The following is a 120,795-nucleotide window of genomic DNA, read 5'->3' on the forward strand; positions in this document are numbered from 1 at the left end:
AATAATGCGGATTCAGGGAGGAGAAATATAATTGGAAGCTTCCGACAGTGCACAGTAATTGACAAGAAAATGTTACTTATCTCTCGCTCAGTGATTTAAAATGAATATTTAAATTGTGTCTTCATTTTTGATAAGAGAACGTGGTGGGAGGTGGCGGGGATGATGCCGAGTATAGATCCAAGTGTACAAAATAAATTATAACCGGAGAATGCAATATTTTTAATGGAGCATCACTATCCGCTATACACTCCATCATGTTTCGACATCGAAACTTCAAAGGCGCCATGTTGCTTCCAGCCGTCTTCTTTTTATAGGTTGTGGCTTTGTATCGGTTTGTACGTTTGTAAATTTGAGGGTCTGATCCCGTTTTGAGTCTTAAAAGCTTATCACCGAGTGCTTATACAAGAGGCATTGATCCTATGGATATTCAGAGGCTTTTTTCCCGGGGCTGAAATGGTTGCTACAACAGGACACTGGTTTAAGGTGCTGGGGAGTAGGTACAGAGGAGATGTCAGGGGTAAGTTTTTTACTCAGAGATTGGTGTGTGCGTGGAATGGGCTGCCGGCAACGCTGACAGAGGCGGATACGATGGGGTCTTTCAACAGACTTTTGGATGGGAACATGGAGCTTAGAAAAATAGAGGGCTATAGGAAAGCCTTGTAATTTCTAAGGTAGGAACATGCTCAGTACAACTTTGCGGGCCGAAGGGCCTGTATTGTGCTGTAGCTTTTCTATGCTTCCATGCTTTTAATAATTTACCTACTAGTGACGTCAGGCTCGCTGGCCTATTGTCTTATTGTGTTATTGTAGCAATTCATTAACAACGTTAGCTATCCTCCGATTCTGCCAGGGCCAGTACAATTTCAGCACTCGCCTCCCACCGGCTCCGATGGACACTTTGTTCAGTTCCATTTCCGGTTCAATATCCATTTAGAAATCGTCTGTCGGAGGGGAAGAAACCGTTCCCAACTCTCTGAATGTGTGCCTTCAGACTTCTGTACCTTCTTCCGGACGGTAATAACGTGAGGACGACATGCTCTGGGCTTTATGATGCACTGCTCCTACGGGGGGTGAGAAGACAAAATGGATCTGAGATCTGACTAACTTTACAATTATCTGTAGCTTCAATAATTCTGCTGCAACTTTTCGGAACGGTCTCGACGGTACATCTGTAGATGTTTTCAAGTGTTTTAGGTGAGAAGTCAAATGTTGTCGTACTCCTGATGAAATATAGCCACTGTCTTTCACTCTTAATTTTTCAATCGACTTGTTGGGATCTGTTTCGATCCTTAGAGATTTTGGCACCCAGCAACTTTAAGTTGCTCACTCTTTCCACTTCTGATCCCTCTATAGGGATTAATTGGTATTCGCTCCTCTTTGCCTTCCTGTAGTTCAAAATCAGCTCTTTCGTCTTACTGACACTGCGTCCAGGTTGTTGCTGTCACACTGCTCAACCAGCTGGTATATCTCGCTCCTGTGCGCCCTTTGCGATTGTACCAAACATGATTCCATAATCAGCGAATTTATAGATGGTATTTAAACCATACCTAGCACACAGTTCTGGGTACAGAGGGACCATAACAATGGGCTAATCACACAGCCTGAGGTGGGCTAGTGTTAATCATTAGCGAGGGGGAGTTATTATTTCGAATATGCACAGATTGTGGTCTTCCGATTAGTAAATCGAGGATCCAATTGCAGACGGTGGTACGGAGGCCCAGATTATATAACTTATCATTCAGGACTGTGGAGATGATAGGGCTAAACGCTGAGCTATAGTCAACGAACAGCATCTTGATATGGATGTTTCCCCCCCCCCCCCCCCCCCGCCAGGTGATGCAAGGCCGTGTGAGGAACTATTGAGATTGCATCTGCTGGAGAGCTATTGTGGCAGTAGAAATCTCATTTCCTGGATCGCACGAACGTTCGAAATCAGATCAGAAGCAACAAAATGAATTAGACCTTGAAATCCCTTCTACACATGATCGATTTGAAATTATACGCTTCTTCATCAGAAAAGATGGCAAAATTAATTCAAATAGTAGAACTATTTTCTGAAGATATAAACATGATCTTTGGATTAGATAAGTGCAGAATATTGAACATAGGAAAGTTATAATAAGACTAACTAAATGCAAAACAGATCATCAGGTTACAATACGACTGATAGAAGAATATGGAACATAAGTATTTAAGATCTCAACAAGCAAAAAAAAAGTAGATCATTGTCATTGCAGACCTGGAAATTCGAGCAACACACATAAAAGTTGCTGGTGAACGCAGCAGGCCAGGCAGCATCTCTAGTAAGAGGTACAGTCGACGTTTCAGACCGAGACCCTTCTTCAGGACTAACTGAAAGAACAGCTAGTAAGAGATTTGAAAGTGGGAGGAAGAGGGGGAGGGGGAGATCCGAAATGATAGGAGAAGACAGGAGGGGGAAGGATGGAGCCAAGAGCTGGACAGGTGATTCGCAAAAGGGATATGAGAGGATCATGGGACAGGAGGAGGCCTAGGGAGAAAGAAAAGTGGGAGGGGGGAAGCCCAGAGGATGGGCAACAGGTATAGTGAGAGGGACAGAGGGAGAAAAAGGAGAGAGAGATAAATAAAGTGTGCATATAAATAAATAAATAACGAATGGTGTACGAGGGGGAGGTGGGGCATTAGTGGAAGTTTGAGAAGTCAATGTTCATGCCATCAGGTTGGAGGCTACGCAGACGGAATATTAGGTGTTGTTCCTCCAACCTGAGTGTGACTTCATCTTTACCGTAGAGGAGGCCGTGGGTAGACATATCTGAATAGGAATGGGACGTGGAATTAAAATGTGTGGCCACTGGGCGATCCTACTTTCTCTGGCGGACAGAGCGCAGGTGTTCAGCGAAACGACCTCCCCGTCTGCGTCGGGTCTCACCAATATATAGAAGGCCACATCGGGAGCACCGGACGCAGTATATCACCCCAGCCGACTCACGGGTGAAGTGTCGCTTCTCCTCGAAGGACTGTCAAGAGCCCTGAATGGTGCTGAGGGAGAAAGTGTAAAGGCATGTGTAACAGTTGTTCCACTTACAAGGATAAGTGGCGGGAGGGAGATCGATGGGGAGGGATGGGGGGACGAATGGACAAGGGAGTCGCGTAGGGCGAGGTCCCTGCGTAAAGCAGAGAGAGGGGGTAGGGGAGGGAAAGATGTGCTTAGTGGTGGGATCACGTTGCCCGGTGGCAGAAGGTATGGAGAATTATATGTTCCGTCACCCCGTTAGGAATAGGGTTCTCCTTGTCCTCAACTTTCACCCCACTCCGGCCACCCCATTAGGAATAGGGTTCCCCTTGTCCTCACCCACCACCCCACCAGGCTCCGGGTCCAACATATAATTCTCCGTAACTTCCGCCACCTCCAGCGGGATCCCACCACTAAGCGCAACTTTCCCAGCCGCCCCCCTTCTGCTTTCCGCAGGGATCGCTCCCTACGCCACTCCTTTGCCGATTCGTCCCACCCCCATCCCTCCCCAGTGATCTCCCTCGCGGTACTTATCCTCGTTAGCGGAACAAGTGATACACATGCCCTTACACTTTCTCCCTCACTGCCGTTCAGGACCCCAGACATTCCTTCCAGGTGAGGCGACACTTCACCTGTGAGTCGGCTGGGGTTGATACACTGCATCTGGTGTTTCTGATGCGGCCTTCTATATATTGGCAAGACCCGACGCAGACGGTGAGAACATTTTGCTGAACACCTACACTCCGTCCGCCAGAGAAAGCAGGATCTCCAGTGGCCACACATTTTAATTCCACATCCCATTCCCATTCTGATATGTCTATCCACGGCCTCCTCTACTGTAAAGAGGAAGCCACACTCAGGTTGGAGGAACAACACCTTATATTCCGTCTGCGTAGCCTCCAACCTGATGGCATGAACATTGACATCTCAAACTTCCGCTAATGCCCGATCTCCCCCTCGTACCCCGTCCGTTATATATTTATGTATATACACAATTCCTTTTTCTCCCTCTGTCACTCTCACTATACCGCTTGCCCATTCTTTAGGCATCCCCCCTCCTCCTTGTCTTTCTCCCTAGGCCTCCCGTCCCATGATCCTCTCATATCCCCTTTGCCAATCAACTGTCCAGCTCTTGGCTCCATACCTCCTCCTCCGGTCTTCTCCTATCATTTCGGATCTGCCCCTCCCCCTCCCACTTTCAAATCTCTTACTAGTTTTTCTTTCAATTAGTCCTGACGAAGGGTCTCAGCCCGAAACGTCGACTGTACCTCTTCCTAGAGATGCCGCCTGGCCTGCTGCGTTCACCAGCAACTTTGATGTGTGTTGCTAGATGATTGTCATAACGGGGGCGTTGGGACCCAAAAGCAAGACACAGACACTGAAGTACTAGGAACAGGACAGGAATTAGAAACTAGAGTTAGGGCTGTGACTAGATGCAGTCTAGGAGCAGGGTCAAGAACGCAGACTTGGACTTGACAAGCGGGACCAGGACTAGAAACTGGGAACTAGGAGCCTGAGCTTGGACTCAGAGCGGGAGACTGGACAAGGACCCCGAACCTGGGTCTTCACTGGTGCTCGGACCCCGGAACTAGGCGAGGACATGACATGGCTACTAAACTGGACATGGCATGGGTTCTTTCTGTTAGGGTTCCTCGTGGCGAGGACATGACGAGGCTTGGATTTGTATCGGTTTGTACGTTTGTAAATTCAAGGGCCTGATCCCGTTTTGAGCCTTAGAAAGTTTATCACCGAGTGCTTATACAAGAGGCATTGATCCTATGGATGGTCAGAGGCTTTTTCCCGGGGCTGAAATTGTTGCCACAAGAGGACACAGGTTTAAGGTGCTGGGGAGTAAGTACAGCGGAGATGTCAGGAGTAAGCTTTTTACTCAGAGATTAATGTGTGCGTAGAATGGGCTGCCGGCAACGGTGGTGGAGGCGGATACAATAGGGTCTTTTAAGAGACTTTTGGTTAGGTCCATAGAGCCTAGAAAAACAGAGAGTTATGGGGAAGTCTAGTAATTTCTAAGGTAAGGGCATGTTCAGCACAACTTTGTGAGCCGAATGGCCTGTATTATGCTGTAGATTTTCTATGTTTGTGTGTTTCTAAGCCGACCACATATTGTGTCTGCCAAAAAAAAAAATCAAACAAACAACTATCTAATGCTCCATCCGCCTGGAGAAAATATTCGGCGTATCAGTCTCAGTGATAATTTTCTCTACCGATGCCAATGACATCTAGTTTTAAACCCCGCGCCTTACATACTGTTCCCTCCACTCTATCCCTGCTGCTTTATTTCACTGTCTCTGCAGGGGTTAACTGCACCTGCTCATGCATTGGATTAATTAAGTGAACATCCACGTGGTCTGATTGCGTCATCGGAGTGTGCTTCTTTAGTACAAATAGGGGTTTCCTACAATGATTGTCAGTACGAGCAACGTCTCCAGGAATGACATTGTTCAACAGACCTGCGAATCGGAGTTCCGACTCACCGATCCTGGAGAGTAGAGCGGGACAGTTCAAGAATGGGTCGGAATCTGGGATCAGCTCAGTGGAAAGTTACACCAATGGATCAGAAAGTTTCAATTTGGATGCTGACTTCAAAACTCATTTAAATGAACTAACATTATCACAGCGGATCCAAATTGCGCTCTTGGACTTTGCGCCGATTTACTATCCAATTCTTGCTGTTGTTGCCATCCCTGGTAAGTCAAAGTCTCATGTTGAAAATATTTCGAGCGGTAGCTGTACCATGGTCTTATTATCACACACAACACGTATGTCACATCCACTCCTCCCCATGTTCCCCACAAATACACACTGTCTTTGTTGTTTGCTTGATATATATTAGTAATTCCACGTGTATATTCGGTAAATGTTGAAAACGCCCGTGTCAGACTGACGACTTATTCTCTGTTCCGACAGTTAGGGATGCTGTCAAATCTTTACATTCAATTTCTGTTTCATCTGCTCAAGAGCGGTAAATTTCTCAAGCTGACCCGGCATTGTATTGTCCATCCGTACCTCTCTTAGAGAACGGGCGTGTCAGGTGTCTTGTGGAGCAACTGATGTACTTGAGGACTGGGTATCCCACATGGCTGTTGGGGAGACAGAACCAGGGTCCTGACTCAGAGACTGTAAGGGAATTGCAATATTCTTTTCCGCGTTAGAATGCCGTATTTTAGAGGGAAATGTCCAGGCAGCGGAATCCCCATGCTGTGCTGCTCCTGAACTTCTAGTTGGTCGCAGTCGTAGGTTAGGAAGTTGTCAACGAGCCTTGTTGAGTTGCTCCAGTGTATAGTGTAGACGGCACCAATTACCGCAGATTTTCAAAGATACGCGCCGTACTCTTTTCTTGTGTTGGTTTTTACTTATCGAGAATGTAATCTTACCCTGGCGCCGATTCCAAAATCTGTCCCTGCCCGCTGGGCTAACCTTCCATAAGTATCACAGGCAGATGTAATGGACGTCTTCATCCGCCTGTTTGTTTTCGACTCTGAACAGAGTGAAAGCCTCTGTCCTCTCCATTACTGAATATTTAAAGTAAACCCCATAGTTCAACTCCTCCTGTGGAGAATCGATGATTTCGATTCTCTCTGTCACCAGGCATGATGAACCCATAATTCCCTATTCAGTTCAATTCCTGGCTTCAGAGACAGACGTTTCACCTATTATCTGAGCTCTGACCAATTTTTGTGCAACACTCCAGACTCTGCTCCTCACGCACAATCGGAACATGTTTGAGCTTCTCGCTAAAGTCCGGTTTATTGTTCGGCACGCAATGCATTCAACGTGGACCAAATAGTGAATCATGAGGAGAAAAATAGTCCCTTCTGCCTTTCTATCGTTTGTTAGTCTAAAACACGGGTTCCAAACTCTGATGGGTTAAACCGACACACACAGTACATAGCATCTGCACCTTTGCCAGACAGGTGAACATTTTCTATCCGCAGGAAGAGTATCTGCGGAACAAATCAGTAAGATCAGTGTACAGTATATAGATTCATGACCATAGCGGAAGAAGTAAAATGGCGGAGAAATTACCGCTCTGTCAGTGCAGGGGGCGGTGGGGGGGGGGGGGCGGCAGTGGTCAGTGAGAGAGTTTGCGAGATTCCGGTCGGATCTGCAACAGAATACAAGACGACGATCGGTGAGATGGAAAATCAGTAGGCTTAGGTTTAGTGAAAACTTCAAGACCATCTATACAATGAGTGAAATTTCTACGTAATCTATATCCCATCTCATTAAAGTTAGTGCTTGTTGGTTCAGTAATGATGTCAATTCTGCTTTTTGCCTTGACCCGGTGGCTTTGAGGAAATTAAAATACACCACCCCAGCCATTGATAATGCTTTCAATGCACGTTGATTCTACCCGTACCTAACTTACTGTTTTTCACATTGCTTTACTGTCTCCACCGGACGCCCACCTGAATATTTTATTTTACACCTTGGATTGGCCTAAATATTCTTGCATTTGTTCATGCCGCCAGTTTCGATCTCCCGCAGCCTTCTCACACTCTCATTGTGTACCCGTGTGTTCATTGGGTATTAATGCTTTTTAGCAATCTCCATTACTTACAAATATACTCCACCTGTGGTCTAATAGTGACGCCAAGGCGTTGAATAACCGTCCGACAGTTTCAGCAGCAACTCTATCTGGGTGTTTGTCTGCATCACTCCCACCTGAAATGTCAGACTGCAGTACCTTCTGTTTTCAGCTTTTCTATGCATCCGAAACTTTCAAAGGGACCGAGGAGTCGGTCAATTATAACGGCTCATCATATCCGTGCCTTCTGGTGAAATGTTTGATTTGATAACGCAGGAGCAAAAACAGTGGAAGATATAAAGGTTGCGGCATTTCCCCGAAACGTGTCCAGCTGAAATGTTATGGATTTTATTGACCCCTGTTCCGTTTTGGATGCAGCCACAGTATTCGATCAACAAGGACGACCACTGTCTTATTGACTTTGGCCGTGTGTTACAGTGATGTACGGAGATCGATGACACTGCACTGAACCGGGGCGAATATCAACTCGATTTGTTCGACTGAAATGTGGCACAAGTTGAACACAATATTTGCTGCTTCCCTCAGATTGCGTATTTATGTGTGGAGAAAAATGATACAAACGCTATCTGCTGACTTTTGTCTTCACTCTGGTCGCGAAATCCAAGGGTTCTTCTGGCCAGTGGATGATGTCACTTCCAGTAATTAGCTCATTGAATATTAATCCCTGACTGACCAAAGAATTGTTGCCAATCACCCATAAATTATCCTACCTCTGAAGCGTACTATGATTTTGTTCTTAGTAAATTTTACAACGATGCTCTGAATTTGATGTATAATTTCTGTACTTCTGCTTTTCACAGTGAACGTGGTGACGATTGTCATACTGTCACGGGGAAAGTGCGGACTCTCTAAAACCGTCACCCGCTATCTGTTGGCCATGTCAGCGGCAGACCTGGCGGTGGTTTTCCTGGACGTTATAATGATGAAAATTCCGAAAGCTTTTCCGGATGAGTTTTCCTTCCTGTTTTACGTCCGCGTGTGTAGAACCCACGTCTTCTTACTGCAGGCCGCCACAGATTGCTCTGTTTGGTTCACCGTCGCCTTCACCTTTGATCGATTTGTGGCCATTTGCTTCCAGGATCTAAACACTACCTATTGCACTGGGAGAACGGCGGCTGTGGTTCTCAGCACACTGACTGTACTGAGTTCTTTAAAGAATGTTTTCTGGTTCTTCATGGTCCAAGATATATACACTTCCTCTAACATTTGGTGGCCTTGCATGCGGAAATGGGAATTACTGGGGTCACTATTCTGGACAGTAATCGATGTCGCTCGTTCTGTTTTTTCAACTGTGATTCCATTCCTCGTTGTTATCCTGCTCAATGTTTTCACCATCACAAACGTTTTACTGGCCAGTAAAGCCCGCGACAGACTCCGGGCTTCCAGTAATGGTCAGAGTTCCAGAGACCCGGAGATGCAGAGCCGCAGAAAGTCCCTCGTTTTACTGCTGGTCATCTCGGGAAATTTCATCCTGTTATGGGCCTTGTATGTGGTGACGGCTATCTGGAACAGAATGGCTCATGTCGTGGGCCCCCTGTACTGGTTGACGATGCCTTCATTTTTCATTGAACTGTGCTACATGCTGCAACTGCTGAGCTGCTGCACAAACACCGTTCTTTACGCTGTCAGCCAGACTAAGTTCAGGCAGCAGCTGAAGCAGGTGCTGAATTCTCCTCTCACTCTCATTTGGAAACGGATTCGAAACTGAGGGTTCATGTGACCAGCATCCGTCTCTTCTACTTTCAAGAAGAGAAGGAGGTCGGAATGTTGTCCATTGATGCTCCGTGTCGCTCCAGATTCTCCCTGGATGGACGGACACAACTCTCTGATTCAACACTCCCTGACACTGACGCTGCCCTGATACAGTCTCATCTGTTGTCATCTGCAACTCTGTTGATTTGTTTCAATACCTTAAGCAGCCCAATTGTTTCAAGCAGGTGCAGCCTTTCCTTTCCGTGTCACAACTCGGAGCCGTAAAACTGACCAATAAATTCAAAACTGTCTACCTGCAATGTAATATCAGACAAATGACCATCTCAAATCACATAGTGAGAACAATGACAACCTGGTGTTCATGAGAGTAACTAGTTCCAAATTGTTGTAGCTAGGAGAATGGAACATTCCTAGCCTCTCAAACACCTTATATGAGTGTAAATTTCCATAGTCATTACCGAACTGAACATTGTAGGGAACCAATTTTTAAAGCAAGTTCAACATTGAAATACAGCGAGGCATCACTGGCTGAAAGAGAACATTGCGATAACATATTTGAATTGGATGTTCCTGCACCATATCTCATTGCCAAATATTAAAAGCTGCGCACGCAAAATGCTGGAGGAACTCAGAAGGTTAGATAGCGTTCACGGAAGTGAAAAAGAAAATAACAGTTGGCGTTTCTGTCCAAGGTACTTGCTGAGAATTAGAAAGGAAGGGTGAAGACGGCAGAATAGAAAAGCTGGTAGAGGGGAAGGACAATAGCAAGAAGGTGATAGGTGAAGCCAGCCGGACCGGAAAGCTGAAGGGCTGGAGAGGATCGAATCGGATGGGAGAGGAGATGCACCATAGTGAAAAGGGAGGGAGGAGGGGACCACGAGGGGGTGATAGGCAAGTGAGAAGAGGCCAATGTGGAGAACAGAACAAGAGCGGAAAGAGAGCATTGTTGTCAGTAGGAGACTCGATATTCACGCCATTATGTTGGAGGCTTCCCAGACAGAATTTAAAAAACGTTGCGCCTGAACCGTACGGAAAGCGGAGAGTTGGGGTGGGCGAGAGGTAAACATAAGTTTCTTGGTAGGATGGTGGAAATTGCAGTGTAGGATATGTTGAATGCGGGGTGACATTGTGTGGTAGGTAAGGACAAGAGGAACACTGTCGCTGCTAAGGCGGCGGGAAGATTAGGTGAGCACGGATAAGCCGACCACATTTTTAAAGGGATACCTCAAAGAAAGATATTACTACCTCCCACCCCATCACTCCGCTTTCGGCAGGGATCCGTGATTCCCTTTGTCATCTGTCCTTCACGACTGATCTCCGTCACGGTACTTTGCCCTGCAAGCGGTCAGCCTGCTACACCTGCCATTTACTTCCTCCTTTAGCACTATTTAGATCCCCCGGACAATGGCTTGTTCTTCTGCCACAGTGAAGATACATTCAAGTCGTAGGAGCAACAACCTGATGTCTCAATGTCGGATTAAAAAATCCCTCCTCCTCCCCTCTACTTCTATTCACCGCTCTGGCCTCATGTTTATTCTCACCCGTCTATAACACATTTCACTTTTTCCCTCCCCACGCCATTTTATTCTGGCGTCTCCTCGCTTACTTGCCAGAGGTGAAGAAAGGTCTCTAGTATACAATTAACAAGGTTGATGATAAAGTAATGTAATCTGATTGATTGTATTCAACTGCTAATTATTTTAATGAGTCCAAAATTGCAAAAAAAAATCATTTTTTCCATCCATGCCTATTTTATTATGACAAGCAACCTTATTGTTTGAATTTCGGATCTAAAAGAGTGTATATAATATTCATTTCGTTAAAGTACTCCATTAGTATCCAGTAGAGTGAAATGTGTCATTTGAGTTAACAACCAATACAAGCTGGGGGCAGTCCATAAATATTGCTACCCATTCCAGCGCGCCCATAATGTTCCAGACAAACAGAACACTAATCACGTGCACACGCATACGTACGCGCGCGTACACACACACACACAGACACACACACACACACACACACACACACACACACACAATGACATACTCAGCAAAGAGGACATGAAAATCACACAGCAAAGCATTATTAGTGATCATCCCCTCATAAACCGTGACCCTGGTACCGTAATATACAGAATATACTTCAATCTGAGTTGAAGCCAAACAATATACGTGGGTATAGAGAGGGGAACGTCGACTCAGACCATGAGAGGCCCGCGTCGGGCATTTTCATGCCTTACAAGGCGCAGATTGGAAGTCTGTGTGGGGCGGCACTCCTCGCACAGACTGGATCAATGTGTGATTAAGTGCCTTGCTCAAGGGCACAAACACGCTGACACAGCTGAGGCTCGAACTAGGAACCTTGAGATAACTAGACGAACGCCTAAAACACTTGGTCACGTGTCCAACACAAGACTTACGAGACCTCAGAGGCTGAATATACGAAACTTATAATAAAACTCAAACATTCAATGTAAACATTCCAACACATCGGGCAGGCCATTCTCCAAATAAATACAATATCTCTGTGCCTTGCACAGTTGTACATGTAACACCGCACATAAAGCCGTATTAACATACTGGATGCAGAGTCTAGTTCAACAGTGTAATGACAGTCTTTATTTTCTCTGAATATACAATGTCCGATACAATCTTAAAACCAGCAAATATACTAAAAAAAACAAAAAGAAAATCGCCTCGCAAGAACAAACCATACAGGGGCATGCCTCAAATAAATAGCAGATCAGGTGTAATTTTAAACTCCTAAAAAGTGATGATTTTTTTCACAATGGTGACACGCTGCTGATAATATCGCAATGCTGAAACGCGATTCTTCTCAGCACGAGACGCAGCCCGGTAACTCATCAAACAGTAGAAAGTAATTTAAAGAAATATGCAAGCAAACTATCTGAAATTCAAAATCACAGCTTTATAAATCGGGATTATTGGAGGAAAGCTTAAGTGGCCAAACTATCGAAAATTAATTTAATATTGACACTCCTGTCTGAGAAAACACTCTGCAGTAACATAGTCATAGTCATAGTCATATTTATACTTTATTGATCCCGGGGGAAATTGGTTAACCAAATGTAACTTATTCCAGTGCTAAAAAAAAAAAACAAGTAAAACTCTCGCCACCAGCATGTTAGAGAAGGTGCAGTTTCAACTTGTCACGTGAGAAAAAAAAATACACCAAATAACGAAGTTAAAAAGTTTAAAAGTAAGAAACTACGGAGCGACTGTCACCGGCTGCGTGCACTGCCGCGCATGCGCACGAGGAACAACGTGTAGAATGCAGATAATCTATCTCTGAAATATATCCGAATGGTAGAGAATATAAAAACCATACAGTGCCAAAAACAGCTTCTATGTGGACAGTAATCACCCGATACGTCCAGGTCATTCAGCCTTCTGTCCCTAGACTAAGCCAGGAATAATACATCTCAAAATTTCCGGATGAGTTGAAATAGTGGATCTGCCTGACCTACACAAAACAATGAATGAGGGAAATCCTCCCAAAGTAGCAGAGCAGGACTGCCCCTTCGAATAGATGAGAATAACCAGAACCTGCCGATATTGCATCCAATATGTTGAAGCGTCCGCAATTACCTCAAGCCCTCGGACTGATAGAACTGCGTAAACATACCTACTGTTACGGGGAAGGAATTCCAACCAAGCGAAGCAAATAATTGTACAGAATAAATCCGGTCCATAACATAAATCTTCATAACGCTATCCCGGAATCAATTCCTTCCTGAAAAGTTAACATCCCACATGCATAACGTACGTGGAATCATACTCCGCGCTGAGGTCCTCAAGGGTAATATCTACTGAATATCTACTCCAAATGCAAATTTATTCCAAACCATTGTAAGATACTCCTAGATAGGTACATGGAGTTTAGAATAATAGAGAGCTATGGGTAACCCTGGATAATTTCACGGCGTTGTAGGCTGAAGGGTCTGTATTGTTCTGCAGGTTTCCTATGTTTCAGTGTTTCTATTTTCCACAGTCCTGCCCCATCAGGGGTATGGTGCCTCCCTGGTGCAAGGGTCAAGGATGTCTCTGAGCGGCTGCAGGACATTCTGGAGTGGGAGGATGAACAGCCAGAGGTCGTGGTACACATAGGTACCAACGACATAGGGAAGAAAAAGAGGATCTGCAAGGTGAATTTAGGGAGTTAGGAGATAAGCTAAAAATAAGGACCACAAAGGTAATAATCTCTGGACTACTGCCAGTGCCACGTACTAGTCAGAGTAGAAATAGGAGGATATTTCAGATGAATACGTGGCTTGAAAAATGGTGCAAGGGGGAGGGATTCAAATTTCTGGGGCATTGGACATAGTTCTGGAGGAGGTGGGTCGGGTACAAACAGGACGGTCTTCACCTGGGCTGGACTGGAACGAATGTCCTAGGGGGAGCGTTTGCTACTGCTGTTCAGGAGGATTTAAACTAATGTGGCAGGGGGATGGGAACAAGGGTAGAGAGACAGAGGGGTGTAAAATGACTGTGGAAGCAAAAAAGTAGTAAGGTGAAAAGTAAAAGTGGCAGGCCGGCAAACCCAGGACAAAAATCGAAAAGGGCCACTTTTCAACATAATTGTATAAGGGCTAAGAGTGCTGCAAAATCAAGCCTGAAGGCTTTGTGTGTCAATATAAGGAGCATTCGTAACAAGGTGGATGAATTGAAGTGCAAATAGTTATTAATGAATATGATATAGTTGGGATCACAGAGAAATGGCTCCAGGGTGACCAAGGATGGGTGGTCAACGTTCAGGGCTATTCAATATTCAGGAGGGATAGACATGAAAGAAAAGGAGGTAGGGTGGCATTGCTGGTTAGAGAGCAGACTAACGCAATAGAAAGGAAGGACATTAGCCGGGAGGATGTGGAATCGATATGGGTAGAGCTGCATAACACTAAGGGGCAGAAAGCGCTGGTGGGAGTTGTGTACAGGCCACCTAACAGTAGTAGTGAAGTTGGGGATGGCATTAAACAGGAAATTAGAAATGCGTGCAATAAAGAAACAGCAGCTATAATAGGTGACTTCAATCTACATATAGATTGGGTGAACCAAATCGGTAAGGGTGCTGAGGAAGAAGATTTCTTGGAATGTATGCGGGATAGTTTTCTGAACCAACATGTCGAGGAACCAACTGGACAGCAGGCCATTCTAGACTGGGTATTGAGCAATGAGGAAGGGTTGGTTAGCATCTTGTCGTGCGAGGCCCCTTGGGAAGAGTGACCATAATATGGTGGAATTCTTTATTAAGATGGAGAGTGATATACTTAATTCAGTAACAAAGTTTCTGAACTTAAAGAAGGGTAACTTTGGAGGTATGAGACGTGAATTAGCTAAGATAGACCGGCAAATAATACTTAAAGTGTTGACGGTCGATATGCAATGGCAAGCATTTAAAGGTTGCATGGATGAATTATAACAGTTGGTCATCCCAGTTTGGCAAAAGAATAAACCAGGGAAGGTAGTGCACCCGTGGCTGCCAAGGGAAATTGGGGATAGTTTCAATTCCAAAGAAGAAACATACAAATTAGCCAGAAAAAGAGGCACACCTGAGGACTGGGAGAAATTCAGAGTTCAGCAGAGGAGGACAAATGGCTTAATTATGAAAGGGAAAAAAGATTATGAGAAAAAGCTGGCCGGGGACATAAAAACTGACTGTAAAAGCTTTTATAGGTATGTGAAAAGAAAAAGACTGGTTAAGACAAATGTAGTTCCCTTTTAGTCAGAAACAGGTGAATTGATGATGGCGAACAAGGACATGGCAAAACAATTGACTAACTACTTTGGTTCTGTCTTCGCTAAGGAGGACTCAAATAATATTCTGGAAATAGTAGGGGACCGAGGGTCTAGTTAGATGGAGGATCTGAGGGAAATATATCATAGTATGGAAGTAGTGTTAGGTAAATTGAAGGGATTTAAGGCAGATAAATCCCTAGGGCCTGATGGTCTGCATCCCAGAGTGCTTAAGGAAGTAGCCCAAGAAATAGTGGATGCTTTAGTAATAATTTTTCAAAACACTTTAGATTCTGGATTAGCTCCTGAGAATTGGAGGGTGGCTAATGTAACCCCGCTTTTTTAATAAAGAGGGAGAGTGAAACCGGGGAATTTTAGACCTGTAAGCCTGTGTCATGGTCCGGATTGGGGTCCCTTTAAATTTACTTTGTTTATGTTACGTTCCGGACCGTTGATTCCCTGTTTATCCGTGTCCCTCGACTTTGGTGATTAGCGGCAATTAACGCTCGGCTGAACCGGTAGTTTACAGTCTCAGGCTTTCAGCCGTTCGGCGCGGGAGCGTCTGCAAAGTCACCAAGGCACAGTGTGCCAATGTCATCTGGCCGGAGCAAGCCTAGTCTCTGCCCGAAGCGAGTGCCCGTAATTCGCCTTTCCTGAACGGAGCAACCCTGTACAGTTATCTCGCCAAAGCGAGCCTGCTAAGATTCCTCACCGAGGTGGGTCCGTCAGTTAACCCGCCGGAGGGAATCAAGAACCGCTGTCTACTGTTCCCGGTCCAATTTGAGAGCTCGCCACTACCCGGAAGCTCCAAGTCAAGTCCTGTCCCTGGCGGCATTCTAGCCCCATGTCAAGTTCTGGCCCTGGGGGAAATCAAGCACCAAGTCAGGTCCTGGCCCTGAAAGCTTCCCAGTTCTGATTCAAGTCCTGGCCCTGGCGGTCTGTGTTTCCTGTCCTACCGCCTTGTCTGAATCCCTTCTCTGCCCCTCTCTCCTCTAGCCTTCGTCTGCAGCCCCCGCCTGCACTTCTGTCTAGTTCCATCACTGGAGCTAGATAGGTACTGTCTGGTGCTCATTCGTGTTGGTCTTGTCTTGTCTTGTCCTCGCCTCTGTGGGGTAAGTCAAGCCGTTTTGCCGTTACCACGCGGAGGGTCATGAGTCCCGGCCCTATGTCCTGTACCCAAGGAGGGGTGCCGGCTCTCTGTTCTGTGTGCGAGTCCCGACCCTATGTCCTGTACTCAGGAAGGGGTCCCGGCTCTCTGTTCTGTGTGTGAGTCCCGCCCTACGTCCTGTACCCAAGGAGGGGTCCCGACTCTGTGTTCTGTGTATGTGTCCATCGTTCCATGTATCTGCTTCCCGAGACTGAGGCTCTGTGTTCCCATGTTCCTCCTCTCCCTAGCCCATGTCATGTCCTTGCCTGGTTCTGGGGTCCGAGTCCGAGGGAAGTCCCAGGTACTGGGTCCTTGCCCAGTCTTTGGCTCGGAGTCCATATCCTAGCCTCTTCATGCCTCCTCTAGTTCTGGGAGCCGACTCCGATTCCAAGCCCAGACCCTTGGTCCCAACTTAGTCGAGGTCCTGAGTCCTTGTCCAGTTCGCTATTTCCTGCTCCTGCCTTGCTGTTCTGGTATCGAAAAATAAAGTAAATCTAAGTAACCTCACAAGATATGTCTTGCATTTGGGTCCACCCTTGCTCCCCATGGCCCGCCACTGTGACAGCCTGATATCGGTGGTGGGGCAAGTGCTAGAGTCAGTTATCAAAGATGTGATAGCAGCACATTTCGAAAGCGGTGAAATCATCGGACGAAGTCAGCATGGATTTGTAAAAGGAGAATCATGTCTGACGAATCTCATAGAATTTTTTGAGGATGATACTGGTAGAGTGGATAGGGGAGAGCCAGTGGATATGATATATTTGGATTATCAAAAGGCTTTTGACAAGGTCCATCACGGGAGATTAGTGTACAATCTCAAAGAACACGGTATTGGGGGTAAGGTATTGATGTGGATAGGGAATTGTTTGGCAGACAGGAAGCAAAGAATGGGAATAAACGGCACCTTTTCGGAATGGCAGGCAGCGACTAGTTGGGTACCGCAAGGCTCAGTGCTGGGACCCCAGTTGTTTACAATATATATTAATGACTTATACGAGGGAATTAAATGCAGCATTATCAAGTTTGCGGATAACACGAAGCTGGGAGGTAGTGTTAGCTGTGAGGAGGATGCTAAGAAGATGCAGGGTGACTTGGATAGGTTAGGTGAGTGGGCAAATTCATAGCAATGCAATTTACTGTGGGTAAATGTGAAGTTATCCGCTTTGGTGGCCAGAACAGGAAAACAGATTATTATCTGAATGGTGCGCGATTTGGAAAAGGGAAGGTGCAACGAGACCTGGGTGTCATTGTACACCAGTCATTGAAAGTGGGCATGCAGGTAGAGCAGGCGGTGAAAAAGGCGAATGGTATGATGGCATTCATAGCAAGAAAATTCGAGTACAGGAGCAGGGAGGTACTACTGCAGTTGTACAAGGCCCTGGTGAGACCACTCCTGGAGTATTGTGTGCAGTTTTGGTCCCCTAATCTGAGGAAAGACATTCTTGCCATCGAGGGAGTACAAAGAAGGTTCACCAGATTGATTCCTGGGATGGCAGGACTTTCATATGATGAAAGACTGGATCGACCAGTCTTATATTCGTTGGAATTTAGAATACGGAGGGGAGATCTTATTGAAACAAATAAAATCCTAAAGGGATTGGACAGGCTAGATGCAGGAAGATTGTCCCCGATGTTGGGGAAGTCCAGAAAGAGCGGTCGCAGTTTGAGGATAAAGGGGAAGCCTTTTACGACCGAGATGAGGAAAAACTTCTTCACACAGATAGTGGTGAATCTGTGGAATTCTCTGCCACAGGAAACAGTTCAGGTCAGTTCAATGGCTATATTTAAGAGGGAGTTAGATATGGCTCTTGTGGCTAAAGGGATCGGGGGTATGGAGAGATGGCAGGTACAGGGTTTTGAGTTGGATGATCAGCCATGATCATACTGAATGGCGGTGCAGGCTCGAAGGGCCGAATGACCTACTCCTGCACCTATTTTCTATGTTTCTATGTTTCTATCATACATATCCCCACTCTTCACAGCGAATTTGTTCCATATCCCGCTGCAGTTGCTTTCGTTAACACGGAAAGTAATCCCATCAGCATTTTAGAAATTCTCAGCGCAATCGTCCATGACCAGTCCGGCCACTTGAATGCTGCGGAAACGCTTATCCCGCACAACAACATCAGAATGACTGAGAGACTGATGGCAGCACTCCGGAAGAGGAATTCGGGAGAAAACAGCAACCCTCTCTGATGGCTCAGCTGTGGACACGGAGAGCAGAGTCAAAATCTCGGGCGATAATACCTCCGAGGATCCGGCATAGGGCCAGCACGGTAATGCAATCGCGATAGCATGACAGGGGCTCGACAGCATTAGTTGGTTGAGTAAATACAGTATATCACGGATGTCCAAAAACAGTGAAACTCCCTCTACACTGTCCCATCGCGCATTCTCCCAGGGTCAGACACAGAGTGTAGCTCCTTCCGCACCGTCCCATCACACTCCATGAAAAATATACAAGGCATATTACAGACCAGCCTGAAGCTGTCAGAAGAAAATCGAAATTAATATTATATTATTTATGAATGGGACATCGCTCGAATAAATTGATACTCTGGTGTACATATAGTGGAACGGATAACAGAGTAAGCAAACATAAGAGTGCAGAGATACACGGTGAAGGGAGCAATTTAGAATTGCTGAGAGAGAAATGTATTCATATAAACGCTGCTGGAACATAAACGCGCTGATACTGAGAGTTTTATTTCGAGTAAATTATGAATTTAAATACGCACTTACTTATTTAAATATTTAATTTATTTATTTTGTATATTTTTATTCAACATTTAAGAATTCGTGTTGCCAACCCATAGAATGTTACAGATGAGGCGCTGCTCAATTGGCTGTATGAGGTTGAGCAACGAATAGGGTGTGGAATGAAGTCATAGAACAGTCTGTTTGCCAGAATGTACTGCTCCGTAAAACGTCATCATTCATAATCATCCATCTCACAATTTTGAGATGTAGAAACCATAGACCTGTTAGCCTGACATCAGTGATTGGGAAGTTGTTGGAAACGATTGTTGAGGATGAGATTACGGAGTACCTGGAGCCACATGTCAAGAGAGGACAAAGGCAGCATGCTTTCCTGAAAGGAAATTCCTGCCTGCGAAACCTCATACAATTCTTTGAGGAAATTGCAAGCACGGTAGACAAAGAAGATGCAGTAGACGAGGAGTACTTGGATTTTCAGAAGGCCTTTGACAAGATGCCGCACATGAGGCTGCTTAGCAAGTTAAGAGCCCATTGAATTACAGGGAAAACTACTAGCGTGTGTGTAGCATTGGCTGGTCGGCAGAAAAGAGGGAGTGGTAATAAAATAATCTTATTCTGGCTGGCTGCCGGTTACCAGTGATGCTCCACAGGGGTTGGTGTTGGGACCACTGCTTTTTACGATGTATGTCAACACTTTGGAGAATGGCATTAATCGATTTGTGGCTAAATTTGCCGATAATGCAAAGATAGGTGGAGGAGCGGATAGTGTTGTGGAAACAGAGAGCCTTACAAGTGAAATACAATGTTGGAAACTGTATGGTGATGCACTTTAGTGGAGGAAGTAAACGGACAGATTATTATTTAGATGGGGAGGGAATTCAAAATGCAGAGATGCAAAGGGACTTGAGAGCCCTTGTGCAAGATATCCTAAACGTTAACCTCCAGGTTGAGTTGGTTGTGAAGAGGGCGAATGCAGTGCTGGCATTCATTTCTAGAGGGATAGAAGATCAGCGCAGGTGTGATGTTGAGATGAGATTTTGAGGCTCTATAAAGCACGGTTGAGACGACACTTGGAGTATTGTGTGCAGTATTGGGCTTGTTATTTTTGAAAGGATAAACTTACATTGGAGAAGGTTAACAGAAGATTCGCGACAATGAATCCAGGAATGAAAGATTTACCGTATGAGGAGCGTCTGTCAGCTCTTGGGCTGTATTCCTTGAAGTTCAGGAGAACGAGTGGGAGGCGGGGGTGGAATCTCATAGTAGCTTCCAGAATGTTAAAAGGCCTGAACAGATTGGAAACGGCGAAGTTATTCCCCATGGTAGGGGATTCTAGGACAAGAGGGCACGCCTTCAGGATTGAAGGACATCCTTTTAGAATAGACAATAGGCAATAGACAATTGGTGCAGGAGTAGGCCAGTCGGCCCTTCGAGCAAGCACCGCCATTTACTGTAATCATGGCCGATCATCCACAATCAATATCCAGTTCCTGACTTATCCCCACAATCTTTGATTCCGCTGCGTTTAAGAGCTCTATCCACCTCTTTCTTGAAAGCATAGAGACTTGGCGTCCACAGCCTTCTGGGGCAGAGCATTCCATATATCCACCACTGTCTCGGTGAGAACGTTTTTCCGTATCTCCGTTCTAAATGGCCTACCCCTTATTCTTAAACTGTGGCCTCTGGTTCTGGACTCACCCATCAGCGGGAACATGCTTCCTGCCTCCAACGTATTCAATCCCTTAATAATCTTATATGTTTCAACAAGATCCCCTCTAGGCCTTCTAAATTCCTGAGTATACAAGCCCTGTCGCTCCAATCTTTCAACATATGACCGTCTCGCCATCCCGGGAATAACCTCGTGAACCTGCGCTGCACTCCCTCAATAGCAAGAATATCCTTCCTCAAATTTGGAGACCAAATCTGCACACAGTACTCCAGGTGTGGTCTCACCAGGGCCCTGTGCAGCTGCAGAAGGACCTCTTTGCTCTTATACTCAATTCCCCTTGTTATGAAAGCCAGCATGTCTTTAACTTTCTTCACAGCCTGCTGTACTTACATACTTGCTTTCAGTGACTGATGTACAAGAACACCTAGATCTCGTTGTACTTCCCCTTTTCCTAACTTGACTCCATTTAGATAATAATCTGCCTTCCTATTCTTACCACCAAAGTGGATAAACTCACATTTATCCACATTAAACAGCATCTGCCATGCATCTGCCCACTCACCCAGCCTGTCCAAGTCACCCTGTATTCACATAACATCCTCCTCACATTTCACACTACCACCCAGCTTTGTGTGAACGGCAAATTTGCTAATGTTACTTTTAATCCCCTCATCTAAATCATTAATATATATTGTAAACAGCTGCGGTCCCAGCACTGAACCCTGCAGTACCCGACTGGTCACCGCCTGCCATTCCGAAAGGAACCCGTTAATTGCTACTCTTTGTTTTCTGGCAGCCAGCCAATTTTCAATCCCTGTCAGTACTCTGCCCTTAATACAATGTGCCCCAATTTTGCCTACTAATCTCCTATGTGGGACTTTATTAAAGGCTTTCTGAAAGTCCAGGTACACTACATCCACTGGCTCTCCCTTGTCCATTTTCATAGTTACCTCCTCTAAAAATTCCAGAAGATTAGTCAAGTACGATTTCCCCTTCGTAAATCCATGCTGACTCGGACCACTCCTGTTACTACTATCCAGATGTGTCGTAATTTCATCTTTTATAATTGACTCCAGCATCTTTCCCACCACCGACGTCAGGCTAACCGGTCTATAATTCCCTGTTTTCTCTCTTCCTCCCTTCTTGAAGAGTGGGACAACATTAACCACCCTCCAATCCACAGGAACTGATCCTGAATATATAGAACATTGGAAAATGATTGCCAATGCGTCCACGATTTCTAAAGCCACCTCCTTAAGTACCCTGGGATGCAGACCATTAGGTCCCGGGGACTTATCAGACTTCAGACCCAACAGTCTATCCAACATCATTTCCTGCCTAATATGTATTTCCTTCAGTTCATCCATTACCCTAGGTCCTTTGGCCACTATTATATTTGGGAGATTGTTTGTGTCTTCCCTAGTGAAGACAGATCCAAAGTACCTGTTCAACTCGTCTGCCATTTCCTTGTTCCCCATAATAAATTCACGCATTTCTGTCTTCAAGGGCCCAGTTTTGGTCTTAAGTTTTTTTTTTTTTCCTTTTCACATACCTAAAGAAGCTTTTATTATCCTCCTTTATATTCTTGGCTAGTTTACATTCGTACCTCAGTTTTTCTCCGCTTATTACCTTTTTAGTTCCCTTCTGTTGCTCTTTAAAAGTTTCCCAATCCTCCGGCTTCCCACTCGTCTTTGCTATGTTGTACTTCTTCTCTTTTATTTTTATACTGTCCATTTCTTCCTTTGTCAGCCACGGCCTCCCCTTCTCCCCTTAGGGTGTAAGAACTAGGATGCGGATAAACTACTTTAGTCAGAGGGTAGTAAATCTGTAGATTTGCTGTGGAGCCAAGTTATTGGGTGTATTTCCTGAGAGGATATTCCCTCGGACCTTAAGGGAAGTTACTGTGGAAATAGCAGGGACTCTGACAGAAATATTTCAAATGTCATTATAAACGGGGATGGTGTTGCAGGACTGGCGTGTTGCTTATGTTGTTCCATTGCTTAAAAAGGGTTCTAAGAGTAAACCTAGCAATTATCGGCCTGTGAGCTTGACGTCAGTGGTGTGTAAATTGATGGAAAGTATTCTTAGAAATGGTATATATAATTATCTGGATAGACAGGATCAGATTAGGAACAGTCAACAAGGATTTGTGCGTGGAAGTTCATGTTTGACAAATCTTATTTAATTTATTGAAGATGTTACTAAGAAAGTTGTCAAGGGTAAAGCAGAGGATGTTGTCTATACGGACTTCAGTAAGGCCTTTGACAATGTTCCACACAGAAGGTTAGTTAGGAAGGTTCAATTGTTAGGCATTTCTCACGGTCCGGTCCGTGAAGTCTGCATTCCGGTTCACGGTCCGGTTCTTGGATTCAGTACTCCGGGTCTTCCAGCTGTCCCTTGTTTTGGTTGAGTTAATCATAGGCACCTGATTCCCATCTTGTGGCTTGGAATATAAGTAGCCTTGTGGTTGTGTGTGGGTGGCTGGTTTGTCTTGTCAAGATTCCCTGGGATCAACCTACCGGTGGAAGGCCAGAGCGGCCACTTGCCATCTTTAGGATGCGTTAGAAAATCATCGCTTCATGGAGCCTTGCTGTCGGTAGTCGAAGCCGTCTTTGCCGTATCGATTCGGCTGTTTCCCGAGTCAGCTGAGTGGCCGTCAGCCACTCCGAACTAGGTAGGGATCTGGCTGTTTCCATAGCTAACCTAGGTTGCTGGCCGTAACTGCGACTCGGAACAACCTCGAAGCAGAGATGGATCTGTCTGTCGTTCGTTGGTGTTTGTCTCTTCTTGTCCTCGCCTCCGTGGGGTATGTCAGGCCGTTCTGTCGTTGTCCTGCGCGGGGGGATCGGTCTTGTCTTGCCTTCGCCTCGGTTGGGTAAGTCCGGTCGTTCTACCGATACCCGACCGAGGGACCTGTCCCACCTTGGTGTGGAAGTTAATTTGAGTCCCGGCTCTATGTTGACGTACAGTTCCCAGTCTGTGTCCGAGCTCCGGCTCCGAGTTATCAGCCTCTGCATTCCAAGACTCAAGACCCCAGCCTGCAGCCTCCAGCCTGAAGCCACAAAAGCCAAAACCCCAAGACCCCAGCCTGTCTCCAAGTTCAGGCCTCTAGACCCCAGCCACGTCCTGTACTGAAGTCATGACATGTCCTTGCCTAGTTCTGGTGCCGAGCCCGAGGCACGACCGGAGTTCTAGGTCCTTGTCCAGTCTCTGGCTCGGATTCCAAGCCTTGTCTCCTAGTCCATGGTTTCTAGTCCTGGTCCCGCTCTCCCTAGCCCAGGCTCCTACTTCTTAGTTCCTTGTCCGGGTTCCTTGTCTCGTCCATGTCCTAGCCCAAGTTTACGTTCTTGTCCCTGCTCCTTGTTTGTATCCTGTCACGTCCCTACTCTAGTCGAGTCCTCTTCCTTGTACTTCAGTGTCTGTGTCTCGCATTTGGGTCCGTTCCCAATGCCTCCCAGTGTGACAGTGTTAATATTAAATTAGTAAAATGGATTCAGCTGTGGTTGGATAGGAGACGCCAGAGTGTAGTGGTGGATAGCTGTTTGTCAGATTGGAGGCCGGTGACTAGTGGTGTGCCTCAGGGATCTGTACTGGGTCCAGTATTGTTTGTCATATATATTAATCATCTGCATGATGGGGTGGTAAATAGGATTAGTAAGTATGCAGGCGATAGTAAGATAGGTGGAGATATGGATAATGATGTATGTTTTCAAAGCTTGCAGAGAGATTTAGGCCAGTTCGAACAGCGGGCTGAAAGATCGCAGATGGAGTTTAACGCCGATAAATGTGAGGTGCTACATTTTGGTAGGACTAATCAAAATGGGATATACATGGTAAATGGTAGGGCATTGAAGAATGCAATAGAACAGAGGGATCTAGAAATAATGGTGCATAATTCCCTGAAAGTGGAATCTCACGTGGATAGGGTGGTGATGAAAGATTTTGGTATGCTGGCCATTATAACTCAGAGCATTGCGTATAGGATGTCGGATGTAATGTTGAAATTGTACAAGGCATTGGTAACGTCAAATTTGGAGTATTGTGTATTATGGGGTATTCTGGTCACTGAATTACAGGAAATATGTCAACAGAATTGAGAGAGTACTGAAAATATTTACCAGAGTGTTACCTGGGTTTCATCTCCTAAGTTACAGAGAAAATTGAACAAGATGGGTCTCTATACTTTGGAGCGTGGAAAGTTGAGGGGAGACTTGATAGAGGTATTTAAAATTATGCGGGGGATAGATAGAGTCGACGTGGATAGGCTTTTCCCATTGAGAGTGGGAAAGTTTCAATCAAGAGGACATGAGTTGAGAGTTAAATAGCAAATGTTTAAGGGAAACATGAGGGGGAACATCTGCACTCAGAGAGTGGTAGCTGTGTGGAACGAGCTTCCAGCAGAAGTAGTTGAGGCAAGTTCGATGTTGTCATTTAAAGTTAAATTAGATAGCTATATGGACAAAACATGAATGGACGGTTATGGGTTGAGTGCAGGTCGGTGGGATTGGGTGACAGTATGCGCTCGGCACGGACTAGGAAGGCCGAGATGGCCTGTATCCGTGCTGTAATTATTATATGGTCATATGGTTATTTTGACAGATGTAGATAGGTTTTTGATTAGCCACGGCAGCAGAGTGTATGAAGTGAAAGCATGGAAGTGGGGATGACTGGAAGAATTGGATCAGCCCATGATTGAATGGCAGAGCAGACTCGATGAGCTGAATGGTCTACGTCTGCTCTTATATTTTATGGTCTCATGGTCTTATAAACCCAGCGCAGAAGTCCCTTGTTCTAAAAATAGCTCAGATAATTCAGAATCTATTTTAAGAATATTTACTACATTTGAGGAACAGAGGTAAATAGAGATAAACATAGAAACATAGAAAATAGGTGCAGGAGTAGGCCATTCGGCCCCTCGAGCCTGCATCGCCATTTATTATGATCATGGCTGATCATCCAACTCAGAACCCCGCCCCAGCCTTCCCATCAATACCCCCTGACCCCCGTAGCCACAAGGGCCATATCTAACTCCCTCTTAAATATAGCCAATGAACTGGCCTCAACTGTTTCCTGTGGCAGAGAATTCCACAGATTCACCACTCTCTGTGTGAAGAAGTTTTTCCTAATCTCGCTCCTAAAAGGCTTCCCCTCTATCCTCAAACTGTGACCCCTCGTTCTGGACTTCCCCAACATCGGGAACAATCTTCCTGCATCTAGCCTGTCCAATCCCTTTAGGATCTTATACGTTTCAATCAGATCCCCCCTCAATCTTCTAAATTCCAACGAGTACAAGCCCAGTTCATCCAGTCTTTCTTCATATGAAAGTCCTGCCATCCCAGGAATCAATCTGGTGAACCTTCTTTGTACTCCCTCTATGGCAAGGAGGTCTTTCCTCAGATTAGGGGACCAAAACTGCACACAATACTCCAGGAGTGGTCTCACCAAGGCCTTGAACAACTGCAGTAGTACCTCCCTGCTCCTGTACTCGAATCCTCTTGCTATAAATGCCAGCATACCATTCGCCTTTTTCACCGCCTGCTGTACCTGCATGCCCACTTTCAATGACTGGTGTATAATGACACCCAGGTCTCGTTGCACCTCCCCTTTTCCTAATCGGCCACCATTCAGATAATAATCTGTTTTCCTATTTTTGCCACCAAAGTGGATAACTTCACATTTATCCACATTAAATTGCATCTGCCATGAATTTGCCCACTCACCCAACCTATCCAAGTCACCCTGCATCCTCTTAGCATCCTCCTCACAGCTAACACTGCCACCCAGCTTCGTGTCACCGCCTGCCACTCTCAAAAGGTCCCGTTTATTCGCACTCTTTGTTTCCTGTCTGCTAACCAATTCTCCACCCAGGCCAATACCTTACCCCCAATACCGTGTGCTTTAAGTTTGCACACTAATCTCCTGTGTGGGACCTTGTCAAGAGCCTTTTGAAAATCCAAATATACCACATCCACTGGTTCTCCCCTATCCACTATAAAGACACACCCGCTCAAACTGAATCAGAGGAACACAGCGACTGGACTGGTACGACTCACTTATCGCTCGAAGGAATCTGACAGATACAGCATGAAACCCACGCTCTCACACTGTAGCAGAGACTGACAGATACAGAATGAAACCCACGCTCTCACACTGTAACAGAGACTGACAGGTACAGAATGAAACCCACACTCTCACACTGTAACAGAGACTGACACATACAGAATGAAACCCACACTCTCACACTGTAACAGAGACTGACAGGTACAGAATGAAACCCACACTCTCACACTGTAACAGAGACTGACAGATCCAGAATGAAACCCGCACTCTCACACTGTGACAGAGACTGACAGGTACAGAATGAAACCCACACTCTCACACTGTAACAGAGACTGACACATACAGAATGAAACCCACACTCTCACACTGTAACAGAGACTGACAGGTACAGAATGAAACCCGCACACTGACACTATAGCCGAGACTGATAGATACAGAATGAAACCCACACTCTCACACTGTAACAAAGACGCACAGATACAGAATGAAACCCACACTCTCACACTGTAACAGAGACTGACAGATACAGAATTAATCCCACACTCTGACACTGTAACAGAGACTGACAGGTACAGAATGAAACCCACACTCTCACACTGTAACACAGACTGGCAGATGCAGAACGAAACCCAGACTTTCAGGCTGCTCCAGGGACTGATATTTACAGAAGGAACCCCACACTCTCACAGCCCACTGAGACCGTTGTTACAGAATGAACCAGCTCTCTGCACACTATACCCGCGACAAACAGGTACAGACTGAACTGCACACTCTCATATTATCCGACTGAATTTCTCCCGTTTGTAGATTGTCTCTGCACTGTTGTTGCTCTATCACTAATCCATAATTTACGTGAATTTCCTATCAACCTTCTCTTCAGTTTCGTCTTCAAACCTACTGCATCCTGAATCCGCAAACACGAGGAATTCTGCAGATGCTGGAAATTCAAGCAACACACTTCAAAGTTGCTGGTGAACGCAGCAGGCCAGGCAGCATCTCTAGGAAGAGATACAGTCGACGTTTCGGGCAGTTAGTTCTGACGAAGGGTCTCGGCCCGAAACGTCAACTGTTCCTCTTCCTAGAGATGCTGCCTGGTCTGCTGCGTTCACCGGCAACTTTGATGTCTTTTGCTTGCATTCTGAATCCTCTCCTTTCCAGTAGACTGAGCTATTACTCGATGCCTTTGGGAGAAATATAGAACATAGAACACAGAATAGTACAGCACATTATGAGAGAAATGAGAGAAAAGACTCCCAGTTTTTTGTTTCTGATTCCGCTCTTGTTTCTGCAACATGGTCTTGCGACTGTTTCAATGTCACTTCTGTTTTGTTTTGTTTTGTTTTGTTTTTTTTTCCTGTCAGTTAATCGATATGCAGACTACAACCTAAAATATTGTTTATTTCCTCAGTGACAGAAGGGAAAGGCATGAACAGGGACAATGGCGAGATATCGAGAGAGGTGGGGGGGGGAGAGAGAGAGAGACATGGGGGGGAGTGAGTGAGAGTGAGAGGAGCAGAGGGAGAGAGAGAGTGTGAGAGAGGGAGAAGGGGAGAAGGAGGGGAAGAGAGAGGGAGTGGAGGGAGACAGCGAATGATAGAGACAAATGGAAGAACTGCGTGCGTGTCAGAGATGGAGAAAGTGCTTGTGATTGTTCATGTGTGTTCGTGTGTGTGTGTGTGTGTGTGTGTGTGTGTGTGTGTGTGTGTGTGTGTGTATGTCTGTCTGTCTGTCTCTCTGTCTGTCTATCCGTCTGGGTGACAATGGATTCTAATTTGAGTTTATTGGATGTGTGACCTTATCTGGCGGTCTTGCATTTATTTCTACTAGGACACTGCGGAGGTAACCCCAAGTACAGAGGTATTTTATGTTAAGCAGGGGATGAAGACATCTGATTAAGGAGTTGAATCTATAAATGAAAGCAAATGTCATGACAATGTTTAAACCAGAGTGAAACGTGTTGATGGCAGTGCTCGTAACCCACAGGGCAGTGAAAGGCGGCCTTATCAGCCCATCGTATTCCTATAGACAATTGAACGCCACAGTGTTTCAGCATCTAACTGTTCCTCTGGTACATTCAACAAAGGCTTTGTCCGTCACTTTACCGTTTCAAATTCCACAGAACGAGTAGGAAATATCATGCAAATATATAACAGGATATGCAAGAGGTACTTCTACACACACAGTCATATATATAGACACATATACACACATAAAGACATGCACACACAAACACACACACACACACACACACACACACACACACACACACACATACATATACTGATACTACAGATGTGGAGAAGATAGATTAGGAGGGAATCGTCACAACTTGGACTTAAAAGTATCAAAAATCCCTGTGGACACTACTAGTCACTGGCAGCCAATCGGAAAGTTATAGCTTTGTTCCCCCACTTTTCCGATTATCAATCAGCCAATACTCTACCTATGCTAGGATCGTTCATGTAATACACTGGGAAAATTCATGTGCGGAATCTTGACCTGGCCTTCTGAAAATCGAAGTGCACAACATCCACTGATTCTTATTTGTCCACCCTGCTTGCTATTTCCTCAGATAATTCCAACGGGTTTGTCCGATTCCCCTAAGGAAACCATGCTGACTTTGGCCTACTTTGTCATGTGCCTTCGAGTATCCCGAAACCGCATCTTTAACAATGCACTCCAACATCTTCCCAAACACTGAAGGCAGAGTCACTGACCTATAATTTCCTCTCTGATGCTTCCCTCCCTTTCTAAAGTGTGAAGTGTCATTCGGTATTCTCAGTCGTCTGCAGCCATGCCAGAATATATTAAGGCTTGAAAGGTGATTACTATAGCACCCACAATGTCGTTAGCCGCCACTTTTAGAACTCTTCCCGTCATTTCAAGGTGGCCGATGGACCTTCAGACTGATTAGCTCCTCAAGCAGCTATTCCTTGGTCAAAGAAAATGCACTCACTTCTGCCCCCTGACACCCTCGGACTCTCAGCATACTGTTCGTGTTTTCCACAGTAAAGACTGCGGAAATACGGTTCAGTTCGTCCGCAATTTCCCTGAACTCCGTTACTGTGTCTTCAGGGTTATTTTCCAGCAATGCAATGTTTGCCCTCCCATGTCTTTTACTATTTATATATCTGCAAAAATGTATGATTGATGATGTTATTGGCATGATGCTCTTCATATTTAATCTCTCCATCTCTCTCCTCTTATGGCCATCTCCAACGGAATCCCACCGCCAAGCGTATCTTCGCTTTACTCCCCACCCCGCCACCTTCTGCTTTCCGCGGGGATCGCTCCCCACCCGATTCCTTGTCCATTCGACCCTCCCCCCCATTGATCGCCCTCCTGGCACGTACTCTCGCAAGCGGAGCAAGTGCTACACCTTCCCCTACACCTCCTCCCTCACTACCATTCAGGGCTCTAAACTGTCCTTCCAGGTGAGTTTGGATGTACAGAAACGTCGTACATTGAAACCGTGCATCCATGCTCTTGTGCGAAGTATAATTGTAAATTCGACTTTAGCTTTGACCCTTACATTTTAATATTGATACTGGCCAAGAGGTTAAGGCATTGGACTAACGACCTGAAGGTCGTGAGTTCGAGCCCCAGCCGAGGCAACGTGTTGTGTCCTTGGCAAGGCACTTAATCACACATTGCTCTGCGACGACACTGGTGCCAAGCTGTATGGGTCCTAATGCCCTTCTCTTGGATAACATTGGTGTCTTGGAGAGGGGAGACCTGCAGCATGGGCAACTGCTGGTCTTCCATACAACCTTGGCCAGGCCTGCGCCCTGGGGAGTGAAGACTTTCCAGGCGCAGATCCATGGTCTCGCAAGACTAACGGATGCCTTAGATAGATAATCAGACCAACCATTATCAACTTACTTAAACATCGCCCATGTACCGATCGAAGCGCTCTCATACGGAGGTGGCTGGGAACGGACCCAAGTGCAAGACACAGACACTGAAGTACTAGGGACAGGACTAGTATACAGGGTGAGGGCAAGGACATGGACACGAAAGCCGGGAACCCGGAACAGGACTGGACAAGAGAGCTAGGAGCCCGGGCTTGGACTCCGAGACAGAGACTGGACAAGGACCCAGTACCTGGGTCTTGCCTCTGGCTCGGACCCCAGAACTAGGCAAGGACGAGATTCGACAGGCAGGCAGGACGAGGCTGGAGTCTTCAGGCTTAAAGCTAGAGGTGAGGCCTGACAGGAGGCAGGAGGCTGGAGTCTTCAGGCTTGAGGCTAGGCAGGATCCTCCTGGGCAGGGCGTGGTTCGCCTGGGCAGGTCGCGGATCACCAGCCGACGGAGGCATGGGACAGGAAGGGACAGAACCAACGGCAGATAACGGCAAGACGGCCTGACTTACCTGGGCGGAGGCAAGGGACAGGAAGGGAACTAGGTACAGGGTGGCTCCAGGGCAAGACTGCAGGCGAGACGAGGCGATAGTTACCAGCAAGACAAGGCAAGGCTTCAGGCAATGCAAGGCGAGACGAGAACTTCAGGTGAGGCGAGAGTTACCGGCAAGACAAGGCAGGGCTTAAGGCGAGGAAACAAAAAGCCGAGCAAGGGATACAAGGAGTAAGGACAAGAACAATCCAGCAACCACGCCCTGGTCTCTGGAGGTATTTATGCAGCCAGCTACAATGAGCATCTGCTGCCTCAATTAGAGGTAAACACGAACAGAAGCAGGGTAAACAGGAAAACCTGGAGCAAGGGTCGGTGGACCGGACTGTGAACCGAAATACGGAGTTCACGGACCGGACCGTGACAAGCGCTCCTTAAATTATCCCAGTGAAGCTGCGTCAGCCACTTTTTCTGGCCTCATTGCTGATTCTCAGCACCTTCTAAATCTTTGCCCTCTCTACTTAAAACTGTGCCAGTCATTTTCGACACTCCTAATCAGCAGCAAAGATTGTCAGCAACAGCGTTATATATGACTCTTCTGTTTTTAAACATTCCCGTAACTTTTATCCCCATTCCTCTACGTTCAAAGGAATAAATACCCAGCCTGGCCAAATTTACCCCGTAATTCTGATTCTCTGGACAAGTAACATCCTCTTCAAACCTTTCTACACTACTTCCAGTATAATAATTTTATTCCAACAACAGAGTGACCAAAACTCTGATAATCCAGGTACTGAATAAGATTGTGAGAAAAAGAGAGGTTCGATTATGAAAGGCCATTCTACGGGTGGATGTGGTCATGCATGGGTGCATACCACACAATGTGTTCAACATTATTGTATGGGGTTTGATTTTGTGGATGTATGCCCCGCTCGCTCTATATCTGCCCAACAGGGACATTGTGCTGGTGTGGGGGGATTTATCCTGTGCACTGCCATTTTCCACAGGGAAATGTTGTCATTATATTCCTGGGAACTCAGCTGATATCTCCAGCTCTCGTGGAGCCTTCTTTACACATGGAGATGGTTCCTATAAATTCAGCTCAATATTTATTTTCAAAGGGACGCTGTCTAATTGCATAAGGAGAGATGGGAACAGTTAATGTGACCGTCACTTGAAAGGGGCGTGGTTAATGTAGCTGGTACAGATTACAAAGGCAGGCTGGGTCTGCCTGGTTTGAATGGGCTGTTACTGCGTGAGTACATTTATTAAAATTGATTATAAATTCCTACCCCACGACGCAGTCAATTGCCACAGTTGATCCACCTATGATCTTGCTTCGAGCACTTTGAATTTCTTGCTGCCTGTTATAGTTTCCATAGGTCATTTTCCAATCGGAATCAGATATATCGTCACTGACCTGTCAGTCGTAAAACTATTTGTTTTGCGGCAGCAGTATTTACCTATGCGGTGTTTGTTACAGGAAGTTGTCAGACAGAGAAAGATGGAGTCACCAAGCGGAACACAGAGACAGAGATAACATCTGGTGAAAATTCACAAAACCATTGAGCACTATGGAGACATGAGAGACTCCAGATACGTAAATCAAAAATATCAAATTGCTGCAGGAACTCAGAAGGTCAGGCAGCTAATCCGTGCGGAGGGAATGGACTATGAATAGTTTCTGTCCAGACTCTTGCCAAAGACTTTCAACAACCAATACAAATGAGACTGAGGTGAAAGAGGGACGATGGACTGGGAGAGGTGTGATTTCCCTCTGGATATCGCTGCTGCCCAGCCCTGTTTACTTTATCATCCTGGAGGTAAATCCTCCAACCCTTCCCTTCAAGTCCTTGTGTTCTGAGTTACCAGCCGAGATCCCTCTTTCTCTTTAGACAGGAACATAAACAAATAAATGCAACTGTAGGCTGTTCAGCCCATCAAACCAGCCCTGCGAGTCGATGCAATCTATGAATCTTTCTCCTCTCACAATTTTTCTCCTCTATCATGTCCACATTGTTTTAAATCCCTTGTCTTTGAAAATGTATCCTCTATTTCATTATGTACAGCCAGTGATCTAATCTCAGCAAACCTCTAAGGTAGAGAATTCCAGCCATTCGTTCTTTCTGTAGGAAGAAATTACGAACTACCTCAGTTGTAAATCAGCCCCGTTATGTCCATTTTTGAAAGCTGTACTACAAATGGAAACATATCCCTTTGGTGGGAGTAAGTGGAGATTACACGAAATTTGCGTGATGACACGCGTTTAACCTCGATGTCCCAGTTTCCTCCAACATCCCAAATATATGTGTGATTTTGACTTACTTTATGTGTCGCTTTAAATGTAGGTGAGCGGCAGCATGCAGACGAGAATAAGTGGTCATGTAAGGGGAATATAAAGGACTGGGACATATTTAGATTTATAATAGTCCTTGATGGCTATCATGAAGTAAACAGGTTGAAGAGCCCATTTCCATGCTATTTATCTCACTGCCTCCCTCTCAACATCCACCCTGCTGCGTCCTCTCAGCTTCTGTCTGGTTCAGATAGATCACCCCTCATTCCATCGTCCTTAGCCATTCGTGATAGGACAACACCTTTGATCCAGGAACCTGCTGAGGTAATATCTTCTGGACTGTCAACGTGAACGTATTCTCTCTTAAATAAGGAATTCAGAACCGTACATAGTGGTCGAGGTGTAGCTGTGCTAATACTCTGTACAGTTGTATTCCCAATCCCCAGCCCTGTTGTAATAAATACCATTGTGGCGTTTGCTGCCTTGACTGATTGATGCACAATCAAACTAACTATTCTATATCTCAGACGCAAGAACATCCCTTTGAACATCACTTACGTGCAATCTTCTCTACTTGATTCTTCTTCCCTCACATTTTTCACCATTAACCTCCACATGTCGACTTTTCACTTACTGTTTCTATCTATCAGTACATAAGTCCAAACTTGCGCGTTAAAACCGGCCCCCTCACCTTCTTTCGAGTTATCAGAAAACTTGGAAACACACTCTAAGTCAAATGGAAATACAGACGACGCCGGCGTCGGGTACTGGCCGAATCGAAGCGACGAAATCCGATCCCAAGGGCGATCAAAGTAACAGAGAGCGAGGAATGTCACAAAGTTTTGACAATTTGAGAAAAAGGCCGGATAAAAATGGCCCGTTGTTACAGGCAGGGGACTGCCCGGCTCTGCTTATTACTCCGCGGGGTTTTGCTCGTCTCTGTGTTGGCCTGAGGCTGTGACCTGCAACTGGTGGATTGTTTGTCTGGCTGCAGTGATGCCTGGCTTTGTGACCTGAAAACTGTTTTCGTGGTTTTATTTTTCTACGATATATTTCTCTCTCTCTGCACACTGGGTGTTTGACAGTCCTCTGTTGTTTTAATGAGTTTTATTAGGTTTGTTTTCTTCGTGGCTGACCGTATGCAGCCGAAACCCAAGGCTGTATAAAATCTCCACACTTTGATGATAAATGAAGGGACAGACACAGAGAGAGCGAAAAAGCGAAACTAATCGTCATGGCATACTGTGTCGACATACACGCCAATCTACTTCTCCCAAGATATTGTGGAGGCATTTGTAGTGATCCTTCGAGAAGCACAATATTCTCGAATAGTTTTGAAAATTGGAAACGTCATTCACTCTTTAAGAAGGGAGGGAAGCAAAAGAGAGAATATCAGCCTGTTAGCCCGACCTCAGTATTTGAGACGATGTTGCAGGCTATTATTAACGATGAAGTTTCCGCGGCACTTCGAGGCACATAAGAACATAGGCCGAATTCAGCACGGTTTCCTCAAGGAGTAATCTAGCCTGACAAATCGCTTCAAATTCTTTGAGGAAATAACAGGCAGAATATGCAAAGGAGAGTCACTGGATGTTGTTTACTTGGATTTTCAGGAGGTCATCGACAAAGTGCAGCACATGAGTCTGCTAAAAAATGATAAAGGCTCCTCATAATACTGCAAAGATACCGCCGCAGATAAATGGATCATTCTTTGGGTGGAAACAGTTAGAATAAAAGGGACTTTTTCTGGTCGTGTTCAAATGGTTAAGGAGTTCGTCTAGTTGCCTCAACGTCGCTAGTTCGAGCCTCAGCTGTGGCAGCGTGTTTGTGCCCTTGAGCAAGGCACTTAATCACACATTGCTCTAATCTGTGCGAGGAGTGGCGCCCCACACACACTTCCAATCTGCGCCTTGTAAGGCATGAAAATGCCCGACACAGGCCTCACATGGTCTGAGTCGGCGTTCCCTCCCCTCCCTCCCTCCCCTTCCTTTTCTGGTCGGGATGCCGGTGACTAGTCGGTATTAGGGCCGCATTTTTTCAACTTATATGCCATAAATTGGTGACTTTGCCGCCAAAATTGCGGACAATCCAACGAAGGTTGAAGGGTAGGTGGTCTTGAGGAAGCAAAAAATTTGCAGAAAACCTTGGTCAGATGAAGAGATAGGCAATGAAGTGTCAGATGGACTATACGGTAGAAAGGGAGGCAAATGGAATGTCAAGATTTATTTCTAGAGAACTAGAAAATAAAAACAAATATGTAATGCGGAGCCTTTATAAGACTTCCATGTGACTGCAGCTGGAATATGGTGAACGGTTCGGGTCCCTTATCTAAAACGGATGTGCCGGTGAAGGAGATAGTCCAGAGGACCGTCACGGTAATGATGCCCGGAATAAAAGAGTTACATGTGAGAAATATTTTACGACCTTGGGCTTTGGTCGATGGAATTTGGAAGAATGAGTCGGGGATCTCAGTGAAATCTATCGAATATTGACAAGTCGAGTTAGAATGGACCTGGAGAGGATTTTGATGTCGTGCTAGAGTCGAGGACCAGCGGGCACAACCTCAGATAAGGACGTCCCTTAAGAAAAGGGACGAGAATCAATTTCTGTAGCCAGAAAGTTATGGATTTGTGGAATTTATTGCCACGCATAGCCGTGAAAAGCAAGTAACTGGGTATATTTAAAGCGGCAGTTGAGGAGGTGGACAGGTAGTAAGGGTGTCAAATGTGACAAGGAGAAGGCAGGGCAATTGAGTTGAGAGGAATGATATGTATGACCATAAGAGCATAAGAAATAGGAGCAGAATTCGGCCATCTGGCCCATCGAGTCTGCTCCGCCATTCAATCATGGCTGATCTTTTTTTTTTTTCCTCTCCTCATGAACTCCAGTTCCCAGCACTCTCCTCATAACCTTTGGTGCCATGTCTAGTCAAAAACCTACCAATCTCTACCTTAAATACGCCCAGCGACCTGGCCTCCACAACTGGATGTGGCAATAAATTCCACACATTCACCACCATTTGGCCAAATAAATCTCTACGCATCTCTGTTTTGAAAGGGCGCCCCTCTATCCTGACGCTGTGCCCCCTTGTCCTAGACTCCCCTACCATGGGAATCACCCTTTCCACATCTACTCTGTCTAGTCCTTTCAACATTCGAATAGTTTCAATTAGATCCCCTCGCATCCTTCTGAATTCCAGCGAGTACAGTCCCGGAGTCATCAATCATCCTTGTGAACGTCCTCTAGACTCTCTCCAGTGCTAGCCCATATTTTCTAAGATGAGACACCCAAAACTGTTCACAATACTCAAGGTGAGGCGTCAGCCGTGATGCAATGGCGGAGATCGGTGAGCCGAATAGCCTAATTTTGCTCCGATATCTTGCGGTATTGAGGCCAAATTTGGTGATAAATGAATGATGAATATCGCTTTTCATGACTCACATAACAAACCGCCTGGCGTCCCTGTGACAGAATTTGGAAGCTTGGATGTTTTAATGTGACAGTTTCAAAAGTGGTCCCCCCGATTAACATGTCGCGACGAGGATGGGATTCGAACCCACGCGTGCAGAGCACAATGGATTAGCAGTCCACCGCCTTAACCTCTCGGCCACCTCGTCTGCTCTTCTCTCTCTTGTGCTCCGAAGTTCTGATTTTCTTCACAGCATTTAAAACTTCTGCTTTAGGCCCACCCATGTGTGTTCAGATTCCAGGCCGAATTACTTTGCTCGCCGTGCTTACCAGAATTCATGGAGTTGGATAAGGACAGTTTAGAGAGATATGTGCCAACCACAGGAAACATGGAAATCGGTATTTTATGCACTTTGGACCCCATGGACGTGCTGTGGCATAACTATTGAATCCGTGCTCTGTAACTCGGAGAAACTGTGAATGTTTTGAGTTGTAAAATGAGATAAATTTATGTCGAATTAAATAAAATTTGAAGAGCTTTGTTATCATATTGCTTGATTTCAAGTAAACAAATATTATAGGAATTTGCCATCTGGTTCGAGAATGACGATTTCCGTGTTTTGGGCAAATGCAATAATCCGATAGTTACCACATTATGACGCGCTGATGGCACGCCCGGCTGTGCGCAGCCGCAGATCCGAACACCCTAACGCTTACCCGACACATACACATGGCTACTCGGTTTGGGAATACCAAACCAACGGCTGAAAACCTGAAAAGAAATCGAGTTCACTCTATCAATAATGTTTTGAATGTGGTGGACCATTTCACTGATTCCAATCCCAGAATATAACGCCGCTGCAAAAGACCGTGGCATGTGTCTTTGAGAATTCCTTTCTGTGTGACAGAAACTAAATATTGTACAGCTCAAAGCAGGAATGCATGGAGAGATATTGACAACAGGTCGAATGTTCACCTGGGATGAAATCACTGCTTGCGTGTACCTTTAGCTCGGTCAGGAAGCCACTTAACAGGTGGGAACTCCATGCATCATTCAGCATGTTCCCTTTCTCACAAAATACGGCGGTGTGGCCTAATGGATAAGGCGTCTGACTTCGGTGCTTGACATGGTGGAAGTTATCAGAAGATTGCAGGTTCGAGTCCTGCCACGGTCGTTTTGAAAACCTGGCGGATTCGGTTCCATTCTGTCCCTCACTCCATGCAGCCAACTGGTTGTCTTAATGCCGCGTGGGGATTAACCGGAGTACTGCACCATCGGTGAAAATGTAATGCCTCGTCTTCACAACATATCATATTATGTGGTATTTCTGCAGACACTTTCATAAACAATTGGTTGGAGCTTCTCAGACGCTCAGGAGGTGCTGCTGGGAAGGTGAAGTTTATTTCCCATTGAGCTCCGTCTCCGAGCACACCTCATCGGCGAGGATTCACCACCCAGCAGTGACGGTACATTGTCCTGTCTCCAACCCTCCTTCTCTTCTTGGACTCAGCGCACTGGTCCTCTGCCTGTTCTGGGATATCTTCATCACTAATTGCCAACTAGACATCAACCGCCTCAGCATCAGGACACCCTCTGAATACGCTGCCCTCCCGAATCTCAACCCCCATCCCCAAATTTACCTTCAATCACGCAGACAAAGTGCTGCTGTTGTAGAGTGGCGGACTGACCTCTACCTTGCTGAGACAAGGCGGGAACTCTCAGACACGTCTTCATCCCTACACCTTGAATAATCCCGACTGCGGACAATCACAGAACTGTCTCCGGGGTGCGGACGACCACAGAACTGTCTCCGACATTATTACAGACGTCATCAACTCTGGAGAACCTGCATTCACTGTACAAAACTCATGGTTCCATTGCCCTGAACTGCTCGCTCTACCTCCTACTCGATTCACAAATCTGATTGTCCAGGTAGGCTCATTGTCTCGGCCTACTCCTGCCCCACTGATTATGTGTTCGCATAGCTCCAGTCCATCCTATGCCCCATACTCAGTCCCTTCCCACCTGCATTCGCGAACCTTCCCGAGCTCTTGATCGACTCACTAAATTCCAGTTCCCTGGCTATGACCATCTCATATTCTCTGTGAACGTCCAGTCCCCGTATTAAAAGGCCTTAAAAATCTCCACATTTCTCAAGGAAAGAACCAACCAGTTCCCCTCTATCATCACCATCCTCCGTCTGGCAGAACTGGTCCTCACCTCAACAGTTTCTGCTTCGGTTCCTCCCACTAACTCCAAATTCAATGTGTAGCCATGGACACTCGCATGAGTCCAGATATGTCTCCCATTTCGTTGGCTAAGTAAAACAGTCCATGTACCTGTGATGGTCCGGTCCGTGAAATCCGCATTCCCGTTCACATTCCGGTTCATCGATCCTTATTCCGGGTTTTCCTGTGTTCCCTTGTTCCATTGAGTGCCTTAATTGAGGCGCCTGATTCTCGTTTTGGGCTAGCACATAAATACCTCTGGAAACCAAGGATTGGCTGCCGGATTGTTCCCTTACCCTCCCAGTCTGAAACCCTCACAGTACCTCGGCGGTTTCCTCGGCAGTCACCTCGGCAAGTATCCTCGACAGTTATCCCGGCACTGCGTCCTAGAAGGGACCCGCCTGTGTGTCCCAGAAGGGTTCCGGCCCTGCGTCCTGGAAGGGTCCGTGCATTGTGTCCTAGAAGTGTCCCGGCCCTGCACCTTAAAAGTGTCCCGGCCTTGCGCCCTGGAAAGGTCCCTGCCCTGCGTCCTAGAAGGGTCCCGGCCCTGCGCTCCAAGGAGGGTCCCGGCCCCGTACGTAAGAGTCTAATCAAGCCGAGTCCAAGAACAGAGCCAAATCTACTCCAAGAGCCACGTCCTGCCTGGATTTCCTCGTCCTGCGCTGCAGCTCCTCGCCCAGCCCAGGAGTCGCCGCCATTCCAGGAAAGCCTACCATTCCATCCCCAGACCATATTTCGGGCATTCTGAACGTCTGCTTTTCTTTCTCCTACCTCCATCCAGGCGGAGGGATGCTCACAAAGCGCGTTGGCCACTTGCGTAGGTTACGGCGTCGAAGTGTCGCAGAAGTATAAATCAGCCTTTAGGAAGAAGCCACCAGATGTATCGGCAACAGTGATGTGGTTGCGGGATCGTAGGGCCGACCACTGAATTGCTTCCAGGCGATAGACAGAAATAAAAATGACCCAGGGCTCATAAGAGAATCTGAATGTCACAATCTTTATAACGACACGGAGAACGAGTGTTTACCTCAGATTCATTCAGAGTCCAGAGTGTTCCTTAACCAGAAGCACTGGATGAACAAGGGATGTGCAAAATGCTGAGCGGTGGATTATTGGCAATACTTATCACATTTACTCATGCAGAGTCAAATATCGCTGTGATGATTGTACGTTCTAGTATCAATTGTTTGGCGACAATAAAGTATGAAGTATAAAGTATTTTGCTCATTTGATAGTTGTGTATTGCTGTGTGCAGCGCTTTATCAGCTTCCCTGGTGGTCTAGTGGTTAGGATTCGGCGCTCTCACCGCCGCGGCCCGGGTTCGATTCCCGGTCAGGGAATTAACATATTGTCGCTGTAATTTAATGTGCTAATTTTATATTATGGTGTGGATTAGCTTGCTTCCACTATAACCCCATTCCTGTCTATGCTTAACCAGCATTGGCCTGATTCAGCACCATAAAACCACAAAATATAGGATCAGAATTAGGCCCTCGGGCACATCGGGTTTGCTTCGACATTTCCTCTGAGCCCCATTCTCCTGCTTTTGTATCATTTCATGCCCTGATCAATCAACAATCTATCGATCTCTGACAATTATACAAAAAAACTTGGACTCCACAGGGGCTCGTGGCAACAAATTCAACAGATTCACCGCTCTATGGCTAAAGAACTCACTCCTCATCTCTGTTCTAAAAGGACGGTCCCCTATCGCGAGGCTCCGTCCTTTGGTCTTATTTTCTCCCACCATAGGAAACATCCTCTCAACATCCGCCCTATCAAGGCCTTTCACCATTCGATAGGTTTCAATGAGGTCACCGCGCAACCTACTGAATTCCAGTGAATGCGGGCCCGGCGCCGGCAAACGCTCTTCATGTCACTAGCCAATCCATCCTAGCATCATTTCTGTGAATCTCCTTGGAACTCTGTCCAGGTCAGCAATACTTCCTCAGGTAAAGGAACTAAAAATGCTTACAATACTCCAAGCAAGGCCTCACCAGTGCTTTGTAAAGTCTCTGAATCACATCCTTGCTTTATATTCTAGTCCTCTTGAAATGAAAGTGAACATGTGCCTTTATCACCACAGATTCACCCTACAAATTAGCCTTTGGGACATTATGGTGCAGTTGTGTACGTCGCAATTGGAGGCCTGTACAAGGACTCCCAAGGCTCTTAGCGCCTCAGTTTTATTGCTTGCATTTTCTCTCCTTTTAGAAAGTGTGCTCCTTCATTTTTGATAGCAAAGTGTTCGACCATGTATCTCCCTGCACTGCATCCCATCTGCCACTTCTTTTTCCATTCTCCCAGTCTAAGTTCGTCTGTAACCTCTCTACCTCCGAGAAGGACCTCCTGCTCGTTTCGCTCTGAAGAATCTGTACATGGTGAGTGGAGTGATTCGACTATTCCAGGTTCCAGGTCCCTGCAGTGGAACTGTTGGAATGTTTCATTAATTTCATCTGCTTTACCGGTGAGATCAAAAACCGTTTCATGACAATATACTGTGCCCGTTTAGCGCTCATGTAAGCTTCTTCATCTAATCTATTTGCTATCTGTCTACCTGTGCACCAGCAAGACACGTTTAATTAGAAAGAGGACAGTCAACGCACCAGTGTCTACTCTGATTCTGACTGTTGGTGGTTGATCGAAGTCTTCGTGTTTACACATTCGTCCCGGCGGTGAATGCATCACGGGATGACATTGTTCCGCATTGCCCGTAAGAAGTGAAAAGTGAGTCAGAGACAACATGATTGTTCAGCAATGCGTCTGTATCTCCATCGCCTGATCACAGCGGTAGTCGGCTTAGTAACCAAGCATTCTTCTTTGCCATTGCCTTCCATATCATGTCTGTCCAGTGATATCTGACATAACCCACTGATACGAGTCGTGAAGGAATTATGAATTGATACAGGCTCTTCGACTCAAAGATCCATTCCGACCACCTTCCCACCAGAGTAAGTCCCAGTTTCCTGCGTGCGGATCATATTCCTCTAGGGCCCGCCCTTCCGTGAAACTGTTCTACCTGCTTGATCTACTTCTGGCAGCTCATACCACATATTCACTGAACTCTTCACGGAAACGTTGCTGCCCACGTTCCTTTCAAATATTCCAATGTCAAATAATTTGGTCTCCTTTGCACAGAAAAAAAGGCTGTTAACATTCATTTTATCTCTGTTTTAAATCTCAGTCTCCTCGTCTTGGAATGAACAAATGGCAGGCTTGGACAAATTCTTTATATAACCCAGTTCTTGGTGCTGAAAACGACATTGTATAACTTACTTGCACTGTTTCCATTTTATTGGCCTATTTTCTATAATGGAGCGTCCGAAACTCTACATGGCACTCTATCCACAAACTCAACAACGACCTATCATAATGTCTTACTTTTCGTTCCTTCCTGTTGCCCTGAATGAGGAAGGCCGGAATGAGAAAAGGCTTTTCACTATACTTCCGAATTCAGCGAACAGTGAGCTTGTGCCTTTGGGTCCCTCTTGTCAACTGTACTCCGGAATGCCCTGCTATTTACAGCACAAGTGCTTTGCAAGTTTTATTTCTAAAATGTACGACATTATACATATCTACGTTGGATTACATTTACAACACATCCGCCACTTCTTTAACTGAACCAGGTACGCTTGTAATCAAGAGTAATCGCCCTCATTATCAACAGCACCGCCTAATTTTGCGTCATGCAGAAACGTCCTGATCAAGACGCGATTTTGCATCAAAATTACCGACATAAATAACAATTAACGAACAACAGTGACCATATCGAGCTGACCACCACACATCCTCAATTGCACCCTTCAGTTCCTTCCCAACTCTTTCCCCATTCTTAGCTCCCCACTCTAGTCATCTATTCTCTACGTTCAGTTCAGCGGCAGTGTGTGAATCGGAATTGTGTACTATCTCCTATCGTCCAGAGATGTTACCTGACCCGCTGTCCACTATTTCTGCAGCGATTCGTTATTTGTTCTGTATGACATTTGTTAGACAAGGAGAACATGACTTTGACAAAAAAAATATCGCAGATGCAGTCTCAATAAAGCCCGAAATAACTGTGTGAGGTCTTACAGACAATAACTTACAATAAATACAATGTATAATTTGATCTTCATCACGACTCACTGCACCTCAATCCCTCGCCTATTAAACACACTCAGTGATGCTGTCTCTCTGTAGAAGAAGGTGACCATATATTTCCCATATTGGACTCCAGTCGTAATCACTCAGTTTGACTACATCACCTTGACTCATCTGGACGGGTTCATCACTGCTCAAATCTCAGTGAGTATTGCCTGGTTCAGTCGAGTTTATTGCCGTGTGCCCAGGGACGGTGAGGTACAGGTACAATAGAAAACTTGCAGCATCATTGCAGGCTCGAAGAGACAGAGAGCCCGCAAAACATAAATCATACAGTTCTGCATTATTAACAAAAGTTAGATATAAATCTTGTGTCATTTTTAGACTTGGAAATCATCCCTCGGGCAAACTGATGATATAGATTGCGAACAACTGATCTCCAAGCATCGGTCCCTATTATATCCACTGAGTTAGCATACTGACCCAAGAAATGCCTGTTTATTCCTTTTCTTTAAACACATAGACAACAGTAAGAAGAGCAAGACTCTAATCCTCGTCAGCCAGCCCTGGCATTCAAAAAGATCAGGCTGGACCAAACTTGCTCTCAGTCCTACTCCCCATACCACACTTGCCGGTCAAAAGTTCTCCACCAAATCTTCTTCCGTCTCCCTAGGTGAGAGGAGATAATCTTCTGTCGTCTGCCTTTATTTCTATGCCCTGATAACGCCCCCAGCTTCCGATAAAAGCATATGGATATAAATCTTTTAAAACACGGGACATTGTTCTGAGATTTTGCTCAGGATTGAGAGGACTTTGGGGACGCAGAGCCAGTCAGGGTCCATGGGAGAGAACAAACACCGGGTGAAACCCTTTTCCGCCATTGGTCAACATATTAGATTGACATCTGCACACACCAATGGGAGCTAGGTATGTTGCATGACTTTGACGAGGGTTGGTTTGTGGGTTGTTGGCTGATGGCTGGAGTGTGCACAGTCGCTACACCACACCAGTCACAACCGGCGAGGGCGATATTGACGGAAGATCAGCGAACCAGCTTATGTACGACAATGTACTGTCGCTTGCTGGTCAAGAGTGTATTGGGGAGTCTGCAGTGCGAGTGACATGAAACTGGGAAAGCTTTTCCCTTTCATGGACTCGTCTGCCCTGTTCAGCGACTGGGTCATAATCTCAATCCCCCTCCCACTCTCGGCTGAACAATATTTCTTATTGAAATAAGCAAATATTTTATTGGTTCAAACTTCGATTCTTTTCCAGCTCAAATTCATATGGTGGTCGTATCTTAACGGAGGATTGAACTGAAGTTCTGGGAACAGATTTATTGGAAAATCGCTACTCCTTCATGCCTTGTTACCTGTTCGCTCCTACGCTGCCGCACCAGTTCACGTCTCCTACCCTACACCCCAGCTGTGTTGTAAAGGAATATCTATAAACTTCCCACCCCAAACAGGCAGTCCTTTCTCTGAACACAGACATTGATTATTGATTGCTGAACGCTTGCTTCAGCCTTGAGAGGATTGAGAGGAAAGTGTGAGAGTTAGGAGGAAAGAAGAATGTAGAGAGAGAGAGAGAGGGGGAAAGAGAGAGAAAGAGAGAGAGAGAGAGGAGAGGAGAGGAGAGAATGTGTGTTTGTGTGTGTGGGGGTTTGTGTATGTTACAGAGAGAGATAGAGAAAGAGCGAGTCGTGGAAGTGAAGCAGGGGAGAGAGTCACATCGTAGACAGGGCAAGAACGATAAGTGGGGGAGTTTGAAAGGCAGTGAAAGAGAGTGAGTTACACGGCAGTTTATCAATTTAATGTTCACTTTGGGCCATCGTTTTCCTCATAGTGTTTTCTTGACCATCAGAATATTTCACCCCAGCGAGAAAACGAAATGTTACTTTCCATCCCTTCATTTAAACTCGGAAGCAAGAGGGCTCGTAGGAATTGTCACCGTTCGGACGGAGGAGGGAAATAGTTCATGCGTTTACACATGATCCTCCAAAAGAGGGAGCAAGAGAGGGCGCTACGTTATACTCATTGATGCTACTTCCCCCAGTTTCTTCAATTATGAAGATAATTAACATTAAATTGGTGCCATTAATTCTAAAATTTCCAGAGTTACTGTTGATTTGGATGCAGGAATTCTGCTCAGTGCGATAAATCGTCCCCAGTCTAGCTGAAGGAAGTAGACTGGTGAACGAAGTGGGGCGCTCTGTATCCATATAGCTGTAGAACTCGCCGACATCAATCGCTCTGTTTCTACCCGAAATCTATTGTTAGATACTCGTTTGCAAAATAACAATGCGTCGCTAAGTAAACTCCGCGAGAAAGGGTTGTTTAATCTTCCTCGCCGAGATTGATCAGAGTCGGAGTGAAAATGAACTCTTGGCACTGAGAATGGAAGAGTATTGAAGAGTGTAAGAATCTTAACATTTGCCGCCTGGATTTGGCAGAGAATGTAGCGTTCAGACAGCAGCCAGGGAGTTATTGACAGGCAGGTGGAGTTCTGGTCCCTCGTGCCTGTAGAGTGAGCGCTGCGAGCAGGGCTCGAACCTGCGCGGGGAATCCCCATTGGATTTCAAGTCCAACGCCTTAACCACTCGGCCATCGCAGCTCCATCAATGTTAATCACTCACCGTAGCACTGCACCTGAAGTGATTTATTGTCAGTGATGGAAATGATAAATCGTCATTCCAATACAAATAGTATGATTGGACAATGTGGGAATTTGTTTCAGGATAGGTAGGTCAGAACGTGAGTGTAGATATATAACATTGGCGTCAGTATCGTCAATGAAGGAGATTTCTACTGCTGGGGATAAAGGTCAGGATTAGAATCAGGGTTATAATGACGGATATATGTTTTTTTTTGTTTTATGGCAGCTGTACTGTGTAACACATATAGAATAATAATATAAGATCCATAGGTCCATAAAACAAAGGAACAGGAACAGGAATTCGCCACATCGAGTCTGTTTCGCCATTGTAGCAGAGCTGATTTATGATCCCCTCAACCCCATTCCACTGGACATGGACATTGACGTCCTTAACAAACAAGAAATTATCAACCTTGGCTTCAAACACACCCAATGACTTGGCTTCCATAGCCGTCTGTGACATCTAATTCCTCAAATGCAGCACCCTTTGGATAAATTTATTCTGCTTCATCCCTGTTCTAAACTATCATCTTTCTATTCCGATTAGTCCACACTTGGAGTACTGTGTCCAGTTCTGGTCACCTCACTGTAGGAAAGATGTGGAAGCATTGGAAAGGGTACAGGGGAGATTTATCAGGATGCTGCCCGGTTTATAGAGTATGCATTATGATCAGAGATTAAGGGAGCTAGGGCTTTATCTTTGGAGAGAAGGAGGGTGAGAGGAGACATGATAGAGGTGTACAAGATAATAAGAGGAATAGATAGAGTGGATAGCCAGCGCCTCTTCCCCAGGGCACCACTGCTCAATACAAGAGGACATGGCTTGAAGGTAAGGGGTGGGAAGTTCAAGGGGGATATTAGAGGAAGGTTTTTTACTGAGAGAGTGGTTGGTGCGTGGAATGCACTGCCTGAGTCAGTGGTGGAGGCAGATACACTAGTGAAGTTTAAGAGACTACTAGACAGGTATATGGGGGAATCAAAGGTGGGGGCTTATATGGGAGGCAGGGTTTGACGGTCGGCACAACATTGTGGGCCGAATGGCCTGTACTGTGCTGTACTGTTCTATGTTCTATGTTCTATTCTGCGGCCCCGCTCTCTAATCCTAGACTACCCCACTATTGGAAACACCCTCCGTACTTCTACTCTAAGTAGGCGTTTCAATATTCGATAGATTTCAATGAGATGCCCCTGCAGTGAGCACAGGCACGGAACTATCAATCTCCCCTCGTTTGAACCCGATAACCCATGCGTTCCCGTGTCATTCCCGTGAGCCTCCTCTGGACTCTCCGAGTGTCTTCTGACCAACGTCTTATATCTGTCAACATTGCATTGTTGCTTTTATATTCTACTCTTGAACTGAATGTTAAAATTGCATGTTAAAATTCCTTTACCTATGACTAAGCCTAGAAGTAGGCAAGTAGAGAATACTGCGCAAGGTCTCTTTGTATCTCTGGTTTCTGAAAACTATCCTCTTTTAGAGATGTTTGTTATCTTTTTTTTTTTCCAAGGAGCATCACCGTACTACACGATGATCTATTTGACAAATCTTCGCCCATTTTCCTCAACTGTTCCTTGAACCTTGGAATACGTTGAAGTCAGGCTACCCAGTCAGTATATTATTTCCTTTTCTTAGCTTCCTTCGCTTCTTTCAGAGTGCAGTGACAATTGCAATTTTTCAGTCATCAGGAACCATTCCGGAATGTGGTGATACTTGAAGGAGTACTACTAATGCCTCCAGAATCTCTTCAGCTACCTCTTTCAGAACCCTGGGGTGTAGTCCTCAGGTCCAGGTGACATGTATCTTCAGTACTATTAGCTTCACCAGCACCTTCTCCGTTGTCTTAACATCTACTCTCACTTATGTCCTCTCCTACACGTTTATTGGTGCCATTATGCTGCTATCTTCCACAGCGCAGACTGACGCAAAATATTCATTCAGTTAGCCCATCTTTTAATTTTCGTCCATTACTACTTCTCCCGCCTCATTTTCCAGCTTTCTGATATTCACTCCCGCCTCCCGTTTATTCATATGTCTGAAAAAATGGTATTTTCATCTCTATTATTTTCCACTTAATCTTTCCTGTCATCAATCTTTAATTCCTTTTCATTGGTTTTTGAAAGTGTCTGAAACCTTCAGCTTCCCACTAATGCTTGCTGTATTATGAGCACCGACTTTTGCCTTTATGCTAACTTTACTTTCCATTTTCGGCCACGGTTGCCTCATCCTCCCCTTCGAATATTTATTCTTATTTGGGATGTATCTATCCTGCACTTTCCCAATTGCCCCCAGGAACACCAGTCATTGTGGATCTGCCGTTATCCCTGCTCCAATCCACTTGGCCATCTCCAGACTTCGGGTGCTGTTCTTTTCTGCGAGTGAAAGCGGCGAGGGCAGGTATCGTCAGTGATTTTATTTTTGCGAGTGACGTGATCGGGGACTGTAATTTTCGCTACTTTTTTTGCTGCAGAAGAGGAGGGTCTGCGAGGTTTATTTTATTTTACTTTTTTCGGGCCGGGGTTGATGTCTGCCCTTACATGTACACCCATTGTCTCTCTGTATTTAATAGCTATCTGGAGTAGAGAGATCTCAGAGTTGTATTGTACATGCAGATTTTGACAATACAATTAACCTTCTGAACCTTTTTATTTTCCTCTCTCCTGCCTCTGCAGTTCTACTTACTGCACGTAATTCTCATGTGTGATTTTAGCTTCTCGCTGTCAAACTACACAGTGAATTCGATCATATCATGAGCATTCCTGTATCTTAAACTTCCTAGACAAATCACAACACAACACAACACAACACGCAATTCACAATTGTTTTTTTTTCTAGTGGACTCAACCAAAGCGTGTTCGAAGAAGCCATCTAGTAGGCTTTGCCCAAATTCCCTCTCTGGGGATCCAGCGCCAACTGGACTTTCCCAAATTATCTTCATATTGAAATACTACAATGACCATCGCAATACTGTCGTTTTCACATGCCTGTGTATCTCCCGTTGTTATTTGTACTCACAGTCCACTGCTGGAGGCCTGTATATAACTCCCTTCCTCTGAACCTATGATACCTCTCTCTGAGAACTTGATTTATTTTCTATATATCACTATAAGTTACAATACAATAAATTAAATAGATATTTAAAACTGAATCTTTAGTGTTAATGTGTTGAGACATGTCTGAGGAGTTTGGTTTGGTGTAGGTCCTGAATGATGCACGCAGCCTTCTCTTGGCATCATATTCTGAGCATCATATCCGCGATGGTGGCGAGGCGTGTGCCCGTGATTGAAGTGACTACGGCTACAGCACTCAGCAGCCTCTTTCGATGCTTTACATTAGATACCCGCCCCACACCAGCCTGTGAAGCAACCACTCATAAAGCTCTCCACATAGGTCCATAGAAATTAATTGAATAACTTGCCGGCTCTAAATCTAGTCAATGAGTACTTATCGCGACTGTTCCGTGACTACGTCAGCATCTTGGAACCAGTATGTATCCTTTGGGATGTTGAGGCACAGGAACCTGAAGATGTTCACACTTCTGAACCCTCAATAAGGATTGGTGTTTGTTCATCTGACGTATTTTCCTGGAGTGCACAATCAATTCCTTTGTCTTACTGACATTGATTGCAAAATTGTTGCTGCGATTCCACCCAACCAGCATATCTATCTGGTGCTTGTACGCCTACCGGCTCCATCACGCGCAACATCCTGGAAGAAATAGAATGAAAACCGCGAACGTGTAAAGCAGGAATATAGCTTACGTCACCGGCATGGTAAGGACTCGCCGTCGTCGTCGTGGCTATCCCTCGAGATCAGGATGATGGTTTTCGTTCCGTACAGAGCGAGACGCCTGTGCGTGTATTTGTATAACGTGTACTTGATGTTGCACTCCAAGAAGCACACGATACTTCACAAATCAACCAACTGATTCCAGTGGCATGGAAACCACAACGACTGGAGCTGATAGATTTGTTGCAGCCTTCATCCGCCTTCACAGCCGTTGAGTTCGAAGTAACTTCTTCCCTCGTTCCACCGTTGAGTTCTTGGTTGGATTGTACTTTGTCAGGGACCTCACCCTCGACCTTACCGCCATGGGTGACCCTACCAGGAGCATAGCTCCAGACGGCATTGCTCTCGGGATCACAAGACCACAAAAGCTTCTCCACTGCGACAAGGTGACAATCCACGGAGAAGTAATGGCTTGCACTCAGTGTAGGAATTGAGAAGATATATACTTTGATATTAGTTGAATGTATAAAATGTTAAATCTTCTAAATTGCTTCTGATGTTCCTCATGTTCGACATCATTACCGTGAAGGGGGCGTGCTGGAATCATGATATTTCAAGGGCAATTTGTGTTTACTATATGCAATTGGAAAGATGTACCGATGTGATGTCAAAGCAGAGCGAAGCTAGGCTGAAGCAAAATTAAAACTTATTTACATTGTGGGCTTGCATTCATGCTGAAACCAGAAAGCTTCCGCCAGACAGAACAAGGACAGCAAATTTCCCAGTAACACGCTGGTACAGCAGGCAAACTGGAACATTAATTACAGGGAAAACACCGAACAAGGGGGAAAGGGAATGGGTGTCGGGATCGGCTGCCATTGCATTGTCGCTCCAAAGGTGGAGGTAATGGACAATTTAGAGAATGGATCGACGTGTTCTCAGTATTGGATCTGGGATCTGGGATCTGATACCGAATCTGGGCCGTACCCTTCAAATATCTGGACCTGCATCTCGGTTTATTTATTTATTTTTTTTTTTTTGCACTACCTTACTTTCTATTTTTCTACTTTCTATTTAAGATTTATAATTTAAATTTTTAATATTTACTATCGATTTGTAATCCAGGAAACGGGAAGTGCAGAATCAAATATCGCTGTGATGATTCTATGTTCTAGTATCAATTGTTCGGCGACAATGAAGTATAAAGTATAAAGTAAAGTAAAATATTGTATACCTGGGTAATTTAATGTGCGAGGTAAAATACAGTTTACAGAATGAAAATTACCAAACAATTTAACAGGAAATGAGACTATTTTACCGGAAGAAAGGGAAAGCAGATCTGTTAGAAACAAAGGTATTGCTTAAAAACAGAAACGTTTTCGCGGAGTTTAATTTATTAAATTGCTCGCAAAGCAGTTGTGAGTTTATTTCCATGATTGGAAATTTATTCGACGCTTTCATCTGAGAAGAATAGTTTTCTAAAACATTTCAAAACTAAATTAGCGGGGGAGAGCAGAAGAACTTTCAACTGCTCTCTGAATTTTGCCTGGGTCACTCCGTAAATAAAAGTATTTGTGCAACTGCTGAAATTCTGAATAACAGAACCCCAAAACTGTGCCTGATAAAGCCGAATGGACATTTCCAGATCGGTGTAGAGACATCGCATGAGAATGAAGACCAGAGTGCTTGTCGTCCAACACAGAAGGAAACTCGCCGACAGGCTGAAGAGCAGAATGATGGATTGTCTCCGACTCTCCATCTCCGGATCTCGCTGTTTCCCACAATTTCCCCGTGGACTCTGCTCGCCGCCAGTATCTGTCTGACGGTCAGAGCATTGAGGGTCAAAATGAGGAAGAAAGGAAGTAGCGGATTCAACAGACGGTCCACCCAATAAAACCCCTCAAACAATCGCGAGAAAGGAAGTACGGGTTTACTGAAACAGACCCAGTTACCCCTCACCAACAACGATATTCTTTCCATATACATGAAATAAAATGGTATGTTTTTTTTTTAATAAACTGGTAGATACCGCGCCAATCACCACACCCGCAATTTTGGGGATGCAGTATTTTGTTTTTAAATTAACCGAACAAATGGCCACAAAGCGGTCGAAAGTGAAAGCGACAGTAAACCACACGGAACAATCAACGGCCACGTGACACATGACGTAGTGGACAAGGCAGTACGGAGCGTTGTCCAGGAATCTGTAAAATCCGTCTGCTCGACCCATCTGGGAGAAGAGGACTTCAATAATCACCACCATTAGATCCGCCGCTGCCATCGCCACCAGGTAGCGCGTGACGCATTTGGAGAGACCGCAGTTTCCTCGGCAGAGAATGATGATTGCAACAAGGTTAACTACAGCGAAACAAAAAGAAAAGGACCAAAAATAAGAATAAATAAAATCAAACGCATTTTGCATAGAAATACAGCCATAATTTGTTCGCTTGAAGTAATACCATCTCTGCCGGACATTATCAGTGGAAGTGAAGGATGCCTGTGTTGATGCGGTGTGTTTGAAAACCTGACCGCAGAATAAAGCGCTTTACCGTAGTACATGCTACATTATCTCCTCACGATCACGGATGCAGCAGCGATGAGTAGAGTCCAGGAATGTTAGAGCACAGAAACGCGTCGTTCGGCTCAATATCTCCATACCGACTGACATGGCCATCTGAGCTGGTACCGTATGTTCGCGTTTAGATCACATCTCTCTAAGCCGTTCACATTTGTCAAACTATCCAGGTGTATTTTAAATATTGTTAATGACCCTGTATCGCTCATTTCCTTTGTCAGGCTCTTCAATACACTGAGCAACCCTTGTGTGGGAAAACGTCGCTCGGAATCCAACTGTACTTCTGCTCTGATTTTAAATATACCCCCTTTTACTCACGATTACCCAACCCCACGGAGATGAATGACTGTATCCGTACATTATCACGGTTTTATGCACCTCCACCAATCACCTGCCTTAAGGAATAAAATGCCACTCGGCCGAACCTCTCCCTGTAACTCATGCCCTGGATTCCTGCAGCTTGTTTGTAAATACTGTCTGCTGTCCTTTCAGCGCACTCCTGCCTTTCCGATAACAGGGCGACCAAAACTGTTCACACAACTCCAAGCAGAGAGGTAGTGTGATTGAAGTGCTCATCTCACTTCCTTCCGAAGGGTTTAGTTATTATTCGATTGCAAGGTCAGATTCTGAAACCAGGTTCTTGCACCCCAGCAACCTGCCGTCTATTTTCTTTTACTGATTCATGGGCAAACCATTGCACTGAGTAGAATAGTTTTGCACGATTTGAAAAGTGCACGGCGCTTCAATATGCATGTCGAACAATGACAAAACATAATACACCACACAAGTAACGCTGTTAGACAGTCACCTCTGACAGGGAGTGTGCCAAAGTAAACTGTTTTGACTGAACGGCGTTGGTGGTTTCTGTCTCTATTGTGACCATTTTTGACAGTGTTGTAACTTGAAACAATGACAATGCAAATACGTTGAAGCTCTAAAATGTTCTAACGTAAATGTGGTACGTTTAGTATTTAGCACATTTATGGATTATATTCAATAATACAGTTAATTTCCCAGTATTTCATAATTATACTAACAAAGATTTTAAAAATATATTTACAGAGTGACCTATTTCAGTTATGGCGCAGCTGCGTACACGAGCATGAGGGAACAGTGCTGACACCAAGAAACATAGATAAGAATTCGCTGACTGGAAAAAACTTGGGAATTGTTAAAGAAAAGGATAGAACATCGAGCGTCCTTTAATCGAGCAGTGTTGGAAGGGGAAAATAGAAGGGGAAAAGATGAGTTTACCTTTCAGAAAGAGGGAAGAGAAATTTTTGGTGGAAATTGGTAAATTTCCAACTGGGCGCTCAACCGCTGGAAGTTGCGCGTGTGTTTGTGGAGCGACAAGTGTCTCTGGATCACAGCTGTGGCGGCGCATCGTTTACGCTGAAATGGAACCCTACCGCCCGGCTGCGTCATTGGATTTCCTGTCTTTAGACGAGTCTCTTTCGCCCTTCCATGACAAGCTGGCCTCGGTGACGAAGCACTCCACACGACTAAGTTGCTGTAAAGCCTCATTTATTTCACAAATGTCCTTTAGGGAAGGAGAATATTGGCCTTTATCTGGATTTTATGTGGCTGTAGACACAAGAATCCTGTGGATTGTTACATTAATCCTCTGGTCGGGAAAATTAGAGAAGCGCTAATAATATCAGATTGCTTGTGATGCTCACTTCCCGTGAACCCGAACAAGAAGAGGGAATATAATTTCGCATATTGAAATCAAAGCTATTTACTGTGAGTTTAAGCGTTAATCTACTGCTCACGAGACAGGGTTGGAAGGAATGAGGTTCGCTAATGACAGGAGGTTTTGATAGACACGGATTATGTGTGTTGTGTCTGTACAGTTCGACGTCTCAACGCCACAAATGAGAGGATTACATCAGTTCCAGTGACAAGTCTGTATGACCCAGGTTAAAATATTAACAGGGCAGGAGGCTGAGAGGAACGAGACGGCATTACAGGGATTTTTAATAAATACGATTAAAAGCACATGAGCAGCAGCTGAGAGCAGCGTGAGGTCTCTGCTTCAGTATAAAGTAATCGAAAGGTACTTACCCGGGATACCGACAATTATAATCACTGTGTAACAGATGGTGCTCTCTGGAAGCATTGCTAATCCAAGGCTGTTAGTATTTACAATTCTGTTCGGAATGTTCCCAATTTCTAAATGTCATAAAAGTTGTAAATAACCAGTCAATAAAGTCAAACAGTTATAACAAAGCCCAGATAGCAAACTTATTTTGCGCCTAATGCGTAAAATTCTTCACCGGTCACACGTTGTTGCGAATCCTCCGCGTCTAAATGTTTCTGTCCTAACTGTAGCTGAAGTACATAATGGCGAACTTTTATAGAATAATCGGTTACCAATGATGAAAACAGCTTGTACATTGACTGGTGCTAATTACTGCTAATTAGCAATTATTTCCCTACTTTAGCGAAGCGGAATGCCAATGGGGAAAGAACACGCCTTATTTCATTGAACTGAACTCAACACCAGTCTTGACTCCCCAAGAGACAGCTGACGCTGGGACTGCAATGACTGATTGTTGTCAAACTACTCTGTGTAATGATAGGACATTATCTGAGCATCGCTGGTGGCGACAATAGTCTGTAATCCTTTTGGTGAGTCCACCTCATCAGCGCTGATTCCACTCTGACATGAAGTCTCTGCCTTATTATTTCTCTGTGATGACGCACCTTTAGTATGATTCACTTACTTTGCTCCGGTGATTTTTTTTCTGGTCATGATACATTAACGCTAATGGGTATTTTTTGGCGCAAACCCTCACTGTTTGCACTGTTACCGATTCAGTCGCAAACACAGATGTTGGCAAGTATGCGGTGCGAAATGAAAAGCAATGACCACAGCATTACAGACATTATCCGCTGCAGTAGCAGAGTCAGAGACAAATAGAAAGCATTGTATCAACACTAGTTTTAATGCAAATAAGTACCAGTAAGGATATTACAGAGTCACCAGGTGATTTTCGAAGTTAGATTTCAGAAAGAAATTGATTCAGGGAAAGAGTGCTTCTTAAGCAGTTACAGTTACGTTTGTAAGTGTGAACCTCTTATATATCTTATAACGAATATGTATAAAATTTCCTACTCGTTCTGTGGATTTTGAAACGGTAAAGCGACGGACAAAGCCGACGTTGAATCCACCTGAGGAACAGTTAGATTCTGAAATATTGTCAATTAGCTGTAGAAATACAATGGGCTGATACGACTGCCATTCACTGTCCTGGGGGTTAAGAGCACAACCATCAACACGTTTCTCCCAGGTGTGAATACGGGCATAATTTAATAAAATACTTTCTGCCAACTATAGATTCCATTCCGATTCTTCTCATGGTTAAACATAAAAAATGTCCGTGTCCTTGACATTACCTTCGCAGTGCCCTGCAGAAATGAATGCAGGACCGACAAATAGGGCTATACCATCACATAAAGCCATATGAAAAACCGCTATTAGCAGATACACACAGAAACACACACACACACACACACACACACACACACACACACACACACACGCACGCACATATACACACATATTCTCTCTCCCTCACACACAGACAGACAAATGCACACACACACATACAACACGCACGCACGCACAAATACACACATACTCTCTTTCCCTCACACACAGACAGATGCACACAACACACACACACACACGCACGCACATATACACACATACTCTCTTTCCCTCACACAGACAGACAGATGCACACAACACACACACACACACACACACGCACGCACAAATACACACATACTCTCTTTCCCTCACACACAGACAGACAGATGCACACCACACACACACACACACACACACACACACACACACACAGGCAAATGAACGTCAGTACATTTATTAAATTCTTTGTCGATCTCCCAGTTCATGACTTTCTCTTCTCCGTCAGGAGGAGTCAGCACATCGATGAAGCGATCGAAGAAACAGAAGAGACATTGAAACAGCTGCAAGACCATGTTGTAGAAACAAGAATTATTCACAGCAGAATGAAAGAAGAAGAACAGAAAATTGGGAGAACAGAGTCACAGGCCAGTTTGCCAGAGAGAGGAAAGGACTGAGCATGCAGTCGGTTTCAAGGTGAAAATGAAGAGGAGGTTAATATGCAGTTAACATAAAATGCGGAATTAGTGAGAGAGAACGACAGCAATGAGAGACAATCGACAAACCGGAGACATTCAGTCGGATAATATAAGAGTCTGGGATTCATTCTCCACCTGCCTGTCGCCGGTAGAGTGTGGAGTGGTGGTTAATTCTGTACCCACCTGTCTCCGGTAGAATGTGACGGTGTGGGGATAATTTTATGGATATCAGTCCCTGGAACAGAATGAGAGCGTGGCGTACTTTAGTTCCCACTCTCTGGTTCATTGTGAGAGTGTGCATTTCATACTGTACATACATACCAGTCTCTGCTACAGTGTGAGAGTGTGGGCTTCAATTTGTATCTGTCAGTCTCTGTTACAGTGTGAGAGTGTGGGTTTCATTCTGTATTTGTCAGTCTCTGCTACAGTGTGAGAGTGTGGGTTTCAATTTGTATCTGTCAGTCTCTGTTACAGTATGAGAGTGTGGGCTTCATTCTGTATCTGTCAGTCTCTGCTACAGTGTGAGAGTGTGGGTGTCACGGTACGGTCCGTGGAGTCAGGACTCCGGGTCTTCCAGCTGTCCCGTTTTATTTGAGTTAATCATAGGCACCAGTTTCGCATCTTGAGGCTTGGAATATAAGTAGCCTTGGGGACGACTGTGGGTTGCTGGTTTGTCTTGTCAAGATCCCCTGGGAGCAATCTGTCGGTGGAAGGCTAGAGCGGCTATTTGCCGTCTTTAGGTCGCTTTGGGGAATCATCCCCTCATGGAGCCTTGCTGTCAGTAGTCGGAGCTGTCTTTGCGGGATGGATTCGGCTGTTCCCTGGGCCAGCTGAGTGGCCGTCAGTCACTGCAAGCTAGGTACGGATCCGGCTGTTTCCATAGCTAGCCAAGGTTGCTGGCCGTAACTACTACTCGGAGCAACCCCGATGCAGAGATGGAACTGTCTGCCGTTCTTTGGTGTTTGACTCTTCTTGTCCTTGCCTCCGTGAGGTAAGTCAGGCCGTTCAGCCGTTGCCCTGCGGGGTATCTGTTTTGTCTTTGCCTCTGTTGGGTAAGTCCGGCAGTTTTCGTGTGGAGATGAATTTGAGTCCCGGCTTGTCTAAGTTCCAGCTCTGTGTCTATGTACTGTCCTGTCTCATGTTGGTGTCGTGTTAACGATGAGTCCCAGCTTTTCGAAGGTTAGTCCCTGCGCTGTGTTGATGTACAGTTCCCAGTTTGTTTCCGAGTACCTGTGTCCGAGTTATCAGCCTACGCATCTCAAGAGCCAAGACGCCAGCCTCAAGCCTCAAGAGCGAAGACCCCAGCCTCAAGAGCGAAGACCCCAGCCTCAAGCCTCAAAAGCCAAGTCCTTAGCCTCAAGCCTCAAGAGCCCAGTACCCAGCCTGTCTCCCAGCTCAAGCCTCAAGACCCCAGCCTGTCTCAAACTCAAGCCTCAAGACCCCAGCCTGTCTCAAACTCAAGCCTCAAGACCCCAGCCTGTCTCAAACTCAAGCCTCAAGACCCCAGCCTGTCTCAAACTCAAGCCTCAAGACCCCAGCCTGTCTCAAACTCAAGCCTCAAGACCCCAGCCTGTCTCAAACTCAAGCCTCAAGACCCCAGCCTGTCTCAAACTCAAGCCACAAGACCCCAGCCTGTCTCAAACTCAAGCCTCAAGACCCCAGCCTGTCTCAAACTCAAGCCTCAAGACCCCAGCCTGTCTCAAACTCAAGCCTCAAGACCCCAGCCTGTCTCAAACTCAAGCCTCAAGACCCCAGCCTGTCTCAAACTCAAGCCTCAAGACCCCAGCCTGTCTCAAACTCAAGCCTCAAGACGCCAGCCTGTCTCCAAGCTCAAACCTCAAGTCCCCAGTCTGTCTCAAACTCAAGCCTCAAGACCCCAGTGGTCGATGTTTAGAGATCTCTTGCAGGATGTTAGAGATAAATTTATCCCGGTGAGGAAGATAAAGATTGGTAGGGTGAAGGAACCATGGGTGACAAGTGAGGTGGAAAATCTAGTCAGGTGGAAGAAGAAAGCATACATGAGGTTTTGGAAGCAAGGATCAGATGGGTCTATTGAGGAATATAGGGTAGCAAGAAAGGAGCTTAAGAAGGGCTGAGGAGAGCAAGAAGGGGGCATGAGAAGGCCTTGGTGAGTAGGGTAAAGGAAAACCCCAAGCCATTCTTCAATTATGAAAAGAACAAAAGGATTACAGGAGTAAAGGTAGAACCGATTAGAGATAAAGGTGGGAAGATGTGCCTGGAGGCTGTGGAAGTGAGCGAAGTCTTCAATGAATACTTCTCTTCGATATTCACCAATGAGAGGGAACTTGATGATGGTGAGGACAATATGAGTGAGGTTGATGTTCTGGAGCATGTTGATAATCAGGGAGAGAAGGTGTTGGTGTTGTTAAAATACATTAGGATGGATAAGTCTCCGGGGCCTGACGGAATATTTCCCAGGCTGCTCCATGAGGCGAGGGAAGAGATTGCTGAGCCTCTGGCTGGGATCTTTATGTCCTCGTTGCCCACGGGAATGATACCAGAGGACTGGAGGGAGGCGAATGTTGTCCCCTTGTTCAAAGAAGGGTTGCAGGGATAGTCCGGGTAATTATAGACCAGTGAGCCTTACGTCTGTGGTGGGAAAGCTGTTGGAAAAGATTATTAGAGGTAGGATCTATGGGCATTTAAAGAATCATGGTCTGATCAGGGACAGTCAGCATAGGTTTGTGAAGGGCTGGTCGTGTCTAACAAGTCTGATAGAGTTCTTTGAGGAGGGGACCAGGCATATAGATGAGGGTAGTGCAGTGGATGTGATCCACATGGATTTTACTAAGGCATTTGACAAGGTTCCATACGGTAGGCTTATTCAGAAAGTTAGAAGTCATGGGATCCAGGGAAGTTTGGCCAGGTGGATTCAGAATTGGCTTGTCTGCAGAAGGCAGAGGGTGGTGGTGGAGGGAGTACATTCAGACTGGAGGATTGTGACTAGTGGTGTCCCACAAGGATCTGTTCTGGGACCTCCAACTTTCGTGACTTTTATTAACGACCTGGATGTGGGGATGGAGGGGTGGGTTGGCAATTTTACAGACGACACGAAGGTTGGTGTTGTTTCAGATAGTGTAGAGGATTGTAGAAGATTGCAGATAGACATTGATAGGATGCAGAAGTGGTCTGAGAAGTGGCAGATGGAGTTCAACCCGGAGAAAGGTGAGGTGGCACACTTTGTTTGCAATTTCAGCTAATTTCATATCATTTTGGATTCCCTATGCAGCTAATTCCCTGAAATGGCTAAAGGAAGATTACTATTACTTGGACAGATATTTGAGTTCACCGGTATATATACTACAGCAGTTTGGGTTCATGTTGCAGACTCTCAGTGTGTGCACCAATACTTGTATCTATACACTGACCCGGAGGAAATTCAGACAAGAGCTGAGGAATGGAATGAAGTGGAATGAAGTATGTGTTTACGTTAAATGGCCATCTGTGTAGATAAAACCCACTCCAATTGCAATTCAGAGAAGACTTAGAATAAAACAGGTTTTTTTTTTTGCTGTTGGACTCCGGCCATATGATTTGCCAAGGGAAATCTCACATGCAAAAGAGAATGCTGTCCAAATTGCATGCTATCTTGGACAAAGTCTCCCATCCACTACATAATGTACTGGTTGGGCACAGGTGTACATTCAGTCAGAGACTCATTCCACCGAGATGCAACACAGAGCGTCATAGGAAGTCATTCCTGCCTGTGGCCGTCAAACTTTACAACTCCTCCCATGGAGTGTCAGACACCCTGAGCCAATAGGCTGGTCCTGGATTTATTTCCATCTGGCATAATTTACATATTTTTATTTAATTATTTATGTTTTCATATGGCTATATTTATACTCTATTCTTGGTCGGTGCAACTGTAACGAAACCCAATTTCCTTCGGGATCAATAAAGTATGTCTATCTATATATCTATCTAAAATGCATATTTTAATATTGATCAGGACACAATGTATTTTATATATTGTTAATGACATAAAACGTATTTATAGATTATTACTGACAGAGAATCGTATAATTTGTGTTCCGTGTGTTATCTGAGTGTACTTGTCTGTGATGCTGCCACAAGTCAGTGTTTCTCTGTACCTGCACCTTCCCGTACTTGTGCACTTGGCAATAAATTCAACAGGACATGAGAAATCTCAATGAGATTTGATTAGTGATGATCATCTTGGCAGCTCGGTTGGTCGAATGTATGAGACAGTACACTGTTAAATGTAAAACCCTGAACAGTGTTGATGATCAGAGGGATCTTAGACTCCAAGTTCACCGCTCCCTGAAAGAGACTGCACAGATTGATCGGGTGGTTAAGAAGGCAAATGGCGTAGTTGTCTTTATTAGTTGAAGCACTGAGTTGAAAAGTCGGGAAGTTGTGTTGCGGCTGTTGCGAGCCTGCGGTCGGACTGTGACTGTGTCTTTAAGGGCGCCGGAGTGAGGAGGCGGGGCTATGACGTCAGTCACAGGCTGACGGCGCCGACTGTGGATTTAACCATAAGAGAGAGAGAGCGATCTGCAGACAGGCAGTCGGCCAGTCTATCTGTCTATCTATCTATCTATCTATCTATCTATCTATATATATATATATATATATATAGAGAGAGAGAGAGAGAGAGAGAGAGAGAGAGAGAGAGAGAGAGAGAGTGAGACTGAGACTGAGACTGGAAAAGCTGATAGCTTCAGTTTGTCGCAGCTGAGGCTTGGAGGTCTCCTATGCCCACAAGAGTGGGTTGATCATCGGTACACGGAACCACAACGAATGTATGCGGCTATCACTTTGTATAATCCATAGGACTGAATTTTGGAATATCTTGGGGGACCGCTTGTGTTAACCCTTGCCTGGGTGTGTTGTATAGTAACCCCTGGAAGACGGTATTCCTGTGACTCGTCACTTTCGCAGATAACTCGTATGTGGACGGATTCAACGGATAAGGACTTCGACGACAGTTATTTTGATGTAACGGCCTTTTCTTTACGTTTCACCCTGGATTACAAATATCTCTCCCCCATCATTTATTCCGTGGATTACTGAATTTTCCTACTTTATTATCTCAAGACTCAAAGCTTTGTTCCCTCAGTCTCCCACCCGAGGCAGGGACTCCAGCTACCCACCACTCTGTGCAAAGAAATAAACTTGCCGTTTATAAGATTACGAGATGTATAGATAGAGTGGATAGACGATATATATTTTACTGGGGGTTGAAATGTTTCATACAGTTAAGGTGAGAGGAGATGTGAGCGGCAAGTTTGGCTGTTACATTTACACATATATACACACATAACACTGTTAACTTTCCTTTAGTTCGTTCAGTTACTATATAATAAGTAGATACTAATAAAGATAGTGGTTTTAACATCAAAACCAGACTCCAGCTGCTGGATCGTTTCTAAAACGTTACAGTTTGTAACACAGCTTTATAAAACTAGTTAGACCACATCTGGAGTATTTCACACAGTTCTGGTCGCCCCCACTCTCGGAAGGACGTCGGGGCTTTGGAGAGGGCACAGAGGAGGTTTACCAGGATACTGCCTGGATTAGAGGGCATGAGCCATAACGAGAGGTTGTTTTCTCCAGAGCGGCGCAGGCTGGTGTGACCTGTCCCATGATCCTCTCATATGCCTTTTGCCAATCACCTGTCCAGCTCTTGGCTCCATCCCTCCCCCTCCTGTCTTCTCCTATCATTTTGGATCTCCCCCCCCCCAACTTTCAAATCTCTTACTAACTCTTCCTTCAGTTTGTGCTGACGAAGGGTCTTGGCCTGAAACTTCGACTGTACGTTTTCCTAGAGATGCTGCCTGGCCTGCTGCGTTCACCAGCAACTTGGAATGTGTGTTGCTTGAATTTCAGCATCTGCAGAATTCCTCGTGTAGACGTTTATAAGATTACGAGAGGAATAGGCAGAGTTGACAGATGATATATTTTCCCTGGGGTTAAAGTGTCGAATATATTTAAGGTGAGTAGTTGGTAGCTGGAGTCCCCGCCTGGGTGGTAGACCCCATTGATCACGTGATCGCGTTTGCCCCTTAACCACAGCTGGGCAGCATCTGCGCGTCTTTTCCAAGGCCCCGCCCTCCGGATGATGTAACACTCACTTCGCGCATGCTCACAGTGTCCGGGTGGGCGGTGTTTTCCTTTCCGCTCAGTGCTGAAGCCGATCGTCTGCGGGATCGGGTAGGGTGTCCTTGCAACCTGAGTGGGGATCACTTCTGCGGGCCGAAGATATCACTTTCCCATCGGTGAGTATTGAGACCGATCCCGAGCGGGGAGATCTGATGCTGGCCGTGAGTCCCGAACTGAGGGCCAATTACTCGTTTATTTTCGAGTTATCTGGGCTCGTCAGAAATGCGTAGACTTCACTTAATCTTCATTGAACAATCCAAACCAGGATCCCAAGCTGTCTATTTCCACAGAATTGAAATGGAAGTCCCGCCAACATGTCACGTGAGGCTGTGTGCCGCAGATCTGCCCCGCCCTCCGCTTTGTGACGCAAGGTCACGTGGTGTGTACTCAGACACCCTGAGCCAATAGGCTGGTCCTGGACTTATTTTCTACCTGGCATAGTTTGCATTTTGTTGTTTGTTTGTTTGTGGTTTTTGTATTGCTATACCTATAGTCTATTCTTGGTTGGTGTGGCTGTAACGAAACCCAATTTCCCTCGGGATCAATAAAGTATATCTATCTATCTATCTATCTATTATAGTATCCCCGGATGGGTGATGATGCTTCCTCCATATTGTGTTGGGAAATATGATGTTGGCCACTGAGTCCCGTTAACTTTCCCCAACTCACCTCGCTTCCTGAGGCTCCTCGCATTTGTTCTTGAGCTTTCTGGCTGTTGTGTCTTCTCTCTGAATGGGGTGGGTGAGAAAGGAGTATGTCCCAGGTTATGGGGATCTTTGATTTCACTGCCTGGTTTACCAAGGGACTGGGAAGTCCAGGGGGGAGAATGGTTTCTGTGATGTGCACACGGCCAAGTGGTTAAGCTGTTCACTAGCAATCTGAAGGTCGTGAGTTTGAGCCTCAGTTCAGGCAGCGTGTTGTGTCCGTGAGCAAGGCACTTAACCACACATTGCTCCTGCACGTTAGGAGCCCAGCGACGGTGGTTGGTGCAGTATGCACAAGACAAGATCTGTATCCAAAGGTCTCTGCAGTTCCTCGTAGACACGGGCAGAGTAGTTACCATGCAAAAGGGAGAAGTGTCCGGATGGGAAATTTTCTATGGTGTGTTGATAAAAATTTGATGAGGGTCAAAGTATATATGGCAAAGTTCCTGTTGTTTGTTCCAGCTTTGTTATTTTAGAATCTTTTGTACTATTCATTCAGTATCTGTGTATTGCTGGAGGACCATCATTGATTGTCCTTGATCCCTTCTCCCACCTGGTTCCACCTGCACATTCCTGCCCATCTTGTTCAACCTCTGTCCAGTCTGCTAACCCCACCTGCCCTGGTTCAGTGATATGCATCAACCATCTGGGTCAACCTCAGTCCACCCTGTGTCCCACCTCCTCAGTGTTATATATCAGCAATCTTTCTTCTAACCTTTGTCTTGATTGTGAAGTGTTCCTTTGCACATTAGGGCTTGATGAGTTACTCCCAGAATCAGTTTTTGTTAGCTGGAATGCCAGAGGGTCATCAGGTTCCAGTTCTGTTGTGCATTGGTGTGGGATTGCTAGTGTTTGAACTGTGACTGGCTGACACACTGCAGTATTTTACTGGCAGCAAAGAGTACTGGGAGAGTTGGTGCTTGGGCTATAATCCTGTGATCAGCTTTCCAGGCATATGGAACTGTCGGTGTTTTGGTTTTGACTTTGGTTAGTGCTTCTACAGGTGGGGCTGGATGGTCATCCTTCTGCAGTGAAGCAGAAATTTCGAGCAGCTGGACATTAGTTGTGGGGAAATCCTGGATTGCACTACCCAGTGTGAAATGTGGGGATGATGTGTGAGACTCTCAGGGTCAGTGAGTGGCAGGTTCAGCTGTGTGACTCTGTGAGGTTGGGTCCTGGGATATCACAGTTTTTGATCCAGGTAAAATGGACCTGGGGATCGAGCTGCTTGGGCTTATGAGGTGTTGAGTGAGTATTTCTGGTCTGGGATCAGATGCTTGTTTCTGGAGTTCCTTTGGAAGCAATGACTGCTAATCTGAGGAGAGGATGAGCTCCCATTCCATCCTCAAAGGGAGAGTCCATGGGTAAATGGGCTATTCCATGTTTACAACAGTAGAAATAGACCCGTGAATTTGGTGTTCAAACTGTGTTTGGAAATCCCACCCACACCGCCCCCCCCACAACTCACTGTCACCTCTCTGTGACTCAGTGGAAATCAAGCAGAATCTCAAGTTGCTGAAGATCTGCACTAAAAGCAGAAAATGTTTGAAGTCATTCTGATAAAACGTTATTAACCTGAATTGTAAAGTTTGTTCCTCTCCCCACGGTTGTTCCTCACCAGCTGTGTGTTTCTGGAAATTCCAGTGTCTTTCTATTACATTCACCCTGGAATGGTTTATAATTCCTGAAATGAACCTGTTTTAACCTGGAAATGGAACTGGCTCATTCTGTGACAGTAGAACAGTAAAGAAAGCACAACTTTTCCCTGTAAATTATCCTCATACCAATCTGTCTGTTCTTCCTGGTAATGTGTTCAGTACAGTTGTTGCTAACGAGGTTTACAAGAATAATCTCAGGAATGATCAGCTTTATGTATGAGGAGCATTTGATGGTTCTGGACCTGTGCTCAATGGAGTTCAGAGGGACGGGGGGTGGGGGGGGCGGTGGAGGAACATATGGTTAAGTAAACCTACTAAATGCTGAAAAGCCTGGATACAGTGGACATGGAGAGGATATTTCCATTTGATGGAGCGTCTGTGGTCTGACAGCAGTCTCAGAATAAAGATGCTTCCCTTTAAAACGGAGATGAGAAAAAAATTTGACCAAAAGATGTCTGATCTGTGGAATTTGTTGCCGCAGAGGTTGGTTGAGGCTGCCATTTGTGTATATTTATGACAGAGATTAATGTATTCATGATTACGAAGTAGCTTCAGGGTTACAGATGGAAGGCATGAATATAGTGTTGGAAAAAAAATCAGCCATGGTTGAGTGGTGGGGCAGACCAGATGGATCGAATCACCTAATTCTGTTCCTGTGTCTTATGTCTTACCATGACTGAATGATGGCTCCTTCTTATCCCATAGCATTTTGTGACATGTGAGGGACAATAAAAGATTGTTCACTGAGATCATTATATCTGCCTTCAACGTTTCATTTTCAGTGAGTTTTGTTCTTAGTAACATTAAGCAGAAATGTTTGCTTCTTTGTATTGTTAATGTGCTTCATTATCTTTCATGTTAAAGATAGACCTGCAGTGAGAGATTCATTGGAAGAAAAACCCCAACTGGAAGCAAACCACGACTGAAGACGAGGGAACAGCAACAAGTGAACCAGCCCGAGGATTGAGAGCATCAACTGGAGAGAACCCTTCTGACTTGGAGAATCCAGTGATTCGGTCAGGAGAAAGTTTGGTGAGTCTCATTTGCTCAAACACTGGTCCTTTAGACATTACATATTTGTACAAAGGAAGGTAGGAAATAGTTGGAGTGAGACTGAATGTGCCCAGAAGAACCAGTTATGCCTCTGTCGACCCAGTTGTAATCACTCCAGGTCTGGTAATGTGCTTCCAGCAGCCCAGCCCTTTAAAACCACTCCTATTCTGTGGAAGTGGAATCCAGATAAAGTCACTGAGAGACCGCATAAGTACCAACTGTTTATTCCACGCACTCGGGGCTTACTCAGTTAGTCGCTCAAACAGGAACAGTCTATGACTTTTCTTGCCCTATCCACTAACAGACTAACAATTCCCCTTAAATCACAGGAATATCTGTCCAGACACCCCAAACACAAGACAGGCTGGAGCCAAAGTTATTTACTACAGGACAGCCCCTAAAGGCAAATTACAAATTGTCATAATGGCTTACACATACAGAACAGACTGAAGCTGTCCTATCTCTATGCATGAGTGCACAAGGAGATAAGCATCCTGAAACCCTAGCTAGCTACCCTCAAGAAGAAATATGGCTCAGCATGGCTTAGTACATCTGTTTGTCATCAGCAGTTTCTTTCAGAAGAACAGGTGATTGTTTAGCAAAGCGTTAACCCTTTTACATACTTTACCATTCCCTCATTTCGATCATTACATGATCAACAAAGCAGTTATTTTTTTACAGAGAAAGCAACTGAGTACAGCTTTGACTTATCAGTGGGTAAAACAGCATACAACGGTAATTATAACAATGATATCGACAACTATTAAGCCATAATGCAATATCATGCCCCACATATTACAGAACAGGCCTTCGAAGACCACCATTTCGACCCTTCGGTGAACCCGTGTAAATCCTGCCCTACTCTCTTGATGCTGTCAGTCTCCTTGGCAGTGTGCTCGGAGGGGGATGTAATGTTAGTAGACTCATCAGGGATATAGGTGCAGCATTCTGTGTCAATAATAGCACAGGTTCCCCCTTTCTCAGCCAGGATAAAATCTAAAGCCATATGATTCTGTGGGACTGTTTGCCGGATTGCAATCATTTCAGTGGATATTTCTGTTACTTGGGCCTGTGTTTCTGTCAGGGCCCCTGCAGTATTGTGGCCAGCTCCTCAAGTGCTGTAGCCAAATTGATTATCTCTCATGAATTCCTGGCTACTCCATAGGAGAGAAAAGCGATCATCCAAAATCGCTCAGTCTCAGCTTCTCCGCTGCTGGGCACCTGCAAGTATGGCCAGGATGCATGTTTCCCAGTACAGGAAGTTCCGTTTGGTGGGGGCCTGAGATACCATCCCTCAAAACACTGACAGCCACAGTCATCTCTGACTGAACCACAGTTCCTCACCTCACTTCTCCGGGTGCTATTTGAGAAAGCCCATGCTGGGAGTTCCTCACTCTGGTTGAGTGGGATTACTAACATTGGAATCATAGTTTTACCATGCTGGGGAATTTCGGCACAAACCTAGCAGGCCCCCAGTTCTATCTGTTTGGCATAGGTGTGACAGAGCAACAGAAAGTTATTAACATGGGAGCCCCTGGATGCTGGGGTGAGCCCTCTCAAAGACATAAACACGAACACCACTATCAACTAATACATTTTCCTTTAGTCCGAGAGAGTCCTTCGGCTCAGTTCCTTCAGTAACACGTTTGTTGTCTGTTTGATGTATCCACTGAGATTGCCCCTTCCGTTTCACAGCCGTGGGAGTGGTCAGTAACTCCAGATATGGTCCTCTCCACCGAGGTCCGAGTTTCCCTCAATCCCAGTTCTTGATCAGGACAAAATTCCCAGATCCTATGGTGGGATAGTCCCCCCTCTCTGTAGGGTAGTTCTCTTCCTTGTAAGCCTGCCATACCTGTGAATGTAATGCTTGGACATTTTTGGTTAGTTGGCCCATAGTCATGTACAACTCCAAATGCATAACGGGAGTCTGTGTAAACGTTCACACTTTTGTCTGTTGCTGGGATACAGGCACGAGTCAGAGCAAACAGCTCAGCCTTCTGGATGAAGACAGCTGCTTCAAAAGAGGCCTGCACAACTATCTCACTGTCCGTCACTATCGCATAGCCAGAATATCCTGCTGGATTCACAAACAGCTTGCATCCTCATAAAATATTGCCTCAGGATTGAGAGGCTATTGCGGAATGGGTGGGAGAGTCTGTCCTTCTCTCAAGGTGATCCGGATAGGGGGGGTGAAATTGCCCAGAGATGGGGTACAACGTCTTGGGTTCGGTCAATATTAAAAGTGTGCCTTACCAGATGTCACGTCTTCACCTCAGACTCCTTCCAGTATCGCAGTTGGCCCACGGCCAAGTCTTGCCAGTCTCCCTTGGTGCTGGATGCTTGTTTCGTCAAGGTGTAGGCAAAGAACCCAGGCTCTTCCCTTGGCTCTTTGGCTTGAACCCGGTATCCCTGATGCCCTCACCTACAAGATGTGCATTCAGCTGCAGCTTGTAACCCTGCACTTTAAGGAGTTGGAACTTGAAGTGGAGGAATTCCGGATCATCCAGGAGTTGGAGGGTGTGATAGATATGACATGAAGAGAGGTGAGTTACACCCAAGGTGCAGGACACAGGAAACTGGGTGAGAGTCAGGAAGGGGAATGACGTTAAATAGCATCGCAGAGTACTCTTGATGCTATCCCGCACAACAACAGGTGGACCACTTTAGAAAATGCTGGGGGAGGAATTGCCTGGCAGAGAAAGGTCAAAGGGGTGATAGGGGATTCATTAGTTCGGGGAACAGAACAAGAAGGGACTAATATCCTAGTGGTAAGGCTCACTAGTGCTAGTGTGTGGGGAGATGGTGATGAAGTTAAAATAAGTTGAAGGGGAAATGGGAGCCAGCATGACAAAACAGATCGTGTCGATGGTGAATTGAATTCAATTGACTTTATTACATGCATCCTTCATATATATGAGGAGTAGAAATCTTTATGTCTCCATCTAAATGTTCAATATGTAATTTATAGTAATTTATAATAAATAGTTTGACATAGGGCAGTCAATATAACACAGAAGTGCAATTGTATCAGCATGAATTAATCAGTCTGATGGCTTGGTGATGTCCCGGAGCCTGTTGGTCCTTTTGCTATGGTACCGTTTCCTGGATGGTAGCAGCAGGAACAGTTTGTGGTCGTGATGAATTGTGTCCCCAATATCCTTTGGGCCCTTTTTACACACCTGTATCTGTAAATGTCCTGAATAGTGGGAAGTTCACATCTATAGATGTGCTCAGCTGTCCGCACCACTCTCTGCAGGTTCCTGCGATTAAGGGAAGTACAGTTCCCATATCAGGCAGTGATGCAGCCAGTCAGGATGCACTCAATTGTGTTCCTGTAGAAAGTCCTTAGAATTTCAGGCCCCATCCCAGACTTCTTCAACCATCTGAGGTGAAAGAGGAGCTGTTGTGCTCTTTTCACAACACAGCCGGTATGTAGAGACCATGTGAGATCCTTGGTGATGTTTATGCCGAGGAACTTTAAGCTGTTCACCCTCTCAACCCCAGATCCATTGATGCCAATAGGGGTTAGCCTGTCTCCATTCCTCCTGTCGTCCACAATCAGCTCCTTTGTTTTTGTGACAATGAGGGAGAGTTTGTTTTCTTGACACCAGTCAGATGTTGTTCAGACATCAGATAGAGTCAGCAATCAAATGTTTGAGCATGATGTGATGAATGTGCTGAGCTGAGTATATCACAATGCAAGAAGCATCGTAGGAAACCAGATGAGCTCAGGACAGGGAATTATCATATTGTAGCTATTATCGGGACATGGTTGCACCCAACAGTCTGAGGGATTTAGAGAAACCAAATTTGTAGAGAGATCGCAGACTATGCCAGAAACAAAGGTTGATTCAGTAAGTGATTTTAACTTTCCATATATTGACTGGGACATCCATACTGTAAAAGGACTAGATGGGGTAGAGTTTGTCAAATGTGCCCTTAATCAGTATATAGAATTCCCAATGTAGAAGTGTGCAATAAGCTGTTAGGAAATGATCCAGGGCTGGAGACAGAAATCAGTGATCACAATGCCATGAGATTCCAAGTAAATATGGAAAAAGAGAGGTCTGGACCATGGGTTGAGATTTTAAATTGGAGAATGGTCAATTTTGATGGTATCAGAAAGGATCTGACAAGTGTGATTTGGGACAGGCTGTTTTCTGGCAAAGTAGTACTTGTGGGTGGGAGGCTACAGAAGTGACATTTTGAGGAAGTAGAGTTTGCATGTGCCTGCCAAAATAAAAGTTGAAAGGTAACTGGTGCAGGGAACCTTGGTTTTGAAGAGATATTGAGGCCCCAGATATTTTGTACCTGCAAATGCCTCAGACTTTTGGGTGCTACCAAAACACATTAATGACTGCAATATCAAAATTCCACACACTGAGCTCGTCTGACTTTATTTTTAGTCATCTTCTGTTGGATTCTAAAAACTTCCCAACACTTTTTGCTCCTTTGTTTGCCCTCTCTTTGACTTTTATGTCGGCTTTGGCTTCTCAGTTTAGCCACGGTTGTGTCCTCCTGCCTTTCCAATGCTTCCATTTCATTCGGAAGTATCGATCACCCAGCTTCCGAATTGCTCCCAGAATCTCCAGCCATTGCTGCTCCGTCATCACTCTTACCTTTCTCTTCCAAACAAGTCTGGCCGGCTTCTCTGTCATAGAAACATGGAAAAGTTCAGTACGGAAACAGGCTATTTGGCCCATCTAGTCAATGCTGAAAAAACATTTAAGCTGTCTAATGCCACTACCTGCACCAGGACCATCACCCTCCATACCGCTGCCATCAAGGTACCTATCAAACTTCTCTTAATTGTGAAATTGAGCTCATACTCACCACTTGTGCTGACGTCTAATTCTACACTCTCACGACCATTTCAGTAAAGAGCTTTTCCAAATGGTCCAAATTTTCCAAATGTTTCCTGAGGTCTGAACAACATCTGTCTCAAAACCCCTCCACTCTCTGTTCTGTTATTCAGGCTCCCATTCGCCCTGCAAATTTATTTTGACACCTCCCCCCCCAACCTCCCACCATGCAGCTCCATCACCCCTTTGACTTTCGTCTCCCAGATCAATAAAAAGGAAGCGCATACCAGGTACAGGCAGACAGGAACAAATGAGGTATTTATAGACAATAGGTGCAGGAGTAGGCCATTCGGCCCTTTGAGCCAGCACCTCCATTCACTGTGATCATGGCTGATCATCCACTATCAGTATCCAGTTCCTGCCTTGTCCCCATAACCTTTGATTCCGCTATCTTTAAGAGCTCTATCCATCTCTTTCTTGAAAGCATCCAGAGACTTGGCCTCCACAGCCTTCTGGGGCAGAGCATTCCATATATCCACCACTCTCTGGGTGAAAAAGCTTTTCCTGAACTCCATTCTAAATGGCCTACCCCTTATTCTTAAACTATGGCCTCTAGTTGTCGACTCACCCATCAGTGGGAACATGCTTCCTGCCTCGAGCGTGCCTAATCCCTTAATAATCTTATATGTTTCAATAAGATCCTCTAAATTCCAGAGTATACAAGCCCAGTTGCTCCAATCTTTCGACATATGACAGTTCCGCCATCCCGCGAATTAACCTTGTGAACCTACGCTGCACTCCCTCAATAGGAAGAATGTCCTTTCTCAAATTTGGAGACCAAAACTGCACACAGTACTCCAGGTGTGGTTATGAAATACAGGAAATTGAAGTGAACACTTATGAAAGAAATAAAGAAGGCATGAGATTGTCTCAGCAGACAAGGTGGAGGAGAATCCTCAGGGATTCTGCAGATTTGTTAAGAGCGAAAAGATTGCAAGGGAAAAAGTTAATCCTCTGGAAGATCAGAATGGTAATCCATATGAGGAGACAAAATAGATGGGGGAGATTTTTGTTTGCATCCATAATTACATGGGAGACGGACACAGTCTACAGAAGTGAGGCAAAGCAGCATCAACTTCATGGACCCTGTACAGATTAAAGAGGTGGAGGTGTTTGCTGTCTTTAGGCAAATTAGCGTGGATAAATCCCCAGGGCCTGACAAGTTGTTCCCTAAGACCCCGGGGAAGACAAGTGCAGAAATTGTCGGGGCACAAGCACAGATATTTAAATCATTCCAAGTGACAAGGGAGGTGCTGGAGGATTGGAAGACAGCCAATGTTTTTCCACTTTTCAAGAAAGGCTCCAAAAATAAAGTAAAATATTGTATGTCGGTGAGCTTGACATCAGTAGGGGGAAAGTTATTGGAACGTATGTGCAGGAACCAGATATATAAGTATTTGGATAGATGTGGACTGATTAAGGATCGGCAGCATGGCTTTGTGCATGGTAGGTCATGTCTAACCAATCTTATAGAGTCTCTCGAGGAAGTTATCAGTAAAGTGGATGAAGGCAATGCAGTGGATTTTGTCTACGTGGACTTTAGCAAAGCACTTGACAAAGTCTAATGTTGGAGGTTGGTCTAGAAGGTTCAAGTCACTCAGCATTCAAGATGAGAGAGTAGATTGAATGAGACACTGTCTTTGGGAGAAGCCAGACTGTGGTAGCAGATGGCTGCCTCTCTGACTGGAGGCCTGTGACTAGTGGTGTGCCACAGGGATCAGTGCTGGATCTGTTGCTGTTTGTCATCTATCTCAGATATCTGGAAGATAACATGGTTAGCTGGAATAAACAAATTTGTGGATGACAACAAGATTGGTGGTGTAGCGGACAGCAAGGAAGACTATCATGGCTTGCAGTGCGATCTGGACCAGCTGGGAAAATGGTTTGAGAACTGGAAAATGGAATTTAAAGCAGACAAGTGTGAATAGTTGCACTTTGGTATGACCGACCAAGGGAGGACTTTCACAGTGACTGGTCAGGTACGGAGCAGTGTTGTAGAAGAAAGGGACCTGGGAGTACAAGTCCTTAATTGACAGAAAGTGGTATCACAGTTAGATAGAGGCGAAAAGAAAGATTTCAGCCCATTGACCTTCATGAACCAAAGTACTGACAACAAAAGATGGATGTTATGTTGACTTGTATAAGACATTGTTGAGGCCTAATTTGGAGTATTCTTTGCAGTTTTGGTCACCAACCTACAGGAAAGATGTGAAAGAGGTTCAGAGAAAATTCACAAGGATGTTGCCAGGTCTGGAAGACTTGGGTTAAAAGGAAACATTGAACAGGTCAGGACTTTATTCCTTGGAATGCAGAAGATTGAGGGGAGATTTGATTGTGATGGTGGGTTATAGATAGGGTAAATGCAAGCTGGCTTTCTCCACTGAGATTGGGTGGGACTACAACCAGAGGCCATGGGTTAAGGGTGAAAGGTTAAACGTTAACGGGAACATGAGGGGAAACTTCTTCACACAGATGGTCATCTGAGTGTGGAATGAGCAGCCAGCACAAGTGGTGCATGCAAGTTTGTTTTCAACATTTAAGAGGTTTGTGTAGGTACCTGGATGGTAGGGATAAGGGAATAGAAAGCTTAAATCAGGGGTCCCCAACCTTTTGTGCATTGCGGACCAGTTTCATATTGACAATATTCTTGCGGATCGGCTGACCGGTGGGGGGGTGGGGGGGGGTGCGGGTAGGGTTGTCAACAGACGAGTAGCAGTCAAATACGCTGGGTTTTCACTGAAAAGACTACAATGACCATGAAGCCTTGCGCGGGCACCAGTGTGCATGCATAACTTGCGCACGCGTGTACGATTTCTTTCTACAAATCGTTTTTGGTGATTCTGCTCGGGGGTGGGGGTGTGTTAATCACGACCAGAATATAGATGATAATTAGCTAATACACTCAATTTTGTTTCTAAAAGGGTTTATCTAACGATTTTAATTTTAAACACACAGCGCATATTTTCCTCGCATGAATATAGTGATAAGTCAATTATCAGGGGAGGACAGGGGAGCTTGAAGTGAATGTTGAACGAACTTCCAGTAGAAGTGGTAGAGGCAGGTTCGATATTATCATTTAAAGAAAGAATTGGATAGGTATATGGACAGGAAAGGAGTGGAGGGTTATGGGCTGAGTGCAGGTCGGTGGGATTAGGTGAGAGTAAGCGTTCAGCACGGACTAGAAGGGCAGAGATGGCCTGTTTCTGTGCTGTAATTGTTATATAGTTGTATAAGTCAATAGCATCATAACATTTTAAGTATTGTTTGGATATTAAACACGCAGCACATATTTTCCCTGTATGAACATATAAAATCATTGCAACACACCAATATCACTGAATCAGTGGGAGCCCTGGGCTTGTTTTCCTGCAACAAGATGGTCCTATCGATGGGTGATGGGAGACAGCAATACTCGAAGGAGATTCCTAATGTCCAGTATATTCCGCAGTTTAGTTTTCATTGCATTCATTGCAGAGATACATTGGAAATGGAAGCAACGTTTTCAGTGCTTTTGTGGCCATCTCAGGATATTCAGCCTTGACTTTGATCCAGAATGCCAGCAGAGATGTTACATCAAACATCAGCCCGCCGTCATTTGCAAGCTCGAGGAGTTGATCTCCTTCCCGCGCTGACATGGGTGACGCGTGGGGAATGACCTCACGTGCATAATGGCTCAACAGTGGACGTGACGGGGAACGAGGAAAGGTGCAGCTGACTCCTATCGCCAAATCATATCGTTTCCTCGCGGCCCGGTAGAACATGCTCTGCGGCCTGGTTCCGGTCCACGGCCCGGTGGTTGGGGACCGCTGGTTTAAATAGTTCAGCACAAACCAGATGCCTCAAAGGGCCTGTTTTTGTGTTTTAATTTTCCATGACTGTGAGAAGAACCTGAAATAATCCAAAAATTCACATTAAGTCCTTTTAACAGCTGTGCGGACCAACCATTCATCTCAGCAGGAATTTTTTACATGGTGTTAAAACTGTGGCACTTTAAATTAACAGTACATAAAAGAAAATCCCAGCTGCACGTCAACAAAGGCTATTTGTGTGAGAGTGTTTCGGTTACTGTGGGGCCAGGCGCCCATGCAGCTCAGTGGGAACAGGGAATAATAGCAATGGAGAGAGTCAAACTGAGCCAGGTCACAAATTGGAGACGGCAGAAATGCCCCATTCTTATAGAGACATAGATATCGACATAGAATAGTACAGCACATTACAGGCCCTTCGGCCCACAATGTTATGCCAACCCTCGAACCCAACCTCCCATATAACCCCCCACCTTAAATTCCTCCATATACCTGTCTAGTCGTCTCTTAAATTTCACGAGTGTATCTGCCTCCACCACTGACTCAGGCAGTGCATTCCACGCACCAACCACTCTCTGAGTAAAAAAACCTTCCTCTAATATCCCCCGTGAACTTCCCACCCCTTACCTTAAAGCCATGTCCTCTTGTATTGAGCAGTGGTGCCCTGGGGAAGAGGCGCTGGCTATCCACCCTATCTATTCCTCTTATTATCTTGTATGCATCTATCATGTCTCCTCTCATCCTCCTTCTCTTCAAAGAGTAAAGCACTAGCTCCCTTAATCTCTGATCATGATGCATACTCTCTAAACCAGGCAGCATCCTGGTTAATCTCCTCTGTATCCTTTCCAATGCTTCCACATCCTTCCTATAGTGAGGTGACCAGAACTGGACACAGTGCTCCACTTGTGGCCAAACCAGAGTTTTATAGAGCTGCATCATTACACCGTGACTCTTAAACTCTATCCCTCGACTTATGAAAGCTAACACCCCATAAGTTTTCTTAACTGACCTATCTACCTGTGAAGCAACTTTCAGGGATCTGTGGACATGTACCCCTAGATCCCTCTACTCCTCCACACTACCAAGTATCCTGCCATTTACTTTGTACTCTGCCTTGGAGTTTCTCCTTCCAAGGTGTACCACCTCACACTTCTCCGGGTTGAAGTCCATCTGCCACTTCTCAGCCCACTTCTGCATCCTATCAATGTCTCTCTGCAATCTTCAATAATCCTCTACACTACCTATAACACCACCAACCTTTGTGTGGTCTGCAAACTTGCCAATCCACCCCTCTACCCCCACATCCAGGTCGTTAATAAAAATCATGAAAAGTAGAGGTCCCAGAACAGATCCTTGTGGGACACCACTAGTCACAATCCTCCAATCTGAATGTACTCCCTCCACCACGACCTTCTGCTTTCTGCAAGCGAGCCAATTCTGAATCCATCTGGCCAAACTTCCCTGGATCCCATGCCTTCTGACTTTCTGAATAAGCCTACCATGTGGAACCTTGTCAAATGCCTTACTAAAATCCATATAGATCACATCCACTGCAATAGCCTCATCTATATGCCTGGTCACCTCCTCAAAGAACTCTATCAGGCTTGTTAGACATGATCTGCCCTTCACAAAGCCATGCTGACTGTCCCTGATCAGACCATGATTCTCTAAGTGCCCATAGATCCTATCTCTAAGAATCTTTTCGAACAGCTTTCCCACCACAAATGTAAGGCTCACTGGTCAATAATTACCCGGAGTACCCCTACTACCTCTTTTGAACAAGGGACAACATTCGCCTCCCTCCAATCGTCTGGTACCATTCCCATGGACAACGAAAACATAAAGATCCTAGCCAGAGGCTCAGCAATCTCTTCCCTTGCCTCATGGAGCAGCCTGGGGAATATTCCGTCAAGCCCCGGGGACTTATCCATCCTAAAGTATTTTAACAACTCCAACACCTCCTCTCCCTTAATATCAACATGCTCCAGAATATCAACCTCACTCATATTGTCCTCACCATCATCAAGTTCCCTCTCATTGGTGAATACTGAAGAGAAGTATTCATTGAGGACCTCGCTCACTTCCACAGCCTCCAGGCACATCTTCCCACCTTTATCTCTAATCGGTCCTACCTTCACTCCTGTCATCCTTTTGTTCTTCACATAATTGAAGAATGCCTTGGGGTTTTCCTTTACCCTACTCGCCAAAGCCTTCTCATGCCCCCTTCTTGCTCTTCTCAGCCCCTTCTTAATCTCCTTTCTTGCTTCCCTATATTCCTCAATAGACCCATCTGATCCTTACTTCCTAAACCTCATGTATGCTGCCTTCTTCCACCTGACTAGATTTTCCACCTCACTTGTCAGCCATGGTTCCTTCATCCTACCATTCTTTATCTTCCTCACTGGGACAAATTTATCCCTAACATCCTGCAAGAGATCTCTAAACGTTGACCACATGTCCATAGTATATTTCCCTGCAAAAACATCATCCCAATTCACTCCCACAAGTTCCAGCCTTATAGTCTCATAATTTGCCCATCCCCAAATTAAAAATTTTCCTGTCCTCTCTGATTCTATCCTTTTCCATAATAATGCTAAATGCCAGGGAGTGGTGGTCACTGAACCCCAGATGCTCACCCACTGAGAGATTTCTAAACTGACCCAGTTCATTACCTAGGTTTAGATCTAGTATGGCATTCCCCTTAGTTGGCCTGTCCACATGCTGTGACAGGAATCTGTCCTGGACACACTTATCAAACTCTGCCCCATCTAAACCCTTGGAACTAATCAGGTGCCAATCAATATTAGGGAAGTTAAAGTCACCCATGATAACAACCCTGTTATTTTTGCACCTTCCCAAAATCTGCTTCCCAATCTGTTCCTCTGTATCTCTGCTGCTACCAGGGGGCCTATAGAATACCCCCGACAGAGTAACTGCTCCCTTCCTGTTCCTGACTTGAACCCATACTGACTCAAAAGAGGATCCTGCTACATTACCTACACTTTCCGTAGCTGTAATAGTATCCCAGACCTGTAATGCCACCCCTCCTCCCCTTTCTGCCCCCTCTCTATCGCTTTTAAAGCACTGCAATCCAGTGAGACAGGAAGAGCATCAGGGAATTGATGGTCATTCCAGATACCAGCACAGTGCCAGTCAGAAGATGATTTCTCTCTCCAACTTGGGTTCAACCTCACTGTAACAGTGTGATACTAGATCAAACCTTGGCAAGTCAAGTACCCTCATCTGAAACGTTGTCCTACATCCATTAATGGATTTTTAAAATCTTTTTACAGGTTAAAAACAAGAAGGAATTTGTCTCCAGGGATCTCAAACATGGCACACCAGTTTTGCTGTCTCTGTCTAGCTGTTTAAGTGGAGCAAGGGATTCAATCAACCATCCTTCCTGCTCAGACAGTGGGAATGGATTCACTCGGTCATCTCAATTCAAGGTCCATCAGCAAGTTCACACTGGGCAAGGCCATTCACCTGCACTGTGTGTGAGAAAGGATTCATTTGGTCATCCCACCTGTGGACACACCAGTCAGTTCACACTGGGGAGCAGCCATTCACCTGCTCAGACTGTGGGAAGGGATTCACTTGCTCGTCTACCTAATGGCACACCAGCAAGTTCATACTAGGGAGCGGCCATTCACCTGCTCGGACTGTGGGAGGGGATTCACTTTGTCATCTCACTTACTGACACACCAGCGAGTTCACACTGGGGAGAAGCTGTTCACCTGCTCAGTCTGTGGGAGAGGATTCACTCAGTCATCCCACTTACTGGCACACCAGTCAGTTCACACCGGGGAGTGGCCATTCACCTGTCCAGAATGTGGGAAGGGATTCACTCGGTTATCCCACCTACAGATTCATCAGCGAGGTCACACTGGGGAGAAGCCATTCACCTGCTCAGAATGTGGGAAGGGATTCACTCGGTCATCCATCCTACAGAGTCATCAGCGAGTTCACACTGGGGAGAAGCCGTTCACCTGCTCAGTCTGTGGGAAGGGATTCACTCGGTCATCCAACCTACAGAGTCACCAGCAAATTCACACTGGGGAGAAGCCATTTGCCTGCTCAGTCTGTGGGAAGGGATTTACACTGTCATCCACCCTACAGAGTCATCAGCAAGTTCACACTGGGGAGAGGCTGTTCACCTGCTCTGAATGTGGGAGGGGATTCACTCAGTCATCCCACCTACATATTCATCAGCGAGGTCACACTGGGGAGAAGCCGTTCACCTGCTCGGACTGTGGGAAGGGATTCACTCGGTCATCCATCCTACAGAGACACCAGCGAGTTCACACTGGGGAGAAGCCATTCACCTGCTCAGTCTGTGGGAAGGGATTCACTTGGTCATCCACCCTACAGAGTCACCAGCAAATTCACACTGGGAAGAAGCCGTTCACCTGCTCAGTCTGTGGGAAGGGATTTACACTGTCATCCATCCTACAGAGTCATCAGCGAGTTCACACTGGGGAGAAGCCATTCACCTGCTCAGAATGTGGGAATGGATTCACTCGGTCATCCACCCTACAGAGTCATCAGCGAGTTCACACTGGGGAGAAGCCGTTCACCTGCTCAGTCTGTGGGAAGGGATTCACTCGGTCATCCGACCTACAGAATCATCAGCGAGTTCACACTGGGGAGAAGCCGTTTACCTGCTCATTCTGTGGGAAGGGATTCACTCGGTCATCCACCCTACAGAGCCACCAGCGAGTTCACACTGGAGAGAAGCTGTTCACCTGCTCAGTCTGTGGGAAGGGATTTGTACTGTCATCCACCCTACAGAGTCATCAGCGAGTTCACACAGGGGAGAGGCTGTTCACCTGCTCAGACTGTGGGAAGGGATTCGCTCGGTCATCCCACCTACTGGCACACCAGTCAGTTCACACTGGGGAGTGGTCGTTCACCTGCTCAGAATGTGGGAAGGGATTTACTTGGTCATCTGGTCTCTTGAAACACCAGCGAGTTCACAATGGGGAGAAGCCATTCACCTGCTCAGAATGTGGGAAGAGATTCACTCAGTCATCCAACCTACAGAGACATCAGCAAGTTCACACTGGGGAGAAACTGTTCACCTGCTTAGAATGTGGGAAGGGATTCACTGAATCATCCCAACTACTGGCACACCAGTCAGTTCACAATGGGAAGAGGCCGTTGTTATGAATCCCGAGGTTTCATTTGCTGTGGACTGTCATTTTAAGAGAGAGAGCGAGATTAAGAAGGTGAATCAGTCTGACTTGCAGCTTGTTTGGTTTTAACCAAGGACGCAGACACTCAAAGTCAGACGGAGACAGAGGAAAAATGGAAGGATTGAAAAAAGGGAAATAGTGGCCAAGGGTCACTGTTTAGAACTCTTCTATGCCCACAAGGGTGGGTTAATTATTGATTCAGCGAACATCGAATGTGTGTTTATCACCTCGTTTGATCCATAGGAGTGGATCGGATTTGGGGTACCCTGTGAAGACCACTTACGTGTTATCCCTTGCCTGGGTGTGGTCTGGTAATTCACTGGAAGACGATACCCCTTGTGACAAGTCACTTTAGGTGATAATTTGTAAGTGGATTTGGAACAAAGCCGGATAAAATCTACGGCGACTGTTATCTCATTTTACCACCGTGGAACCTGTGGAATTCGACATAATTGCCTTCTCTCGACATTTACCCGGGATTACAAATATCTCTCTCTCATCACCTATTCCGTGGATGAACTGAATTTTCGTACTTTACCATCACAAGACTCTAAGGCTTGTTTCCCCCGAGCTCAATAGTCTGGAAGTTATATTTACACACATATATACACATAACACTGTTAACTTTTGTTTATCTTTCTGAAGTTACTGTATTATAAGTAGATACTAATAAAGATAGTGGTTTTAACATCAAAACCAAATTCCAGGTGTAGTCTACTGCTGCTGGTTCATTTCTAAAATGTTACGGTTCGTAACAAAATTGGGGTCTGCGTCCAGGATAGGAACAAAATTGGGAGTGTATTGATTAATTATCAATTTCATTGGGGAAATCCTTTTTGATTTACTTGTGTGTGGAAAATCAGCAGCAATGGATGTCGATAGATTTCTGCAAGCGCCAACCTCTGAGGCGTTAGAGTACGCCAGAAGGATTGACTTGTTGAGAATTGCTAAAAAGTTAGAACTTGCTAAGGTGAAATCGACAATGAGGAGGTCACAGAGGCAGAGGATAATAGCTGAGTATTTTGTATCTGAGGATGTGTTTAAAGTGAAAGGGTTGGAGCTGTTTCCTGAAAGTAAACCTAGTGAGCTTGAGCTCCAGTACAAGTTAGAAAAATTAAAGATGGAGGATGTGGAAAGGCAAAGGCAGTTTGAGGCTGAAGAGGCAGAAAAGCAGAGAGAAGAAGCAGAAAGACAGAGGCTGTTCGAGTTAGAAAAGATAGAGAGATCACAGAAAAGGGGTCTAGCTTTAGACTTCGGTGATAAGTTTGAAGCCAGTCAGGAAGTTAAATTGGTACCTCCATTTGACGAGGCAGAAGCTGATAAATACTTTGCATTTGAGAAGTTTGTTCAGAGTGTAAAGTGGCCAAAAGAGGGTTGGCCTATTCTCTTACAAAGTGTAATTAAGGGGAAGGCTCAGCAACCCTATTCTGCTTTGACAGTTGATGAAGCAGCTGATTATGACACAGTGAAACAGGCTGTGCTCAAAGCTTACGAGTTGGTCCCAGAAGCATACAGGCAAAAGTTTAGAAATTTGAGGAAATCTGTGAATCAGAATTATACGGAATTTGCTCATGAGAAGTTTGTGTGTTTTGACCGCTGGTACACATCTAAGAATGTAAATGATCATTTTAACAGCTTGAAAGAGTTGGTCTTAATTGAAGAATTTGAAAGGTGCGTCCCTGATGACATAAATACATATTTAGATGAAAACGATTCTGCCAGTTTGCAGGAGTCTGCTTGATTAGCAGATGAGTTTGCTTTAACTCACAAGTTTACCCGAATAAGAGCTTCCAAAAGAGTATCAGGGATAACCAGGGTAAACCAGAAATTTAAGCTGGGATGAGTGACAAGAGTAAGGATGGAGGGAAGCAGTTGAAGTGGAAATATTTTGTTCTTACTTGTTACTATTGTAAGAAAACTGGTCATGTTATGGCTAATTGTTCCATCCTGAAGAAGAAAAAGGAAAAGGAGACAGTCCCAAATGCCTGTGATCAATATGTTGAAGCACTGATAAACCCACTGGGTTCTGAACATTCTGTTGAGGCTCAGTTAAGGACTGAGAGGTCTGACCGAGTTAAGAAGGGATTTGATCATTTTGTGTCAGATGCGTTTGTATTAGTAAAGGAAGGGTCAACCCCGGTACCAGTGAAAATTCTTCGAGATACTGGGGCTCCTCAGTCACTTATATTAGACAGTGTTCTAAAGTTTGGTGATGAGACTGACATTGGTGAGGTAAATCTTATTAAAGGCATTGGGGGTGGCATGGTTTCTGTGCCATTGCACAGGGCAACTTTACAGTCAGGGTTGGTTTCAGGACCTGTTAAGATCAGATTATGCTCCAGTTTACTGGTGGAAGATGTTACTTTGTTGTTAGGGAATGACCTGGCAGATGGTGAAGTTATTCCTGCAGTGCAGTTGACAACTTAGCCAACCACTGATTACCCACAGATGGACTTTAACGTTTATCCTTCCTGCACAGTAACTTGAAGTATGGCTAAAAAGTCTGCCAATGCAGGCTGTTCTGTGCAGCACGATTCCGATACCCATGTCAGCCAAAAATTGGGATTCAGTTCATGATGACCTGTCAGGCACTTTTCTGTCTTCATTGTTTCAACAGGATTCAGGTAGTAAGTCTGATGAGAACGTTTTATCTCTGTCTAGGAAGGAGTTTATAGCAGAACAGAACCGAGACCCTGATATTGAAGCTTTAAAAGAAACAGCTCTGTCAGATAATGAGATTGAGAAAGTACCAGTTGGCTATTATCTCAAGGATGGAGTGTTAATGAGGAAGTGGAGGTCGCCTGCTATACCTGTGAGTGAGGAATGGGCAGTTGTTCACCAAGTTGTAGTCCCTAAAGTTTATAGGACTAACATTTTAACTTTGGCCCACGGTATGCCCTGAGGTGGCCATTTCAGAGTGAATAAAACTGTAAACAGGATTATGAAAGAATTTTACTGGCCTAATTTGAGGAAAGATGTTGTGTTCTTTTGCAGAACTTGTCACACTGGTCAAGTTGGATGTAAACCTAATCAGGTCACCCCAGTGGCCCCACTCCGGCCCATACCTGCGTTCGGTGAACCCTTTTCCAAAGTTATAGTGGATTGTGTTAGCCCATTGCCAAAGACTGAATCTGGCCATCAGTGTTTGCTAACTATTATGTGTACTGCATCCAGATTCCTGGAGGCAATACCTCTCAGAAATATTAAAGCTAAAACTGTGGCGAAGGCTCGTACCAAGTTTTTTTATTTTATTTGGTTTACCTAAAGAAATCCAGTCTGATCAAGGAAGTAATTTTACATCTGGATTGTTCCAGCAGGTAGATTATGAACTGGGAGATAAACAAATTACAGCGTCTGAGTACCATCTGGAATTGCAAGGGGCTTTAGAAAGATTTCATTCTACCCTCTAAACAATGATTAAGACATACCGTGTTGAAAATGGAAAAGACTGGGATGAAGGAATACATTTGCTTTTGTTTGCAGTATGAGAGTCGGGACAGGAATTACTGGGCTTTAGCCCTTTTGGACTTGTATTTTGTCATAGAGTGAGGGGAACTTTGGCCTTGTTAAAGGAACAGTGGATTGATGGGGATGTACTTGTTAACTTGTTAGACAATGTTTTGAAGTTCAAAAATAAAGTACACCAAGCCTGTAGTCTAGCGAGACAAAACTTAAAGATTTCTCAAAACAAAATGAAGTGTTGATTTGATAAGTGGGCTTGCGAAAGAAAATACCAGATGGGGGATAAGGTGCTTGCCTTATTTCCAATGTTGACAAATCCACTTCAGGCGATATTCAATGGACTGTATGGAATAGTTTTTCAAAGTAATGATATGGATTATGTAATTAAAACACCCAACCAACGTAAACTAACACAGGTGGTACACATAAAAAGATAAAGCCTTATTGGACAAACAGGCACCATCTGTGAGTGTTGTGAAAATATATGAATCTGGCAACCCTGAGAATGAAACAATTGACTCGTCTAAGGCTACATCCACACTAGACTGGATAGACCAAAGCTTTTTCTCTTCATTTTGACCCTCTGTCCACACTGAAACGGTGTTTTCCCCCCTCGAAAACAGAGATTTTGTACAACGCCCTCCTGAGCGTGTAAATTTGAAAACGCCGATTGTGTAGTGCAGCGTGGACGGGCTAAACAGATATTTTTAAAAACGCTGTCATGACATGCCGGAACAAATGGCAGAAGCATGGCATTTAATTGTTTTCTTGAATGCAACCCCCCACACAACCTAACAATTTCAGAACAGACGGCAACAATACTGAAGCCAGAAAAGTTAGAAATGTACTTACCTAATACTTTGACCCATAGCTTACTGAATAAATAAGTATACTAACTTTGCCCTGTTTTCTGTCCTTGCTTGTGTGAAGGTAGTTTACCTATTTATGCAAGTACTTCTTTTACAATAGATGTGTAACAGCCTAATGTAACATTGTATGGAAATACAAGATAACACTGATGCAGACATGTTTTATACATTTAACAAGGCGCTTTATTTGTCACGGACTCTTCTGGCAATCCACCACCTTACTATTTACCTCAGGAATTGGGCTTCAATCCCCTCGTTTAATTTCCAATCATTCCCAGGTTCCACTACCTACACACACCTGTTTTCCATCAGAAAATGCAGGATAAAGGAAGGCTGTGGAAGCATTGGAAAGGGTACAGAGGAGATTTACCAGGATGCTGCCTGGTTTAGAAAGTATGCATTATGATCAGAGATTAGCGGAGCTAGGGCTTTACTCTTTGGAGAGAAGGAGGATGAGAGGAGACATGATAGAGGTGTACAAGATAATAAGAGGAATAGATAAAGTGGATAGCCAGCGCCTCTTCCCCAGGGCACCACTGCTCAATACAAGAGGACATGGCTTTAAGGTAGGGGGTGGGAAGTTCAAGGGGGGTATTAGAGGAAGTATTTTTACTCAGAGAGTGGTTGGTGTGTGGAATGCACTGCCTGAGTCAGTGGTGGAGGCAGATACACTAGTGAAGTTTAAGAGACTACTAGATAGGTATATGGAGGAATCTAAGGTGGGGGCTTATATGGGAGGCAGGGTTTGAGGGTCAGCATAACATTGTGGGCCGAAGGGCCTGTGCTGTTCTATGTTCTATGTTCTAAAGACGCTGTGATCACAACAAGGAGCTGCCAGTTCATTGGTCGACTCTGGTGTGAGTAACCTCATTTCATGGTTCTTAGGGCCATTAGTTCTAAGTCTAGCATCACTCCTGGATTCTCTCCAAACCCAAGACTTCAGCTAAAGACTCTCCTGGAAACCGATTCCATGCTTGCTACGGCGATAATGCCTTCTGACTCTGTCCCCGCGCCCGTGTTCTGCACTTGGGTTCGTCCACCACCACACTCGTGTAATGTGATTAATGTATTGCTTGTGCAAACAGTCAATAGATGCAATTATCACCTTTGCCCAGTAACTCATTCTATTGCACATGTTAAACACAGAAAAAATAATACACAAAGACATGGCCAAGGTAAAGGCAAACAAATGAGGTAACAGCAAATGTCACTTTTGCCCAGTAACAAGCCTCATTCCATTTAGTTGTAGCTGTCATCCCTTACATCAGTGAAGAGACTATGGCTGCAGAAAATGTTTCTGGACAAACGCGCACCAAGTACACCTTTTCTTCTTCGCTTGTTTTCCGTGTGTCTTGAGCATGCCCAGTAGGAGGAGATTCACCCAAATATCCATTCTAATGTGGACGGAGGTATTTTGAAAATCATTATTTTTATGCCAAACCGATGTTTTCAAAATTATCCTGTCTAGTGTGGACGTAGCCTGAGACTTTTTACAAGCCCAACATGGTCCCAGTTAGGCTAATGAACTTGGTTGTTCTAGAAAACATTGATAACAAGTTGGCTCATCTGCAGCCAAAGCAAGAACAACAGCTGAAGGAATTAATTCTGAAGTTTAAAGATTTATTTCCCGGTGTTCCCAAGCAAACGACGGTTGCAGTACACGACGTAGATATTGGTCAAGCCAAACCGATTAAACAACACCCATATCACATGAACGTAGAAAAGTGTAAATTGGCTGAGCAACAAATTGAATATATGCTGAAAAATGGTATTTTTAGGCCTTCAAAATCAGATTGGAGCTCACCCTGTGTTATAGTGCCCAAACCTGATGGTAGTGTTAGATTTTGCACTGATTATAGGAAGGTAAATGCAGTAACAAAAACGGATGCCTATTCTATCCCTAGGGTGGATGATTGCATCGATAAGGTTGGAAAAGATAAATTTCTTATAAAGATTGATCTGTTGAAAGGGTATTGGTATGTTCCATTGACAGACAGAGGTAGAGAAATTTCTGCATTTGTGACAGCTTCTGGGTTGTATGACTACAATGTTTTGCCACTTGGAATGAAAAATGCTCCAGGAACATTCCAGAGAATGATTGATTCTGTAATTCGAGGGTTAGAACACGCAGTTGCCTATATTGGTGACTTAGTCACAGGGGGTGACATTTGGGAAGAGCATATCTCTGCAGTAGAAAAGCTGTTTGACAGGCTTTCCCAGGCCAACCTTACAGTTAACTTTAGCTGAGAGTGAATTTGGCCATGCCACTGTGACCTATCTTGGCTATGTTGTAGGTCAAGGCAAGTTGGCACCTGTTCAGGCAATTTCTGAAGTTCCTATTCCAACTGGTAAGAAGCCTCTTAGAAGATTTCTGGGAATGGTTGGATATTATCATAAGTTCTGTAAGAACTTTGCAGATATCGCTCTTCCTCTGACTAATCTCCTGAAGAAAGGTGAAAAGTTTGTTTGGACCGAGCCTTATCAGGAGGCATTTGATTGATTGAAAGTTATTGTTTGAGATTAGGTCAATCAATGTAGTGTCATCAGCAAATGTAATTAGCAGATTGGAGCTGTGGGTGATGACACAAGTCATGGGTGCACAGAGAGTAAAGGAGAGGGCCAAGGAAACAACCCTGTGGGGTTTGTGTGCTGAGGGTCAGAGAGACAGAGGTGAGGGAGTCCACTCTTACCACCTGCCGGCGATCTGACAGGAAGTTCAGGATCCAGTTACACAAGGGCAGGGTGAAGGCCGAGGTCTCTGAGCTTCTTGTTGATACTTCACGCCTTCATATGGCTACTGCTCTGCTCATGACTGCAAGGAACTGCAGAGAACTTTGGAGAGCAGAGAACATCAGAGAAACAAGCCTCCCCACCATGGACTCTTCCTACACTTCCCCTGTCTCGCAAAAGCAGGACATGTACTCAAAGATCCTCACAACCTAGACATCCTTGCTGCAAACCCGCTCCCCCATCGGGGAAGAGATTCAAATGCCTCAAAGGGCGTACCACCAGGCTCAAGGACGGCTTTCTGTCTGCGGTTGTAAGCCAAATGAATGGTAACATGGACTTGACCTCACAGTGTAACTTGACGTGACCCTGCACCATATGTCTATCTGCACTGCACTTTCTCTACAGCCATAATGCTTTGTTACAGTTATTGTTTTGTCATATATCAGCTCAATGTACTGTCGTAATGTATCAATCTGTGTGGAAGGTAGGTCAGGCAAGATTTTCACTGTACGTGATGATAATAAACAAATTCCCTATTTTAATCATGTGGAAATATTAGACAGACTGAGCTGCTTTGGAGCCACAGAAGGAAACTTAACTGTTGTAATTTCTGAAGAATGCAAATAAATGGAAAAGGCTTCAATCTCGCATTACGATCTGCGATAACTGGGATCAGGTGACCGGTGGTAGGTCTCCCATACCAATTATCAGAATCAGGTTTAATAGCACCGGCATTTGTCATGAAATTCATTGTCTCTGCGGCAGCAATAGAACTGAATTTATAGCAATAGATTTTAACAATTGTGATTTGAAATAAGAATATATATATATATTAAATAGTTAAATTATGTAAGTAGTACAACATTAAAAAGAAAATGAAATAAACTATTTTAATTGTGTGGAAGTAATTGACTGACTGAGTTGTTGCTTTGGAAATTCTGGAGTGAAGCTTAACTAAACTGCACACATTTCTGAGAAGCTCAGATAAATAGAAAAGGCTAAATTCTCACATAAATGGGTCATACACCCAGAAACATTGGCTGCACTTCAGCAGGTAAAAACAGTGGAATGAAACATGCTGAAAATATTGCAGACAAAAACATATTGTCCACCCACAACGAGAGGACGTGACAGATCCAGATCTCACTGCCTTGTCTGAACAGGCAAAAGATGAAGCTACACGGACACGTAGAGCAGTGACCGGAAGATGCTGCAGATCTGCGGGGAAAATGTGAACAGGAAACGGGATCAGGTAACGGGTGGAGGGTCTCCCACCTGAACCGGTGACTCTGGTCCTCGCCCATCACACGCTGCCCAACCCATCCGCTGCATTTCCCATATTATTCCATATTTACACTAGATACGTATTTAGTTTTTCACTCCATATCTTCCCCGTCCCTTTCCATCCACCTCCAGGTCACAGAGTCACGGGCTCGATTTCCATCCCGGTCCGACACACAATTCAGATGCAAACTGGAAATGTGCAGGTTTCATTTAAATCAGTCTTATGTTCATAAACACTAATTTCCATTCACATTCCTCCGGCCTCACTGGACAGTAACACTGAAACAGCAGATGGTGGCCATTCACCCCCTCTAACCATCAACAAGATGGCGGCTGCTCTCCCATCTCAGTCACGTGTTTCTGCCCGATCCTCATTTCTTCGATACCTCCGGTCTCCACACATCTGCTGGCCTCTGTTTTATGTCAGGACGATCACTGAGTCTTCACCACCCTCTGTGGTGGGAATTTACAGACATTCACCACCCTCGGAGTGGAGACATTTCCCCTCATCTCAGTCCCGGACAGTCCACCCCCTTTTTCAGAGACTGGGATCCCTGGTTCAACCGGTAATGATGTTGTGCATTTCAATGTGTTCAACTCTCAGTCCTCGATTCTCTAAATGAAAGTGTTAGCGCATTTGATCTTTCTTCATATGATGACCCCACCACTCCAGGGTTCAGTCTGGTGAATCTTCATTGCACTCTCTATAACAAATACTCTCTAACCTCTCTGTTAACCCTCTATGGAATTAATTTCCATCTTCTGCAGCCCCGTGTTGCCCCAACCACTCACCTCCCACCCCTGTCACTATTTCCACCTTCCCACCTCCCCCTCACCTGGATCCACCTCTCACTCCCCAGCTCTTGCCCCATCCCCACCCCTCACCTCTTTTCTCGGACTATTTCCCGTCCACTCTCAGTCCAGAGGGAGGGTCTCGGCCCCAAATGTTGACGGTCCATTTCCCTCCACAGATGCTGCCCGACCCACTGAGTTCCTCCGGCAGTTTGTTCTTTGGTCTGTATAACCCGTGTTAGTGTGGGGAGCGGGATTTTACACCATATTCCCGGTACAATCTCAACAAAACACAAATAATTGTCACTTTGCCCGGACCATTGGCCCCGCTTGCAGGGCAACAGTCTGCCGGTGTTTGCCCCCCAATGTGGTGAATCGCCACCACCGTGGGCTCAGACATTTCCACAGATGAGCCCCTCCTGTCCCCACCGGGACAAACATCCTGTCCGCCCCCTCTCTCACCGTCTTCATCCTCTCCCTCCCTGGGGAACCGGCATCAAACCGACGGGCCGAGCGGTCTCCTCCTACCTCTCAGCGATACATCAGACTCCGGCCGCAGGAGACGCTTCACAAACGCCCCAACTTCCCTCGGAGGGAAATGGAAATAAATCAGAAAGCGGACATTTACTTTGGGATTTGTTCCACTTTAACGGAGTAACGCCCTCTCGGCTGGTCCGCCTCCACTATTGGGTGTAATCAGTGATTGACATCGCTTCGCACCAATGGGAATAGCGCAGCTCTGCAATCAATTCAATTCCTCTGTTGACTGTTCGGGTGGTGGGCGTGCCTCGCGCTCAGTAGCACAGCCGTTAAACCGAAAATGCTCGAGCACAGCAGCGCGTGTGTGACGTAAGGCACCGTGCTCGTGACAGCAGATGCAGATACGGGGAGACCATGGGTGACGTCAGGCGCGTGGGGGGGGCGCTGTGTGACGTCACGTGAGGGGGAGCGCTTCAATTTTAAAACACCTTTTGTTGGGTCCGATCTGGAACAACAAAATTAAATTCGGGTTTCATCGGGAGCGGATCCGGTGTTGTGAGATGTGTCCGGCTGTGCCGTGTTGTTGGTGGAGTGGGCAGCGGGGTGTTTGTCTCCGGGCTCTCCTCAGCCCCGGTTTTCACTTTGCGACCGAGCCCGGGCCGTGGATCAATTCCTTGTGGTTCTGCAGGGGGTTTGGGGCGAAGGGACAGTCTGTCTGTCTGTCTGTCTGTCTGTGTGGGTCGGGGTTATGAGTGGGTCCCGGGACACATTAACTTGTAAACACCGGACCATCTGGTGAATTGGATCAGACAGCTTCGCTCGCCTGTCCTTTCAGGAAACAACAATTCTCTCTTCATATTAATGACTGTCTAAACTTGCTGTGAACAAGATTGTGTTACAAGATTGTGAGTTACAGAGTCTAGGACAGCTGTCACCGTCATGGGCTGCGAGTGCAGACAGGGATTGGGGTCACTGAGCTGTGCATCAGAGAAGGACACGGGTTTGTACAGCCTCCTGTGGGGTAGAAATGTCCACACGGTGAATTCGGATCTGCTGGCACATCGGGAGTCTGAAAGGGAAAGGGAATAGGGAAGGGGCTGAGCAGAGAGTTTTAACAGGGGAACCTGTTCAGGGGTGGAGGGGTACAGGAGCTGTCTGATAGATCGTTTTAATTGTTTTTTTATAATCTGACAGATGGTGACTGAGGAAGAAGCTTGTTGACGGAGGATACCCGGAGGCGAGCAGCTCAGACACGGAATCAGGAATTGAATTGAATTGACTTTATTTCTTACATCCATCAGGAGTAAAAATCTTTACGTTACGTCTCCATCTAAATGTGCAACGTGCAATCATAGTAATTTATATTAGTTTATAATAAATAAAACAGACAATGTAATATAGAGCACACTCAAGTCAGCGTGAGTTCATCAGTCTGACGGCCTGGTGGAAGAAACTGTCCGGGAGCCTGTTGGTCCTGGTTTTTATGTTGCGGTACCGCTTCCCGGATGGTATCAGGAGAGTGACAGTGATGTGATTTCCTGTGTCACGGGTACAGACAGTCGTCTCAAGTGAGGAGTTTGTGTGGAGATGCAGCTTTCCTGGAGGTGGAGGAAAGAGGACACACCAACAGGTGGAACCAGCTGTGGGAAGACATGGTTTGTCAGGTCTGAAGATGAGCTGAATGTACCATAACCTTCAGACTGAATCAGAAAACCATTCTGAGGGTATTTGAAATGTCAGAATCAGGGGAGATGTGACCACATGTGCAGAGGGCAGGGGTTGTGTCTCCATCAGACCCTCAGTGAGATGGTTCAAGTTACAATGCACAGGGATGAAAGCACAGTGTTTGGGGCCGGATTTTATCACTGATTCCGCCACAGTGAGAGGGGTAGTTTTCCTGCAAGGAAGCAACATTAATGGAAGACGACACAGGGACTTCATCAATTGCCAGTTGTCTAGCAGAAGTGACCAATTTGTATGATACCTTGACAGAAACAGATTTTCACAGTGGTGACAAAGTCTGGTTTATTTCAGGTTGGAGAGGGGTGTGGAGTTTTGAAATCAATGCCTTGCGGTGCCACCATCGTTAATTTGTCATGTCCGGAGTGGTGGATCACACAGCACGGAAACAGGCCTTTGGCCGGCCATACCTGTTCTGACCATCCACTCACTGTCTACACTGGTCCCATTTATCAGCACTCGGTTCATAGCCGACTGTATCTCGACAGTTTCAATGCTCATCCATTTCGTAATGTTGTGAAGGGACCTGTCTCCACCACCACCTCGGGCAGTGTATTCCAGATTTCAGCTACCCTCTGAGTGAAAAATCTCTTCCTCAGATCCCTCTAAACCTCTTTGTCCTCTGTTTAAATCTGTGCCCTCTGATCAGTGACACCTCTGTCCCAGGATCGTGGCCAACATGGGCATCAGTGAGGCCTTTGACAAGGTTCAAAATGGTAAGTTGCTGTGGAAAGTTAGATCACATGGGATCCAGGGAGAGCTGGCTAACTGGATGCACAGTTGTCTTGATGGTAGAAAGCAGAGAGTGATGGTGGGAGGCTGTTTATTGGACTCAAGGCCCAGCCCAGTGGGGTTCCCCAGGGTTACACCCCATTGCTCTCATTATTCATTGATATGTAATTATATTTGCATTTACACAGTTTGTTGAATTCTCTGCTCTGCTTGATCTTTCACTGATCCTGTTACTATTCTATAGATTTGCTAAGTGTTCCTGCAGGAAAAAGAATCTCAGGGTTGTATGTGGTAACATATGTACTCTGATAATAAAATGTACTTCGAGCTTTTAACATTGCTACTTGTCATCTCAATCAATAATTTGGTTGAGAATGTACAGGGTATGGAGAGTAGGTTTGCAGCAAGTAAGTTTAAGCAAGTACTTTTTCTGAAAGATATTAAGTATAAACTCTCCGCTGTGTTTCCCTCTCCGCACTCGACCACCCCCTCCCCTTACTGTCTTCCCTCTCCACCCCCACATTGGACATAAATTCAGGGTGAAAGTGAATTCTTTTAGAGGAGTTTGAAGGGGAATTCTTCACTCAGAGGTTGGTGGGAGTGTGGAATGAGCTGCCAGTGGAAGTGATGGATGTGGGTCCAATTGAGACACTAAAGAGAAATTTGAGTGATGACATGGATGGGAGGTGTATGGAGGCTATGGTGCAGGTAGTTGGAAATAGGCAGTAAAAACAAAAACAGGTCAGCATTGACTAGAAGGGCCGAAGGGCCTGTTTCAGTGCTGCTGGGGTCTGTGACTCTAATAACATTCTGATCTGTAATTTCAACAGTCAGTGTTTTGCTGCTAACTACTGAACCCAGAAATTTACCCAAGCAAGAATTGAAAGACTCTTAGCTGGTGACAAAAAGCGTTTACAAGCTGTGATACTTGCCAAAGGGGGTGTTACTAAGTACTGACCATGCAGGTTGTCCAAACTTTCACTTCGGGCCCTTTTCCTTTTTCATTATTTTGAAACTGTAAAAGATGGAAATAAAAATGTAATGTTGCTTAAAATATTAAAGAAATGTGCCATGTTTAACTTTATGCCTTTTGGAAATCAGGACATCCTTTACTCGCTTAGCTATTCACAGTAACATAAATTTTAACCAGGGGTGCCCAAACATTTGCATGCCACTGTATATATCCTGTGCCTTCTGAATTGCTTCCAGAAATTCCTGCCATTGCTGCTCTGTTTTCATCCCTGCCCGTGTTCTTTTCAAATCAATTTCGACCAATTTATCTCTCATGTCTCTCTAATTCTCTTTATTCCACATCTGACTTTACCTTCTCCTTCTCTAATGTCAGGGTGAATTTGATCATATTAAGATCACTTGCCCTGAAGGGTTCTTTGAACTGAAGTGACCTAATTAATTCTGGTTCATTACAACACCCAATCCAGAATAGCTGATCCCCAATTGGTCTCAACTACGAGCTGCTGTAAAAAAGCACCTTGTAGGCATTCTAGGAATTTCTCCTGTTGAGACCAACACCATCCTAATTTTCCTAATCACTTGCATGACAATCCCCCATGACTATTGTAACATTGCCCCTTTAGCATGCATTTTCTATCTCCCATTGTAATGTGTGGATCACATACTCACTACTGTTTGGAGGTCTCTATACAATTCCTATCAGGGATATTTTTTTTACATTTGCTGTTCCTTAATTCTACCCACAGGTTCTAGACCTACCAACCCTATGGCACCTCTTTCTAATGATTTTATTTACTATTTTACTAACAGAGCCACACAACCCCACTACCAGCTTGTTCTTTCAAGAAGCATGAAAGTATCTGATAAGCAGTTGTGATAAGAAAGACAGGCTAGAAAACTTAAATGAGAGGCCAACTCAGAAAAATGAATCATCACTATGGAAGAAAACATTAACCAGTGGAATGAGTATGACCCTCCATGGGAGACATCCCAATGATCTGAGCAGATGAGATGGTGACAAGGAAGCATCGAGCACCTGACTGAGAGTTGGAGACCTCTTCCCAGAAACAGAGGGGTTCCTAGCAAAAATATAGGTTTCCCCTGCCATCCGAAGGTACAGCGTTCCTATGGAACGGTTTGTAAGCCAAAATGTCATAAAGCGAAGAAGCCATTACCATTTATTTATATGAGAAAATTTTGTGAGCATTCGCAGACCCAAAAACCACCTACGAAATCATGCCAAATAACACATAAAACCTAAAATAACAGTAACATATAGTAAAAGCAGGAATGATATGATAAAAACACAGCCTGTATAAAGTAGAAATACTTTTCCACAATCATTGCCAGCACTGTTCTCCGTAGCGAAAATCTCACACAAGCGCTCTCGGCAGAAAATCTCATGCAAGCGCTGTTGGCAAGAACACTCTCTCCAGTAACCTGTAAGCTATGAAGCTGCCAAATCATACCAAATAACACCAAAAATACACAGCCGATATAAAGTAGAAATAATGTCTGTACAGTTTAGTATCACTCATCAGAATCGGGACAGAGCCGAGCACACTGATGGTGCTGTGTTAGGCTGAGTCGTCGCAGGTTGGGATGGTGCAGTGGCCCCCACACTCCGGGCCGCTGACCGATATATTGCCGCGAAGAATGCAGCAGTAGCCGGGAGGCATCTAGCACATCTTTAAGAAAAAAAGCCGAAATAAACATGCAAATTAATTAGGTGCCGCCCGACACGTAATTGTCGGCCCAGATCAGTGCCGATTGCATCGCCTCTGATCTGGGCCAACAATTATGTGTCGGGTGGCACCTAACTAATTAGCATGTTTATTTCAGCTTTTTTCTTAAAGGTGTGCTGTGTGCCTCCCGGCTACCGCTGCATTCTCCGCGAATCACTATCTATCCGCGGTCTGGGGGTTGGGGTGGTGGGACACTGGGGTGTCGTCTGTTTCCATCAGGCAGGCAGCTCATCTTCTCCTATGTCTGCCCACCTCGATGTCGAAGGTCGAGGTTCGTTGTCTGCTGTGGCTGATGTGGAAGGCTTGCTTGACTGCTGAGCCTCGCACCTTTTTAGATCATACAGTTCTTTGTAAGCACTCAAATCATCCTGCAAATATCCCCTAAACCGACGTACCCTTTCAAAATTAAAGTCGTACTTTATCATTGCAGCGAAAATCTCACGCAGTTGCTTCATGTTTATTTCACTAATGAATTCCGTTTTGATTGTGATCCTTCCCTCTTCCAATTGCATCAGCTCTTCATCTATCAGTTCTTGGTCATGGGATGCCAAAACCTCTTCAACATCATCTTCGTCAGCTTCCACAAGCCAAACTCATGTTGTCCTTACTTCGTTCACCATGATCAAAACGCTTAATTATGTCTAATTTTACGCTAAGTGTAACACCCTTACGAGCTCTTTCAGGCTTTTCCAATACCTTAGAACTCATCTCGCTAACGGCTGCTCAATGCAATGTATTTAAGCAATGCCAGCGAGAATGCCGTTCCGAATCCGGAGGGAGAGCGGCCGCTCGGGGCGCACGCTGCCTTTTATGGCTCGCTGATTTTTTCGTGCACTGATTTTTCTGTAACAGTGAAAACACCGTCTGTTAGCGAAAACAGGGAGCTAATGTAGGTCTTTTGTAACAGTGAGGTTTCATAAAGTGAACGTTTGAAAAGTGGGGTACACCTGTACAGGACAGGATGGTTAACAAAAGGAAAAAAAAAACAAAAGTAAATGAAGTACAAACAAACAAGGCAGTAAGTGCAGAAAATGCCAAGAAAAACCAGAAACAATCCAACACATTTCAGGATCCTGCAGCAGTTTAACGCAATCTGATTACTTACAAAGGTACAATCAAGTGGCAAATATCATTCACCAAAATCTTGCTTTAAAATTCAAACTCATGAATGCCCTCCATCACTTCATAAAGGCACCATAAATTCAAGCCTGATCCAGTTTTATAGTCAAAATCTTACAAATTATTTGATAATCAATACATTATTACAGATAGGATAATCCATAATAACCATCTGGATATAATATTACAGGATAAACAAGCAGGAACAACTCCCTCAATAAATAAAACCATTCCCAACACACATACTCCTCGACCAGTGGAGCACCTCACCACAGGCATTGTTTGTGTCATCAGATAGACAACCGAAAGATTTTCTCTGTCAATCAGTTTCCAAATGTTGCTACTCTGTCATTCGTTGCCACGCCCCGCTGCTGATTCCCTTCTCCTCGACTTCTTCAGTCTGCAGAAAGTTCAACGGAATCCTCTTCACCCACAGAGTGGTGACTGTTTCGAACTCATCACCACAGGGAGAGTGAGAGATGAACAGTAGGGGAGGATTGAAAAGGACTGTTGTGGAACTGAATCACTGGCAGGGTCCAGTCGGCCTGAGTTGACTCTCTACTGTACACTAGTTGTGTTATAAATTCACTAAGTACCATAGACAGAGTTTAAAATAGAACTGATTTATTTGTCTCTTATCCAGAATATTCAACTCCAGTCCCATTAAAGGTGAATATACAGCAGAAGAAACTCCTCCCATGCCCAGTGACCAGGGTACAGAACTGGGTGTGGTGAGCAGCAACAATAATTGCAGAGTTCAGCACCGACAGTCACTCTCGAAATTGCAATCAGCAACGGTGATGGACAAATATCCAGCAAGCAGCTTATTGAAACTTTCTCCCCAGTGTGAACCCGGTAGTGCGTCACAAGCTGTAAGGTTTCACAGCTAATGTAACGATCTCTCTGTAACGTTTCACTGCTGAGGTAATGGTTTCTCTGTAGCAGCAATGTTTAGGTTACAACTAGAGATAACAGGGTTTTGGAGTACAGGGTTATCCAATGACAGAAGTGTTCTTTCTTGTGACTCTGGAAGAGAGATTTTCATGGTCTTTTGTCAGGGAGAGATGAGAAGACACGAATGGAGAGAGTGGGCCCTTTTATCTTTTTTTGTTTACTTCACTAACCACATAGTCAAAGTAAGAATTATAAAGCTCAATCACTTAATCACATATTGTTTACTGTTTGTTATTTTGGGGTACTGATTTGTAACAGGGAACACATCACACAGCATCCACCAAAACAAGATTTCTTAAGTTTGGCCAGGCTGAGGGACTATCAGCCCCTATAATAAGCTGCTAGCCGAAGCGGGGGTTATATAAGGTTAGATGACTAAGTGAATTGCTTCCCACAGTCAGAGCAGGTGAACGGCCTCTCCCCAGTGTGAACTCAATGATACACATTTGGTTGATTTGGCTAGGAGAATCTCCTCCCAAAGTCTGAGCAGGAGATCGGCCTCTATCCAGTGTGAACTCGCTGATGTCTCTGTAGTTGACATGACCGAGTGAATCCCTTCCCACAGACTGAGCAAGTGAAAGGCCTCTCCCCAGTGTGAACTCTCTGATGTACCTTCAGATGAGATGACATAGTAAATCCCTTCCCACAGTCTGAGCAGGTGAACGGCCTCTCCCCAGTATGAAATCGCTGATGTATCTTCAGTTGAGATGACAAAATGAATCCCTTCCCACAGTCTGAGCAGGTGAATGGCCATTCCCCTGTGTGGGCTGACTGGTGTGTCACGAGGTGAGATGACCGATTGAATCCCTTGCCACAGACTGAGCAGGTGAACTGCCACTTCCCAGTGTGAACTGACTGGTGTCTCTGTTGGGAGGATAATTCAGTGAATCCTTTCCCACAGACTGAGCAGGTGAATGGCCACGCCCCGGTATGAACTAACTGGTGTCTCAGTAGGTGAGGTGACAAAGTGAATGTCTTCCCACAGACTGAGCAAGTGAATGGCCTCTCTCCAGTGTGAACGTGCTGATGTACCTTCAGTTGAGATGAGGAAGTAAATCCCTTTCCGCAGTCTGAGCAAGTGAATGGCCTCTCTCCAGTGTGAAGTCTCTGATGTACCTTCAATTTAGATGACCGCGTGAATCCCTTCCCACAGTCTGAGCAGGTGAACGGCTTCTCCCCTGTGTGAACTCTCTGATGTACCTTCAGTTTAGATGCTGAAATGAATCCCTTCCCACAGTCTGAGCAGGTGAACGGCCACTCCCCGGTGTGAACTCTCTGGTGTCCCATTAGGTCAGATGACTGAGTGTAACTCTTCCCACAGTCTGAGCAGGTGAACGGCTTCTCCCCTGTATGAACTCGCTGATGTACCTTCAGTTTAGATGACGAAATGAATCCCTTCCCACAGTCTGAGCAGGTGAATGGCCACTCTCTGGTGTGAGCTGACTGGTGTCTCAGCAGTTGAAATGACAAACTGAATCCCTTCCCACAGTCTGAGCAGGTGAACGGCCTCTCCCCAGTGTGAACTCGCTGATGTACCTTCAGTTGAGATGACGAAATGAATCCCTTCCCACAGTCTGAGCAGGTGAATGGCCTCTCTCCAGTGTGAACTCGCTGATGTACCTTCAGTTTAGAAGAGTAAGTGAATCCCTTCCCACAGTCCACGCAGGTGAACAGCCGATCCCCAGTGTGAACTCGCTGGTGAGCCATTAGGTCAGATAACCAAGTGAATCCTTCCCCACAAATTCAGCAGATGACCCGCCTCTGCCCAGTGTGAACTGACTGGTGCATCCACAGGTGGGAAGACCGATTGAATCCCTTCTCACCCACAGAACAGGTGAATGGCCTTGCCCAGTGTGAAATTGCTGATGTACCTTCAGTTGAGATGACCGAGTGAATCCATTCCTGCTGTCTGAGCAGATGAATGGGTTCCCCCCTGTGTAAAATGACGGGCGTGCCAGTTGGTCAGATGATCAAGTGAATCCCTCCCCACAGTCTGAGCCGGAAGGATGATCGAGTGAATCCCTTGCTCCACTTCTTAAATATCTGGACAGAGACAGCAAAACTGGCGTGTTGTGTTCAAGATTCCCGTAGACAAATTCCTCGTCGTTTTTAACCTGTAAAAAGATTTACAAAATCCATCAATAGGTGAAGGACAACATTTCAGATGAGATCACTTGAGTTGTCAAGGTGTGATCTGGCATCACACTGTTACAGTGAATTTCAACCCAATTTGGAGAGAGAAATCATCTTCTAACTGGGCACAGTGCTGGTATCTGGAATGACCATCAAATTCTCTGATGCTCTTCCTGTCTCTATGAGAATGGGGCATTTCTGCCATCTCCAGTCTGTGACCTGGCTCAGTTTGACTCTCTCCATTGGTATTATTCCCTGTTCCCACTGAGCTGCATGGGTGCCTGGCCCCACAGTAACTGAAACACTCTCACACAAATAGCCTTTGTTGACGTACAGCTGGGATTTTCTTTTATGTTCTGTTAATTTAAAGTGCCACAGTTTAAACACCATGTAAATGACTCCGACTCAGATGTATGGTTGGTCTGCACAGCTGTTAAAAGGAATTAGAGTGAATATTAGTATCATTTTAGGTTCTTGTCACAGTCATAGAAAAGTCCAACACAGAAAGAGACCCTTCGGCCTATCAAGTTTGTGCTGAACTATTTAAACTTTCTACTCACATATCCCTACCATCCAGGTACCTACATAAACCTCTTAAATGATGAAATTGAGCTTGCATTCACCAATTGTACGGGCTGTTCATTCCACATGCGGATGTTCGTCTGTGTGAAGAAGTTTCCCATCATGTTCCCCTTAAAATTTCACCTTTCACACTTAATCCATGGCCTCTGGTTGTAGTCTCATCCAATCTCAGTGGAAAAAGCCAGCTTGCATTTACCCCATCTATAATCCTCATAATTTTGGTACACCTCCATCAAACCTCCCCTCAATCATTTATATTCCAAGGAACAAATATCAGCAACAAACATCTTGTTCTGGATGCTTTTGAGGGGGATGACCTGACAGGGGATGCCCATGGTGACCGGGGTCTCTGGCACTGAGCTTGGCGCTGTTGTGCAGGAGAGAAGGAGGGAGAAGAGAAATGCAGTAGTCGTAGGGGATTCCATAGTCAGGGGAACAGACAGGAGATTCTGTGAGCCTGATAGAGATACCCGCATGGTGCGTTGCGTCCCAGGTGCCAGGGTACGGGATGTCTCGGATTGGGTCCTGAATATTCTGAAGGGGGAGGGTGAGCAGCCAGTAGTCTTGGTACATGTTGGTACCAATGACATAGATAGGACAAAGGAGGAGGTCCTGAAGAGAGATTTCCAGGAGTTAGGAAGGAAGCTGAGAAGCAGGACCTCCAGGGTAGTAATCTCGGGATTGCTACCTGTGCCACGAGCTAGCGAGGGCAAGAATAGTAGGATCAGGCAGATGAATGCGTGGCTGAGAGACTGGTGCAGGGGGCAGGGCTTCAGATTCTTGGATCACTGGGATCTCTTCTGGGGGAAGTATGACCTGTTCAAAATGGACCCGTTACACCTGAACCCGAAGGGGACCAATATCCTGGAGGGAAAGTTTAACAGAGCTGTCAGGGAGGGTTTAAACTAATTTGGCAGGGGGATGGGAACCGGAATGACAGAGCGGAGGAAGGGGAAAACAGAAATAAATCTAAGATAGTGAGCAGTAAAGATGTCAGGAAAGACAGGCAGGTGACGGAGCAAATTTGTAGCCATTGGGATGAGTTGCAGTGCAATAAAGTTGCAGTGAAATCAAAGCAAAAAGTATCAAATACTGGTCTTAAGGTGTTATACTTAAATGCACGCAGCATAAGGAACAAGGTGGATGATCTTGTCGTACAGGTACAGATTGGCAGGTATGATATTGTGGCCATCACTGAGACCTGGCTAAAGGATGCATGTCTCTGGGAGCTGAACGTCCAAGGATACACGGTGTATCGGAAGGATAGGAAGGTAGGCAAAGGGGGAGGCGTGGCTTTATTGGTAAGAAATTATATTAAATCATTAGAAAGAGGTGGTATCGGATCGGAACGTGCAGAATCTTTATGGGTTGAGCTCAGAAATCGCAGGGGTAAAAGGACCCTGATGGCAGTTATTTATAGGCCTCCAAACAGCTGCAGGGATGTGGACTACAAATTACAAATGGAAATAGAAAAGGCTTGTCAGAAGGGCGGTGTTATGATAATTGTGCGGGATTTTAACATGCGAGTGGATTGGGAAAATCAGGTCGGCACTGGATCTCAAGAGAGAATTTGTAGAATGTCTGCGAGATGGCTTTTTAGAACAGCTTGTTGTTGAGCCCACTAGGGGATCCGCTGTACTGAATTGGGTATTGTGTAATGAACCGAAGGTGATTAGAGAGATTGAGGTGAAGGAACCCTTAGGAGACAGTGATCATAACATGATTGAGTTCACTGTGAAATTTGAAAAAGAGAAGCCAAAATCTGATGTGTCGGTATTTCAGTGGAGTAAAGGAAATTACAGTGACATGAGAGAGGAACTGGCCAAAGTTGACTGGAAAGGGACACTGGTGGGAAAGACAGCAGAGCAGCAGTGGCTGGAGTTTATGCGAGAAGTGAGGAAGGTGCAAGACAGGTATATTCCAAAAAAGAAGAAATTTTCCAGTGGAAAAAGGATGCAACTGTGGTTGTCAAGAGAAGTCAAAGCCAAAGTTAAAGCAAAGGAGAGGGCATACAAGGAAGCAAAAATTAGTGGGAAGACAAAGGATTGGGAAGATTTTAAAACCTTACAAAAGGAAACCAAGAAGGTCATTAAGAGGGAAAAGATTAACTATGAAAGGAAGCTAGCAAATAATATCAAAGAGGATATTAAAAGCTTTTTTAAGTATATAAAGAGTAAAAGACAGGTGAGAGTAGATATAGGACCGATAGAAAATGATGCTGGAGAAATTGTAATGGGAGATAAGGAGATGGCAGAGGAACTGAACAAGTATTTTGCATCTGTCTTCACTGAGGAAGACATCAGCATTATACCGGACACTCAAGGGTGGCAGGGAAGAGAAGTGTGCGCAGTCTCAATTACGACAGAGAAAGTACTCAGGAAGCTGAATAGTCTAAAGGTAGATAAATCTCCCAGACCAGATGGAATGCACCCTCGTGTTCTGAAGGAAGTAGAAACATAGAAAATAGGTGCAGGAGTAGGCCATTCGGCCCTTCGAGCCTGCACCGCCATTCAGTATGATCATGGCTGATCATCCAACTCAGAACCCTGTACCAGCCTTCCCTCCATAGCCACTGATCCCTTTAGCCACAAGGGCTATATCTAACTCTCTCTTAAATATAGCCAATGAACTGGCCTCAACTCTTTCCTGTGGCAGAGAATTCCACAGATTCACCACTCTCTGTGTGAAGAAGTTTTTCCTAATCTCTGTCCTAAAAGGCTTCCCCTTTATCCTCAAACTGTGACCCCTCGTTCTGGACTTCCCCAACATCGGGAACAATCTTCCTGCATCTCGCCTGTCCAATCCCTTCAGGATTTTATATGCGTCAATCAGATCCCCCCTCAATCTTCTAAATTCCAACGAGTATAAGCCTAGTTCATCCAGTCTTTCTTCATATGAAAGTCCTGCCATCCCAGGAATCAATCTGGTGAACCTTCTCTGTACTCCCTCTATGGCAAGGATGTCTTTCCTCAGATTAGGGGACCAAAACTGCACACAATACTCCAGGTGTGGTCTCACCAAGGCCTTGTACAACTGCAGTAGTACCTCCCTGCTCCTGTACTTGAATCCTCTTGCTATGAATGCCAGCATACCATTTGCCTTTTTCACCGCCTGCTGTACCTGCATGCCCACTTTCAATGACTGGTATATAATGACACCCAGGTCTCGTTGCACCTCCCCTTTTCCTAATCGGCTACCATTCAGATAATAATCTGTCTTCCTGTTTTTGCCACCAAAGTGGATAACTTCACATTTATCCACATTAAATTGCATCTGCCATGAATTTGCCCACTCACCCAACCTATCCAAGTCACCCTGCATCCTCTTAACATCCTCCTCACAGCTAACACCGCCCAGCTTCATGTCATCCGCAAACTTGGAGATGCTGCATTTAATTCCCTCATCCAAGTCATTAACATATATTGTAAACAACTGGGGTCCCAGCACTGAGCCTTGCGATACCCCACTAGTCACCGCCTGCCATTCTGAAATGGTCCCGTTTATTCTCACTCTTTGCTTCCTGTCTGCCAACCAATTCTCTATCCACATCAATACCTTACCCCCAATACCGTGTGCTTGCACACTAATCTCCTGTGTGGGGCCTTGTCAAAAGCCTTTTGAAAATCCAAATATACCACATCCACTGGTTCTCCCCTATCCACTCTACTAGTTACATCCTCAAAAAATTCTATGAGATTCGTCAGACATGATTTTCCTTTCACAAATCCATGCTGACTTTGTCCGATCATTTCACCGCTTTCCAAATGTGCTGTTATCACATCTTTGATAACTGACTGTAGCAGTTTCCCCATCACTGATGTTAGGCTAACTGGTCTATAATTCCCTGGTTTCTCTCTCCCTCCTTTTTTAAAAAATGGGGTTACATTAGCCACCCTCCAATCCTCAGGAACTAGTCCAGAATCCAAAGCGTTTTGAAAAATTATCACTAATGCATCCACTATTTCTTAGGCTACTTCCTTAAGCACTCTGGGATGCAGACCATCTGGCCCTGGGGATTTATCTGCCTTTAATCCCTTCAATTTACCTAACACCACTTCCCTACTAACATGTATTTCGCTCAGTTCCTCCATCTCACTGGACCCTCTGTTCCCTACTATTTCTGGAAGATTATTTATGTCCTTCTTAGTGAAGACAGAACCAAAGCAATTATTCAATTGGTCTGCCATGTCCTTGCTCCCCATAATCAATTCACCTGTTTCTGTCTGTAGGGGACCTACATTTGTCTTAACCAATCTTTTTCTTTTCACATATCTATAAAAGCTTTTACAGTGATTTTTTATGTTCCCTGCCAGTTTTCTCTCATAACCTTTTTTCCCCTTCCTAATTAAGCCCTTTGTCCTCCTCTGCTGAACTCTGAATTTCTCCCAGTTCTCAGGTGAGCCACTTTTTCTGGCTAATTTGTATGCTTCTTCTTTGGAATTGATACTATCCCTAATTTCTCTTGTCAGCCACGGGTGCACTACCTTCCTTGATTTATTCTTTTGCCAAACTGGGATGAACAATTGTTGTAGTTCATCCATGCTATCTTTAAATGCTTGCCATTGCATATCCACCGTTAATCCTTTAAGTGTCAGTTGCCAGTCTATCTTAGCTAATTCACGTCTCATACCTTCAAAGTTACCCTTCTTTAGGTTCAGAACCTTTGTTTAGCTGTGGAGATTGCGGAGGCATTAGCGATGATCTTTCAAAAGTCGATAGATTCTGGCATGGCTCCGGAGGACTGAAAGATTGCAATGTCACTCCGCTATTTAAGAAGGGGGCAAGAAAGCAAAAAGGAAATTATAGACCTGCTCGCTTGACATCGGTGGTTGGGAAGTTGTTGGAGTCGATTGTCAAGGATGAGGTTACAGAGTACCTGGAGGCATATGACAAGATAGGCAGAACTCAGCATGGATTCCTTAAAGGAAAATCCTGCCTGACACACCTTTTACAATTTTTTGAGGAAATTACCAGTAGGCTGGACAATGGAGATGCAGTGGATTTTGTATATTTGGATTTTCAGAAGGCCTTTGACAAGGTGCCACACAAGAGTCTACTTAACAAGATAAGAGCCCATGGAATTACCGGAAAGTTACATACGTGGATAGAGCGTTGGCTGATTGGCAGGAAACAGAGAGTGGGAATAAAGGGATCCTATTCTGGTTGGCTGCCGGTAACCAGTGTTGTTCCACAGGGGTCCGTGTTGGGACCGCTTCTTTTTACATTGTACATCAACGATTTGGATTATGAAACAGACGGCTTTGTGGCTAAGTTTGTTGACGATACGAAGATAGGTGGAGGGGCCGGTAGTGCTGAGGAAACGGAGAGTCTGCAGAGAGACTTGGATAGATTGGAAGAATGGGCAGAGAAGTGGCAAATGAAGTACAATGTTGGAAAGTGTATGGTTATGCACTTTGGCAGAAAAAATAAACGGGCAGACTATTATTTAAATGGGGAAAGAATTCAAAGTTCTGAGATGCAACGGGACTTGGGAGTCCTTGTACAGGATTCCCTTAAAGTTAACCTCCAGGTTGAGTCGGTGGTGAAGAAGGTGAATGCAATGTTGGCATTCATTTCTAGAGGAATAGAGTATAGGAGCAGGGATGTGATGTTGAGGCTCTATAAGGCGCTGGTGAGACCTCACTTGGAGTACTGTGGGCAGTTTTGGTCTCCTTATTTAAGAAGGAATGTGCTGACGTTGGAGAGTGTACAGAGAAGATTCACTAGAATGATTCCGGGAATGAGAGGGTTAACATATGAGGAACGTTTGTCCGCTCTTGGACTGTATTCCTAGGAGTTTAGAAGAATGAGGGGAGACCTCATAGAAACATTTTGAATGTTGAAAGGCATGGACAGAGTGGATGTGGCAAAGTTGTTTCCCATGATGGGGGAGTCTAGTACGAGAGGGCATGACTTAAGGATTGAAGGGCGCTCATTCAGAACAGAAATGCAAAGAAATTTTTTTAGTCAGAGGGTGGTGAATCTATGCAATTTGTTGCCACGGGCAGCAGTGGAGGCCAAGTCATTGGGTGTATTTAAGGCAGAGATTGATAGGTATCTGAGTAGCCAGGGCATCAAAGGTTATGGTGAGAAGGTGGGGGAGTAGAACTAAATGGGAGAATGGATCAGCTCATGATAAAATGGAGGAGCAGACTCGATGGGCCGAATGGCCAACTTCTGCTCCTTTGTCTTATGGTCTTATGGAATATAGTCCTGACCCGTTCATTCTTTCCTTATAACCCAATTCCTCCAGACGTGACAACATCCTCGTGAATTTTCTCTGAACTCTTTCCACTTCTTTTACATCTTTCCTGTAGGTTGGTGACTAAAACTGTACACAATACTCCAAATCAGGCCTCACCAATATCTTGTACAATGTCAATATGACATCCATCTCCTGTACTAGAATGGTTGGGGGGTGGGAATCAAATTAAAGAGGCTAGGCGTGAGGAGGTTAGTTCACAACAGGGGGATGGGAACCAGTGCAGAGAGGCAGAGGGGTGTAAAGTGAGGGTAGAAACAAAAAGTACTAAGGAGAAAAGTAAAAGTGGCAGGCCGACAAATCCAGGGCAAGCATTAAAAAGGGCTACTTTTCAGCATAATTGTATAAGGGCTAAGAGAGTTGTAAAAGAGCGCCTGAAGGCTTTGTGTGTCAATGCAAGGAGCATTCGTAATAAGGTGGATGAATTGAAAGTGAAGATTGTTATTAATGATTATGATATAGTTGGGATCACAGAGGCATGGCTCCAGGGTGACCAGGGATGGGAGCTCAACGTTCAGGGATATTCAATATTCAGGAGGGATAGACATGAAGGAAGGGGAGGTGGGGTGGCGTTGCTGGTTAAAGAAGAGATTAACGCAATAGAAAGGAAGGACATAAGCCGGGAAGATGTGGAATCGATATGGGTAGAGCTGCGTAACACTAAAGGGCAGAAGACACTGGTGGGAGTTGTGTACAGGCCACCTAACAGTAGTAGTGAGGTCGGAGATGGTATTAAACAGGAAATTAGAAATGTGTGCAATAAAGGAACAGCAGTTATAATGGGTGACTTCAATCTACATGTAGATTGGGTGAACCAAATTGGTAAAGGTGCTGAGGAAGAGGATTTCTTGGAATGTATGAGGGATGGTTTTTTGAACCAACATGTTGAGGAACCGACTAGAGAGCAGGCTATACTGGACTGGGTTTTGAGCAATGAGGAAGGGTTAATTAGCAATCTTGTCGTGAGAGGCCCCTTGGGTAAGAGTGACCATAATATGGTGGAATTCTTCATTAAGATGGAGAGTGACATAGTTAATTCAGAAACAAAGGTTCTGAACTTAAAGAGGGGTAACTTTGAAGGTATGAGACGTGAATTAGCTAAGATAGACTGGCAAATGACACTTAAAGGATTGACGGTGGATATGCAATGGCAAGCATTTAAAGGTTGCATGGATGAACTGCAACAAATGTTCATCCCAGTTTGGCAAAAGAATAAATCAAGGAAGGTAGTGCACCCGTGGCTGACAAGAGAAATTAGGGATAGTATCAATTCCAAAGAAGAAACATACAAATTAGCCAGAGAAAGTGGCTCACCTGAGGACTGGGAGAAATTCAGAGTGCAGCAGAGGAGGACAAAGGGCTTAATTAGGAAGGGGAAAAAAGATTATGAGAGAAAACTGGCAGGCAACATAAAAACGGACTGTAAAAGCTTTTATGGATATGTAAAAAGGAAAAGACTGGTAAAGACAAATGTAGGTCCCCTGCAGACAGAAACAGGTGAATTGATTATGGGGAGCAAGGACATGGCAGACCAATTGAATAATTACTTTGGTTCTGTCTTCACTAAGGAGGACATAAATAATCTTCCAGAAATAGTAGGGGACAGAGGGTCCAGTGAGATGGAGGAACTGAGCGAAATACATGTTAGTAGGGAAGTGGTGTTAGGTAAATTGAAGGGATTGAAGGCAGATAAATCCCCAGGGCCAGATGGTCTGCATCCCAGGGTGCTTAAGGAAGTAGCCCAAGAAATAGTGGATGCATTAGTGATAATTTTTCAAAACTCGTTAGATTCTGGACTAGTTCCTGAGGATTGGAGGGTGGCTAATGTAACTCCACTTTTTAAAAAAGGAGGGAGAGAGAAACCGGGGAACTACAGACCTGTTAGCCTCACGTCGGTGGTGGGGAAACTGCTGGAGTCAGTTATCAAGGATGTGATAACAGCACATTTGGAAAGCGGTGAAATGATCGGACAAAGTCAGCATGGATTTGTGAAAGGAAAATCATGTCTGACGAATCTCATAGAATTTTTTGAGGATGTAACTAGTAGAGTGGATAGGGGAGAACCAGTGGATGTGGTATATTTGGATTTTCAGAAGGCTTTTGACAAGGTCCCACACAGGAGATCAGTGTGCAAACTTAAAGCACATGGTATTGGGGGTAAGGTATTGGTGTGGGTGGAGAGTTGGTTAGCAGACAGGAAGCAAAGAGTGGGAATAAACGGGACCTTTTCAGAATGGCAGGCGGTGACTAGTGGGGTACCGCAAGGCTCAGTGCTGGGACCCCAGTTGTTTACAATATATATTAATGACTTGGATGAGGGAATTAAATGCAGCATCTCCAAGTTTGCAGATGACACGAAGCTGGGTGGCAGTGTTAGCTGTGAGGAGGATGCTGAGAGGATGCAGGGTGACTTGGATAGGTTGGGTGAGTGGGCAAATTCATGGCAGATGCAATTTAATGTGGATAAATGTGAAGTTATCCACTTTGGTGGCAAAAATAGGAAAACAGATTATTATCTGAATGGTGGCCGATTAGGAAAAGGGGAGGTGCAACGAGATCTGGGTATCATTACACACCAGTCATTGAAAGTGGGCATGCAGGTACAGCAGGTGGTGAAAAAGGCCAATGGTATGCTGGCATTTATAGCAAGAGGATTTGAGTACAGGAGCAGGGAGGTACTACTGCAGTTGTACAAGGCCTTGGTGAGACCACACCTGGAGTATTGTGTGCAGTTTTGGTCCCCTAATCTGAGGAAAGACATCCTTGCCATAGAGGGAGTACAGAGAAGGTTCACCAGATTGATTCCTGGGATGGCAGGACTTTCATATGAAGAAAGACTGGATGAACTGGGCTTGTACTCATTGGAATTTAGAAGATTGAGGGGGGGATCTGATTGAAGCATATAAGATCCTAAAGGGATTGGACAGGCTAGATGCAGGAAGATTGTTCTCGATGTTGGGGAAGTCCAGAACGAGGGGTCACAGTTTGAGGATAGAGGGGAAGCCTTTTAGGACCGAGATTAGGAAAAACTTCTTCACACAGAGAGTGGTGAATCTGTGGAATTCTCTGCCACAGGAAACAGTTGAGGCCAGTTCATTGGCTATGTTTAAGAGGGAGTTAGATATGGCCCTTGTGGCTACAGGGGTCAGGGGGTATGGAGGGAAGGCTGAGGCGGTGTTCTGAGTTGGATGATCAGCCATGATCATAATAAATGGCGGTGCAGGCTCGAAGGGCCGAATGGCCTACTCCTGCACCTATTTTCTATGTTTCTACTCAGTACTTTGATTTGTGAAGGCCAATGTGCCAAAATCGTTATTTCCATCCTGATTGAACTCTGACGCCACTTTCAGTGAATTATGGACCTGAATTCCCAGATCCCTTTCTTCTACAGCACTCCTCAGAGCCCTACCAGTCACTGTGTAAGACCTTGTTCCTACCAACATGCAACACTTCACACTTGTCCGCATTAAATTCCTTTTTCCGTTTCGCAACCCATTTTTTCAGCAGGTCCAGATCACACTGCAAGCCATGAGAGTATTTCTTGCTGTCCACTACACCACAAATATTGGTGTCATCCACAAATTTGCTGATCCAGTTAACCATGTTATCATCCAGATATCTGAAATAGATGACAAACAACAACAGATCCAGCACTGATCTCTGTGGCACACCACTAGTCACAGGTCTCCAGTCAGAGAGGCAACCATCTGCTACCACACTCTGGCTTCTCCCAAAGACAGCGTCTCATTCAATTTACTATCTCATCTTGAATGCTGAGTGACTGAACCTTCTTGACCAACCTCCCATATGAGACTTTGTCAAGTGTCTTGCTAAAGTCCATGTAGACAACATCTACTGCCTTGCCTTCATCCACTTTCCTGATAACATCCTCGTGAGGCTCGATAAATTTGGTTAGACATGACCTACCACGCACAAACCCATGCTACCTATCCTTAATCAGTCCACATCTATCTAAATAATTGTATATCTGGTTCCTGCACATACGTTCCAATAACTTTTCCCCTACTGATGTCAAGCTCACCAATGTATAAATTCTTAGTTTGTTTTCAGAGCCTTTCTTGAACAGTGGAACAACATTGGCTGTCCTCCAATCCTCCAGTACCTCACCTGTCACTGAGGATGATTTAAATATTTGTGCTTGGGCCCTGACAATTTCTGCACTTATCTTCCGCAGGGTCCCAGGGAACAACTTGTCAGGCCCTGGTGATTTATCCAGGGTAATTTTCCTTAAGACAGCAAACACCTCCACCTCTGTAATCTGTACAGGGTCCATGAAGTTGATGCTGCTTTGCCTCACTTCTATAGACCCTGTGACTATCCCCTGAGTAAATGCAGATGCAAAAATAATATTTAAAATTGCCCCCATCTATTTTGTCTCCTCATATAGATTACCATTCTGATCGTCCAGAGTGGGCATGTTTCTGCACTGACCTTCTCCATGTTTCTATGACAGAGAAGCTGGCCAAACTTGATTGGAAGGGAAACTGGTAGGAATGACAGAAACTCCAGCCATTGCTGCTCTGGGAGCAATTCGGGAGGTGAGTGATAGATACATCCCAAAAAACTGGAAGCATTGTAAAGGCAGGAGGACACAACTGTGGCTGAAATGAAAAGCCAAAGCCAACGTAGAAACCAAAGAGAGGGCAAATATTAGAATAAAAAACATTGGGACGCTTTCAGAAACAAACTGAAGACAACGAAAAAGAAATGTCAGATGAGCTCAGGGCATGGAATTATGATATTGTAGTCGCTAATGATTCTTGGTTGCACCCAACAGCCTGATGCATTCAGAGAAACAAAATATCCAGGGCCTCAATATCTCAGGAAAGCAAAGGTTCCCTGCACCAATTACCTTTCAACTTTTAGTTTGACGGGCACATACAAGCTCTACACCCTCGAAACTTCATTTCTGAAGAACTCCCACTTACCAAGTAATCCTTTGCCAGAAACATCCTGTCACAGTTCACACTTGTCAGATCCTTTCTGATGCCATCAAAATTGACCTTTCTCCAAGTTAGAATCTCAACTTGTGGTCCAGACCTCTCTTTTTCCATATTTATTTGGAATCTCATGGTATTATGATCACTAGACACAAAGTGTTCCCATACACTAATTTCTGTCACTAGCGCTGGATCATTTCCTGATAGCTTATTGCACACTTCTATGTCGGGAATTCTACTGGTTGAGAGCACATTTGACAAACTCTACCCCATCTAGTCCTTTTACAGTATGGAAGTCCCAGCCAATATATGGAAAGTTAAAATCACTTGGTATATCAATCTTTGTTTCTGGCATAGTCTTTGTAACTTTATTTCTCTCAATCCCTCAGACTGTTGGGGCAACCAAGTCCCAGTAATGGTAACAATATCATAATTCAATGCACTGAGCTCATCTGGCTTCCTGCATTTGATATACACAGTTCAGCACATTCGAAGCACCATGCTCAATCTTTTGATTGCTGACTTTGTCTGAAGTTTGACCAACATCTGACTGGTGTCAAGAAAACAACCACTTCCTCGATGTCACAGAAACAAAGAAGCTGGTTGTGGATTACGGAAGGAATGGAGACAGGCTAACCCCTATTGACATCAATGGATCTGGAATTGAGAGGGTGAACAGCTTTAAGTTCCTTGGCATACACATCTTCAAGGATCTCACACGGTCTGTACCGGCTGTGTGGTGAAAAAAGCACAACAGTGCCACTTTCACCTCAGACGATTGAAGGAGTTTGGAATGTGCCCCCAAGTGCGAAGAACTTTCTACAGGGACACAATTGAGAGCATCCTGACTGGCTGCATCACTGCCTGCTATGGGAATTGTAGCTCCGTCAATCGCAGGACTCTGGTGCGGACCGACTGCAAATCGCCATATAATGTCAACCCCAGCTAATGCTGGTGTTTCTCCTGTTTAAGTGGTGGTGAGGAAGGGACTGATCCCGGGGTCTGTGTAAATCGAGGGCCGATTGCATTGGGAAAGGGCTGGGACCGAGCCGGACAGCTGGGGGCTCCGGGCTCTCCAGCCTTGCATCCCTGGTTTTAGTTTTGCACCTGAGTCAGGTTTGCAGGATCATTTTGTTGTGGGTCCCCAAGCTGGGAGGGTGGATGGGGATGAAGCGGACCTGTCTGTGTGTCGGTGTGGGGCGAATGGTAAGAAGGGTGTGGGGCCACTGTGGGTTATCGGATGCAACATGACCTGGGTGGATGGGCATGGGGTAAATTAAGTTGTCAAAGAGGGTGGATCTGGTCCACTGGGTCAGACAGCTCAGCTCACCTGGCCCTTCAGGAGGCCACAGTTCTCTTCATCTTAATTACTGACAAAACTTCCTGTTAACATTGACCTTGTCACAGATCCCCAGGGTCTGCAAACAGATGATTGGTAGGAAGCAGAGGGTTATGGTGAGAGGCTGTTTCTTGGACTCGAGTCCCATGCTTAGTGTTGTTCCCTGGGGTTACGCCCGTTGCTACTTGTCATCTACGTCAATAATTTGGTTGATAGAGTACAGGGTATGGGTAGAGAGTTTGCAGCAAGTTCAACAATTACTTTTTTCAAAGATGGTCAGTATAAACACTCCCCTCTCTTTCACTCAGAGCTGACCAAAATCTACTTCAGAGGATGCAAGATCTTGAACTGAGTAATCAGTGAGGGAACGGGAGTGGTTTTAAAGGGCTGGGCTGCTGACAGCACATTACCAGACCTGGAGTGATTGCAACTGGGTCTGACAGAGGCATAAATGGTTCATCTGGGCACATTCAGTCTCACTCCAACTATTTCTTACCTTCCTTTGTACAGGTATGTAATGTCTAAAGGACCAGTGTTTGAGTAAATGAGACTCACCAAACTTTCTCCTGACTGAATCACTGGAATCTCCAAGTCAGATGAGTTCTCTCCAGTTGATGCTCTCAATCCTCGGGCTGGTTCACTTGTTGCTGTTCCCTCGTCTTCAGTCGTGGTTTGCTTCCAGTTGGGGTTTTTCTTCCAATAAATCTCTCACCGCAGGTCTAACTTTAACATGAAAGATAATGAAGCACATTAACAATAAAAAGGGAAACCAAAAATTTCTGCTTAATGTTCCCTCACAGCCTAGTATCGGAGAGTGAAGACATTACCAGTGTTATTCGAACCCAAAGGATTGGGTAAAGTTAATATTCAGCCATTTGGGAGTGATCGAACTTTTTGTATCTTCTTTTGGGAAACTGTGGCATGCACGTTCGAGTTAAACCCCTGCAAGGTCGGGAAAGTTTGTGCAGTGACCACCCTCCAGCCAAAAGGTCAGTTTCTTTAAGACACTTTATTTCTTTGTGATTTTGTCTGACAAGGCATCTCTCCGCTGTGGTTGACAGATTTGTCATTTCTTCGAAGGAATTGTTGTTTCGGGGAAGTCTCTCCTTAATGATTGTATACATCACTTGGACTTTTGAATTTACCACTTTAAGACTGTGCTTCAATGAGAACTGATTCTAAGTTTGACTGTTTGTTAGATATTGCCGCATAACTGCTAACTTCCAGTTATGTTCGTCGTTTGTTTACTTTTCTATGTTTTTGAGCAGAGGTTAATAAATTTTGTTGTTTGTTTATAAAGCCTGACTCATTTTCATATCTATTGCTGCTGGTTCATAACAATACTGTACATAAAGCTGATTATTCCTGAAATTATTCTTATAAACCTTGTTATCAACAACGGTACTGAACACATTTCCAGGAATAACAAATCGGTACCAGAATAATTTATAGAGAAAAGTTGTGCTTTCTTTACTGTTCTACTATCACAAAACGAGCCATTTCCATTCCCAGATTAAAACAGGTCCATTTCAGGAAATATCAACCATTCCAGGGTGAATGTAATAGAAAGACACTGGAATTTCCAGAAACACACAGCTGGTGAGGAATAGGTGTGGGGAGAGGAACAAACTTTACAATTCAGGTTAATAACGTTTCGTCAGAATGACTTCAAGCATTTTCATTTTTTAGTGCAGATCTCCAGCAATTTCAGATTCTGCTTGATTTCCCCACCGAGTGACAGACAAGTGACAGTGGAGGGGGGGGCGGTGTGGGTGGGATTTCCAAATACAGTTTGAACACCAAACTCAAGGGTCCAGTTCTACTGTTGTAAACACGGAACAGCCCATTTACTCACAGCTTCTCCCTGTGAGGATGGAATGGGAACTCATCCTCTCCTCAGATTAGCAGTCAGTGCTTCCAAAGGAACGCCAGAAACAAGCATCTGATCCCAGAACAGAAATACTCGCTCAGCACCTCATAAGCCCAAGCAGCTCGATTCCCGGGTCCATTTTACCTGGATCAAAAACTGTGATATCCCAGGACCCAAGGACCCAACCTCACAGAGTCACACAGCTGAATCTGCCACTCACCGACCCTGAGAGTCTCACACATCGTCCCCACATCTCACACTGGGTAGTGCAATCCGGGATTTCCCCACAACCAATGTCCAGCTGCTCGAAATTTCTGCTTCATTGCAGAAGGACGACCATCCAGCCCCATCTGTAGAAGCACTAACCAAAGTCAAAACCAAAACACCAACAGTTCCATATGCCTGGAATGTAGATCACAGGATTATAGCCCAAGCACCAACTCTCCCAGTACTCTTTGCTGCCAGTAAAATGCTACAGTGTGTCAGCCAGTCACAGTTCACAACTAGCACCTCCACACCAATGCACAACAGAACTGGAACCTGATGACCCTCTGGCATTCCAGCTAACAAAAACTGATTCTGGAAATAACTCAGTGAGGCCAAAAGTGTAAATGAACACTTCACAATGAAGACAAGGTTAGAAGAAAGATTGCTGATATATAACATTGAGGAGGTGGGATACAGGGTTGGCCGAGGTTGCCCAGATGGTTGGTATACATCACTGAAGTGGGGTTAGGAAAGTGGGCAGAGGTTGAACAAGATGGGCAGGAATGAGCAGATGGAACCAGGTGGGAGAAGGGATCAAGGACAATCACTGATGATCCTCCAACAATACACAGATATTGAATTAATCACACATACTACTGTATAAAAGATCCTAAAATGACAAAGTTAGAATAAACAATAAGAATTTTGGCATATGCTCTTTGATCCTCACCAAATTTTTATCAACACACCATAGAAAGTTTCCCACCCGGACTCTTCACACTTTGTATGGTAACTACTCTGCCTGTGACTGCGAGGAACTGCAGGGACCTTTGGATACAGATCAGCACATCACAGAAACCATTCTCCTCCCTGGACTTCCCAGTCCCTCAGTAAAGCAGGCAGTGAAATCAAACATCCCCACAGCCTGGGACGTTCTCCTTTCTCACCCACCCCAGTCGGGGAGAAGACACAACAGCCATAAAGCTCAAGGACAAATGAGAGGAGCCTCAGGAAGCCAGGCGAGTTAGGGGAAGTTAACGGGACTCAGGGGCCAACATCAGATTTCCCCAACACAACATGGAGGAAGCATTACCACCAATCCAGGGACTGTGGGCACACACCACATGATCTTGTGTCACAAAGCAGAGGGCAGGGCAGATCTGAGGCACACAGCCTCACGTGAGCTGTTGGCGGGACTCCCATTTCAATTCTGCGGAAATAGACAGCCTGGGCTCCTGGTTTGGATTGTTCAATGCAGATTAAGTGAAGTCGACACATTTCTGACGAGCCCAGATAACTGGGTACTAAATGAGTAATTGGCCCTCAGTTCAGGGTTCACGGCCAACATTAGATCCACTTCAGCACCACCCAGCCGGAGACTGTGAGCATGCGCGAAGAGCTTGTTATATCTGCAGTTAAATGCCAGGGGCAAATGGGATCATGTGACTGGTGGGGTCTCCCATCACCCCAGGCAGAGCACTCCAGCTACCCACTATTCATGTGGAAAGAAACAAACTTGCCGCTCACATCTCTTCTCGCCTTAAATGTGTTAGACATTTCAACCTCCGGGAAAAACATACCATCTGTCTATTCCACTCGTAATGTTATAAACGTCCATCCAGTCTCACCCCAGCCTGCGCCGCCCTGGAGAAAACAACACAAGTTTGTCCAACCTCTCGTTATAGCTCATGCCCTCTAATCTAGACAATATCCTGGCAAACCTCTTTTACACTCTCTACTATTATTCTGACATTTCACATTCTTAAAATAAAGTACTGATCCTAACTGACATAAGACTGGGAATGTTTTCTTGGATTAAATGTCAGGAATTGTGTAAAACTGAGTATTTGGCTATGGTGTATGTAAACTTCTGACTTCAACAGTAGCCATTAATATGAAAAAGAAAATTTGCTAGCATATCAAACAGAAAAAATGGCAAATTTTCTGTTCTCATTGATCAATCAACAAGCCTGAGCATTAAGACCACCCGAATAGTTTATTTGAAACGTGATAAGGAAGGTGATCCCCATTTTATGTTTTTAGATCTAATTGAACTGCCTGATCAGAAAGCTGCAACTATTGTTAAGCATCTTCTGAATTGTCTCAAGAACCATGGGTTTGATGACTCTTACTTGAAACAGAACCTTGTAGCATTTGCTAGTGATCGGGAGAACATAATGCCTGGTGTCAAATCTGGTGTTGCTACAATTCTCAAGGAACATTACCTTGATGTGACAAATTGGCACGGTCTTAATAACATATTAGAACTTGCAGTAGGTGATTCAGTGAGAGAAGTTCACGGAATAAATCATTTTCAATCATTTATGGACAAATTATATTCTGTTTACAGTAGATCACCTCTAAATCAAAAGGAACTGTCTGAATGTGCCTCTCAACTAGAACAACAAATTTGCAAAATAGGCCGTGTTCTGGGCACCAGGTGTGTGGCTAGCTCATTTCGAACAGTTTCAGCAGTGTGACAAAATTATGAAGCACTGTGTTTTCACTTTGAAAAAGCAATGAAGAATGAAACAGGATCTGTGAGTGACAGAAAAACCTATGAAGGTCTGTTGGAAAGATTCTTCAGGACAGTTTCTATTGGACTGAGCTCTAACGTATGACACGTTGCATGAACTTGGTTTACTGTCAGAGTGTTTACAGAAACACACTACTACGACTGTTTATGCAGACAAACTGACCCAATGGAGCATACGATCACTGCATGGACTGAAAGACCAACCTGGTACAAAAACTCTAGAAGCTCAAGAGGCAGTTGAAAAGGGGAAGTTTGGAGAAATTATCTTAACAAGCAACAACAAAATTGTCTCCATTAATTATCGACAGTTTCTTACTCGTCTTATAAACAGTTTGTAGCACCTTATGTTCACAGCAACATCCTTGAAAGGTTCTCAAACTTCTAAACCTCAAAGTATGTATTAATTCCCAGCCAAATGAAATGTGTGTCCTTGATAAAGATAACTGGCCTGCTGAAATACTGCTTAATATTTTTTTTTCAAGGCAAGTCGTATCTTTTTGTCATTTCAACCATAAACTGCTGGTACAGTACACAGTAAAAACGAGACAATGTTTCTCCAGGACCCTGGTGCTACATAAAACAACACAAAACTACACTAGACTATGTGAGACTGCACAAGGCTACCCTAGACTACGTAAAAACATTAAAAAACTGCACTAGACTACAGCCCTGCACAGGACAACATAAAGTGTGCAAAAACAGTGCAGGGCAGTACAATAATTTATAAACAAGACAATAGGCACAGTAGCGGACAAATAACAATATAATAATAAATGATGTGAATGTCAGTCTAGACTCTGGGTATTGAGGAGTCTGATGGCTTGGGGGAAGAAGCTGTTACGCAGTCTTGTCGTGTGAGCCCGGATGCTTCGGTACTTTCTGTCTGATGGAGAATGATGGAGAAGCTGCAATATCATCTCTCTGTAAGAGATTTAAGCTTTCTTCTTCCTCTGTAATAAATGCCTTCAGAGATTATGTGGAGGATCGTGGACGCCGCATCCCCCAAGATTTACGTCCATTACTGAGCTGTTCACAAGTTATTCCTATTAGTACTGCTGAGTGTGAGAGAGGATTCAGTCACATCAACTTGATAATAACAACAACACACTCAAGGACTCTCATACATCATGTATCATCACTTATGTTTGTTAAACTACACAGACCTCCTCTAGTTCAGTGGAATCCTGAGCCGTATGTCACAACATGGCTGCAGTACCACAGATCAGATCAGCAGATGATACCAGGACAAGAGTTGCTTCAGACCCCCGAACACATATTACGCCCGACTCTTTGTGGAAATTATTGTGAAACTTCTCATTGGTGGTGTTTGGTAAGTAGGTAATTACTTTTAAATTGGTAAAATACATGATTAGTGCCTTTTTCTTTACTCGCTTGATAATTGTATTTTACGATAAATTAGTGAGTGCAACTCAGTAATACTTTGTCATATTATTAAATTATTATATGTTTTATTGTACCAGTTACACACTGAAATGTACTGATAGGCTATACTATTGTTAATGTTTTAACTATCACTATATTTCTGTGTAGCTCTGGAATTGATATATTTCTTTCATCTTGGTTTACCATTATACCAGCGCCAAAGAAGAAGAATGTGGGCTGCCTTAAGGACTATTGCCCGGTAGCACTTACATCGACAGTGATGAAATGCTTTGGGAGGTTGGTTATGACTGAAATGAACTCCCGCCTCAGCAAGGACCTGGACCCACTGCAATTTGCCTGTCGTCACAATAGGTCAACGGCAGATGCAATCTCCATGGCTCTTCACACGGTTTTAGACCACCTGGACAACACAAGCAGCTATGTCAGGCTGCTGTTCATCGACTACAGCTCCGCATTTAATACCATCATTCCCACTATCCTAATTGAGAAGTTGCAGAACCTGGGCCTCTGTAATTGTATTCTCATCTTCCTAACCAGAAGAACATAGTCTGTGCAGATTGGTAATAACATATCCTCTTCGCTGACGATCAACACTGGCGCACCTCAGGGGTGTGTGCTTAGCCCACCGCTCTACTCTCTGGATACACATGACTGTGTGGCTGGGCACAGCTCAAACACCATTTACAAATTTACCCACAATACAACCATTGTTGGTCGAATCTCAGGTGGTGACGAGGGGGCGTACAGGAGTGAGATATGCCAGCTAGTGGAATGGTGCCACAGCAACAACCTGGCACTCAATGTCAGTAAGACGAAAGAGCTGATTGTGGACTTCAGGAAGAGTAAGACGGGGGAACACGTACCTATCATCATAGAGTGATCATAAGTGGAGAGAGTGAGTAGCTTTAAATTCCTGGGCATCAAGATCCCTGAGGATCTAACCTGGTCCCAGCATATTGAAGTTGCTGGTGAACGCAGCAGGCCTGGCAGCATCTCTAGGACGAGGTACAGTTGACGTTTCAGGCCGAGACCCTTCGTCAGGACTCGGCCTGAAACGTCGACTGTACCTCTTCCTAGAGATACTGCCTGGTCTGCTGCATTCACCAGCAACTTTGATGTGTGCTGCTTGAATTTCCAGCATCTGCAGAATTCCTGTTGGTTGTCCCAGCATATTGACGTAGTCATAAAGAAGGTAAGATAGCAGCTATACTTAATTAGGAGTTTGAAGCGATTTGACATGACAACAAACAAGCTCAAAATCTTCTATAGCTGCACTGTGGGGAGCATTTGGACAGGCTGCATCACTGTCTGGTACGGAGGGGCTACTGCACAGAACCGTGAGGAGCTGCAGAAGGTTGTAAATCCAGTCAGCTCCATCTTGGGTACTAGCCTACAAAGTATCCAGGACATGTTCAGGGAGCGGTGTCTCAGAAAGGCAGCGTCCATTATTAAGGACCTCCAGCACCCAGGGCATGCCCTTTTCTCACTGTTACCATCAGGTAGGAGACACAGAAGCCTGAAGGCACACACTCAGCGATTCAGGAACAGCTTCTTCCCTTCTGCCATCCGATTCCTGAATGGACTTTGAAAGCTTTGGACACTACCTCACTTTTTAATAACATCATTTCTGTTTTTACACATTTTTAACAATCTATTCATTATGCATAATGATTTAGTTTTCTATTTATTTATTATCTATGCCAGAATATGTATTTATGTACGGCATTCAACTGCTGTTGCTGTCGAACAAATTTCACGTCAATTGCCTGTGATAATAAATCTGATTTTGACATAATAAGATATATATATATATACCACACTCAATTTGTTTACCTGTTCATTACTCGAATGGGGCAAGGAGGTTGTCCAGTACATGAAATCAGCAGGTACACAAACTGGGTGTGACATATATACGGAGAGGATCTAGGAAATGGCAAGCATTTTGTCAGCTCCGGCACCTAAAACAATTAGCACTGCACCCCTGCTGAAAGGACATCCCACTTTCTAACAACCGCCCCCTTTCAGGCCTAGGGTCCCACATCTTTCCGACCACTCACCCCACACCCACAGTCCACCCGTAACCTCTACCCACACACAGACAGATCCCCTTCACCCCAAACCCCCTCCCAGCCTGGGAACCACAACTGACTGATCCCACAGCCCGGGCTCGGGCGCAAAGCTAAAACCGGGGCTGCGGGACCGGAGAGCCCGGAGCCTGCAGCCGTCCGGCAGAACTCGGTCCCGGCCCTTTCCAACTGCAGCAAACCCCCGATTTACACAAACTCCATTACTCACCTCCCCGATAGCAGAACCGCCGGCGACAACTGTGCTGGGCACCGGGCCGACGGTCAGCAGGATATTCGCCGCAGCACCACCCGTGGACGGAGGTCAATGCAGCGCCCCCGGTGGTCGGAGGTCAATGCAGCGCCACCGGTGGCCGGAGGTCCATGCAGCGCCACCAGTGGCCGGAGGTCAATGCAGCGCCTCCAGTGGCCGGAGGTCCGTGCAGCGCCTCCAGTGGCCGGAGGCGGGAGGGACAACGGAGAGGTAAATCACAAACACGACAAAGTCTGCAGATGCTGGAAATCCAGAGCAACACCAACAAAATGCTGGCGGAACTCAGCAGGCCGGGCAGCAACTATCGAAAAGAGTTAACAGTCGACGTTTCCAGTTGAACTGAGGACTGAGATGGAATGAGGGACATATCTGAATAAAATCGGTGCGGGCGAGGAAATGTCGAGCTGGAAGGTGATAGGTGAAGCCAGGTAGGTGGGAAAGCTCAAGAGCAGAAGAAAATAGAATCTAATAGGAGAGGAGAGTGGAGAATAGGAGAAAGGGATGGAGCAGTGGATCCAGAGAGAAGTGTTCAGCAGGTGAGAGGACGTGAAAAGTCAGAGAGGAAGAGAGGCAGTGGGAGGGAGAGGTGAGGGGGAGATTTGTTCGGCGGAGGGAGAAATCGATATTCATGCTGTCAGGTTGGAGGGTAACCAGACGGAATATAAGGTGCTGATCCTGGACCCTGAGGGTGGCCTCATCTTGGCAGAAGAGGAGGCGATGGGTTGACACGTCGCAACGGGAATGGGAATCGGAATGAAAATGTTTATACACCGGGAAATCCCGCTCGGAG

General features: G+C 45.1%; 2 protein-coding genes and 4 non-coding genes across 12 annotated transcripts; 3 read left to right on the top strand and 3 right to left on the bottom strand.

Annotated features, from left to right (window-relative positions):
- Positions 1 to 36,800: 36,800 nt before the first annotated feature.
- trnas-gcu (transfer RNA serine (anticodon GCU)) lies at positions 36,801 to 36,882 on the bottom strand. The gene has a single exon. It is a non-coding gene; the product is annotated as a tRNA-Ser (tRNA).
- An 873-nt stretch (positions 36,883 to 37,755) lies between these two features.
- On the top strand, positions 37,756 to 37,848 carry trnar-ucg (transfer RNA arginine (anticodon UCG)). The gene is made up of 2 exons: positions 37,756 to 37,792; positions 37,813 to 37,848. It is a non-coding gene; the product is annotated as a tRNA-Arg (tRNA).
- Positions 37,849 to 40,170: 2,322 nt separating this feature from the next.
- On the top strand, positions 40,171 to 40,242 carry trnae-cuc (transfer RNA glutamic acid (anticodon CUC)). The gene has a single exon. It is a non-coding gene; the product is annotated as a tRNA-Glu (tRNA).
- A 5,271-nt stretch (positions 40,243 to 45,513) lies between these two features.
- Positions 45,514 to 45,595, bottom strand: trnas-uga (transfer RNA serine (anticodon UGA)). Its single transcript has one exon. It is a non-coding gene; the product is annotated as a tRNA-Ser (tRNA).
- A 16,607-nt stretch (positions 45,596 to 62,202) lies between these two features.
- Positions 62,203 to 92,650, top strand: LOC140207034 (uncharacterized). 4 transcript variants are annotated; one of them, XR_011888465.1, is made up of 3 exons: positions 62,203 to 62,333; positions 65,444 to 65,611; positions 90,307 to 92,650. XR_011888465.1 is itself a non-coding variant. In XM_072275351.1 (3 exons), the coding sequence occupies exon 3, from the start codon at positions 77,913 to 77,915 to the stop codon at positions 79,467 to 79,469; it is 1,557 nt and encodes a 518-aa protein (XP_072131452.1). In that variant the 5' UTR covers positions 62,203 to 62,333; positions 65,444 to 65,611; positions 77,594 to 77,912; the 3' UTR covers positions 79,470 to 82,480. The 4 variants fall into 4 exon arrangements, 2 of the variants coding, with proteins under 2 accessions (XP_072131452.1, XP_072131453.1); XR_011888466.1 differs by lacking the exon at positions 90,307 to 92,650 and adding an exon at positions 82,490 to 87,463; XM_072275351.1 differs by lacking the exon at positions 90,307 to 92,650 and adding an exon at positions 77,594 to 82,480.
- Positions 92,541 to 120,045, bottom strand: LOC140207035 (uncharacterized). 4 transcript variants are annotated; one of them, XR_011888467.1, is made up of 5 exons: positions 119,964 to 120,045; positions 115,309 to 115,372; positions 112,207 to 112,374; positions 94,697 to 98,488; positions 92,541 to 92,599 (listed from the first exon to the last, which is right to left on the bottom strand). XR_011888467.1 is itself a non-coding variant. In XM_072275353.1 (4 exons), the coding sequence occupies exon 4, from the start codon at positions 98,079 to 98,081 to the stop codon at positions 96,876 to 96,878; it is 1,206 nt and encodes a 401-aa protein (XP_072131454.1). In that variant the 5' UTR covers positions 98,082 to 98,488; positions 112,207 to 112,374; positions 115,309 to 115,372; positions 119,964 to 120,045; the 3' UTR covers positions 94,441 to 96,875. The 4 variants fall into 4 exon arrangements, 3 of the variants coding, with proteins under 3 accessions (XP_072131454.1, XP_072131455.1, XP_072131456.1); XM_072275353.1 differs by lacking the exon at positions 92,541 to 92,599 and having other exon boundaries at positions 94,441 to 98,488; XM_072275354.1 differs by lacking the exons at positions 92,541 to 92,599; positions 115,309 to 115,372 and having other exon boundaries at positions 94,441 to 98,488.
- Between the last annotated feature and the right edge of the window lie 750 nt (positions 120,046 to 120,795).

This window comes from Mobula birostris, chromosome 13 (assembly GCF_030028105.1).
Source record: "Mobula birostris isolate sMobBir1 chromosome 13, sMobBir1.hap1, whole genome shotgun sequence".
Lineage (NCBI taxonomy): Eukaryota > Metazoa > Chordata > Chondrichthyes > Myliobatiformes > Myliobatidae > Mobula > Mobula birostris.

What these genes read in the sequence shown, in the direction of transcription:
- LOC140207034 (XM_072275351.1), top strand. Translation starts at nt 77,913, where the DNA reads ATGGCACACCAGCAAGTTCATACTAGGGAGCGGCCATTCACCTGCTCG.
- LOC140207035 (XM_072275354.1), bottom strand. Translation starts at nt 98,081, where the DNA reads ATGGCTCACCAGCGAGTTCACACTGGGGATCGGCTGTTCACCTGCGTG.